This window comes from Colossoma macropomum, unplaced genomic scaffold (genome assembly GCF_904425465.1).
Source record: "Colossoma macropomum unplaced genomic scaffold, Colossoma_macropomum, whole genome shotgun sequence".
Lineage (NCBI taxonomy): Eukaryota > Metazoa > Chordata > Actinopteri > Characiformes > Serrasalmidae > Colossoma > Colossoma macropomum.
Window position 1 is genome coordinate 38186867 of NW_023494789.1, and position 127768 is coordinate 38314634.

The following is a 127768-nucleotide window of genomic DNA, read 5'->3' on the forward strand; positions in this document are numbered from 1 at the left end:
AACTAGCCAAATTTAGTGGGAAAACCATGAACCTTGCAATGCTGCACACGCTGTACAAAGCACTCCACAGCAAAAGTGTGTGATTCTACATAATCACCTCTTCTGTGGGTGAATGCATGTTATTCTGTTATTCGCTTGCATGTTTTACATGAAAAACTCCTGTACTGTGTAAATCTCATGTATGGATGGAATGAAAATATTCAAAATAGACATCTTAAGTGACACGTTAATTCAAAGGTGATGGAAAGGAAGGATGGTTGGTATATGTGAGGGGATGATATCCCTTCACATATGGCATTACTTTTTTTGTCCATATACCTAGATTTAGACTGCATTATTTGTTTCAAATTATCTTTATTTTTACTCTGTTAGCTCAAAGCAGGTGTGGTCTTTTTGCTGTGTGGCCTAACTAAGCTAACTTTAGCATGACATTTGCTATCCTTTCCAATCTGCCTAGTTTTGTTTCACAACAACAACAACAACAACAACAAGTTCATCTATGTAGAGCTTTGTTAGATTCACTTCATAACAATTTGCATTTAAAATACTATGCTACTGAGCTGGAAAATGCTGTTGAAGACAAAACTAGGCAGATTTTGATGATTTTGCCACCATGTTAATGTTAGCTCAACTGTACAGCAAAAATGCACCTGCTTTAAGCTAAGAGTGTAAAAATACACATCACTTAAAACTAATAACGCAGTCTGAATGTACATGTTTTGGTAAAAGTTACACACAGTCTGGTTGAATGGGATTTTTAACAATGTTCTGTAAAGTTTGTCCAACATTGCAAGTTGATACACTGCACACTGTTGCACAGTTTACTTTCAAAACAGTTTTGAAACCAGTTGCTAATTTCAGTAAATTAACCAATTAATTTCAAGTCTACAAATTTCACTTTTGAAAGGTAAAATCTTTTTGTTCTAAACTACGTAAAATTGCTTACAGCTTTTTAGTAAAATATACTGTTACCATTAACACGGTATAAAAAGGATGCATTGGTGGGTGGAGCATGAATAGGTCAATTACACCATTCTATGTACTATCTCTATGTTATTAACCATGTCAGATAACATAAATGATATGGCCATAAGTATGTGGACATGTGACCATGTTACCTGTATGAGTTTACTGACATCCCATAACAGCCTTCAGTGTCTGTGGGAATTTGTGCCCATTCAGTCAAAAGAGCATTTGTGAGGTCAGTTACTGATGTTGGACAAAAAGGTCTAACTCGTAATTGACATTCCAATTCATCTCAAAGGTGTTCAGTGGGGATGAGGTCCGGGTTCTGTGCAGGCCACTGGAGTTCGTTCACTCAAACTCGTCAAACCATTTCTCGTCAAACATCCCTGTGTGCTTTGGGGCACAGTCATGCTGGAACACGAAAGGCCCTTCCCAAAACAGTTCCCACAAAGTTAGACACATATCATTATCTAAAATGTCTACTATATACTGTAGCATTAATATTACCTTTCACTGGAACTGAAGAACCTAGCCCAAACCCTGAAAAGCAGCCTCAGACCATTATTCCTCCTCCACCAAACTTTACTGTGGACTCTTTGCATTCTGGTAAGTAGCATTATCCTGGCAAACCCAGGTATGTCCTTCTGACTGCCAGATACTGAAGCGTGGTTAATCACTCCAGAGAACATGATGCTTGGCATTGTGCATAGTAATCTTAGACTTGTGAGCCACCGCTGGATGGAAACCTATTTCAGCTTCTGACGTAAAGTTCTTGTGGTGATGTTACTTCCACAGCAGGTAAAAACTCTGTAGTGAGTGTTTCAATAGAGGATAATGATTTTGAGGTGCTACATGCTTCAGCTCTTGGCAGCCCCTCTCTGTGAGCTTGCATGGTCTACCAAGCCATGGCTGAGCTGCTGTTACTCCCAAATGCTTCTGTTTTACAATGATAGCATTTAAAGTCACAGCGCTCTACAATATGACCCATTCTACTGCCAGTGTTTGTCAATGGAGATTTGATGGCTATGTGATCGGTGTCTTGCACCTGTTAGCAATAGGTGTGGCTGAAACACTTTAAATAGGTAACTGGGGGGAGTGTCCACATACTTTAAGCCATATAGTGTACATACCACATAGCAAACACTAATGTTAACAGAAGAGTGACCTGCAGAAACTGTGTTTATTTCTTAAATATTAGAGTCAGGAACCTAACAGCTGAAAACATTTTAAATTACAAAAATTAAAAAAGAATTTTCAACTGCAACTAGCATCATCATAGTGGTGCTGATCTGCATTCCCACGCATGCTAATTATGTTGATATCAACAGATATCATTTGCATTTCCTCTCCACATGAATCCCCACATTTGTTTAAGCAGATTCATAACCTTAACTGTCATGAAAAAGCTTATGTGGTGTACCTTATTAATACAGTGTATTTATGCACCAGGCTACATTACGACTTGTTAGGACACGTCTCCTTTTTTTCTGGTAACTGTCTCCCAGGCCACATATTTTTCCTGCTTGTTGGAATTGGAATGTCATTGGAGCTTTTGAACATACGGCTAACTGCACAGTAGCACTGATCCAGTTGAGCTACTAAATAGTTGCCATAATAAATGTAATTGTTGTTCCTTTGACGTCCTCTCATTTGCAGCGACTATTGAAGGGTATAATAAGTTGGCTCAGCTTTGCCAAAAGACAGCAGGAGTGTCAAACTCGAACCCTGGAGGGCAACAGTACAGCACAGTTTATTTGCATCCCTGCTCATTTACCTTATGAAGAGCTTGATAATTAGCTGATGAGGTGAATCAGGTGGGTTAAATCAGGGAATGCTCTAATGAGGCAGTGCTGCCTCCAGGACATGAGCTTGACAGGTCTTATGAATAAACGGGTAGATTTTTAGAAAACATTACGCGCCTTTGCTTGGCCCTCAGGTCTTACCCCACCCCCTCTATCTCACTGTAATTATACTGAAAAACATAAACTATACTTTCTCTTCAAATCTGTCCCATACCATCTCTGTCACCACAGCCCAGAAACGCTGTTTCCCAACACCTCCACTGCTTTTGATGAAGACACACCTCATTCTTCAACACCTGTCTGTGTGTTTGTGTATGCGCTTGAGGGTCTAAGAGAATGTGAATAAGAGAAAGAGAAAGAGAGGAGAGGATCATAGGGTTGTTTCTAAAAGCCTCATGAGTCTTGTTTGTTAAAATATCAGATTTTGCATTTAGGCGTGGCGCAGTGGGTAGCGCTGTCGCCTCACAGCAAGAAGGGCTTGGGTTTGATTCCCGACCGGGTGACCAGGGTCATTTCTGTGTGGAGTTTGCATTTTCTCCCGTGTCGGTGTGGGTTTCCTCCGGTTTTCTCCCACAGTCCAAAAACATGCAGTCAGGCTGATTGGACATGCTAAACTGCCCCTAGGTGTGAGAGTGTGTGTGAATGTGTATGTCTGTCTGTCTGCCCTGCGATGGACTGGCGACCTGTCCGGGGTGTATCCTGCCATCTGCCCGGTGACGGCTGGGATGGGCTCAGGCGCCCGGCCGCGACCCAGAAGGATAAGCGGTTTAGATGATGGATGGATGGATTTTGCATTTAGTGTGCACTGTAGCCAGATTGTTTCAGGGTGCTCCCGTGTCTGTGTGCCCTTTTGGTTCTCTCCTTTTAGTTAAGCTGTTATAGTCAGATCTGCCGGAGTCGTTAGCCACACTCTGGAAATGTTTTACATACTACTATACATACACCCATACAGAAATAAACTAACTCCATTTCCCTACCTTTCTTCCGAGAAAACGACTGCTCACCTGTCCGGCCGGACACTGCTGGATGATTGTTTGTAGAGCTCTCCGGCTACCCGCTTCAGACCAGTTACCCACAACCCAGTCACCGCCACCTGCCTTGGACTGGCTGCCCACTGTACACTGAAGTCTCCTAACTATTACTACTATTACTATTAATATTAGTAGAATAATAATTTTGTACGTAGTTTGACCAGAGGAGGATGGGTCCCCCCATGTGAGCCTTGGTTCCTCCCAAGGTTTCTTCCTCAACTGAGGGAGTTTTTCCTTGCCACTGTCGCCCCTGGCTTGCTCACCTGGAGGATTTACATTTCATGTTGAAACTTTGTTCTAAACGGATTTCTGTGAAGCTGCTTTGTGACAACATCAGTTGTAAAAAGCGCTATACAAATAAATTTGATTTGATTTGATTTGATAGTTCATGTAGTTACTGAATAATAAGCCTGAGGATATAATAAGTCTGAGTTTTTAAGAGATTGAATACATGAAATGGCACATTTATAACATTATATTTAATGTATTATACACTTCTTTTATGCAGGTATTAATCTTAGAGCTCCTTATTTAGTCATGACAATGAAGTTAAATGTGTATGACTGTAAGGATGTGTAGGCCCACATAGGGACTCTTAGAGCTTATTAATGCAACTTTGTCATTAAAAAAATAGATACATTGACAATTTCAATGAATTTCTTCTTCCTATAAAATATAGTCAAATAGCAAGTGTTTTCCTGCAGATATTAACAGCATCTGTAGTGTGGAAACATACTGCATCCCCACAGTATACACAGTGGCGTAAATGTGTGCCCCCCACCACTGTAAAAATTACTTTCAATGAATAAAAAATGACAATGCAATCTGCTTGTTTAATCTCTATTGTTATTAGATGTTGGGGCTGTCTGTGTAGTGTTGATGGAAGCCAACTAGTGAGGCATGTTGTTAAAAAACTGGATCTTTCTGTGAGTCATGGGTGTGTCAGTAAAGGGGCCCAATGAAGAGTTTCACTCAAAAAAATCATTCTTTGTTTGAATGCAATTGAATCATGGAAAGGATTTACACAACATGTATTGACTTTCTTCTAAGTAAGACAATTTTGTTGAGCCAATGATTAAAATTGGTTGAATTTAATCTGCTATCATATTTCCAACTTCTTATTTAGGCTCAATGTTGATGCAGTCAGTTTAGTGTTACTCTCAGCATTAGAACATACAGTAACTTGCTCTTACAGCCAATGTTAGCCAAAGACTAAGAAATTCCCCAAAACATAAAATGTAAGAATCCACCCATGGTAAATAGCCCAGGAGAAAAGACAACACAAAGATGGTAAGTAAAACAAGAGGAAAGACACAACTAACATGCAAATAGATGGAACCAATACATTCTTATCTCTTCTGACAATCTCTCCAGCTGCTAATGTCAACAGACTAAATGAAATTTTAATATGATTATTTAAAGATTCCATTTGAATACATGAAATCATCAAAAACGTTCGATTCAAAGTAGTTGAGTAACATGGGATGCATCCTCTTTTAAATACAACTTATTTTTTTTTGGGTACGCCAGGTCGAAATCACATGAGACTTCTTCTTTTATCTGACTTCATTTGGATTTAATGCTTAGAATATTTACCTTCAGCACTAATACTTTAAATACAGTTCAATTAATGTTGAATTGTTTTCTAAACACATAAGACAGAAGTCATTTCTACACACTACGAGTGTGGTCATAACTGCTCCCTCTGCACCTTGGGCCCCGGTGTGATTGCCCCCTTCTCCCCAGTAGTTTGAGTTGAGTATACAGGTTGGTCAGTATGAAGTACATGCTGTTAGTAAACAACAATATTTATTACAAAATGCTGACAGCCACTGTCTTCTTGTTACAACAGATTTTTATGGTTATTTCCCATTCCAGTCTCATGTGACAAGAGAAGGACCAATCACATGCTCTTGTAAAGAGCCACATAACAATGATTTTACGACACTCAAGCCACGTTAGATATCTGCCATTTACCTTCAAGCCTGAACATGTGGCCAAGTTATAAACCAGGCAACAAAGAAGGAACACAACATGCGGTGAAGAGAGACACATCGGGAGGAACTCGAGACTTAAAAACCTGAAATTCAGGTCTTTGTGTGTGAGCACATGAGTAAGCTGAAGGACGCTACTGCCAGCTGACTGAAAAGTTTGAAACTAAATTGTTCTCAAAACTGTAGCCAAAATCAGCTTTAGAAGAACATCCATGTCACAAAATTGGAGAGAGAATGTCTTCCAAGGATAGATGTCATACAAAACCATCTAAAGAGGAACTGCTAAAATACTTGTGGCTTTGTCGTTCTTTTTGATGAGTAAATAGCACTTTGATGACTTGGACAGCTTGTCACGCAGTGGCTTTAGGAAATGGTTAGACTTTTGGAGTAGAATGCCATGCCTTGTTTTGTTTCTTCTTAGTTTTTTTCCCAGAATACTGGCACTAATCAAGCATTCACCAATGCCCTGTTGATATTTTTTGTTCTAATCTAAGACATATTTGATCTACTCCATTCAAGTATGTATTGTATGTGAACGTTCACTGAGCACTTTATTAGGTACACCTACATTGTATCTACATTCATTGACTATTTTATCAGCTCCACTTACCCTTTCAGTGCACTTTGCAGTTCTTCAATTACAGACTGTAGTCCATCTGTTTTTTTTGGCATAGTTTGTTATTCCACCTTTACCCTGCCATCAGTGGCCATGACCCCCACAAGAACATCACAGAGCAGGTACTATTTGGGTGGTGGTCATTCTCAGCACTGCAGTGACACTGACATGGTGGTGGTGTGTTAGTATGTGTTGCACTGGTACGAGTGATGCTGGAGTTTTAAACATCTCAGTGTCACTGCTGGACTGAGAATAGTCCACCAACCAAAAATATCCAGCTAACAGCATCCTGTGACCACTGATGAAGGACTAGAGGATGACCAACACAAACTGTGCACCAATAGATGAGCTACTGTTTCTGACTTTACATCTACGAGGTGGACCAACATAGTTAGAGTGTCTAATAGAGTGGACAGTGAGTGGAGACACTGTTTAAAAACTCCAGCAGCACTGCTGTGTATAATCCACTCGTATCAGCACAACACACTAATATGCCACCACCGTGTCAGTGTCACAGCAGTGCTGAGAACGATCCACCTCCAAAATAATACCTGCTCTACCCCCATTGATGATGGGGTAAAGATAGAATAACAAAATATGCTGAGAAACAGATGGACTACAGTCTCTAACTGTAGAACTATAAAGTTGACCTATATGGTAAGTGGAGCTGATAAAAAGGACAATGAGTGTGGATACAAGGTAGGTGGACCTAATAAAGTGCTCCCCCCCAGCACTGGATTCTGGAGCAGTAGAACTCCATTCATCTTGTGTCATGTCTTAGAGCTTATTTGATCTATTGTCAAAAGAATAAGCCTCTATTTGTGAGCTTGTCTTACTGTTATCATGAGTTAACTACTGTATGAACCGCTCCTCCTTTTGCTTTTGTAGATTTGCTGAGGTAAGTTTATTTGAGCTATTTCCATCTCTCTGCCATCTGCTCATCTCTCTCTCTCTCTCTCTCTCTAAAAGGTCTGTCTGTTTTTCTGTTTTTGTCTCTGATGTGCTTGTTTCTCTCTCTCTCTCCACAGAAGTGGTTGTGTCAGCAGCGCCGTTGTCTGTGGCAGTCACGCATGTTTAACCTTATGAAGCCCAGAGGAGACAGGTGTGCACTGGCGCTCTCTCTCTCTCTCTCTCTCTCTCTCACTCAGTGTGCACAGACCCTAAACCCGCTTGCTAATCTACCATCATGTATGGGGGAAACTGTTAGACAAATGTCCTCAAAATCTGACATCACATCTGAAACTACTGATTCAAAACTGCTGATAACATGACACCAAAACACACAGTTACATCCACCGTCCTGACGCTGAGTGCAAATTCACACAGTCTCACCTGGAATGCTTCATACCGTCACTGTCAAATTAAAACCTCATAAATGTTTAAATGATGATGAATAAACTACTAGAAATGTTTTTAAAGAATCATTGTAGCATTAACGTTGAGAATGTTCTTGTCTGTTACTATCAAGTTTTTACTTTCAGAGATGCAAGGTTTTGTTATCACAGCAATGTGAGACTGTAATGAATATACTGACACTAAGGATGGATGATATGGCAAATATAACATCACAACACTTGAAAACATTTTTATGTTATATGATATGTATCATGATATTACATTTTTCTGAGGTTTATGAAAAGTTGCAATGGACAAAATACACAAGCAGTCACAATACATTTTAAAAGGACGTGAAAAACTATGAAGATGATTTTTTTCAATTAAACCTTTACAAAATAGGCTATTTAAAGCCAATGTAGATATGAAATTATTATTTTTCTTTCTGTACTTTGGTGTATTTTAAGTGAAACTTAGTACAGTGAGGGTCTCTGAGCTTGCTGAGCGTTTTCTCTCTAGATGGGAGTGGTGGCAGAGGCAGGTGAAACATGATATTGGTTAACCCCTTAAATGAACAGGGCCCATTGGTGGGCCCAAAGTCTTATTACACACATCTACAATAAGAATAACTCATCCAGTTTGCACTTAAGTCCCTGTAGCTGCTAAGTAATAAGCCTTAACATGTAATAAGCCTGGGATTTTGAAGGGTTAAAATGATTTTTCCCTGCCTGCTGATGGATAGAATTAAATCAAAACTGACAAGATGTTTTAAAGTAGGGCAAAATTCTTTAAATTTTGATGGAAGTTTATGGGGAAAAACAGAATTTATTTCTGTAACTCTGTTGTCAGATTATCTAGGACTCTCAACTGTGTTGAGATGCTAGTGAGCAATGAGGAGTGAAAGATGGAGGTGAAACCTCCTGCTGAGATAAAACAGACAGCGCAGCTGCAACTGTCAGTCATCACACAACTGACCTCTAGTTTTGCAAATCATACACATTTCCATCTAATTATATTCCATCAATGTTATTCACAAAGAAGAATGCACAGTGCAAAAGCTGAGGGGACTTTTAAACATCCAGAAATTGTATTTTATGGTTAATTTGAGAATGAGATGGACATGAAATAACAGGGTTGACCTCAGGTTGTGGTAAAAAATTTAACAATTGGGATTTGGGACAATGGAGTTTCAAACAGTTGTTAATGTGCGGTATATGCGTGTACTATTCACTGGCCTAAATATTTTTATAATACATACAGTTGTGTTCTACACACTTAAAAAAGATAGCTCTTTAAGGTTCTTTAGTAAAGAAAGTGGTTCTATATAGAACCATGAACACTCAAAGAACTCATGATTAAAGGTTTTTTTGCATCGTGAAATGGTTCTTTAGATTGATGGAGATTGTGCTGTAGATTGTTCTGTGTAGGATTTCTATCTTTTTGGTGCTATATAGAATCCTTTTCAAAAAAGGTTCTATATAGAACCATCTACAACACAATTTCCATCAGTCTGACAAGCAATTTCATGATGCAAAGATCCCTTTAATCATGCAAAGGGTTCTTTGAGTGTTCATGGTTCTATATAGAACCATTTTCTTTACAAAAGAACCCTTGAAGAACCATTTTTCTAAGTATGCAGAACCACTGATGACACTTAGAACACGCCGTCATGTTCCCCACCCCAACTGACATACTACATCACTGGTAAGGAATGATGTTGCTACATTGGTGAGAGACAGTCAAAAAAACAGACATTACCACTGTGTCTCCTAACTGGAACTTGATCTGATAAAGCTCTACTAATTATTACGAGAAAGGGCACTTTCTTTTCTTCCAACGAATAAGGTAGTACAGAAAAGGTATGACAGCTATTCCTCTGTTAGACCTTCCCTTACCCATTCAGAACCTTCAGGTGAGTCAATTCAAATTAATGCTGTCATTACACAATACTCAACATGCTTTGACAGACAGAGCAAATCGCTGTTGTCGCTACAAATCCTCATATCTCCAAAAGGGTAACTTTACAGGAGAAGGAAAAACCTACTTTACTTTTAAAGTCAATGAAACCAGACTTTTTTTCCAAGTCGTTTTGGGCTGTTTCTTTTAGTTCATTCAATATAAAATTTACACACAATATAAAGGGCAACAGACATTTTCAAATTATGTTAAAAACTGAAAACCAACAAAAATGGAGATACAAGTGTTTTTCAGACAGCAGCGAAATATTCATTTGCAGTCTTACACTTGGTGCATCTCCACAGTGGCTTATTTATCAGTTTTAGTACATTTTTTGTGTAATGTTTCACTTTGCTTTCTCTGTGCATCTATCTGTTTGTCTGGGTCTTCCTCATTCACTCTCTTAAAAACAAATTTCCTAAACAGTTCTTGGCTTGGACGTACAGTTCAAGGAAAACACATTAATTGTCATAGAAACTTTCTATAATGCAGAGATCCTTTCAATTCCAGAAATGGTTCATTAAGATAAATACATGGAAAGGTTCTTTAGGGAATCAAAAGTGGTTCTTATGTGGCGTCACTCTAAAAAAACCCTTTTATAGCACCTTTATTTTGGTTAACTTTATTTTTAAGAGTGCACTGGTGCAACTGATGCAGCCAATACAGGACTTCTAAAGAAGTTAATTAGCTGGAAAAGGTGTGGCAGATAGTGGTTGAAACTAGACTCCACAGGAAAGTAGATCTCCAGAACCAGATCACAGCCCTAAAAAAACATGCACCTCTATATCTGAGTTGTTCCTATGTGATCGTTATGATGTAGCCTGAGATAGAAATCTCAACTCCATCCATGATTGAGTCAGGAAAAGCACTAAGGAGGTGCTTTTGTGTTCAATGGAAGCTCTCAAAGGGGCCAATGAAGGATCTTAAAGGGGCCATATCTTATGTTTTTGTTTTGTTTTATTTTTATTTTTCCTGAAATTAGGATTTGCGCTCATTTTTATGTGATCATATTCCAACCCCTCATTTTCTCTTAAAATTAAACAGTCTGTTTTTGTTGTTTTGTGGCTTTAAGGCTGAAAAATGATCTTTGTTCTGATTGACTGTCTTGAAGTGCTCATCCAAAAGCAGTTTTGGCTGAAACGCTTCTTATTACTTCAAAATGAGTGGGAGGAGCTAAACTGCTATAGGCTGGGTAGGTGGATATATATAACTGTGTTCGTTTTTCAGGAAAACAATGATTTCAAACAGGCTGTTTTTGCAGCTTATTTTCCAACTACAGACCAGAATGGGGAATAAATGCTACACCAAACTCTTTTATTTAAAAACAGTGAAGAAAATTATGTTTTCAATGACATATACCCTTTAAAGTGCGTTTACTTTGTTCTGTGTAAACAAATCACTCACTATAAGATGACTGAGATCTGAAAAGGCCCTTTTTCTGCTCTGTCAAGGAAGTATAGCTACAGATTACAACCACTCCCTAAACCCTCCCTCCAAACCCCAGTCGTTTGACACCAATATCCCCCTAAAACCTATATATATATATATATATATATATATATATATATATATATATATATTTGACCACTGGCTATCAGTCTCTGCTTTTGCACTGAGCACTGCTGCTGGCAGGAATTCACAGGCTAGTGAACTAATGTTGGGTTCAGCTTCTGATTATTGTAAATAGGATCAGTTAACTTGCTAACCCATGCGCTGTGATTGGTATTTTACCCCAAGCTCTTTCTACATTTCTCCTTCCTGCTGAAGAGTCAATCTGAAGAATCAAGTTCTCAATGACCTTTCTGTCTGAATAAATAAGGGTCAAAAATGATCAAAGCAATGATGCAATTCTCACATTTCAGGACTGAAAGAAAGCAAACCAGTATTGGAGATTTAGTTTCATTTGTTTGGAGTCAGATTTCAAAATATTTTGATTAGTGGAATTCATGTAGAGCAACAGAGCCCAGTCTCGCCTGAGGTTAAGTCTGTGGAAGAAAGAATTAAACATTTTCGCCCTGAGTCAGACATGTCAGACAGTGTGCATGAGTGCAAAGAAAAAGCAGAAAGATGTGTCAGTGCGGAGAAACTAACCTATCACTGACCCCTTAACCCACTGTAGTGTTCTACGTATTCGACAGCTCAATCTGACATGATTTTTTAGCATATTAACATTAGCATCTTATTTTTTTATGCAAAACTTTGTTTTGCTGATGTTTAAATTGAAAATAATGCATCCACATCATCCACAGAGAACATACTTAAATATGGCATTTTTGCATATTTTAGCGCACAATTTCTGTTTATCTGCTGAGTTTAACCACATTTTATGTGCAATTGTTTGCTATCCAGTGTTTATCAGAGGAGGATGGGTTCCCCTTTTGAGTTTTTCCTTGCCCCAGTCTGTATTGTGTCTTAAAATGTTGCAAAGCTACTTCTAACTTCAGTTTGTATCTTTAAATATCACACTGGTAACACTTTTACCATTTTTAATGTGATGTGAAGCAACAAAATGCCTTAAAGCTGTAGACTTAGCTGGTAGTTCATAGAGGAGAACATCTGAAAACATGGTTTATTATTCAAAAATATTCAAGACAATTTGAAGTACATAATGCTGCTTTCTGATGAGCTAATACTGAAGCTAGCAGTTGCAACATGGTAAGGGGGGCTCATTGTCTTTTCTCCTCAGTTAATTATGCGCCAGCTTACTGAGGTTAAAAATAATTTTAATAGCAAAAGCAAGAGAAAACAGATTCTCCTCATACACTGCAAAAAACAGTATCTTATCAAGTAAAATTGTTATTATTATATTATTCGATACATCTAATATTTCTTATTTTAAGATGGTTGTGCTCTTATTGTAAGATTATTTAGCATAATTCTTTACATTGTTTACCTGTTTTAAGTAATTTTATTGAGTAAAGTTATCTCACTATACTGGCAGATAATTTTGCTGGTTTTGAGCACATTTCTTAAAACAAGGAAACTTATCTGCCAACATAGTGAAGTAATTTTACCTAATAAAATTACTTAAAACAAGTAAAAATGTTTGGACATAAGTTAAATAATCTAAACTTAAGCTCACAACAATCTCAACAGGAGAAATATTGGATATACTGACTATATTAAAGATAATTTTACTTAACAAGATATTATTTTTTGCAGTGTACTGCTGAGTGGTACTGTAGAATGTGTTAACTTATTTTCAGTCTGAAAATCAGCTAAATATGTAATTTAATTTAGGTGCACCCAAACTTTTCCATAGAGACTGTAAACATTTGATTCTATCACTCCTGCACTGATCTGCATTCATTTTGGTATATTTGGTTACATTACACACGGCATCATAATGCTATAATGATTTCAATGTTTTATTCTCCTCCATCCATTCTCATTTGTTGTCTTTGTTTCCAAAGACCAAACTTTGTGCAACACATGAGACACATTATGACAAAACACGAACGTGCACCCCAAACTACATCCTGCCAAACGCTGATCACGCTCGAGATTGGGAGCAGGTACAGAATATTAAATTCCAATAGACCCGATGGAGCAATTCTCTGTCTCTGGCTAACTCCCTCTCCATTGTTTAAGGAGGATTGCTATTTGACAAGGTGACACTGACACGTTTCGTCAGCGTGCAGCTTCTTTATGTTCGGATCTTTACTCTGGAAGGTGGCCAGCGTCTACTGTAAACACTGCGGTGCTTCCTGCACAATAAGCCAACACACAGAGTACATAACAGGCTGGGACCCTCCTCCAGATCACGCGAAAAGAATGTTCACCATTAAGATTCTGCTTCTAAAGGAACAGCTTACAGCATGTGTTCGTGGATGACAACCAGAAAAAACATGCCTACAAGCAATGGCAGAGAGTGAAACATGAAGGGAAGACTCTTAAAAATGAAGGTTCCTACATGGTTCTTGGCTTGGATGTAGGGCTTTAGGGAAAGCTTTATTTGGCATAGAACCAGGGGATCATTATGTGGAGGTTCTTTAAAAAGGTTCTTCAGAGTTATGTTGGCAAAAATGGTTCTCCAAAGGTTATTTAGCTTTGTTTATTTATTGTTTTTATTTTAGTGTAGTTGGTGTACACTGTTAGAAATAAAAGTACTCTGCAGGTACATTTTTTATTCATCAAGGTACAAACACTGTTAACGTTCCCTCAAAGGTACAACAGTGGTTTTAAGGTCCAACTGGGTACCTTAAACAAATTTTTCCAGGTGAAAAGTACATATATGTACCTTTTCATAACCGAATGTTTTAAACAGAACAATAAAATAAAAAGCCTGGAGACGAGAGGGGATGTGTGGAGTCAATACAACTTAGAAAATATAATGGATTATGGATTTAATGGATTACGGAACAATTATGTTCCCTGACTAAAGGTACCGAGATGTTCACTTGAGTGTTCCACTCCAGTTACAAGAGGGGTACTGCCCCAGTGATAGTTTCATACCAGTTTTCGTACCACTTTTCCAAGTTTAAAGGGTTCTTTCAGAGTCACAGAGTCGCAAACCTGAAAACCTTTTTTAAAGTTTAAAGAACCTCTTAGAGCTCCTTAAAGAACCATTTCTGAAGAACAAAAAAAATGGAGACTCTGGTTTTTCACAGAGCTGGAGGGAACAACGTTCTTTAGTGCTACTTAAGCTTCAAAACGTTTTTGTAAGTGCAACTGTGGAGAATGTTTTTACTGTTTTATTACTCTCAATGTAATCTGGAAGGTTCTTCAGTGAACCTGCTGTGGTTCCCTATGGTATCCCTCTAAAGAACTCTTTTAGGGCACCTTTACTTTTTACACTGCACATGAAATGAGACTTTAAGTCAAATATCTGGGTGAAAGCCTGTTTTCCCACAGCTTAATGAGACAATATACACCCTTTTTAATGGTCATGCAGCTGTACTGCATTTTCATGCAGTCAGCCCTGATGTGTTTCACTATTATTCGGAAAACTCAACTGAAAGCTGATTCAGAGTCAGATAACGGGTGCCACAATCCTTTCTGGTTTGAATCTTTCATTTTTGTTTCTGCCTGTGCTCCAAGAAGGGTGCTCTGGATAGGCAGGGTTCTCCACTCATCCCTTCTTCTTCGTCTTCTTCGTCTTCTTCCTTCCATTTTGCGTGTTACAAACAAGTCTGGACAGCTTGCATCTCCCCCTCTTTTTTTCTAGATAAACACATGCAGGAAATGAGTGTGGTTGGGCTGTGATTCACCCTAGACTGGAAACACTTATTGTCTGAGAAACTCATTCAAGCTTTCAGACATTACATGATTACTATACTAGACAGCATCTTATGCTGCTGTTTACCCTATTTGTTTCCTTTAACGACTGAGCAGAGATGGACTTCCTCTCATGTAACTGCTAATTTTAGCGAGTCTTTATGAATGTGGTAAGCTTTGCAATACACTAGAGGATTCTGTGAGTTTCATCCTAACTTTGTTTATGGCAAGCGCTCATGACTGGAGATTTATCTCGGAACTGACTTTGGTTGAACATTGTGGTCGTTCACGGCTTGGCTGGCTAGAGGTAAAATCCAGCGTGCGCTGGGTTTCTCAAATCCTGGTGTGCTGCTCGCTTTCTCTCTTAGCGAGCGCTATCAGTGGAGAGTCTAACAGCCCTGAGGCCTTTTCTTTAGCCATGCAGGACAGCTGGTTAGTGACGGCAGGCCGAGTAATGAGCTTTACCTTTAGCTGAACCATAAATGCTGGCTGCCTCCAGGCACTTCTGCACTCTCTCTCTCTCCAGCTCTCTCTGTATCTTCATATCTCTCTATCTCTCTCTCTCTTTCTGACAGCTCTTATGTTCATCTGACTATCAGAACTAAACAAAGACTCCACCAAGCAAAGGTGAAAGTCTTACATAAGCTAACTCAATAAAGACAGGCTGGTCCAGGCCCTAGCTGTCACAACGTAGCATAACAAGGGATTTGCTGATGGTTATCAGTGTGGGGTTATCTTTGCATATTAACAACATCACACGACAGCTGAACAATAGCTGCAATTCTGAGAATTTTACAGCAGCACTAATGTTTGTTTGAGCAGCCCAGACTAGCAGGCTTTACTCTACGTTGACTTTATGTCTAGTTTTGTATTAAGTCATGAATCATACTAACTAATAGGCAGAGCTTGTTTGATGCATTTAGATTTGGGATTTCAGTGCTGTCACCCATATTAACTTTTATTTTGGATAAATATTAATACATTTACATACAATACTGTGCAAAAGTCAGAGACCACCATTCATTTAATTTTTTTTCAGTCAAAATAGTAAAAAGTTATTCCTTTCTTAACATCAGGAAAAATCAGGGAACACATTTAACAGAAAATGATACAGTTACAAATGATAAAGTTTTAACAACTTAATATAATATCATTTTTTCAGTATCTACTGTGTCCATCATTGCTTGTAATACAGGTTCCGCTCTTTTCAGGAGAACTGCTGTCAGTTTTTAAAAGAAATCTGCAGGGATATTTTTTCCACACATCCAAATTTGTTTTTGGAAGTTGGTTATATTTTCTGCTTCTCATGATCCAAGCAGTTCAATGATGTTGAGGTCTGGACTCTATGGTGGCCAGTCTATTGTTCTGAAAACACCAGCAGCTTCTTTGTTTAATTTAGAAACGTTATTTGTGCATATTTCTTCTGAAACATCAACAACCAAATAAAATAAATGGGTGATTTCTGACTTTTGCACAGTGTTACACATATATTCTGTTGTTTTTCAGTTTTTGGCATAATTTGAAAATGCTTGTTGCCCTTTACACTGTGTGTAAATTTCCTGAGGAATATACCAAAAGAAACAACCCAAAATTACTTGGAAAAAAGTCTGACTTCCATTAAAAGTGAAGTATGTTTTTTCCTTCTCTTGTAAAGTTAGCTTGTTAGAGATGCAATGTTTTGATCAGACATTTTATGTTATATACATAAAATCATGCAAACAAGATCACCATTTGATTCCTGATCACAGCTAGACTGCTGCCTTCATTAGCATTACAAAGCCAGCTTTGGCCCTGCACCACTCCTGGGACTGCAATAGAGAGTTTACAGGCATGGCAAAACGATGCCATTCCGCCTGCGCTGCTGTGAATGCGTGCAGAGACATGCAGCTCTAAGAGACACACTTCACTTTGAAACTGCATTTTGAACATGGAGCAGCCAGCTCATAGAGCTGTGCTGTAGAACAGTCGAAGGTCCAGTATAGTTCTGAAAACAGCATTCAGCACTAAACACAGAGGAATAAGATGAATTCTGTGGCAGGCTGGTACCCCTCTTATATTCCTAATGTTAATGAAAAGCACAATTTCCTTTGCATTAGGGGAAATGCCCCACACTCACAGAAAACATGCCACATAATTAGCGATGGTGTCACTTGCATGATGATTAGCTGGTCTAGTGACAAGTGAAATGTCAACACAAGACATATGAATTATACAGTGTGGAGTTTTGTCAAGGTCTGATCAATAAATGTCATCACTGCTCATTATTAGTCAAAAAAACCCACATTTATTCACTTCAAGTGTGAATAAAAAACTGTCATCCAAAATTATGAACCACACTTGATGTAATGTGTGATGTATAATGAACAGGATGAAGTGATTACCTCATTAATGTCAATATCTGCAATTGCACATTTCTTTGCTTGAACATAAATTAAATTAAATTAAAATGAGCTTTTTTTACTTGACAATCTTGATCAAATTCAGTTTTTTGGTCACATTAGAAAAATAAAATTTAGGCCTCTGAGAACAAGTTTTGAGGCATTTTCAAAAATTTCTGCTAAACTATCATTAATGAACTGCTGTGTGAACTATTCTCAGATCATTGTGACGATACTACAGTGTTTTACTGAGGTTTCAGTTAACCCCATACATGGCCAGGGCCCACCAGCAGGCCCAACTTTTATTACACACTTCTATAAGATAAGAATTACTCCCTATAGATACTGAATAATAAGCCTTACTATGAAAGTAAGTCTAAGCCTGGGATTTTAAGGGGTTAAGTGCTGCGACTTGAATTATCGTTTGTTTATGTGGACATGGATACCGCGCACAAACTCCATTTCCCTCCTGTTTTGTTTAATTCTTGCTGCATTTTGTTTGTTTATTTTGTCTGCTGCTTTAATTTTAGACATATCAATAGCCACAGACAGCGGGAGACAGTTTAATGATACAAAGTAAGTCGTCAACAAAATGCTTTGATTCATTTACTTGATGGCATCATGCAGCTCTCCTATAATCCAAGGAATCTGATGGGAAAGGAACTCTGACAGGTGGTTCATAGACTGTCCTGCTCACAGACCCCCCACCTCACTCACTTAAATCGAGTCTGCTCAGGAAATTACACAGTATTAGCAATGGTTATCACCCACTAGCATAACACGCCTGGGAAATGACCATGTGGCCTCTGACAGTGCAGGATTAGTAGGCTGATCTAGTCAATAATACAATTGTATCAAAAGTCTGATAGGCCTAGTTTAGTTTGATAATGAGTATTGAATATAATTATTCAAAATATTTATGACCATGCTATTTAGACACATAAAGTGGAATTCCACTAATTTTGATTTATTTGTAATCCAAAATAACCGGGAAACATGTTAATAGTGGTAAAATAATGGTAAATATGAAAAATTAAGCACATTTGAGACTTTTTTGCCTTATAACACCCTACATGTACCTCTCCACCATGAACGCATTTAGAAAAAAATATTCAGAACTTCTGTAAAACAACATCTTCATAGTCATTTTTTAGCATTTCACACCAAACCACTCCAAATAACTTTGTTAACATCTTAACAATGTAATTATGCAGAAATGTTGCCAAATCCCTTTTAGCATTAAATGTGAGGTAAAATTGAATGCAGTTAAGTGGACACAGTGGCTGCTTGCCCACTGATTATGAAGGACAGATGCTTTTAATTAACTCGAATGCATGCACCATTTTGAAACTTTCCTCGTGCAGCGACGTAGCTACAGGCCCTTCCAACAAAACAAATTCTTATTTCTTTATCTCTCAGAGGAAAAAAGTAAAGGGCTGGTGTTTATGCTGAGCTTTGGGCTGGAGGAGATATGCAGTTCCCTCAGAAACACAGACATCTGCTGTCTACCAGAAGAGAAGCCTCAGCAGCGCCGCGCTAGCCTAATTAGCAGTATTTTGCTAGTGAGGGAGAGAAAAAGGGAGGGGTGTTTGGGTGGCTGGCCGAAGAGAGAGGGAGCCAGGCCACCACATTCCCACAGAATAAGTCAAGAAGGAACAAAAAGAGGAGTCACTCCATGCTCCCATGTCTCCTCTTTCCCAGCCCTGCTCCTCCTCTTCTCCTTCTCCCCCAGTTTACACCCCGACCGATGCGGGCACAGGCGCACTCCATGTCTGTAATTTAGATTAATTCCTTCCACATTTTCTCCAGGGCTTACATGTTCACCCCACCCTCCCCCCCTTACTTTTTATGCTCTTGTTATTTGGATTCCTTGTGCCCACAAAGCACCCCCCACCAGGCCCCCCTCTAAGCTTTTTTTGCTGGCTAGAAAACAGCTACAACACTCCCTGCCCCCCATGCCTACAGCCAGGTAACTTATAAGCTAACGGCTCGCATGCATGTCACAGCATAGCACCAGTTCTGCCATTAGAACATTTGACTGTACATGTCATGGGCTGGTGTGTGCTGATGGACACATGACAAAGCCCATATAATCTGAAGGCATTACCGAGTGGTTACAGTGGTTTGGAGTTTCTGTTCCCATTAGTGTTCCTGCAAATGACTCCTAATGTAAAACAGGCTGAGGGGTACACAACTCGCTCCATGCCTCAAGTTAGAGGTGTGGCACGAACAAGAAAACTCTTAAGATCAAACATAAAAGGAAAGGATTAAGCTATATGTTCGTATCTTCAGGTTGGCAAAGCTTTGTGAGATTGATTGCTCAGCGATCACTGGCCATGCCATGACGCCATGGCGCTCGACATTTTTGCGCAAATTGTGAAGCCAAATGATTACGCAACATGTTCGTGGCAGCGTGTTTCCAAGCACTGGTTGTGAATTAACTTCAGCTGAAAGACAATGCTACACAGTATAATACCTTTCCCATTGAACAAATTAAACGAATTAAAAACTACGCACTCACATTTTTCTCCATGTTGACTCACCCAGCTCCCTACGACCTACATTAGTATAGGTCAACTAATCAAGGGTCATATTAAATGCAATTAAGGCCGAAACAAATGAGGCATGACAACTGGCTTTGCTCATCTTAATAAGGCTGGAGATTCGCCGTGTATTAAGGGCATAATTCATGCACAACAAAACAGAAGAAATGCTAACAATGTGCTTGTAGTATTGGGAAAGGCCTGGCTGCAGTGTTAAATTGCTGTGAGATGCAGCTTTCTGTCTTTTTTCTCTCTTTCTTTTTAATAGGCATTATAAAAGTACTAGAAGGTAGAAATATGTTACTGTCTTAACTCTATACTGGTTCACAATTCCATAATACATACTTCATCAATCAGAAGTAAGTGCCCTAAGGCTTTTCTTATATTTATTTTTTTTTTGTCATTTAAAATTTTTCAATATATTTTGAAAATGCCAGTTGGTGTCAAGATAGTGTTATGAATGGACCAACAGAAATGGATTAAAAACACTTAAAACTTAAAATAAAACCTTGTCATACTAACTTACATGGGCCCTCTTCACAAGAAATGGAAGTATGCAAACTTTGGGCAAAACAAATTCTACTTTTCCTTTATGGACAATTATTAAGCTCAGAAACACCTTCAGCTCACTATGGAAAGGAGTGTCACGTTGTCTTTGTCATAGTTGCCAGCATTGAAATTGGTCAGCTAACATCTACAGACTGATAAAATGATGACTAGGTGAAAATAAGCCACGTTAACTTAAAATGTTGAAACAGTTTGCTAACAATAGGTGGGCAAAAAAGTAAACACACGCACATTAGTGGGGGGGTAAACACATACTCTCCTTGCTGAACACTCACTTTCTCAAATGCTGACAGTTTTAGAGACAAAATCTGAAAACTGTTCCACTGAAAGCATCTGTGAACAGCACCAATTCTAAAGTGCAGAGTGCCTGCGGTGTAATGTTGAAATGCTGACACAGAGGTACTTTCCCTCCACATGACAAAGTTTATTCCTTCCTCTCTCCTAAATACATAAACTCATTTTTGTCTCTGCTCATCGTAGGTTGAGAAGCCATCGATACTAAGGCAAGAATGTTTTTGTTTTGAGCTCCAACACTGGGTAAGCTGTACAAGCTCTACTCGACCATCATTGTGGAATGTGGAAACACGAAAAGGGCCTATTGAAAGTTGTGTTTTTATTTCTACTGTAAAATTACTTTTCTGGAGATACATATTATGATCTGACAGTGACGAAATACTAAACTGTGCCCCAACTCTTTGTATCTATTTTAATTCAGTAATAATTGGTCTTCTTTATTTGTCCACGTATGTTTTTAATCTTGCCAGTTAAAGCCTCTGTGACATTTCTATTTTGACTGTTGAGTTACAGCCAATGCAAATAAACATTTTGAGGGAGCAGTTTCTTCAGCTTCTTCAGAAAAGCTCAGTCTTGTTCTTTATTTCAGTCAAATGCATCCATGAAAATCACTGCTTTTAGGTAACCTTTTAGAGTCAAGCTGTTTACTTAAGCAATAGAACAAGGACTGTGTTATCGCAAATAACATCACAAGCTGGAATTAGCCAGAAACTAATGCAGCGCATGAGCTGTGAAATGCTTTACAGACTGGCTGGGACAAAATGATATGCAGGTTAGTCTGGGAGGTATAAAAAAGTTAAGCTAAAGCTGATGTTATGACGGTTTTATGGCTCTATCCCTGTAGTAAAAGAATACTTTTTCTGGTACTACAACATTTAGGGCTTCTTTGCTCAAGGTTTCTGTGTTATCACGAATAACATCACAGCTGAGATTCCGTCACAGGCTGAAAGCAAATATTTTAAATCATCACAGTGACGATCTTATTCATGATAACACTGTTGCTTTTATCCAACAGTTCTGCAGAATAAAGAAAAACATAAAGCACAGAAACCCCATTGTATTAAATGTGCTGTAATAGTGGCAATTCCTTCCGCCACAAAAGTATTACTCTTTGCTTTATAGATAGAGCCATAAAACTGTCACAATATCAGGTTCAGCTCAGCTTTTTCAATACGTTGTTCCAAGTATTTCACAGCCCATCTTGTTTGCTGATCTGTAATTTGCTGATTCCAGTTTGTTTAGTTGTTCCATCACAGCTACCGACCGGAAAGCTCACAACCACAGGTTAAAATTTAGTCCGGCGGTCACTCTCTTCTTCAGAATCTAACCAAACAGACAAATATTATCTAATGTGTCCATTTTCTGTTTTTGTATATGCTAAAGTTGAAACTCAGTAATTAGCTGCAGCGTAAAGCAAGTCAATTCATAGCAAACAGTGCTCAGCAGAATGATACAGTTATGGTAAAAAAACGGTGTTGTGACCATAAAAAACAGCAAAAGCTAAATGCCTCTCAATAAAATTGTGCCACTGGAGCTGTCAGCATGACTCCTCTCCTTAGTGTGGGAGAAAGTAAGAAGTCAAGCTTAGCTGCAGACTTAACAAAGTAAAAAAAAACTTTGGGGGCAAATATTGATGTCCCAAAACTACCAATTCTATGTGTGATCATACAATAAAACAACATAGTGACTAATTGCTTGTGAAAGTATATAGGGATATGGAGGGATTACAAAGTGTAAAAACAAATTTAAGCAGACAGAACTGTATATCTCCATTTTTTTTTTTCATTTTTTGGACAGTATTTGAAAACACCAACTGTCCTTTTACATTGTGTGAAAATTTCACAATGAATGGAACAACAGAAAGAGTCCAAAACTGCTTGGAATAAAATCTCTTAACCTCAATTTACATTGAAAATGATTGTTTTTTCCTTCTCCTTTAAAGTTACCATTTTGAAGATATGAGGTTTTGTTCAATCATTGACGAAATGCTTTATGTTTTGTATGTAACATGTATGTAATTTTGCTGTCATTAGTGATGGTATCAATCCGCTACCAAATCATATAAGTATCAGGCCGATATCAGGGAAAAAATCTGGATTAGATATTAGAGGGGAAAAAAACTGAATGTGATCCAATCTTGTAACAAATCTGTTCTGAAATAGCACTCACTCACACTGTGTGATGAGACATTATTTTTAGATTCTCATCTTAAGTGAAATGCTATAATAAAGGCCCATATCAGGAACAATGTTTTCTCTCCTTTTTTAATAAAAGAGTATGGTAGTAGCTAGTATGTAAACGTTGTTAAAATTTCAAAACATAGCACTCATTCAGTTTGCAAATGGAAACTTTGCTGCCTGTTTTGAATTAAACATTTTTGCAGTGTTATAAAAACAACGCATTTATAAATATCTGCCTATTCAGCCCGCAGCAGTTAAGCCCCACCCATTTGTGTTGAAGTAATAAGGAGTGCCAACAGCGTGGTCTATTTTTTGATTAAACCACAATACAGGTCAACCAATCAGAACAGAGATCATTACCATACATCATTTTAAAGGGACCAGTAACAGAAACAGCCTGTTTTTGTTTTCAAAGGATAAGAAGTTGTAAAATGGTCTGTTTTTGATACATAAAACCAAAGAAATGTCATCAGTTGACAAAAAAAGAGAGAATAATGGAGGATATTGGCCCTATACAAATTATTTAAAACTAAGTAGTCTTAAAGGAAAAAATATCAGGTATCAGCAGATACTCAAGGTTTCAATATTGGTATCAGAAAATAAAAATTGGTATCGTGCTGTCTCTAGCTGTGATACATGTCCCGTGAAAGTCAAACGGAGCAACAAAATGCTATCTCAGCCTCCAGTGAGGCTTATAGGCTAAAGCAAATTTCGAAATCCATATATATTTTGACACCAGTCCTTGTCACGGACCAGCTCCGAACAGAGGAGGAAACAGACTTAACATCCATTGCCTTACAAGCAAGTAGTTTGAAAAACAGCTTGCGTTCATTTCACACTGGTCATCAACACCTTTCAGGAATAAGAGGAAGCGAATGCCACAGCCATATGCAATCAGTCGTCAAAGCAAGCCTCCAAAAGCAAAGTTAGCATGTCTCATCTTTCATCCCTGCGCAAGGAAAAGAATCAACTGAAGGCGGTTACAGGCAGGCACAGCTAGGCAAAAGCCACATGGCCGGTCCATCAGGTTCTGAGGGAGAAGCTCATACTTGTTCCACCGTCAGCTCAGGTGCATGAGTCACTCACTTCACACACAAACATACATGCATAGAAAGAGTGTGCAATGAAGAAACGGTGCAAAATATAGCATGCTGGTGAAGATGTATAACAAAACATGTGGCTGAAGTTGGCTTCTTATTTGAATTCTCCATTCCAAATGGAGAAGCTCTGGCTCCACAGGCCACAGGCACCAGCGTGTAACTGCTGAACCATTTAAAGTGGAATGGAAAATTTGAATAAGGAGCTGACTTCAGCTTAGTAAACAAATGGTTCATCTGCACCTTTTAGTGATATATGAGCTTTGAAGCAGTGTCAGTGCGTCAAGGCCAGCGACTCAGGCATAACTTGTATGTAATTGCTAGTGCTGCATTTTACCCTACCAATGGTTAAACCTGTCACAGAGCAACTTTATCATTTTCACTCGAGTCACATCCCCTTCAAGAGAGCTGAGCTGTAATGTCAGACTAGAATGCCAGTTTACTCAATGAATTCAGCGATTTCGCAACCAGCCACACATCTCTGTCCCGTAAATTATGATGAGCTCGGAAAAAAAAGCGTCTAGGTGATTCCATGTGTAGTAATGAGCAAATATTATCTTATTCCTTACTGGCAACTGTTGCTCAAGAGCTTATTCTTCTCATACGTTCATATGTTGAGGGATTGACCACATACTGGATTTTATCTTGCATCCATCTGTTGTGCCGTCACGCCCATTTGCAGGATGGCGAGGTGAGAGCTGAAAAAAGGGAACTGTGTTTAGAGGCCATGAATAAACAAACACACTGGAGAGGAGAGATCCAGGTAAGGCAGGTGTGCCAGACGTTAAAAGCTGAGAACAAACAAGCAGCCCTGCTTGTGTGGCTCATTTCTTTTCAGGAGCTTCCTGGGAAATCCGGTCATCATCTACTGACCTGCATTTTTCAGGCTTGATAAAATAAGATATGTAACAGTCACTGCTACTGCGTTTGTGCCCTTACATATAAAAAAGACTGTGCACTTGAATAAGCCATTATCCGCATGCTTCACTGGCAGAAGTGCATGAACCGATGACCCAACGACATAAATGAGAAGACTTAACAGGCACTATGAACAGTGTTGTTATTTTTCTTTTTATTCTTCTTTATCCTATAGCTTTAAAAGACTTTTACACATATATGAAAAGAAAATCATCCCCACGGCCTAACCACTATATGATAAAAAACGAACCCGTTTATAAAAAGCTGAACACATCTGTTTGAAAGTTAAACCATACACCAGAATTGTACCGATATTTACAAATCCCATTAAATTACAACATAAATTAGAAAATATTTACATTTAGGGTGAGATGGAAACGACAGTTCTAGTCCGAGTCTAAAGGCATTAAAAAGACGTACTGTATTTACAGAAAACATATATAATTTCACACAAAACATACATGCATATGCCTGTCTGATCTTCTCTGACCGACGGATTCCAAAAAATGTTGAGCGGAAGTCCCTAATTGTTCATAGCTGGGGACAATTTTGTTCATAAAAACCCCATAAATGGCCAAAAGCCAGTAGTGGGTCCAGGCTTTCATTCCACTCTCCTATAACTAGGCCAGTTTGCATTGTTTTTCATGTAGTTGCTAAATAATAAGCCTTAAAAAGTAACACGTCTGGGAATTAAAGGGGTTAATGTGTTCTGAATAGGTGGCATTAAAGGAGACTAAAATATAATGCTCCTGAAAGCGGCATGTAGTCTCCACAATGATTTAGTGCCTTCAGGGTCATTTGAATCTGGACCTATTTATCTTGAGATCCACAACATACATAGCACTCAGTCATGCTAACAATACTCCCACAGACAAAAAGTACAATAACACTGCGTCCAAATGAAGTCAAGCAAAGAGCAACTCATTCTCACAAGCAGATCGCATGTCCTCTGCATGTTCTATAGGGGTTCAGCACCAAGAAGACAAAAATGTAGGACTTCCTCTTCATGAAAAAATAAACAAAAACACAAGAGAAAATATTTAAAATCCACATAAACTCTTGAAATGGTGTCTGCATTGTTTTTTTTTTAAAAAAAAAGCTTCTCAGCGTAGAGCCATGGACAACATGCATGTGTCTACAGATGCTGTTGAGGAAAGTGGTAATCATCTACGTGAGCCACTCAAAAGGGGCAAAGCATTTAAACGTCTGTGTCGAGGAGAGGTTCTGGTAGACCAGGACATGAAGGAAGGGGCACTAACGATGCCCAGCGTCCGTCGAAATCAATGTGAAACTGAACCAATGACAACAACTACGATGACAAGAATGCAACAGTCAAACGTAGTCCATGAGACACCACTGTCCTTAAAAAGCTCCAGTCCAGCTTCACCCGTTCACTTCCTGTGCTTGTCCATCTTGTCTGTAGCTTTGCTACCTCCATCTGAGGAGCCTTGTGAGGTGTCTCCGCCTGCACTCAGGTACATTTTGTCCACCTGCTTGATAGCCTCGTTGAGGTAGTTCTGCAACGAGGTCATGGCGGCACAGATGGCTGGAGAGCCGAAGCCGTGGGTGATGAGGCTGAAGTGGGTCAGGCACCCCTGGATCCCTGGTTCCAGGATGGGTGCAGGCCGCGAGTTGCCCAGCGGAGAACGATCTTGGGTCAGGAGGTCGGTGAACTCCTTGCAGATTTGCCTGGGTGGGAAGAATAATAAATTATACATGTTGTAAATCTGTTAAAAAATAATATAACCCCCATCTTTTTTTAGTAGTTAAGACGCACATAAATGGAATGAGTCACCCCATGGAACCCCCACCTGTGTCAGACTGATTCAGTCTACGAATTTATTATTCTTATTAATCTGCACTGTCTAGATCAGAGGTCTTCAAATCCAGACCCGGAATCTGGATTCAAGGTCCGGATTTAAATACCTCTGGTCTAGACATTAGAGAGGGATGCCAAATTTTTGTTAAATTGCTGAACTCTGACTCCTAATTTTGAACCTTATTTTCTCCAGATGTGAGACTTTTCTCATTTTTAATTAAGCCACACTTTAGCAGATGAGTCATTTGCCCCCTTCCAGGATACTAGTACTTTCTTTGATGTGAAAAAAACAAGATAGCAAATGCTGTTGGAGTCTCTGAAGCCTGGACAGCTCATTAGAGTCACCAATCATTACCAGAAGTGGGTCAGGCGACAGCAGATATGCGCAGACATGTTTCAAATGTGAGAATAAGAAAGATACCCTTTATTTTAAGCATAATTCTAGAGGTTATTAAGGCAAAATATCAAACCAGCATAGACTACTCCCTTCAAAATGTAAAGAATTTTGTATGAAGTGTCAGGAATCTGGAAAAAGTAGGATGGTTCTGTCAGTAATGTGGTAAATGGAAAAACTGACAGGACTGAGAGTTACTCACTTGGCTGCCAAGAGCATGTTCTTGCGAGAGTTGATCTCGTTGCGTTCTACATGTGGCCGTCCGAGGTACTCGGCAACTGCCTTGGCAGGAAACTCAGTCTCACAGACATAACCAAAGTCTCGGGCCAGGTGTACAGCCTCACCTGCAGATGTTAATCAGAGGTGAGTCAGGTTCATAAAACTGTGCAAACGAATATGAGTCATCGTTCAACCCAGCAGTTCACCCAGTGAGTCAAGTAGTGCCACAAAAAGGAATCAGTTCCCAGCCAGAGGGATTTGAGGGCTACAGAGAAGAACATAGATGGACGCATCTTCTCTAGGAAGGGAGGGGTGGGTGGTCATACTGCATGCTTTTAATGGGCTTATGTAGCTGAAGGCAGCAAACAGTTCCACAGATCCGACAGAGGCTCTTATTGATAGACCACCCATTACACTGCAGAGTCTCCATCTTTAAGGTCAGTCTCTCCTCTTGGCTAGCAAACACATGATAACAAGCTCCAATTCAGCTTTGAAGGTCTCTAAATAACATAGCCTTCCAGTCATGTTCCTCGTCCTACTAACAGTGAGAATGGCAACATCACGGAAAAGAAAAAGAGTATTCCGTGTAGCTGTGGGCACTAGCTCACTCATGATGCTTGCATTAACATCTCTGTGACTCATTGCTTGAATATACTCTCGCAAAAGGTACAGCTTCAGATGAAATGTCATGAAATTAAAGTATTTGTTAGCACACACCCTTAAGGTTAATTTGTACTCTGTGAGTACAAAAAAAAAAAAAACATGGTTAGCATTTTAAGATCTCAAGAACGCTTGAGGTGGCTAAGCCAGTACATGTCATAGTCTAGCATGATAAACAGCTCCACTGCAGATGATCCGCTGGAATTTATAGGTCTGGTTTTTATGAGCCATTTCTTGCTCTTCAAGTTTTGGGCAGCTGCTTGCTAACCTCAAAATGTCAACTGAAACATCTTCACACATGCAAACTCTTTCTTCATGTCTGATGAAAGCTAGGCTGCATTCACATAGTGGACATTCTTCTTTTGTACTGGGTATAGAATAAAAAACATGAGCTTAAGACAAGCAAGCAGTAATAGCAAACCAGTGAAATCTGACTTGGAGTTTAGAATCATGTCTACTACAAAACTATTTGGGGTAAATATTATCAGTCACATCACATACTGATTAAAATGTGGCTGTACTGCTAACTCGTGACCATGACTGCTTCTATGGTGCCTCAACAGGGGACATTCAGAAAATAAACTCATACCTTCTACTAGCGCTGTTAGCAAGGTGACATTAGCTGCCTTCCTGCGACCTGCTGGCAAGTTCAGCCCGATCTTGTCCAGCTTCTCTCTGAGGGATCGTCCACCATTCTTTGACTTAGCCCTGTGTGATACAACAAACAATTTGTAAGTTTTTCAGTCCGAATAAACCACGTGTTAACTGCAGGCAAAACACATGAGTTTTGACAATGAGAGATATTTTTCTTCTAGTCTACTGTATGTGTCTTGAAAGCACACATTCACGTAAATAAATACAAAACTGCAAGTGTGCGGACAAATGAAACCACAGCCTCAGAGCCTTTGGAGTGAAAATACACACACACACACACACACAGATGCACACACGCACAAACAAATTCCCCACTTAATTGAGCCGCTTCATTTTTCCGCATGACTAGGCCTGGAGGCCTAGCGCTGCCCTCCGCATGGCGGGTGAGTGAGAAGCGACATCTTTAGGGAGGAGTGAGTACCCCCTGACTGCCCCCTCCACCCCAAACGATCTCTACATGACCTACTTAATAATGTCTGTCACACATCTCTATGTGTTTTTGTTTCAGGAAAAAAAGTCCTGACTTTGTAGGAAAACCACAGAAAAACAGGACTAATCTTCACTGTCAGGACCAACAACAGTATGTATTATTACATATAGATACTGATATACACATTCAGATACACTTATATATGCATATATGCATGTAATATACGGTCGTATGCAAAGGTTTGAACACCCCAGGTAAAATGAACACATCCTCTTCAGGGAAACTTAAAATGGCACTTTAATGCAAATTTTATTGAACAATTTCTACTCGCTTGCTGAATTTAACATATCGGGGAAAAAAATAAAACATAAAAGACAACTTTTGCGCAGGCCACATTTTATGTTTTGTTTTTTCCCCAGTATGTTAAATTCAGCAGATAAACACAACAGTAATTGTGCATTAAAATGTGCCAAATTATTTTTTTACTAAGAAAATAAATAAAACCTGTTATTTGCCCAAACTTTTGCAAACAAATCAATTTAAAAATATTATTATTATATTGAAGTACTTAAATACATTGGGGTCCACAAGTCTGAGATCACCAGTGAAAAATGCTTATATTTTGCATTCTTTTCTGAACAGTACAATAATTTGAGTGAACTGTTTTAGAAATTTTAAAATGGATTTCAGAATTTCTCAGTATTTGACTTCCTCCTTTTCTTTTAATGGCAGCATGCATTGTCTTTTTTTACCTTTTTGTACAAAGGCCTTAACAGGGTCAATGTTACAATTTTGCCTAAATTTGAATAGCGATCTAGAACTAGTGCAGAAACCTGGATATTTCTTCTTGTTATAAAAATGAATTCATTTCCAGGTTTAATTGAAAAAAAAATTCCAAGATTTTCAATGTGGTCTTTTGACCCCAATCTATATATAATACATATGACACATTTGTAAAACCACACATCCTGGCAGTACAAAAACAAACCTGCGTATGTGTGTGTGTGTGCGTGTGTGTGTGAGACACACAAGGGAAGTGAAAAACGTGCATTCCCAGCAAAAACAGCTCACACACATCAGAGCTACGGAGACACCCCCTTCTCTCTCCATTTCCCTCAACACTGTTCCTGCCCGCATATGGGGCAACAAGGGGCACGAGGTCAACTGTTCAGCTACAGTTAAAATCAGCCAAGCAGCCCGTCTCTTCACACATACACCCCTCCTCACTCCTTTATCTTTCACACATACAGATATATACAGTAATGCTCCTCACCATCTACAGAATGACTGAAGGCATTACTCTCTACAGCACATTGCATACATGTAATAGTTTTAACTAAGAGATTAGTCATTGCTCTGTACCACAAATGGCAATAAGATATAATAAAAGAGCTACCCAGTGTGTAAAAAGGCTTATAAAGCACAACATCCAAACATACAAATATAGGAAAAAATAGCATAACTAGCGTAATTTGTAGAGACTGTGTGTAATAGTCTTATGGCAGCAAATGAAGTAATTTCTTTTTGTATTTTATCTAAATCCATATGACAAATGCCTAAAATTAAACTCCCAATCATATAGAATTACACTTATATTTTAAATATTTCTCTAAAAACAAAAAAGTAATCACTGATAAAAACACCACGCCGTTCTCTACACCAAAATATACCAACAACACTAACCAGGCATTTGTTAAACCAGCACTTTGTTTCTGAATGTTGTGAATATGTGTTTATTTATAGGCATATTAGTTTCCATTTCTCACCTGCGTAGTACTCCCCCAAGCAGAGAGGCATTGAGACACTCGGGTGGGGACAGACGTCTCTGGACCTCGGCTACGGTCACTTTGTATTTAGAGGTGGAGCTGAGCAAAGAGAGGCGGCCCGGAACCGAGCAGAACACTTCTGTGGGATTGGATACCATGCCCAGCAGGGACTCCTTCTGGAAGGGAAGACCCATCGGGTTCCCCTTGGGAAGGGTCACTGGACCTGAGGAGGAGAGACGTGCAATTATGCTCAACCATAATGTTCCAGTAACACAGAGGAGGTGGACAAAAGGCAGACAGTGATCTTGATTTATAATTAGAGTTTAGGGAGGGAATCTTTGGGGTTGTTTGGAAAACAGACACTATCTGTTTTTCTCAAGAATGAATTTAATGGTATTTAAACTGAACAGACTAGAATAGATGTTAACAAGTCTAAGACACTTGAGTGTGGGTCCACACTTCTATTCCTCTCTCTTGCGTCTTTGCAATTTTTGGATCCTTTCTAATAGTTACTGTCTAATAAGTCTTAAGATCAACAACTTATTAAGAAGCCTACAATTTAAGAAGTTAATACAGTTGCTGTCCTTATGAAATCGCTTTCAGTCATATGCAAAGGTTTGGGTGATTTGGTCAAATTACACATTTTGTTGATTTTCTAAGTAAAAATAAGTTACGCCCTCTACAGAGAACACACATCTGCATTATTCGTATTGTGATGAATTTAATGCACAGAGGAAAAAATAATAAAAAAATGGGCCTGTGCAAAAGTTACGGCACATTTTGAACTTTATATTTTTTTTCCAACATGTTAAACTTGGCAAATACAAAGAATTGTGCACTAAAATGTAATAATATTATTTAAATGTGTTCCCTGTAGAGGATGAGTTAACTTACTAAAACATGTAATTTGACATGTAATTGGATGTGAAGTTCTCTAATTAGAAACAGATATAGACCCTGATAACTCACTGCTGTTTACAGACGAGCTCTTCTGCCTCATTCTGTACAGCAATCGCTACAAACTAAGCAAACTGTTCCGCGAGCCATGCTCCGAGTAACAAACAGCACATTCGACAGTCAGCACAATTAGCACAGCTAAGCAAAAGCCATCAGTTCCACAGTCTGCTTATTACTGTATTTAACACTGAGAACCTGTTTTAATGCTAAACTTTAGTCCCGGGTTGAGCTTAAGCCAAGACTAAAAGGGCTTTTCAGCAGTGACTCACCACTGACATTTCAATGTAGTGTTGAAACTGGCCCTGAGAGACTAAGACCAGGCTCGGTCTCCGAGAGTCTGCCCTGTATATCACCTCCAATCAGGCACCACTACTAAGAGAGCCCCCCTAAACACAGCATCTCTGAAAGTGATCAAGATGCCACAGTTCTAATTCTGAAGCACACCAAAGAGTAGAACCTCAAAAGCAGGATGGGTGGTCGTTCAGGACAAAAACGGATGTTTGTGTCCTGTGGTGTTTCAGTATGGGCAGAAGCCATATGGCATTAATAAAATATGCACAACTCCGAGACCATTTGGGAAAACAAAATAGATGATGTAAATGTTTGACTAGTAATCCGTCCCCGTTTGATGTTCAGAGTTTATCGAACGGTCTATTCTGTGTCCGACCTGAGACTCAGATGGTCGAAGAAGTCAATGAGATAATAAATGTGAGCCAAAATTGAGACTTATGTAAACCATAATAGGGGCCTGTGCTGTGCCAGAGTCATTCATACTATAATCAAGTCTTCAAATGTATTGGCGTAAATGTGCATTTGTCAAGATGCTCCACAGAGTTAAAAGAGACTCTAAATTACTGACTGACAAAAACGAATGCCAAACTTGTCAAATCTGCTTGTGGTGGAAACATCCCACGGTGGACGCACAGAGACACAATAAATTATACTGTATAAAATGGCAAAGATAAGTAAAGAGCTATGCCCATCGATCCCTTTGGTCACTTAAAATGCAGCCCTGTGAAAAAAATACTCACATGACATTTTTTAAAAGCTATGCAGCCTCTATTGTGGGAAATGTGCTCACAGACTTTAATCAAATATAACTTTTTGATCATAATATTTCTAGCCAGCAATTGCACTGTTTTCAGTAAACTTTCCTCAGCTTATCACTTTTTATTATCACAGTGTTGTACGCTGCTGTATGGGGAGTTTGATACATTTGTTTTTTTATTATTTCTTCTTTATTTACAGTAGATATAGCACGTTTTGTCTTTGTGTAGATGTAACACTCGACCAGGGTGGGTGAAAAATATAACAAGACATTTGAAGACATTTTCACTTACTCAATACATATCATTATATTTCTGTACTCCACATTACAGAAATATAAGAATGTTGTTGAAGTTGGGACACAATACCAGCAAAACAGCAGTGCCGCAATTTAAACATGCTACATAATCCACGCAATCAAGCAGGACAAATTAAGCTGTCTTTGTAATGAAACATGCAGCTGTTTAGGTAGTGACGATAGCCGAGATCTGAGATTTTTTAACATGACGTATTGTGACATAATTTATCCCAAAAACAAATATAGTGATATTTCCCAGCGCTGCACTTAGCTACATTTCTTATACTACTTTACTGTATTAACGCATCTCAGTGAGGCGTAAACCCATTACAAAGTTTCAGAGAGATTTGCTCACAGTATGAGTGGGTACACTGAAACTGTAATCAAGTAAAAGTGGTACTTCAGTGAAATAACCTCAGTACTGGCCAAAGAACAACTTAAACAGGAGTGAAAAGTTATTTTTAAACTCCTGAGTTCCAGTTCCCTGCAGAACTGCAGTGGAACCTCTTACTACATCCAGCAGCTATCAGCATAGGAAGCTTGTTCGGCTCTATTCTTTTGGGATACATTTGGTCTAAATTAAAATGCTGCAAAAGCTACAAAGTGAGAGGTCTGACCAACGCCAGGCAGTCCAGATGCTGAACCAACAGAACAGAATGAAATTAAACCCAAACTTAATGTGAATGAACACAGTGGAGCTGTGGAAATGATTACCTTCCTCGCGAGTATGCAAAAGTTTGACTTTCTAAGCGGAAAAAGTCAGCATATCCTCTAGGAAAACCTTACAAATGTTTTCCATTTGTTTGCTCAGTTTAGTATAATAGAAAAATAAACACAAGGTGCCATAACTTTTGCACAGGCTACATCTTCTCCATTATGTGAAATTCAGCAAGTAAACAGCAGATATGCATTAAAATGAGCAGTAGTGTGTTCTCTGTAGAGGATGCTTCACTCATTCTTGCTTACAGGAATCAATAAAAACGTCATTTACCCAGGGGTGCACAAACTTTTGTGTAGACAGTCTCAAAAGCTTTAAAATGGTATTTAAATGCTCAGATCTGACCAAATTCACCTATTTACTACCTCATACCAGTGCACATGTGCTCTTGCTGACTAAGAGCTTCCCGTATGGCTCCGTCTATCTGAGTCAAAAGCACTTCGTGTCCCAACACCTGACCGAGCTCTGTAGGCTCTCTGTGCTCTGCCCGTCTCAGAGCTGCCACACCCCGCGCGCTGTTCCTTCACGTCTCTCTCCGCGTTTCGCGTGACTCCGCTGAGGCGGTCAGCTCTGACAGCACTCAACGCTCATTCACCGCAGCGAGCAGCATTAAGCTCGGCGAACAAAGATGGCCCGGGCCTCTTCTCTCTGAGCCAACAGAGCGTTTTAAAGATTGCCCAACTTCCACAACTTGTCAGCTCGTCTGCCATTTCGCGAGGATTCCTCCTCCTGACTTTCCATTCATGCCGAGTGAGGACTACAATGCGAGGAGGATCAAGCCCAGATTAGTTAAATGGAGCACACGGCCAAAACGGATTAGAGGGAGAGTTTGAAGCAGAGCTTCCTCAGCCTCTCCCTCTCAGGCTCTGGCCGGGTAAAAGCAGCCACACTGCGGAGCTGGGAGCCGTAACTGGGGCCAGATGTGCATCATGGTGTTATTTTATGCCCATCTTTATGTTAGTGCACTTCCCCCCTGTTCGTCCTGTCAGGCCTCATATTATCAGTATTAATAACGAGAAGAGCACTTTGCTTTGTCCTTCCTCGACAACAAACGCAGCGATGCAGCAAGAGCGAGCAGCCTGATTTTCAACTTATATATATTACGCATTTTTAAAATGGTCTATTGCGTGTTTTGATACATATATGTGTGTGTGTGTGTGTGTGTGTGTATATATATATATATATATATATATATATATATATATATATATGTGTGTGTGTGTGTGTGTGTGTGTGTGTGTGTGTTCATATATATATATATATATATATATATATATATATATATATATATATATATATATATATATACACATGTATGTGTATGTGTATTTGAAAATTCTGAAGCTTTTTAACACAGTTTACCCAAAACTCAAAAGTTTGTGCACCCCTGGTTAAGTGAAGTTTTTATTGATTTCTGTGAGACTAAGTGAACGCATCCTCTACAGAGAACACACTTCTGCACATTTTAATGCACAGCTGCTGTTCACTTGCTGAATTTCCCATAATGGAGAAAACATAAGATGTAGCCTGTGCAAAATTTATGGCACCTTGTGTTTATTTTTTCCATTATACTAGACTCAGCAAACAAATGGAAGATGTGCACCGGAATCTGCAGAAAAACATGGCACCATATATATATATATATATATATATATATATATATATATATATATATATATATATATATATAAGAAAAACTTAAATAAGAGGAAGAATAAAAACCTACCTTTTTTGATGACTGTCTGGTCGGCGATTACAATACTGTGATCTTCTACATGCTGTGTGAAATAAATCAATATTAAATATTAGGGTTAAAATGACTCACTCAGTCAACTTAATTACAAATAAGCCAAACTAAATCACACAGGTCAGATTCCTCAGTCCATCACAGCGAGCGCGCCTCGTCAAAAAGCCTCAAAAAAAAAACACAAAAAAAACAACACAAAGGAAAATTCAGTTTCTCTAAAAAGTTCTGAGCGCTTACCTGCACGTCGTCCAGTCCTTGGCCCATGTCGTGCAGCCCCATGTTCTCACCTATGGCCGCCTCGATGCCATGGACGTGCGGGGGCAGCAGCTCGGGCCTCCTGAAGCCGTCTCTGCGCAACCCGGACGACCCCCCCTCCAAACCGAGGATCTGGCTGGCCAGCCCGCTGCGGCCGTGCGGCCCGAGCCCGTCCTGGTTTTGGCGGCCGGGCCACGGCTGCTGCTGATTGGACGTTGGAGACTGGTGTATGGAGTTGATGTTGAAGGGGTCGCTGAGGTGGGAGTAGGGGTCGCTGGACTGTGCGTAGGGCAGGGGCTGGTACGGAGGGGGGAAGTACGGGGGCTGGAAGTCAGAGCCGGTGGAGTGAGTGAGGGAAGGAGCCGGACTGTAGAGGTGCTGACTGACCGCGGGCAGGTGGGGTAACCGGGGGTTCCCATTGCTGCTGCCGTCATGTCTCTCCTGCTGGAATAGAGACACAGATGGGACGTCAGGTCAGCACAGAAGTGGCACTGCTTCATTTAAAGTCCACGCTGTTGTAATTGAAGCTGCCTGTTTATGGCGATTCCTTTCGCTCATTTAAATACCAGCTACAACTGGAACAAACCAGTTTCTTTAATTGCTTGATGGCCTATTTGAACACACTTCAGCTTCTCCTGAAGGTCAGTCAGAAAGACATGCATAAAGCACAAAGCTGCTATGGACAGACACCACAAAGTGTAATTTAATGTTTGAGAAGTTTCACCTGAAAAGGTTTTAGGATGTTGCATCAGAAATTGGCAGTGCATGATAAGCGTAGACAAAGAAGAGTCTCACGCGAGAAACGTTAAGGAGAAAAAGGTTATTTGATTAAAGGGAGTCGTCTGTTTACTTGAAAAAATAAAAATAAAAACAAAACAGACAAACAAAAGTAAATGATAACTTACACAATTTACCCTCACTGGATAGAAAAGCAGATTTTATTTTATGTTTTTATTCAAAATAGAGATGATTATTTTAATTATTTCTATTGTAGATTACATACATTATAGCATACAATGTTATTCTGATTAGCCATAAATAAATAAATAAAAAACAAACAAACAAAAAATCAAAAATAATAAAAGTCAACTGAATTTTTTTCTCAAATAAGTTTTACATATTAGTACATATGTATCAGCACGTGGCACATATATGACATATATGAGTACAGGTCACTTTGGTCAGAAACTGTCCCGGAATGTCTAAATGTCCACACCTTGAACGAGACTGTATTTGTTAAGGTGTTATTAATGCGATATAACTGAGATTGCGGACAAAGACTGAAGATCCAGTCGAGACTGAATAGGAGCGAAATCAAAGCACCGGACGGACCAGGACAGCGCGAGAACAGGCTTGAATTCTGCTCATGAATATTTATTTTAAAAAGTGAGATGCTGTTTAATCGGCTCGTGCATTAAACCCACGTGCCCTGCAGGATTTGAAGGCCATTTCAGCTGCTGAACTGCTGTAAACAAATCCTGCGACTGAAACTCAAAACTTTTTAACTGTTTCTTGTTAAAACTCGCGGTCAGTCTGCTCCCTTTAACGAAACACACTCATCGCTGAAGCTTTCGCACATGTGACGCGAGGGCCAGCGTAGAAAGGACGCCCGGCGCGCGCGCACTTACCTCGCAGTCCTCCTCGTACTTCACGTTATCTGCTAACTTCCACAACATCTTCTCTCTTTTGGATCAAGGCGAATCTCACGCGCACAGGCTTGTCACAGTGTCGGCTCGTGCAGTTTTTACTCCAGAAAGCGCAGAGCAGGCGGCGAGCAAATGCATCAACTGGCGAAGCGGGCGGCCGAGTGTGCGGAGAGGAAGACCAGCGAGCCACATGAAGCTCTGGGCTCAGACTGTCGGGAGATGAACGGCTGCCAAACGTCCCCTTCCAGGAAGAAGCGACTCATGCGCGCGCGCGGGGCTCTGCAGAGTAACCCGGACTCCCTCTGACGGCCGAACTGCTCTGCTGTCCTTCACTCGCTCATCCCTCTTTAAATCTTGCCACTATATTCGCCCAGCCGCCGAAAGGGGGCGGGGCGCCGTCGAGACGTCATAATGAGCGACGACGGGGCGCGCTTTGACGATTGGCTGGCGAGGAAACGACGGACCAATCACTGCGCTGTCCGCCTGCTCACGAGCCAGCGCTGCTGGATATTCAGAAGTCGGTGTTATTTTTATGTTCGATAAAATAACAACGAAAGGGAAAGTTGGCGTCATGCTGGAGATACATCGCCTCAAACTATGATATTGTCAATGACTTACGATTCATGATTTTAATTAATGAACTGTTTGTAGTATTTCCTACATTCCCTACCACAACATATATATATATATATATATATATATATATATATATATATATATATATACGTGTGTGTGTGCAAGCTTTATATATATATATATATATATATTCATTTTCTTATTGTATGTATATATTTCTGTGTGTGCACGCTTATATATACAGTTAAGGCCATGGTTACTGTTACAGCTGGTATTACAGTGTTATAACAGTATGAGGTACTTCACAGTTGTATATCTCTAGTGAATATATACATATATATATATATATATATATATATATATATATATATATATATATATATACGTATGCTCTAACTGTCTTTTTTATCTGTCTATTTCTGCCTGATTTATGTCTGTTTTTATTTCTATTTTTATTTCTGCCTAATATATGTAAGTTTATGAACAATTACATGTATTGATACTGTAACACTGCAATTTCCCTTCGAGATTAATAAAGTTCTATCTATCTATCTATCTATCTATCTATCTATCTATCTATTCTAAATAATCAAGCGTTAGAGATCCACAGCTCAGTACCATTTATTTTTGTTGTTGTTATAAGACAAATAAGAACCAACTAAATAAATGACGTGCTCTCTTAACACGTCACCAGCGCACTCACTTCTACCTCTAAATTCATTTGTGTGCTATACATTTATTTACACGAGATTTAATCCCTCAAATTATGAGCCGTCAGCTGAAACAGTGAAGCCATGCCCACGCCGAGAGGTCAGCTCTGTCTGTAGACGGTATCTTCCCATCATCATTTGAAGTCATTCTAACACCAGTGAATCCCATTTAAGCCCTGAGTCTATAAGCCTTTGGCTGTTTACATGCTGAGGTAGAGCGGAGTCTGTCTGCTGGATCTTCGCCTCCTCGCTCACAGCGGGCTGCGTTCTCTTAACCACTAAGCGCCACAGATTGCCCCTCTAATCTTAATCACCGTTTTCGGTGGAGCTTCTAGCGGTCAGAACAAGGCAGAACAAAGCTGCCGCTTTTGTCTACAGAAAAACCAAACAACAGCCGAGCTCAAAGGGGACGTTCACCAAATAAATAAAAAGCGCAATAATCAGTGACACGTGCTGCTAAATTGTTGGCGAATCTGTTCTTAAGCTTCAATTCATAAAAAGTTGTTAAAGCTCCTCTAAGCACACGAACCCAAAGCGGACAGGCTGACCGACTCTGACTGGCTTTTCTGTATGTTCTGCAGGCGCTTCATTCACTGTGAACAGACATTTCCAGCTCTAGAAGTGAGTTCCACGCTTTTGACCTGTTGTGATTAAACGCGCTGCTTGTCTGAAGTAACTGTCCAAATTAAGGCCTCAGCTAAAACTGTTCTAAATTGAAAAAAGTTTTCCTGCCAAGCACTGTTTACTGGTGTGACCTGTAAACAGATTTCTAAATCTTTAAAATAGACAGTCTGGCTGCGGAGGTCGACAGCCGGGTGTGCTCGTGCGATGGGTTCAGTTTTCGAAAAAACATGCAATTTAGATAGAATTTCACATTTCAGGTTTTTCGACACATCGTAGTGCCTTGATTGTAAAGGCCTTTATGGCACGTGAATGAGAAAATTTCTTATTAGCTACACAATAACGCTGCCCGCTCAGACGCTCTGTAGGCCTATTAAACCCGAAATATATAAATTCTATCTATCTATCTATCTATCTATCTATCTATCTAAGTATTTTGTAACTATATATGTAACGTAACTGTATTTTAGATATAATCTACGTCGATTGCATTCTTTGATCTAAACTGAATCGAGACATTTAACTTTGTTTGTGAGTGAATTAAATGATCCGAGTTAAAATATATTTTACATATTATATGCTAATTGTCCACAGTTGAAAATATCAACCCATTATGTACCCATTAAATACGAGTTAGAGAGTCCTCAAAACTACAAATGTACGAAATGTAGGCACAATTATTATTATCATTATGATTATTATTATTACTGCTACTACTACTATTACTAGTAGAAATTGCAGTGATAATAGTGGTGGTAATATAGTTGTTATTGTTGTCTTACATGCGATCATTTTCACTAGTAGTATTATTTAACATTTGCTGATCTTTTCCTCGTGGATGTGAGAAAAACCATAAAGCTCCCTCATCGGGATATTTAAAACAGGCTGTTTAAATGAGCCCATTAAGAGACTTTTGACTAAATGAATTCAGTTGGAAAAGTCCACGTCGACCTCATCCTCTAATCCCCATCAGCAGAAGATGCTCAGCGCAGTCCGTAAAATACAAAGAAAACAAAGAATAGTCGTTCCTCGCTCTCAGAGCGGAATGGCCGTCCGGACCGTCACAGACCGAGCAGATCAATAAATAAACACAGAAACAGGACTCACCCTCCAGTCGAGCCTCTCTAATAAGGACATCTGCATGGGTGGCTGCACGGTCCTTTCCGACAAACAGCAAATGCTGAGCTCGCGCAGAGGAAGAGCGCTCACTTACACCTGGCTCGCGGCGCATGCGCGGATCAGCGCAACACCTGAGTGGAGGCCGCGACATTCCGCTCGTTTCCCCACCGGTATTCAGACAGGCCCCGCCCTTCTGCGCCGGGATTGGCTAAGCGGCGCGCGCTTGCGCGGCCCAGAGGCTTCGAGTCTGAGCTACCAACCAATCCTGTCGCGGGAGGGCGGGGCCTGTCTGAAAACGGGCGGGAAAAGAAATAACAATAAACGCTCTAGTGAAGCAGATCTGCCTCAGAGACGTGCTCGGGATAAAAGAGTGATCAGCCATTAAAACAATCAATATAAAGAGAGAGGAGGAGCGCGTGGACTAACCACGGTTTGATGCGCTCTGAGGCAGAGTGAAGGTTAATACATCAGCAAAGCCTCAAACACGCTTGCTCTGTTGTTGTCTTGCCAAAATAATTAAAAATTCATTGTTAATTAAGGCGGTGTGGAGCTCTTAGAGACTCTCGTCACTTGGTTGCTGTACAGGAAGCTTTAAAGGGCACATATCGTGCATTTTTCTTGGATTTTTATTACTTTTCCCCTCCTTAATTCCACTTACGACATTCGTGTAGCTGCGTGCTCCAAAAACAGCCCTAAGTAATTTTCACATGACCGTTTTCTAACCTCTCTTTATCCCTTACGATTAAAAGTGTTGCGCTCCTTACTGAGCCTCGAGACTGATATGTGTAAGTAAGCTCTGTTCTGATTGGCTGCTCTGTGTTGTAACTCATTCAGACAGCAGTCCAGGCAAAAAAAACAAAACAAAAAAACACTCCTTTAAACTCAGATGTGACTGAGCGGAGCTAAACTGCTGTAAGCTGAATAGGTGAATTACGTAGATGCATTGTTTTTTTTGTGACATCACAACAACTATAAATTTAAAATGAGCTCTCTTTGCGGCGTTATGTTCTATACATGGACAGTATGGGTTTAGGAGTGAATGGTGCTTTTTAAACGTATACATAATACATTAAACTCTTATTTTTCACAATATTCACTTTTCCATTAATTTGGCCCTTTAATACGGAGAAACCCTTTAAGAAACGTTCAGATTAAAGTGGAATTGAGTATCTCGGAATCTAAAGAAAGTAAGAAGTGGTGAGAAATGGTAAACGACAAGAAGGAACTTGTGTCTGGTGTCATGTGTTGTTTTGGAGGTTTGTAAAACATTTTACCATAATCTATTTACGTCTATTTAACATTTAACATTTTATCTAAAAATGATCGCAGTGTTAGAAATAAAAATGCTGTTCAGGTACATCTTTCGTTCATCAAGGTACAAACAACGTAAATGTGGTTTTAAGGTCCAACCGTGAACCTTAAATAAGTTTTTCAAGGTGAAAAGTTCGTATTTGTATCTTTTCATAACCGAATGTTTTAAAACAGAACAGTAAAATAAAGGCCTGGAGACGAGACGGGGTGTGTGGAGTCAGTACAGCTTAGAAAATATAGTCTCAATAGATTATGGTACAATTATGTTCCCTTGAGGGTCCCACCTCAGTTACAAGATGGGGAACCGCCCAGTGACAATTTCATACCTTTATATCTGAGAGTGTAGGTGAAAATCCACGCTAAGTAAGCGGTTTATACTGAGCGAATTTGAAACGAAAATGTGCGCAGATAAACGCGTTTGCAACTTGACGCAGGAGCTGCAGTCTGACTGCGATAGACGCATTAAAGAAGGCAAGTACACAAATACTGAGAACTCACCATACGAACAGAACGAAATTCAGGTACTTTATAAATGAGGATCATTAGAATAAAGGTGGACTCAGTACTCCGCTAGTTCTTTGTTGTTCTTCAGAGTTCCTCCCACCTGAATCCCCTTATTCATTTCTCAGGTAACAGCATCACAGTGCCTCCAGCACAACAACAACAACAACAACAACAATAATAATAATAATAATAACATTTCAATGTGTCACCTCCTTTAACTAAATCCAAGTGAAATGTATGTTAAACGACTTTTAATATGTGATTCAGTCTGTTTATTTCTTCTTTTCTAAAGGTGCAAAACACAACTGCTTCAGTGGCCCATATCCTACCTTTTTCTTTGCTTCTCCTTTCCCCCCTGAGGTCAAGTTATACCATAAACCTATGATTTATGTACCAAAAACAGTCATAATTCATTTTTACATGGTCATTTTCCAACCTCTCCAAAATGATCTCTTTTGTCTCATTGGCTGTCTTGTACTGTGCTTCATTCAAAAGGTAGTCCGGGCTGAAACACTCTTTATAACTTCAACATAAATGGGCAGGGCCAAACTACTGTAATCTGCATAGATGTATACATTCAAATATAACGGTTTTCATTACAACAATCAAATTCTTTTATCCACAAAAAAGAGGAAAATTTGGTTTTATTTGATGTGAGCCCTTTAAATTCAGACTGTTCCCCAATTTAGGCTGCTAGACTTCAAGGTTTAACGCATCAGTTTGCAAACATAAAGCAAACAAATCTGTCGATATCCGAAACCCTCTGGACGGCTCCGCCAGCTGCACTGAGAGTTTAACCAACAGTCAGTGCTTTGCTGCCATCTAATGGCCAATCAAAGTAACTGCAGGTAAAAAAAACTAGGTATGAGGTTTTATTTACAAATCGCATTTCGCATGTAAGGGTGTACATTGTTTACTGAATAAGAAGCACACTGACATCTTCAAACAAGTAATGGAATATACCGTCACACAGTCATCAATACATAGGACACATTTATCCACTCGCATCCTAAAGAAGTATGTTAGTACAAACCAAGTTGCCAGTTTACCATGTAGCTACAGTCACCAGCCATTTCGTCAGGTACACCTATCACACAGGCACACTTTGTAGGTTTATAATTACTGACTGCAGTCCCTCTTGTTAGTTCACGAAGATATTTTGGTATCAAGCAAGTGAGTAAATCTCCCAGGGGCAGTGATTTTGAGAATACTTTGAATACTATGTATGGGCTTAATGAAGAATCAGATATCAGGCCTTTTCTTTGACGAACCTCTCATTCAGAAGGATCATCCTGTGGGCCAAATTAAAGCAGCAAATTAATTTATACTTGTGATAAAAATCATTTTTTATTTGAGATTACTATTATGGTATGTCTTTTTCTTTTAAACTATGACTTTTTAAGAACTATTGTGTGGATGATATATGTTCTTGTGCATGTTTGTAATCATGTTGGCGGGCAGGTAATTTTATGCAATCAATACTGGCCCCTACTGTGTTTTTCACAAGGGTGTTTGCCTTATGAAGACCATCGAGGTTGAAATGTTGCAATATTATATAAATAAATAAATGAGCTCTGAGATATGTGAAAAATCGACACAAATTTTTGTTGAAGTGTCACAAATCCGATTTTTTGCCCAAATGCGACTCAGATCTGACACGCAAATCTGATCTTTTCAAATTCGACCTGAGCCATATTCATATGTGGTCCTAGATCGGATCGTTTCGTGGCCATGCGACCTTAATGTGACGCTCAGACTGGAATTTATGTCCTTTTTTCCCCACTGCGCGTGCGCCATCATTCAGCGTTGCCACGGCAGCAGCGCCGAACAGAAGATAAAGCCTGTAAATGGTGGAAAAGTAACACATCTCACCTTTCTCGCCTTCTTCTCTCTAATAATGTAGCTGAGAGCTGTTCAGAGTTAATTATCTTCTCAGTGAAGCTCGCTCTGCTCGTTAGTTTGTTTGCTGACGATGCACATGATTCATTCACGTGACGTTACTGAGTAGGATGTGTGCATGCGGGTCATTTCAGGACCCCGGTTTGCTCACATTAATGGCAGATTTGAATCACTTACCTAAACGAGTCTGAACCATCGTGCTAGAGAGATTGGATTTGAGCAAAAAATCAGATTTGAGCAATAAGGCTTGTAATGTGAATGTAGCCTGGGTGTAAGGTGTAGCAGCATAATTGTACACCTACAAACCTGCACTTATATACTAGGTGTACCTAAATGTTTGGTCATAAACTGGTAACTGGTGTATAGCATTAGAGTGATGCATAATAAAGACTGAAATCAATTAATCATAATAAAGAAAACAGAAATTTCACACATTTTGAAATTTGCTGTCAGCTCAAACAAGCCCTATATTTTGTCTAAAAAGAAAAAAAAAAACATGCAGGAAAAACGATCATCCCCTTTTTCTGAGGGGAAGATCTTATATTTCTACCTCAAAACAAAAAGAAATTGTAAAAATGTTTCTTAAAGGTAAAAATTTAAAATACATTGCAAGCAACAGTGGACACAAACTATGTCACAATGAGAAGGGGAAGGATTCAACAACCCTCCATCACCACTAGAGGGTGCTACCGACACAGAAACAAGAAAACTGCTCTCAAAAGTGGTAAGGAGTGTGGGTGACCCAGTTGGAAATTTGGTCTTTGGTGCGCTTGGCGGAGCTGTGAGTAGTGAAGATTGATTTGTAGGCCTCTGATTTCCCCTCCATATCCTGGATGGATCTTTTACTCCCCACTGGAGCAGCAGGTTTTACTGTTTTAGAGGAGCCAGAAGGTCCTGGAGCTGTAGATGGATCAAATAAAAGAAAAAGATCAATTAAGTTTGCAAAACTGTAGTTACTGAGTGCAAATGTTTTCCAGCAAAATGGATGTTAAATTCTGATGTGTCTTGTGTTGAAATTTATGAGTTGTGATCAACCACTGTACATACTACTTAGCTCATCCTAGTGCATCTATGGCTTTAGAACAAACTCAACACGTACTAGAAATACCTGAAGAATGAAAAAAAACATCAGAGGTAAAATTAAAATGAAAACTTCAACATGTATTATGTTTGCATTTAGATTTCTGAAATATATTGAATTTTGGGCTCAAAATGAAAATTCAAATTTAATACCGTGATTTATAAGCAATGAATATTATTAAAATAAAAAAAAAACCTGGTATGTGTGTGAAATCGAGCTGGTTCATGTTAGCCAACCTGTTAACAGTAGTTAAGGGCCTTTTTGGAAATGTAGCTAGCTATAACAATGGCTTATAGCTAGCTTGATTCTGTAGCTCTCCACTATTCAAGTAGCGTATTAGCAGGTGTGGCGATGGCACAGCAATAAATCCATATAATCTGATGCTTGTTTTCTAAAGGATATTCCTACATGGCATCAACTGGAATCTGTATGGCAGGCTTTCCAGCTTCCCTGGTTATATTCACAGTCTTTCAACCATTGATCTCAGTTTATCATCAACTCCCACACTCATAAACCAGAAAACGTGGCCACACATTTGATCTAACACTCTCACTCAGTCATGTATAAAGACAAAATAGATATTATAAGTGGATATATTGCTCTGCTTCACCTCATTTGCTAACGTAAGAATTTAAACTCTTCGGCCACAAGGTTTGTATAAGGCCATTTCCGACAACAGTATTATTGGTTCCACCGTGAGTGAAGAGTGACAGGTTGGAATGGAATGGGCCGAATGTGTTTTCAAAATCAATTTCCACAGAATGTGTGCAAGAATATGTACCTGAAAAAAGAAAATGTGTGGTTTAAATTTTAAATTAAATTTTCATTTTGAGCCCAACATTGCATATATGAGCAGAAAATTTAAATGCAAACATACATTGCCATGCTGCATTTTCATTTTATTTTGCTTCCATACTGAAGTATTAGGGCGCTGAAGTTGAAGGCAATAAAGATCAGTCTGAGGAAGAAAATGTGGAACGTCACATTTCATATTCGGGTATTTAGTAGTATTTGCCTTTTACCGCTTCACATTTTAGGCACCTGCGTTTTGCACCTGTTTTGCTTCTTTATTGTGCACACTGAAGGTTTCATGTCTACCCCTTGAGGATGGCTAAGTGTGTAACTGAAGGATCAATTCTGCTTTTTACTGCACATATCAAACGTTTTTGTCAATGCGCCACAAGCAAATTTTCATTTCCATACTCACAACCCTGTTTAACTGTTCAGCACCTACTCAAAGCTGTGTGTAATTTACAAGATTCTTTTACTATTGTACATCAGATTTTAAAGTCTTAAACTTAATTAAATGTTGATAAAACCTAAACAACATACCTTTCATCTGTCACTACTCTACATGAAAATGTGTCTGAAAATGTGTCTACACAGAAATATTTTGGCATAGTATTACATAATTCTTAGACATGTGATGCTAACGTAAGCATGTTGTACTCCCACTAAATGCTGTCACTATGACCATTCCAGTCACCTCTTAAGCAGGATAGAAATGAAGCAGAACCTCAGATTCTGTTCCTGTTTGGCGCAGTTCCTGTTTTTGAACGTGCGGTGGAAAAACCCAAGAAAACATCTACAGTGCGAAAGTATTCTAAAGAAGAAAATGAAAACCTGAAATATCTGAACTGCTAGTGTCTGGACTGCATTTGGACAACTGATTTTGTCAAAATATGGGTATGTAAAATGTGAGGGTGCGGCTATTTTACTTCGGGTCTTTTTTCCTGCTGCTTACTGTGAGTGGCCGGTCACCAGAAGCATGGACAAAACGCCACCAAATTCTAAGGCTGAACGTTGCAAGTGCAGAATAATATCTCTACTGATGTCTATGAGAAACTGAAAGCAAGTCTCCTGAAAAGACAGGAAGTAATAAGGGCGACCGCTGGACAAAATGCTGAAAATATTTGCCATTATATTTAGTTTTTGGAGCTTGTTTTTAGTTCTGTGTTTCCTGTTATGTTTTATGTTTTTTCCTGATGCTAAAACATGCATAACCTGTACCGAAGGGCTGTTTTAAAGTGGTAATAAATAAATGAGTTGTATTTTGACTTCTGACTTTCAGCAGTCAGACAAATTGGTTGAGTCAGTATCACAAACACTATAGCCATCAAAAAACAAAACAAACAAAATAACCAAAAAACAAACAAAAAAAACAAAACATACCAGTCCAGAATGTCACATTATGCATATAAAAAAAATCTTAATCATAGAAAAAGCTTAACATACCATACCTAAATTGTGTGGCTGTAGTATTTTTGTAAATAAAAAGATCTGATTGGACCCGCTATCGGCCAATCCTCAACATTATAAAGTATGCAGATCGAATTGGGGGGCAAAAAAATGAACATCTCTGTTGCTGCCGAATACACTGCAAAAGAAGAGCCAGGAAGAAACTGAAGTGTTTTTGAGGTATGACATGATGCATCGTACATCTAAACTAAAAATTTGCTCTGTATTGTTTTATTCAAAATACTTACTTGAACGAAACCAGAAAAAACAACTGCTTGTTACCAGATCAATTTTCTAGGTGGAACAAACCACTTTTGCAGCGCATAGTGGCACTAAATGAAGACAGAGAGATTTGCATAGTAAATGGTTGAACTTTGTTTTTTAACCTACATTTCTAAAGACAGTGTACTGCAGCCATCTTTACTACTATATTTGAAAGTGTACAAAAACCACGCTGCTATTTGCTGCTAAACCATGACACTAAACCACCATGTTTCAAAGGTGAGAAAATGTGCTTTCAATGATTTGTTTCTCCTTATCGCTCACACTTTAACCTTTCTATCACAATGATAACATTTTTTTTTTATCTTATCTGTTCTTTAACCTTCTGCAGTCTTCAGCATGATCACAGCTGTGTTATTTAAACTACTTAAATCTAACGTTTCATTTTTTGATGGGTAGACAGTCTGAGCTTCTGTGTAACACTTAAATGCTCTAAAAAATCTGCATGTCCGTGCTGGAACGTGTTCTTTCAGTGTGTAAAATCAAGCATGCGTGGACGTGTCACGGCCATGGCGTCATTTTGGTCTTGACTCTGGCTCTTTGCAAAGAAAAAAAACCCCAAAACCTCAGAAAGCTGCACCACCCAAGCTCATGAATATGATCACACATTCTCTCTGAACCTCTAAACTCTCCACTTTAAATGTTTAAAACTAAGGACTGCATATTTATTTGTGTCTCTGACAAAATGACAAAACGAAATGTAGTTCTACTTATATTACATATTTCTCAGTCATGAAAACTGAGCAAACCGTTTGAATGTGTTTTAAGATGCAGAATCAAACACCACCAAAACAGGCACTAGCTCTCATAAATCTGGAATCAATGTTTAACATTAAGCCAATTTAGCTGTAGACATACCCAAAAGATTAAACGATTTACATATGGAAGTTACAAGCAATTTCACACTTTAGTTCTGTTTAAGCTCTGATTTGCCAGGTATTTCATAATGACTGCAAATAATTCTGGGCTGCCACGAGGAGAGGGTTGGAAATGTTTAAAAACTAAAATAATTAGTAAACGTACGTAAAATAATGAACGTTCATCTATTCTACTATTCGTGATTTTGTTGAGCAAAAAAAAAAAAAACCTACTCCACAGATAAATAACCCTTTAACTATCATTCTCAAGCACCCAAACATTTGCATGGTAATAATAAATGTCTGACTGAGATGATCATTCAGAAGATAATGAACAAGCACACTGCTGAGATGACCAAGATATACTTATTAAAACATAAACTTCCCTTAAAGAAGTTATATAAGTTTCTCCGGTTCTCAAAAAAATGGACCAGACACCTCAGAGTCCAGACATCACTGAATATGTTTAGGATTATTGGAACAAAATAAGCATAAAATGCAATCAACTTCTAAGACTGAACTTTAGAGGTGTGGAAAAATGTACCTGCAGATATCTTTGAAAAGCTAAGTGTCCTGAAAAAAACCTGAAGCTGTAATAAAGACAGAGTGGATTTTTAAAAATCATATTCAGTTGCTAAGGCTTCTGTATTTTTGTAATGATGTTTTGCACTTTTTCTCTGACGCTGAAAAATGAATATCTTGTACTGAACGGCCATTTTGATGGGCAACTGAATAAATAAAAGCGTGGTCTCTCACTTCTGCACAACACTGTAAAATAAAAAAATCTATGAACGGTAATGTGCAATCAGACCTGATTACATTAGGTTATTCCAAAATTTTGACCTTTTATATAGAGGCCCAATATAACTGTGGCAAATTAGGGCTGCGCTGGCAACACAGTTTGCATTCTGGGTTAACCACAGTTAACAGTTAAACTGGAGGGGTGGCTGGCTTTTCTACAGTGTTAAACAGCAACCTTACTGAGTGTCCAACTGTTCTCCTTGTGCTCTCTTTATTGCATCAGCTGGATTTGTAGGATTCTCCAAATCAGTTGTGTATTGTGTTTCTCCTGTTATCAAGTAGATTCTGTTTAAAATGTCACCGATTAAACAAATATCCATATTTTACAGTCACATGTTTAAAACTGTCTGCAGACCCCAGCTCCATCAACATTCTACAATTTTTCTGAGAACAAGTAAGCTAACCTTTGTTTGTTTGTCTCCGTTGTCTTGTTGGAAGGGTCACTAGTAGGTGTAGCTTAATGTGCGATATCTGTCACAATTTAGAGCTGAATGTTATGCAATTCATATATAGACATTTACATTAGCTGTCATATTTTTTTGGAATCAACAATGCCCCTTGCCATGCATGCTCTCTGCAGAACAACACAATAACTGCATTTTTACATCACTGAACTACACTATATATATATATATATATATATTGTTAATGTAGGATAACACCCATGTTTTAAAGCTCATTTATGTTGCATAAGAACAATGTACTAACATTTTGCGCAAAACAAATGAAGAAAAATGGACAGCACGCTTTTCTAACCAAACGTTTTTACCATCACTAAACCTTGTAACCACAGTTGTTTGGTTACACAAACATAAGCAAAAGTTAAAATTTTGATCATTTTAAGAGGAATGCAATCATTAACAATTAGCACAACATTTTTCAACTGCCTTCAGCACGTTCTGTGTCAGTTATATTTATAATAAAGATGATGTCAGCAGTAATCTCCAAGTGCTCCCTTAAAAACAAACTCACACAACACAGAACATTCACACAACCGTCAAAACGATCCCAAACGTCCCCACTCCCAACCTATATGATCCCAAAAGAGAAGCCCTCAAGCGCAAAGCCAACACATCAGCCTGCAACCCTAGCCACCTTCTGCGTCAGTGCTTTACTTCACTCCCACGAGGCCATATATACAGGGGCTGCACAACGCTGAAAGGCCAACAGCAAAGGAAGCTTTCTGTAATTAGCTATAAATGAACTTAACAGTCAGTGCCATTATAATGGCTTCCAACAGACAAATTTATGCTGTGCTTGTTCAGTGTATCATCAGCGGTGAAAATGGACAGGTTTTACAGTGGGAAGGTTTTCCAAAAATGCATCCTAAAATGCTTGTTTATGCCACACTTTCACATTGCAATACACCTTTACATTTTAATCCGAACTAAACATTTAATTAGATTTTTAAATTTACTGATTTTCTCGTTTAAATCTACTGTTTTAATCACGTTTTAATCATGTTTCATTTGTTTTTTTAATCATTTCTGTTCTTTACGTCTTTAAACGACTGTATTTCTTATTTGTAAAGCACTTTGAATGACAGCAGTGTATGAAAGGTGCTCTAAAAATAAGCTTGCCTTGCCTAAGTGAAACGTTTCCATTCACAGATTTTTTAGAATTAACCAATAAATGCTTTGAGAGCTTCCTGAATCAAAATAATAACTGAAATCTTGACTGTTTTTTCTTAGAAGCTTAACTTTACATCATTGATCTCTGACCTTTTTAAAAGAACAAAACACTCCAAACACACAAAACACTTAATTAATGCTCTATTAATTAGGGTTCTAGGAAGCTTAGGCATTTTCATTACAGAACTTAATAATCATTGATGCTTTTTAATTTTTATTTGAGTTTTTAGTAAAAACATAGATAAAATGACAATTAACAGCCATACACCCCCTTAATAACCATTAATGCTTTGATGACACACCAGGAATTTACCCACACAAAACAGTTTAACTGCAAGTTAAACCTCAGCCCTTAAACCTATTCATTTTTCTCAAATACTGATATGATTTCTTTAAAAAACCAGGACAATTTATTAAGAACACTTAATCTAGCTCACTGAATGTTTATGAACATCAGCGAATTAAGCCCTAAACTAGAGGTACAGACATTTTGAAGACATTATACTAACAGCACCACATAAGAACAAAGTTAATGGCAGCTGTATAGTAACTACCATTAACTAGAGACATAAAACACAGAAATCCAAACAGGCTTTTTGGACAGCAAAACATCGAAAGCCTTTCAAAACGACCACTACTGCGACCAAAATACGAAATATTTGAATTTAAAGTTAAACTCTGTCTCTGAATACTATGAGAGGAGCCTGTCAGCATGTGACCTGGTAGGCCTACTCTAATGAGGGCAGAATACAGTCCAGAGAATAGAAGAATATAAGACCAGTTAAAAGACAGTCTGTTAACAGCTGCTTTTGTTTATTTCATGATGAAAGCTAGACCATCAAAAACACCCAGGGTCCAATTACTTACATTTACTTACAACATTTCCTTACAATTACATCAGATATGTATAATCTTAAATACCTAGCTAGCTCACAATGAATGGCTGACATCAGTAGAGTATCAATCATGAGCTGAGTATCAGTCATTACACTACATTATATTCAAATCGCATTAATCAACATGCTAAGCGAAACACCACTCATTAATTTCATTACTAACTGTGGAGTTGCTTGGCTAGCTTCACATTCCAAACACACAATGTATTGACGACCGTTACCACAGAGATTAACCACCTATTGTGGTTAACCAGCTAATTCTGTATCGGCAGATGGTAACTGCAAATACTGGATTTCCTCTACGAGTGCTTTGGAAAAAACAAACTTACACATAAAATTGTAATTAATGCATTAATGTTAATTTGTAGTTGTTCTATTTTATTTATGAGGGAGGGCAAAACATGCTACAGGAAGAGGATGGAGGATCAGCTGCAGCACAACAATGTAAATGGAGTCTAGAGGGGTCCCTAAACCATCTTGGGACATAAAGAATCCAAAAGACAGCCTGTGGGAGACCTAAACTAGGCAAATGACCTATATGCCTTTTTTCCCAATATATTTGATCTGTCTGTCCCTCCCCAGTCCAGCTCACATAGCTGCTTCCCCTCTTCAACTGCATCTCCAGTGCTTATGCCTTGGTCTACAACACCTAGCCCTTACTGTATTCCTCACCCAGTACATTTCCTGTGCAGTGCTTCACCCCCCTGCTCTCAACACCCAGCATTCAGCCCCCCTCCTCCTCTCTGTCCTTCACTAGGTGAAGAAAGAAGTGAATAAGATGTAGATGAGGAAGACTGCGTGTCTGTACGGCTTCAACTCTGGGCTCCTCAGGTCTACTGCAGACCAGCTGTGTGGAAAAGTCTAGGACATCTTCAATCTAACCCTGAAGCAGGAGAAGATGCTGCTCCTCTGGAAGACATCCTGTGTAATACTGATACCAAAGACTGCACACCTATTCGGTCCACATTCCTGAGGAGTAAGATGGAGCATGCAGGGATGCACCATAACCTCACCAAATGGACTCTGGACTACCTTACCAATAGACCACAGTATGTACGGTTACAGAACTGTGTGTCTAATACAACTGTCTGCAGCTCAGGGGCCCCACAGGAAACAGTACTGGCTCCATTCCTCTTTAGCCTCGACAATACAGACTTCAGACAACACAAGAAACTGTCACTGTTCTCTGATGACTCTGCTATTGTCAGCTACATCTCAGATGGAGACGATAGCAAATACAGAAAACTTCCTCAGGACTTTGTGAACTGGTGTCAACGGAACTGCCTTCAGATAAATATGATTAAAACCAAGGTGGTGGTGGACTTCAAAAGGACTAAACTCTCTCTAACAACATTAAGATCATAAAACCATATAAGTAACTGGGTGTTTACTTAAACAATAAACTGGACAGACAACTAATGCACTGTACAAAAAAAAAATAAAAATAAAAAATCAGAGCAGACTATCTGCTGAGGTGCCTCAGGTCTTTTTAAATAACAGGGTGCACTTCTGAAGTCAACCTATGACTCTACAGTGGCATCAGTTATGTTTTATGGAGTGGTCTGCTGGGGAAGCAGCATCACAACAGCAGACAAAGGGAGGCTGGACAAACTCAACAGAAAGCCAAGCCCTGCGTAGTGGGATGCACCTGGAGTCAGTGGAGGGAATTGGGGAGATCAGAGTGATGGTCAAGCTGTCATTCTTAATGGAGACCTTATTCCCTCCGCTACAGAAGAACGTGGTGGTCTTAGTCATCTCCTTTAGCGATAAGCTTCTCTACTTGTGGTGTGAAAAGGAGAGGCATGTACATGTCCTTCCTCCCTGCTGTGGTCAGACTCTAGTCATCACTGCCCTAAAAAGATCACCATATATTTATACACACACACACACACACACACACACACACACACACACACACACACACACACACACTCAAACATATACGTTATCTTCTTTCTGCTGTGGTAAATATGCAAATGTTCCCTTGCGAGATAATAGAAGTTTCTCTTTTCTAATCTCCTAAGGAGTCTTATGTTCTTCTGAGTGGCCTAAGACGCTTGAGAATGCGTCTCTCTACACCAAAAACCGCTGAGGTTTTCCTGTCTACAAACTTTATGTTGAGTATAGTAGGTCATTTAAGAGCTTGGTAGTTTTTGTGCACTTGGGTTAGTGGGTTAGTTTCAGGTCATCCAGTAAACAGGCACATTTTCCCCCTTTTACTGCGATAATAGCATGTTAAAAAGTTACGTTAACAGCACTTAAAAGGTTTTTCTGTCAGGTAGGGGCACAGAGTTGTGGCTGTTAAAATGTAAGTAATATTCCTTAAAATATTTTAAAGTTTTATTATGTACTATTAAGGTAAGATTACTGTTAAGAGAAGACGAAACTTTTTTTGTGAAGCAAAAAAACCATGTTAGGTCATTCTTCAAACAGATCTTAATGCTAGCTGTAGTAAATGTATTGTGGCTAACAAATGAGCTACACAGCTAACCTAGCTTCTTTCACCAACTTCTCTTTTTGTTCTTCTCTTAAAGCTTCCATACCATGGAAAACTAAAGTCTCTGTTTAATAAAGTAACCTTTATTTATTCGGTGGCACAATGCTATGTTAATTCTTGATAGCATACCAAAGAGATTCCATATTATGTTAGCACCGAGCTAGCATTAGTATTTAAGCTTGGGCTTAAACACAGATGTTTGAAGCTTCTAACAGACACACTGGTGATGTTTGTACGTTGGGGTTCTACAGTCCTAAAGTAAATATTTGGAGTTGAAGTTAAACCTTGTCTCTGAATATTATCAGAAGAGCCTGTGAGTCAAGAGAATACCAGACATAGACCAGATAAAGACAGCCCATTAACAGCTGCTTTTTCTTTTTGTAGGATAAATTCTGTGAACATATGTTCACAGAATTTATCCTACAAAATATTATTCAATCATTTGTACATCTTTATTACTGATAATTATGAGTTCTAAGTATAATGTGTGGTTAAATATATTTTATTGATACTAAAATAATTTGTTAAAAATATAAATCAAGGGCATATATTTGAAAAAAAAAGAAAGAAAAAAAATAATTTGTCTGCCTCAATTGTAAGTCGCTTTAGGCAAAAGTGTCTGCGAAATTAATAAATGTAATTGTAAATGTCAAAGATTAACTTGTCATGTCTTCTGTTATATAGTGACCCAATGCTGGGTTATAGAAATGGTGCAAATTGGGTCATTTCTTACCTACCATTTTTTCAGTGCACATGAAATAAGAAATCTGTACCTGAGTCACTGCTGCTGCCGCTGCTACTCTCCCCGTTCACTGGTGCGGATGCAGACTCAGAAGACGCTTTACGGAAATCACATCATGGAAAAAGAAACAAATTGAAACAAATAAGATAAAATGTGGACTAAATTATTTTTATAATAATGTAAAAGCAGTGATTTTTACAGGTTACACTGATAACAGATGTGTAAAACCCCAGAGTTAATGCTTAAGCATTCATAAAATCCCATGACAGAGGAGGAAAAATAAACCTCTCCCCCAGACACACTACCCTCAGTCACAAGATTAATTTCATGCTAACTAGAAACTAACACAGTTTCAACCAGACTCTTTCAACCAAACCATGCAACAAGTCCCAAAAAGAGATTTGTATGGTAGTGGAGCAGTGAAAAGTGAGCATGTTGTGCAATATCTGATAATAGCTAACCAAACAATGGAAAAATAAATATTTTAGATGAAACACCACTGTTCACTGTACCTTTTGACTCCACAGGTTTGGAAACAGTCTCAACACCCTTGTTTTTCTTGGACTTCTGAGAAAAGAAAAGAGCACAATTATGGGTGTTTTATATAATGTATAATCTGGGGCTAACACATTAGCTTACAGCTAGTGTGGTATGTTCACACTGACTGTTTCTTTCATTTAATGGAACTAGAAGAAAACAGATGCTGTTCAGCTGAGATAAGGTTTCCTGTTTTTTTTTTTTCTTTTCAAATAACATTTGATTTTGTGTGATTTGAATTATAAAGTTATACTACATTATAAAGAACATATATATTACATTATAAAGCATAAAACAGCAAATGGGTAAACAGGAAGCATCACATAGGCAAAATACTACAGTGGCATAAACAAGCTGAATGGCACGTGTAGCGTAACAGCTCATCAAGAAAACTCTGGCAGAAGCTGCACCTGACTCCAACTGCAGCAGTGCACATTGCAACAGTGGTGAAACGCAGTAAAAATGAAACCTGCCTTCCTGTGTTCTTAGAAATATGGCTAAGAGAAACCACAACTTCAGATAAAATGGTAGGATGTTAGGCAGCATGTGAACAACTGGGGCAGCCTCACCTTTCCTGCTTTAGCTTTGGCCCTCCTCTCTTCCATTGTCTTCTGTAACTGCCCCTGTTCCTCTTTGCTTCCGTTCAGCACCACAATGTCTTCAGCACGGAATGGATCTCCACACTACAGAGATCAGAACCAGAGAAGAGAAATCTTAACGGAAAAACCACTTTAGTTCAAACTTTAGACTAAGGAGACTAAACACCTTAAAAATTGGAACAGAAGTTTATTTAAAAGTGTTTTTTTAAGGTTTTAACCAATAAATAAAAAATATATACATATCTTTTAAAATTAAAACTAAAAAAAGAAAACAAAAAAACTATGCATTTTACATACATAAATGCATATATAAACTCCACTGGTGAGAAATCTGTTTCTGCTCCAGGACACAACAAAAACTTCTGATTAGTTGCATATGCAAGCAGCTGATGGTGCTTTACTATGCTTACAAATCAACATCTCTTGCCTATAATCCTACATTTAAAAAAGACAATAATACCTCTATCAACAAAACAGGTAATTGCAAGATGTGTTTTTTAAGGTTACATTTGACAAACAAAAAAAAATCTGAACTTTATACTTCGTGAAATCACCCAAAAAATCAATTTCACTGTTTGCCATGTGTTATCAAACACATTTGCTTACAATGTTGACTAGTCTTTTATCCAGCCAGCCTACTGACTTTATGCTGTAGTCAAAAGTCTAAGTAATGTTAAATAACGTTAGATACAATGGCATGCTATTATTCATTTCACATGTTAAAGGAAGGAGACGTTATTAAAGGGGAACATAATTGAGTGGTAAAGATGTCCACACACAATGTCATTGCTCCATTCTAGAAAAACCTATCAAGTCAGAACAGTAGAGGTGATGAGAACCGGACGCCCAAAGCATTTAACGCCTCTAAAAGCTACATTACCGGCATGGTTAGCTAACTGCACTCAGGGCCACAGAACTGTTTGGTAGGATGATGTAACCATGTAGCTATTCGCTGATTAATTTGATGCCATTGTGCCATCCTGCTGCGTTATTTCAAACTTGAAAACAAACAAACAAACAAACAAACAAACAAGTTCAGTTCACTCACACAGATGGCAAATAAATGAAAGCAGTGCACAATTTGAAACCCACTATTCAACAAACGTCAAAGCTTTAATCCAACACCAATTTCTAAATATTAAACAGCACTGAAAACCAGTGTAACTGGTTAGTGTTAGTTTAGCTAGTATGCAGTCAGCTCTGCTCACTACAGAACATGTTCGATTCTGACTAACAAAAGCTTTACTGACACAAATTTAGATAATGACTCACCTATGAGGAAGCGAAGTTGAGCAGGTGATGTCAGAAGGACAGAAAAGCAGAAAATAAACCTGTTCACTGGTGTCAGGAGCTGGAGCCTCCTAGCTAAGCTAATGCTAGCTGGCTTCTTTCTCCTAGTTAACTTAGCATAGCTAAAGACATCCAAACACCCCAGTGTTAGCAGATAGCCACTCGTTTGTGTAGTTTTCTTGTGTATTTCCTGTTCTGATATAGTGGCACAACAGATGGAAAAAGAAATTGTAACTGGCACCATTTGGTGACAGTTTTGCGATAAGTTTTTGGCCTAACACATTTTTAAAATTTATTTATTCATGGCAGAGTGGTGCTTGCTGAATATTGTAAGGCAAAGTATCCAAAGAAAAACATTTAAGATTTACCACTATTTACCATTTCACATCAAGTCAATAAATTTTGAAAAATTGGTGGAATTCCCCTTTAAACTTCAAACTGGGAACCTTGATTCTGCATCTAACTAACTGGTGAGAGAAACAGACTTAACAGCTGAAAGAAAGAAACTGAAACAGTGAACACTAGCAACGGTTGATTCCTACACAATGCACCCCCCCCCTCCCCCAACATGAAAGTGGAAAAGGAAAGGGAGGGCTTCTTCCGTAAAGAGGATTTTGCACAATATGAGCCAATCATTTTCTCAAGCTAAATTAAGTAAACAGGAAGTGATTACTTAATTTATGATGAAAATCAACTGATGAATCCGCTGATGAAAGCTAGCGAAATGAAAGCGTACTGTGCGCTCACACAAAGACAAAGGCATTCACTACCAGGGGAACTATTGTCTCCCACAGTGAGCTCAATGTGACTTCTATCCACAGTGGTGGTTGACACAAGGGGGCTAATCTCCAGAGCTGACCAGGCACAGCACATAAACATGCTGCCGCCAAGGCTCAGAGTAGCAGCAAACTATGTTGAACCTCCTGTATTTAGACACCACTCCAACGGATTGGAGGCTTTTGTTTTGGAAAAAAAGGAAAACCAGATAGAGCAAAGAAGAAAAAGAAGGAAGTAAGAGTACGAAGAGCAAGACTGAACAAGAGAGACTGATAGAATCGAACCAAGAATCAAGGTTAAGAAAGAGAGAAAGCCATGGAAAAAAAGGACCTTTATGATCAATGGAGAAACAAAAAGAAAGCAAGAGAGGCGGAGTGGTACAGAATGAGCGTGGTGGGAAATAATGAGGAAAGGGAGGAGACTTAGAGGACGTGAAGCATGAGTGGTTGCTATGAGTCTCTCTCGCGCTCTCACGCTTTCCCTCATCCTATCTCAGGGGGAATGTATCTGAGCAGCCAAACCCGCGACGAACAGAGAACAGCACACTGATTCCACCGCGGCAGCAACAAGCGACACAAACAGAAAGCGGGTCTTAAGGCACAGATCTTCGAACTGAATGGCAGTCATGACTCTGCTCTCCCTCAGGCAGTGTGTGTTTGGCTGAGGTCATGCTGGAACAGACTCTCCAGAGCGGCGGCATTCTTTAATGTTTAACTTCTTCTGATGATAACAGAACCGGACTCTGCAGGAGCTGAAAGGTACGAGCACTCTCTGGTCACTGTGTGAGGTAATTAGCATGATTTAAAAGAACTAGTTCATATGAGCGGAGGTTTGGTAGACAACTATGGCTTAAAACATTAAGATCTTTGCTGTAAAGATTTAGGAAATCTGCTATCAAAATGAAAAATATGTTCAGCTGTAAGATTAGATATTAAAATATGTTAGTGTCTAATTGCAGTTAAATTAGCAGATAAGAAATACATGATTCTGTAAATCGCAACCCCAGAGCAAGGGAGAAGTCTTAGTGACACAATTTCACATCACATTTAACGCCACCATGTGTTCAAAAAGGAGAATTCCGTAGATTTTTCACCATTTCTGTCAAATTAAATGGTTAACAAAGTTATTCCAAGTGGTTTGAAGAGAAATGGGCAGTTCTAGATGAACTTCCCAAGCCAGAATTGTTCACGGTGGTGGTGACAGAAACCAGATCAAAATGCTTAATCTCTCTTAAAGCTCTTTCATAAAATGTTATTACATAAAATCATAAATACATTGCCTGAGACACTGTTCTGTCTTAGCTCTGACATCAGGTTTTGGCAGGCCCATCGCAGTTATTACATAATCGCCGAAACGCAATTATTTGAGATGATCACAACTATTTAAGATGCCTTCAATTTAAGAGGGCAGTACTGAGGAATTTTTGTTTATCTGTTAGCTATGTAGCCAATTTAATGTTTTTAGCATGTATACAGGCAAAAGTGTTTTTTTGCCTTTATATTTTACTCTCCTGAAGGACATGTAGGTTTGCTCGACTCTACACGATTTTGTCTAACTGAGTGTGCGCACAGCTGTATTACTCATTGACAGTACAACCGGTACTAAATACTAAGTACACAACTAGCAAATAAGGTGGCTAATCAGCCAATTTGGCCAATTTTTAGTTCCAACAATGAAGAAAAGACATTGTTAATTGCAATTATTTAAAGTAAACGTCAGCTAAATTTAATGATCATGACAGCCCTAGGGTTTGGCTTAAAACGTATTTTTATCATACATTAATGGTGGAAAGATACATGCAGGGTGTTATAAGGCAAAATTGTGCCCAAAGAAAACTCTGATTTAGCACTATTTTACGATTAACAACATTGTTTATAAAAACTGGATGTTTTGGATAGTAAATAAAATGGCTATATGTGCGTACCAGACATCGCAACCTTTGGTTTCCATCTTAACCTCTGTAAAGAGCTGGTAAGTTTCTCTACAATGAACGATTTCACAGTGAACCATTACAAACCACTCTGAGTGACCGTGTACATCGCAACCACTGAATTATGCAGACATTTTGAAAAACATTGGCAGTTCCTGTTAAGGTCTATTAAACAGTTCTGGTTTGGAGGAAAGTCAAAAATAAACAAATGAACATCCCTATTAAGGAGTATCATCTGCACTAAAGATAAGATTTTTCTAAAATGAATCCTCATGAAGTCTGAGATTTGACTCATGAACACCCACATACACTTTAACTTTGTCACGCAATTGATAACCCAAGTATGGGGGTCATTACCAGACATTTCTGTTGAAAATGTGGTGACCAAACCTCTTTCACATCCTTCAGCAATCAGGATATGATTCAGTAAAATTCTCTGAGAAAATTCCATAAGACCTCTCTCATCTTTCTGAGGAACCTGTCAATGTGCTGGACACTATTAAGCAAACAAGTGCCCTCATTCTGCAAAAAGCAAGAGCATGAGCATTCATATTTAAATGTGAATGGAATTATTACACAAAAAATTTCCATAGGCAGAGCTGACAGGCAGACAAAAACAAATATGAAACTAAACAAACAAAAAGAGCATAGCAGATGTGAGATAAGATGAAGCCAAACAAACAAAAGACAATGCTGAATGACAGCGGTAGAATTTTTAGATTTTTCATAGATTACATTTAGCCTCAAGAATTCATGCCCATCAGTAAGCTCATTGATTTTTCCACCCCCGACTTGTGTATTTCAGGTGGTACATCATCATCTGGTCAGTTTGATGCTGGACTATTATGCTCCAGCTCGAGAATGCCAAGTACAGTTTTCTCTTTTGCCTCGGAATCTGCATCTTTATTTGCTCTGTCATCTATATCAAGGCCAAGAGCTCAGATATTCCCAGGGCGCAGAACCACAGCCTCAGCTGCCACCCGTTCCCTGATGACTGCCAAGTTCTGCTACCCAGTTCATCTTCCACAACAAGATGGCAAAGAACGGCTTGTCGGGAGGTCAGCAACTTCAAGAGTGCTCCCAACTGCGCCTGGATAAAAACTGAACTTCACTTCATTATGGAGCCCCTAAGCAGAGAAGAAGAAGACTACCCTCTGGCCTTCATCATCACCATCCACAAAGAATTTGAAGTGTTTGTGCGTCTGCTGAGAGCCATCTACGCACCTCAGAATGTGTACTGCATTCACATAGACCTCAATGCTCCACTAGTTTACAAAGCAAGCGTCAAAAGTTTGGCTGGGTGTTTCCCCAACATCTTTCTGGCCTCAGCTAGTGAGAGGGTGACCTACGCTGGCTTTTCTCGGCTACAGGCTGACATCAACTGTATGGAGGATCTGGTAAGGTCCCCAGTCAAATGGAGAAAGGTCATAAACCTCTGCGGCCAAGATTTCCCCACCATGAGCAACTTGGAACTCGTTCGATACATGCAAGGAGCAGAATGGAGAGACAGAAATATGACTCCAGGGATCAAACAGCCAACCTCTATGCGATACAGGACTCAAAGGCAGCATGTGGAGATCAGAGGTGTCTATGTGGTGCCTAAGGGTATCGCAAAGAAGCCTCCACCACATAACCTGCAAATCTACTTTGGCACAGCCTACTACGCACTGACGAGAGCATTCGTGGAGTATGCTCTCAACAGTTCAGTGGCCAAGGACCTATTAGAATGGTCTAAGGACACATACAGCCCTGATGAGCATTACTGGGTAACCCTTAACCATGTGAAAGGTAAGTACAGACTTCTATGAAAAATTATACATGGGCATACACAAATAATCAAACAAATAATCAATGTACTAGTGCCCAAAATAAGCAAATACCACCACAGCTGGTAAAATACACTGGGATATGTTGGGAAATTTACATGTAAAATGACTGTCTCATCATTAAGTAATAACTGGAAAAAAAATGCAAAAACAAATGTTTACACTTTTAAAATGAAATATTGAAATAATAAAATAATATAATAATAACAAACCCTTGGCCACACGAGAGGTAAGTGCAGACTCATTTGAAAAATGATACGCGGGTATATTCAAATAAACAGGGGAGCTCTAAATGGCCAATATTTGCACAAACAACCACAGCTCACGAAATGGACAGTGTAACACTGGGAGACACAAAAAGGCAGGACGCATGTGTGCATCCATTCATTTACTGAAAACGCTGAAGGAAATGAAACTGCTAAAAGTGACTAAACAAATAAGGAACACTAATAGCAAAATGCTTTGACAGAAAGAAAACAAAAGACAAAGGCACATAAAGTAACAAATGAAAAATAACCAAAACAGCGCCTGTGAGAACAAAACACCAAGCAAACACAAAGCACTCAACCAGGGATATAAATAAACATGGAACAAACAACAACCACCTGGGAAAATGAGAGGGCGAGGCTACAGACTACAAACAGGTGAGACAGATGAGATGAAAGGATTGGGGAGGAGACACAGACCAGAACAACAAAAGCGCAAGAAACAAGAAAAAGGCCGAAACTGAGAAAGACAAGGACAGGGCAAGACAGGATGTTACAGACAGACACGTAAAGGCAATCGTGTTTTAGGAAAAACATAAAAATTATACATATTGAACTGCTATTGTAATAAAAATGTTTAAACCTCCACAGATGCTCCAGGCAGTAACATACATGGTGGTTGGGAAGGGAATATTCGAGCCATTAAATGGAGGGACCAAGAAGGAACAGCACACCAGGGCTGTAACGGTATGACACCTACAATAATTTTATCAACACTGGGTAAAATCTGGTCTGAAGCTGTTAAATCTTGTGTTAACCTTGTATCTGTGAGAGGTATCTCTAAAGAGTTTACACAACACAAGATGAGAAACGCATCTGTGGTACTAATCTAATCAAGAACATCATGTTTGCCCCGACAGGACGCTACGTTAGGAACATCTGCATCTACGCTATTGAGGACTTACCCTGGATAATCAAGAAGAACAGCATTTTTGCTAATAAGTTTGAGAGCAATAGCTTTCCTGAGGCTCTGGACTGCCTGGAACAGTGGCATAGGCACAAAGTCCTTCAACAAGCAATGGTTCCCATTAAGTCATCATGGCAGCTTGCAACAGAAGTCAACATCAGTGGTGCTTCCACAGTGGGTTGAATGTGAAACCAAAGACATTATAAAGTTTAAGAAAAGGGCATCAACAAAATACATGCCACATTGAAATGTAAAATGTTGGCACTGGATATAACATACAGAAATATGACATTACTGTATTCATTTAAAAAAAGTGTATAAGAACCACTGTTTTAAAGAACTATGGGCCTCATTCACCAACATCTTCAAGTTTTTTCTTAATTTGTTCTTGAGAAAATCCTACGAAAAGTTTGTCAGGTTCATGACGTGTTCTTAAAGCGCAGAATTGTTCACACCTTTGTGCTCTTGAGTGTGTGTATATTTTGTTCTTACCCAAGAACAAATCCCAGATAAAAAAGCACTGACGAATGTTAGAATGTAAAAACTTTGTGTGTAGGTTTTAAGAAGAAATTTCTTCTTAAGAACGACTGGTGAATGAGGCCCGATATTTATTGCACTGTTGAACTCATGCTCTGTTTAACTGTGTTTGTCATATATTGTAGAAATGCTGCCACTGAAAACGTTTTACTTCTTACAGGCTCGGTTTGGAGCCAGCGTGGAGAAAACCCAGCAGAAACAGATATTTAAAACAACAGCTTTTAAACTTATATTGACTTATTTATTTTTACTACTCAGGGTTATGTGCCTGTGGCTTACAGAATGTGGATGACAACTACCAGTGAAATAGTTCACAAGCAAAACAAACTATTCTTTACAACTGCTTACAAATGCAGAAGGAGGAGTTAATGTGTAACACTTTCATTAGATGGGCTTTACTGTAATGGGGGGGGTCAATATAACAGAAAAGCTCAGTATGAACGCCACACTGGCCACATCCGCTTATAATAAACACATTTCACAAAATTTCACAAGAACTGCGTTTACATTATTATTTGCCTACGTTCTGACTGCTTTCCATATTTGTGACGTCCATAAATTCATTTCAGTGATCCAATGCATGCATTTTAGAAATTATATTCCCATGTAAAATCGTGTGAGATTTATTTCTAGTGTTACAGACTGAAGCACTAGACTAAACATACTTGCTTTATCAATACTCAATACTCAGGTAGAAAGAATCCTAAGATAAGATAAAAGCATGTATTACATAAGAGCACAATTATAATTTACACTCAGAAAATCCACAAAACATGTCATTTGACCAGGAGTGTACAAACTCATATAAATGTATTTCAGACCTATTGGATACACTGTAATGACTAAAGAAATGTCAGCAGCAAGCAACTTGCGTCTGTTCACCGTTGCTGTTACTGTTTGCACCACTGTTTTGCATTTTCTTTGTTAATATAGTTACTTTCCAGCTTTTTTAATTAGTCAGCCAGTACCTGCATACTGCCTTCTATCATATTTCATTACTACAGTGGAAACACTGTATATTGTTGCAAACTTTGGCAAATGTGTTTCCATTGTACTTTATTATATTTCTTTTATATCAGCAAAAATATAGCTATGTCAGGCAAGCATACAAACTTTTATGCATATAAAAATACGTGGATGGACACCTACACTCTTAAAGATGGTTCTCCACGGATTTTTTTAGTAAAGACAATGGTTCTATATAGAACCATGAACACTCAGAGAACCATACGCAAACTTAAAGGGTTCTCTGCAGGGCGAAACGGTTTTCAGATTGATGGAGAATGTGTTGTATATGGTTCTATATAGAACCTTTTTGAAAAGGGTTCTACCTGGCACCAGAAATGATTCTTCTGTTTTTATAAGTTTGATATTGTAACAACAGCAGAACCCTTTTTGGTGCTATGTAAAACCTATTCACAACGCCTTGCTGTGTCAAATGACAATCAGCAATTATTGCTGCAGATTTATTATTAATTACGTGTCAAACTTTGTCTTTTTGCTTATCGTTAGCTTGCTAGTATTAATTAGGCCTGTAGCAGTAATGAAATAATATGCTACGTTATTGGGTCATCATCTGAGTTTCGTTACTGATTCGTTTATTTATTATTTACAACACCGTTTCCAAATCCTGGACTTGGAGTACCTGAGCACGACAAAGTTTAGTGTTTTCCGTTCACCAAACACAACTGACTCCACTCATTAGGTAGTAAACATGTCTAAACGTGTTTAAAATGGGTGTGTTAAGAGCAGGACCGATATTAACATTTGCATGGGTTTTTGGATTTTTTTTACTAGAATAATCAATAAAAAAAGCATTGCATATGGGATCCATATGTAGACATTTGTTTTGTTACATGCAACATATATGCTTAACAGCTGCTGTATATTGTGCTGCTAAAGTTACAAAGGCCCAGTGTACTTCCCCTGCAGTACAATGAGGTTAAAGCTGCTTTTACATTTACATTTTTAAGTGTTCTTTTAAAAATCCAAACTAGTTGAAAAATCTCTCAATGAGAGGTCTTCCGTCTTTCGTTTTATAAATAATTAAGTAATGTTTAAAACAGTCTCAACAATATCTACAGCAATGTGTATGAAAGGCTTCTTTGTGGGCAAGACTATTACATGCATTTGTGTACATAACTGACAACACTGTCATGCCACATGACTGATAACACTGTTGTACTTTGAGATAAGCTTAGGAGATGATCAAGCATTTGTAAATTAACACCTGTGTGTTTTCAAGAAGTAAAAATAACAGGGCTTAACAACTTTACGGGATGCCCACTTTACAGGACAAGTGAAAGTTTGCATCAGACAAGAAGATAATAAATTTACTTATCAAACCGGGGTCAAGCTTATTGATTTACACACAGTAAACAAAGCAGGCTAACACAAGGTTTTACACAACAAATGTGTGTTCTGACTTTAAGAACAATAATTAAGAACAGCATTCAGTTGTGTGTGTGTGATATATATATATATATATATATATATATATATTATATATATATATATATATATATATATACACACACACACACACACATACACAATATATAAACACACACATAATATATATATTATGTGGGTCGAAGAAATTGCGCACTAAAATTTGCCAAAAAAATGTTCATGTTTGTTCCCTGTAAAGCACGTGCGAATTTATTTTCACTTAGAACAACAAAATGTTTCATTTGACCAGACGACAAACCACAAAGGATGTTTAATTTTACCTTCCACATCCAAATTTGACTGAAAAAGTAGGTTAGCTGAAAAAGAAATCATCAACCACATGGCACACAATGTGCGCTTTTTTATAACATTAATTTTATGCAGAGTTAAGAATCAGGGCTTGGCAAGACAACAAGGCTGAGGCTGGCTTGCTCTCCGCCAGTTTCTCAATTTTTTTCTGTTTCACCTTAAATGGTGCAACAGTTACATTATGGTGCTTCAGGCAATACAATAACTGCCGCACCATTTAAGGTGGAATGAGAAAGTTTGAACAAGAAGCTGGCAAATAAGAAGCTGATTTCAGCTTTGTCAGAGAACACAAGTAAACGTTTCTTTGAGCATCTCCATACTTAACTCCTTTTCCACAGGATATGACAGTGTTTTTACCGACATGTCTATTTGCACAACTTCGGGGAGGTTTTGTGGCTTGTTTTAAAGGAGATAAAAGGCAGCGGAATCTTTACTGACGTGGGAGAGCGCAGTCAGAAAAATTACTGACATGGTGTATTTGTGTAGGACTATAATCAGTGTAATAATGCTGGTAATAATTGCATTACCCCACCTGCTCATGTAAAACTAATTCTGTCCGAAAAGGGCTTAAATCATTACACACTTGCCACAAATCACATCCAGTTTTTAAGTCATCTAAATTAATCTATTTATGTACCTGCAAAGACATGTTTGGTGGCTGGAGCTTATTTCTAGTCAAGTCAAGACAAAGTGCAAATGGGAAGACGTAAGTGTGCAAACATTACACTAGAAACAATACAATAAATATGCCAAATAAAACAGACAGTAAACAGACAGGACAGTGCAGCACCTACACAGCACTCATTTCTGAGCATGAGGTAGTGAGGATAAGGTGCAGAGATATTTAGCAAGCCACGATATGTGGGTATACGCAGTCAGATTATAACATACACGAGCACAGCAGTTACTGAGGTAGAAATATACAGTCCTTTAGTAGAATACAGTATTAGCAGCAATGTTCCAGATAGTGCAAGTAGGTCATCAAAAAGAGGTGTGTGTGTGTAAATGTAAAGTCTGTGTGTAAGGGGGTTTTCAGTTCAGTACTTCTGAGTTTAGAAACCTGATTGCTTGCGGAACAAAGCTGTTGCAGAGTCTGGCAGTGATGGCACGGATGCTCCAGTACCTTCTGCCAGACGGCAGCAGTGAAAAAAGTCAGTGCAAGGGATGGATGGGGTCGTCCACAATGCTGGTGGCTTTGCAGATGAACCATGGTGGTGTAAATGTCCATGATGGAGGGGAGAGAGACCCCAATGATCTTCTCAGCTGTCCTCATTATTCGCTATAGGGTCTTGCAGTCGGAGGCATTACAATTCTCAAACCAGGCAGTGATGCAGCTGCTCAAGATGCTCTTCACAGTCCCCATGTAGAACATGGTAAGGATGGGAGGGGGGAGATGAGCTTTCTTCAGTCTCCACAGGAAGCAGAAGCGCTGCTGGGCTCTCCTGGCTATGGAGTTGGTGTTGAGGGACCAGGTGAGGTTCTCTGTGATGTGAACACTGAGGAACTTGGGGCTCCTGACGATTTCCACAGCAGAGCCAGTGATGGTCAGTGGGGCGTGGTCACCTCGCACTCTTCAGAAGTCAACAACCATCTTCTTAGTTTTGTCCACACTCAGAGACAGGTTGTTGGTTCTGCACCAGACTGTAAGCCGCTGCACCTCCTCTCTGTATGTTGACTCATTGTTCTTGCTGATCAGACCCACCACAGTCATTTCATCAGCAACTTGATGTTGTCTGAGCTGTACTTTGCAGTACAGTCATGAGTCAGTAGAGTGAACAGGAGTGGACTAAGCACATGAACCTGGGGGGCACCGGTGCTCAGTATGGTGGTGCTGGAGATGTTGTTATCGATCCTGATTAACTGAGGTCTCTCAGTCAGGAAATCCAGGACCCAGTTACAGAGGGAGGTGTTCAGGCCCAGCAGGCTCAGTTTTCCAGTCAGGTGTTGAGGGACAATGGTGTTGAATGCTGAACCGAAGTCTATGAACAGCATTCTGACGTAGGTGTCTTTATTGTCCAGGTGGGTGAGAGCCAGGTAGAGTGTGGTGGAGATGGCATCGTCTTTTCAGCGGCTGGGGCGATTTGCAAATTGCAGTGTGTCCAGTAAAGAGAGACATGAATACGTCTGTAAGAACATCGGCCAGCTGTTCAGGACATTCTCTGAGCACTATGCCAGGTATGCTGTCAGATCCAGGAGCTTTTCATGGGTTGACTCTGTGTAGATTTCTCCGCACATCAGCAGCGGACAGACACAGTACCTGTTCATTCGGAGGAGGTGTTGTCTTCCTCGCCTTTGTGCAGTTCTGTGCTTCAAACTGAGCATAGAAGTTATTTAGCGCATCCAGAAGTCAAGTCAAGGCAAGTCAAATTTATTTATATAGCGCCTTTCACAACAGATCAATCACAAAGCAGCTTTACAGAGAATCCGGGTCCACGTCCCCAGTGAGCAAGGCTTGGCAACAGGCGTCACTGTCACAAGCGGGTTGAGGTGTCTTGTAGTTGGTGATGGCCTGGTTGCTCTGTCACATGCGCCGTGTGTCAGCAGCGTCTTGAAAATGTTCATGGATTTTATTTGCGTAGGCACGCTTTGCCTCTTTGATGGCCCGGGAAAGCTCTTGCTGTTCTGAGGCCTGACTTGTCCCCTGACATGAAGGCCTTATAGCAGGTTCTCAGCAGCGTGTGCACCTCTGCAGTCAACCATGACTTCTGGTTGGGGTGTGTTGTGATGAGTCTGGGGACAGCAACATCATCAATGCACCTGCTGATGTAGTCAGTGTGCTCAAAACAGGCTTGAAGGGCAGAGATAGCTCCTGGCGGCCAGGTTCTCACTTGCTTCTGGTCCGGTTTGGCACATCTGATGAGCGGTCTGTATGCTGAAATGAGCATCACATAGATGTGGCCTGAGTAGCCGTAGTGGGGGCAGGGCTCGGCCGTGTACATCCCGGGGATGTTTGTGTTAACAAGATCCAGCACGTTAGCCCCCCGGGTTGCAAAGTCCACATACTGGTGGAATTTAGGGAGCACTGACTTCAGAATAGCATGGTTGAAATCTTCATCAACAATAAACAGTCTGCCTGGGTGTGTGTTTTGGAGATCACTGATAGTGCTGTACAGCTCGTTCAGTGCGGCGTTAGCACTTGGAGCTATGTACACTGCTGCTATGTACACTGTAGTCAGCCCCCTTGGCAAATAAAAAGGCCTGGCTCGGACCATCGCAAACTCCACCAGCGGTGAGCAGTGACTAGAGACTAGCGCCGCGTTTTTACACCATTCAGTGTTGATGTAAACGCACAGGCCCCCTCCTCAAGTCTTACCGCACAGTTCAGCGTCTCTGTCCGCCCGGAAGCCCAGCAGGCCGTCAAGCTGAATGGCTGAGTCTGGAGTGGAGCTCGTCATTCATGTCTCCGTAAAAAACGAAAACACAGCAGTCTCTGAACTCACGCTGGGTGGCTCGCTGGATCCAGAGATAGTCCAGTTTATTTTCCAAAGAACAAAATGTTAGAAAGCAGGATCGATGGCACCGCTGGTCGCCTGGAGTTAGCAATTAGCCTAGTGCATAACCCAGCTCACTTGCCTCATTTCTGCCTTCTCGCACACCACTTTTGGCCAGCAGGCACACAAAGCCTAGCTTGCACAGCTCTTCCCACAGTCTGTCTAAAAGCAGAGACTGTGGCTGATTTCTCAGCTGTAGCAGGCTCTGGCGATGGAAGACATTGGTGCAGGTTGTTGCAGTTGAGATTTGGTCGGGTTACAGCGACAGACAGTAAAACAAAAAAAGAACAAAAAGCACTGCTTTGTTATTCCCAAAGTGGCCACTGCAGCTACATGCCGCGCCGCTGGAAGGAGTTTTGGGCATACAAGGTAACGTAGCAAACACGTAATGGGAGCGAGTTGTTATCTCATACAGAGTTGCTTTTGTGGATTCTACCATAGTAAAACATATTAACTAAAATTCTCAAAAGTACAGACAAAACTCAAGCTTCCAGATGGCTGCTACTGCTTTTTTGTCAATTTTTATACAAAATGTCATACAGTGTCAGAAACTACATGAGCAAGTTTATTTGAGATTACTTAAGTACCCATGGTTTGAGGCAAATGCTATTTAGACATGTTTGTGTGTTTGTTTTGTCTGCTGCTATAGTGTTGGAACTGTAAACATCCTTGGGTTTGAGAAAGGTGCTAAATAAATTTAACTTAATATCATATGGTTTGAGATGGTGTTTAATGGATTAACTGCAAAAGTTTAAATCACAGCAATGGGTATTAAAGAGTATCCAATCAAATCAACGGGTCTTGCCTAATATCTGCACATCATTTTGGTGTTTCCACCCAGTTACTTCCCGGGAAGGTAAAAGATCATTTGTGATGCAAATTTAAAAAGGTAAGTACTTTTAATAATGCCCCCTTAAGGCTGAAAGGACAGAAGAAAGATGAAGCATGTTGTGAGAAGTCGTCCAGCGCAGGCAAAAGGTCACACTACAGAAGTAGAGCAGCAAACGAGCAGAATAATAAATGTATTCCTCCAGCTATTGTTAAAATAGAAGGGACCCCTTTTCGGAACGATTGCTTAAGTAGGAAACAGAAGGGCACGACAGGCTCAAAACTCAAACACTGGTGCAGCTTATTGATTTTCACTTCCAGACAGACTGTTTTCATTAGAGTTTATGTAATGTCATATCCTTCCTGAGGGCAGTGTGAGGTTAAAATAAGTAGGACAATTTAGGGAACACTACACCTAAAGTAGAAGAACCAATATAACTGTTTTTAGAGACAATGTGAGATTCTTGACATTTTTCTTAAATATATTATTTCTTTTTCTTGTAGCAGGAGTAGAGAAAGGCGGGGGGGGCTTTCTCTTCTTCACACATACAGATTCCACTTCCTTATTTTAAAATGCAGAGACCTTGCATTACTCATGTTAAAATATTTATCCTAATTGTCACACATTTATTAACTATTTTTAAATTCAAGTTTATTATTTTTCTGTAATTGTTTAGTATTTCAACAACATGCTTGCAGCATGGAAGGGCCCGACATGGCAATCTGGGCCTTTTAATTATCGCTTTTAAGAGTGGCAGTGTGTAAGCAGCAGAATTGGTGCGCTATAAGAGAGGTTTCTGTTTTTGCGCTCTTACTCAGAGCATGCCCTAACATCATTCCTACAGGGCCTTCAATTTTTGGGGAAAAGTAAGGAATTTAAAATCACTGACAGTTTACAAGTAAGTAATGGTGATGTAGTATGTGAAATTATTGGTCTGTCCTAAAGCTCTCTCTCTCTCTGTCTGTAGGCTGACAGTTTAACAACTGTTCACAGAACTCTACCGTTAAAGGGGAACTCCCCTTGTTGCGGTGGTAGTAGAATAAAACTTCCCATTTTCACTCTGTTCATTCAGAACATGCAACAAATGAACAATTCAGGAGCGTTCTACCAAAACACCTAAAAAAAAATTAAGTTAGTGAAATTCCTAAAATTTGGTCAGATTTAGGTTTTAGGTTTAGTGTGGGAGAGTTAAATGGTTTAATGGGTTAAAAACCGAAACGATAAGGTTATAATTTCAACACAGTATAGGATAGAGCTTACTAGCTTATGCAAACACACCCAGATATTATGACAAATATGGTTTAATTAGTTCAGATTGTGTTTAGAGAACATATTTTTAAAAATTTTTTACACTGACTGATTTTTTCTATTTAAAAGGGTCCGTGTGTCTAATGTTTTTGTGCCTATTTCTCCAGGTTTAACAGCTTAAAGCAGCAACTGTTTGCCAACTGTGTTGAAATGTCATTGTTTATGTATTTTGGAGCTACATGCAGTGTACTGAGGATCCAGTTTTAGTTGTCCTCTAAGCTGAGATATCTGTATCTGCAATCTCAAATCCAACTTCCAGCTAACAGTCATCATGCCACGCACTATGACTGACGACGACAGATCTGACGGTGGAGCATTCTACATTCTAGCAAAATACAACAGTGTCTAAATTGTGTGACAGAACATGTAACTCCATATACTACTGTTAAATATTCACAATGTTCATTCTAATGAGTATTACATTTTAGTGCAGTGTTAATAGTTTACAAAGAGTATAACAGATATCGCCATAATGGATAATTGGTTATTTTGGTGGCTTATGATGGTTCTTATGGTTTTTGATGATGACTTAGGAGTGGCATATATTCCTTTTATCTTGAGTTTAGTACACATATTCCTGTTGTGTGTGTGTTTGCATATTGGTAATATCTTTGTGACTCCTTGATTTTGTAGTATTGCTAGAGATTTCTGGTTGATTTTCCCCAGACACTTCCATTGTTGCAGTACTACCCTTCCTTAGGACAGTTCAATGTTTTAATCTTTAATCATGGGTCATGATTAAAAGGACAAAAGACAGGGTTGAGTTTCTTAGCACAGAGTTAGCAAATTCCCAAAACATGGTTAATTAGCATTTATGCTACTCACATGAGACCATTAAATATAATCTAATTAATTACTTTAAAGGCATTTCTTTAATTCAATATTTTAATTTCAGTACATACCTCTGTAACAGAGTTGAATTAATGTTGTGGGGCAACTTAAAAATGATCATAATTCATAACTTATGATGGCCAACTTGGAAACAAAAAGAAAATGTTTAGAGCCCAAGATGTTAAATGGATTTACATATTTATGCATGAACGCAATATGATTTAAGTAGGTAATGATTATATTTAAAAGGTAAAGGGTAGGTACACTGATCTGAGACAGGCAAGAATATTGTGGAATATTTAAGTTTTATTAATGCTTCAAGTTTCCAAAAATGTGCTTAAGCTATTGTGAAGGATGTTTTACTTATGTTTAAAACATATTTTTGACCTTTATTTTAAATATATATTTGTAAATGTAATTTTGAAATGGCTTCCCAATTGTGAAATCACCATCTTAGACATTTTCAGGTATGTTCTCAACCATTTCAGTAAATAATCTTTGATCATTTCTTGTGTTATATCATGTTAGCTTCTGTTCTTTTGTTACTAGTCGAGTGCTATGCGATAAAGAAGGTAACACTGGCCTAGTTCCACAAAAAAAGAACTTATGTCTGGCCTTTTCAGGCTTTCCAAAGATTTTTCTTTAGTAATCATACCTTAGTTTCTTATCAGTATATCTCCATAGCACAAGCAATTCCACTTGGGAATGTTAGTTACTGGTTACTAGAATTTATATAACACTTTCTAAGAACCCAAAGATGCTTACTTCAGAAGACAATCGAGAAAGCACAGTAATAAATAATACAGGGGGTGGACAATAATAAATAGGACAAGGAAAGAGCATAGTGGAAAGTCAGAGATAGATTAGGCTTGAGAAATGTCACAGACTAGGAAAAATTAAGGATTTGAATATCAAGACAGCAGATCTGGAAAATACTCTATCGCAGAAGCTATGATGGTTGGATGTAGGAACAGTGAGGAGCCCAGTTAAAGACAGCCTAAGAGCACAAATGGGCTTGTAGAGAAAAAGATGATGGGACAGATAAGCTGTTGCAAGATTATCGGGAGCTTTGTATTTGAGTGGAAGCCTTTTAAAAGTTATGCCGGTAATTTACAGGAAGCCAGTGTAGATTTTGGAGAATGGTATGAATATGTGAGTATGTGAGTATGATATATAAGTGAGAAGGCGAGCAGCAAAGTTCGGATCATCAGAAGCTTGTGAAGGGAAGGGGAACTAATGCTGGCAAGGAGACAGCAGCAATAGCCCAAATGGTTAGAGATGGAAGTGCGACTGGTATGGTGTAACACCACCGCCTCCCATGCTGGAGACTGGAACTCAATCCCCCACCTGGTCAAGCACCCTACACTATACCAATAAGAGTCATTGGGCAAGACTCCTAACACTACCTTCGCCTACCTGTGCAAAAGGAAATTGTAAGTCACTCTGGACAAGCTGAGTGTCTGCCAAATGCAATAAATGTAAATGGCTGTACTGAGATTGTGCTGTTGACCTTATGCTCACAGAGCAGGCTGTAAAAGCTCTTGTCTGATAAACTGACAATAGTCTTGTTCAAGAAGTGATTTGGTGTCTAATTGATTAACTGCTAAAGTCAAATCAATATATAGTTTTTGTAAATAAACTACAAAAAATAATGAGATAAAATGATTTTAAGGGATATGACTCATGGGCCATATTACAGAAACTTTCAATCTTTTGGTCTTGAGTTAAAATCTGACAGGTCAAGATAAGCTTTTTTTTCACAAATTCATACTACAGAAGCTGCCGTAACTGATGTACAAAAGGTCAAAACAAAAGTGCGATAAACTTGAAGTTATGAATACTGTGACATTGCCACACGCTGTTTATCAGAGCATTGACGCTCCCAGTTTCAGTTTCTATTTCCCAAATGCTTTTGCTGACCGCAGTAGTGGTACTCCTCCTAATAATACAGACACGCATTCAGCTCCATCTTCTCATTATTAACCACCATTACTATAATATTTTATCTGACAAGTTTTCATCAACATTAACATATGAAGGTAACAAGACGGGACGGTAGAGATTGTGTCTGCAGCGTCTGGGATTTTTTAAATGCTGTTTTTAAAAAAATGTAAGAATTTAATAATTTAAAAATTTAAAAAAGATTAAATGCTAAACTCTTTAGATTCACTGGTAAACATAAACAGTTTAACATTAAATCTTTGTAATGGAGGGGGCAGGCTTGCATTCATTGGAATATTCCCTTCATCTTTGCCAGGGAGGTGGTGGGACTTACAAACATTTACAGGTTTAACTTCAAATAATGCCAATGAAAAACAATCAGACCTCCACCCCTTCAAAACCAATCCTCCAAAGTCAAAGGGAAATAACTGCCATGACGACACTAACTGGAAATGAAACTATGGGTTAAATCAAGTTTCGTTAAATACAGAGTCATTTGCTGAGTAGTGTACCTACTAATTAACTGAGTGGTAGCTTACAGGATGGTAAATCATTTATTCATTTAACTATTCTCTTGAAGGTGGTAGTCAAATGCAGTGTCGAGCAAATGATGAAGCAGAACCCCACAGACTTATTTGTAACTCTTAGTATAAACATCAGAATACATAACCAGCTGGAATATATAACCAGCTGAATTCAAACATGTATCCTTCATACCCTTTGTCTAGTCACATGTGAAGACAAAGCACAGAACAGTTTAATACTCTTTAATGTGAAGGAAAGCTTTCTCAGCATTTCTCTCTACTATGTCTGGACCCAGTTCAACTCAGAAGCAAATTACTGCATCCACTGACATTGGCAGATTTCACCTATTACAGTAGTGACTTCTTTCATTTTCTATTCATTTAGAAAACTCAAGCCATTAAATATAGCTTTTGTTCCAAAGCGGCATTTTGGCAAAAAGTAAATTTACACCTTCTAAACAAATTTAGCTTTGGACACACAAGGTAATGCAGCAAACAAATAAATGGAGCAAATTGTTAAGTGATCACATACAAACTTGCTTTTGTGGTTTATTGGCATTGTACGACATTATTAAAGGGGATCTATTATGCTTTTACACCTTTTCCCTTTCCTTTAGTCTGTTATTTAGCTTCTTGTGCATGTAAACAGTCTACAGTTATAAACTCAAAGTACACGCCAGTGGGAGGAACTCTCTCTCACAGAAACCACTTTTCTCAGCTGCCTGAAATTCCTTGCTGGAATTCTAGTCCTTTTCTCTGTTACAAAATGACATGCCAGGAAGAGTTTGTCCAGTTTTGTAGCCATGTCAAGAAGACGCTGACCTGACTTGCAGTATCAGACTCTGGCTCAAATTAGTATGACAGAACCAACGTCATTGGAAAAACAGCCACAGCTTTGTTTACAGCTGCTCAGGAAAAAAGGGTCTGTCTGCTAGTGAGGGCCAAGACATATTTGAGAGCTGTTCTTTTTATTGTTGTGCCCAAATTTCATTGTCTGCCCTAAATCCACTCTATTTCCCGCCATGAACAGTGAAAACCAGCCAGTCACAAGAGATAGACGGTATCGAGTTAAGCTCCTTAAAGGCAGAAAGAGCAGGTTTTGTCAGTTGCTGTTTAAACACACCATTCAAAGCTGGCTGAGGGAGAGAGAGCAGTGGTGGTCGAGCGAGCTAGAGTGTGAACAAAAAGAGGGAGTGGCATAAGTGAGAACAAGGTAGTGAATCAGAGAAATGAAACTTTATGTTCTGACTGTTTCACGGCAGTTCCGTTCTGACACCTCTGCTAACCCCACAGGAAGGACTGTGTGTGAATGCTGTCTGCTGCTTCAGCCTCTCTTTGCTGTGTGTGTCCTAGTCTGCAGACTGCAAGACGGAGGGGTGGAGCCACTCTAGCAGTTGACCAATCAGAATAGTGTGTGTGGGCTGACCAATCAGAGCACATTGGGTTCATCAGGAGGCGGGGCTTAAAGACACAGGCACTCTAACAGAGCGTTTCAGACAGAGGGTGAATAGAGATGTAGAGCACAATAAAAGAAAAATAATGTGTTTTTGGATGATTGAAGCATGTAAATCTATTCCGGCAGACCCCAAAAATAAAATTATGAACAATGAACATAAGCATTACTAGGTCCCCTTTAATAACAATCACCAAAAGTACAGACAAAATTTAGGTTTCCAGGTGGCTGCGACTGCTGTCTTTGTCTATTTTGTCTGTTTTTATAAAAAGTGTCATACACTGTCAGAAACCACACAAGCAAGTCTATTTGAGATTACTTAACACACAGTTTGAGGCAAATGCTATTTGACATTTCTGTATGTATGTTTTGTCAGCTGATTTGTAGTGTAGGAACCATAAAGCTTGGTTTTGAGAAAAGTGCTAAGTAAATATAAATTCATATCATCGTCATATATTAGCGTCAAATCGACAAAGCCTACAATTAAGCATATATACCACTATTAATTGTATATTCATGGGATATAATTATTAATAGTGGAACATTTCTATCACACATATTGGACATACTGGAAAGCTCTGACCTCACAATTAAATGCTACTTCACATTTTATCTATAAGATAAAACTTTATATCTATAAGGTTTATATATCCAACTGGGCAATGAAGAGAAAGCAATTAACATGTGTACTTTTATCTGTTCAACTTATAGCCCTGCTACAATTAACGTCATAAATGAAAAACAAATATATATGACGTTTCTAACCTTCCACCAAACCCCTCAGATTATTCATCAAACCACACTATAAGCATAAACCTAATGGTAACTTTTTAAGTGGCATCTGCCAACATTTACATTTTCCAAATACACTGTACAAGATTCACAGTATTATTAATCAAATATTTTACTGAGGTTGCGTGATATAAACATAAACTTTGAGGCGCACATCTAGAGGTTGTTACTGAAGCACTGAGAGAGGACTGCAGTGCGCTGCCCTTTAAAAGCAGAAAAACAACAGATCAGTAAACAAATAACACAGGTTGAGTGCATGTTCAAGCACCTGGCCTTCAATAACCGTTGTCCAAACGCTACACCTGTGAGTAACAAGTTGCTAAAGATAGAAAGGGTAACGGATCAAATATGAAAGCAGACTTTGTCATGACATATTTATGGTGATATGATCTACATAACAGTTTTGGCCACAATGCTCCCACTGTTAAAATCTGCACCCTCCACTCGTGTGGCACATCACAAATCAGGGCTGATCACCTGTGAAGCTACAGGAATTTTATGTTGGCCTTTTCTGCCTTTTAGAAAATCATCATTATTTATTACATGTAAGCTGGAAAAGTATTTTATATCAAACACACTTGATGTCTTGAGCACGCCACAGACCTTATTGCATACGTCAAATTCAACCACAAAATGTTCACAATCAAACACTTTTGTTAATCATCAGTTTCATCTTTGGTGTACCTGTATGATCTCACGTCTGGTAGAAGTGCATCTAAATGTCAGTGTAATAGTTTAACAACCTGAAAAAAATGCTTGATAATTACAATAGTACTAATAATGTCTGCACATGGCAACCTAATACAAATGTGGATGTACTTATTTAACATTGGTGTTAAGAGAAGATTTATCACACCGTGCCTGAATTTTCTATCACATAACCAAGTAAGATGTTCTCGTTTATTCTTTGCAGTCACTCCTTTTTTTTTCTTTATGGCTGCCAACCAAAACATCTGAATTCCATGCATACTTCACGGAAATGATGTGTGAAGTACTGGTAGGCAGGGGCATGATTTAACTTGCTGAAACTGATTCACCATTTACGCTTAGACCTTTGCTTGTTTCCACATCATACAAAAGCTTTATGAATCAGATGCAGAGTAGTCTGTATGTTATTAAAAGCGATGAAATCTCCACTTTGTTAATGCAACTTTGATGAATTTGGGCTACTGTAAATTGAGGTCAGAAATACCACTTTAATTCAAATTATTGGGCCACAAATTAAAGTATTAACAAATAGTTGATACTTTAGACTGGTGGTTTTCAACCAGTGGGTCACAGTGTGGGGATGAAAGCGGGTCACTCCTATAAGTGCGGCCTTTTATACCCACAACAAGCATGCTGACATGCATGCGAAGTGTCCTGGGTGTTACTAAGGGTCACATAAACAGTGACAGATAAGACACGTGGTCACTGCATTTACAGCTTTTAGGCTATTTTTACTGCCGTGGGGGACTTGAAACAAAAAAAATTGCACACTGTTTTTTTCCACTTGCAACTGGTTATTTTCCGGTTAAGCCTCATTAATAGTAATGCCGAAAGCCAAAGTGATCATAGTTCAGTGCAAAACCAACTAGACAGTTAACAACATGGATCAGAACTAATTAAAATAAACCATAAAATGTCCAATAAAATATTTAATTCAAGTGCATTCAAATGTTACAATATTACATCTAATAATGCTTCCAAACATTTAGAGCTTTCAAATAATGCCAATGAAAAGTCACAGAAAATTCACCCCTTCAAAACTGATCCTCCAAAGTCAAATCAATAAGGGAAATAACTGCCATAATGATACTAATTGGAAAGCTATGGATAAATGCAAGTTTCATTAAATACAGAGTAATTTATTGAGTAGTGGCTTTTTACTACTAATTAACAGAGTGGTGGTTTGCAGGATGGTAAATCATTTATTCGTTTAACTATTTTCTTGAAGGTGGTAATTCAAAGCAGAACCCACAGAGACTCATTTGTAACTCTTAGTGTAAAGATCAGACCGTTGGAATGCACAACCAGCAGAGGACTATTTACAAACTTCTACACTTTCGTATCCTTACAAATATGTATTGTTTGTATCGTTTGTTTTGTCTCATGTAAAAAGACAATGCACAGAACACATCTTTAATACTCTTCAATGTGAAGGAAAACATTCCCAGCAATTCTCTCTGCAATGCTTTGGGCCAATTAAACTCAGAAGCAAATTACTGCACTGTTAGTACACTGAAAACATTTAATGGGCTGCCACTTCCGTTGGCTTCCGAAAAAGTAATTATGTTTTTGGAACATCACAAATTCCAGTCAGTGGGCCAACTTAAAGGCATTTTGTTAGTTCTGCTCTCAGTGCCACAAGTCAGAATAAAATTAACCAAATCTGGCATTTCATAAATTCCAAACCAAACACTTCATTCAAAATAATGCAGGCTATTAGAAGAACAGATAATCCTAACTTTAAAGTAAACTGGGATGTTCTTCTACAGCTGTGACTTGTTAAATCTAATGTAACACGATTATCATTCACATCTGACTATAACTATGCATGTCGTCCCCATCCTTGTAAGTTAAATGAGTACACACAGTCTCTATGTTTGTGAGATCAGCCACTGATATTGGATAAGAAGGCCTGACTTGATGTTCAAAAACATCCCAAAGCTTTTCAGAGGGCTTCCTCCATATGAAACCATGTCTTTAAGGACCTCACTTTGTGCACATAGGCACAGTCATGCTGGAACACGAAAAGGCCTTCCCCAAACTGTTGCCACATAGTTGGAAACACATAATTGACAAAAATGTGCTTAGTGCCAGTGAAGCATTAACACTATCCTTCACTGGCACTAAGGGGCCTAGCACAAACCCCACCCAACACCCCACCAAAACAGTCCCAGACCATTATCCCTCCTCTACCAAACTCGCCAGTTTCTTGGGGTAATGATAGCCTTTAGTCTTGGCAGCAGGGAGGTTTCGCAGCCTGTTGCTTCAACCAAACTGGAACAAACGCTGTTAACTCCAGCGACTGATGCTCAAAGATCTAAGAGCAAGTGAACTAAACGCATGTAGGAGACAAATGATTTGGGAAATTCGGATGTGAAACAATATTTAACACTGTTTTGCAGAACCAGAGAAGCAGCTGCGTGCTTATGTGTACACACTATAGGTTTATCTATGTTTTGTTCAGTTCTGTTTTTAGATACTTTACACAATACAATTACTTCATATTTAGTAGATAGGTGTAACTCTTAACAATAACTACATAATAGCAAATACTAATTACATGATAGTACATAAATAAAACTAGCTATTAACACATTAGAGATAGGTAGAGTTAGCATCTGTATCAGTAGTCAGTATACTTAAGGGGTGGGCATCGGAAGAGTGATATCAATGCATTCTTAGTGCTGTTCCTTTATTGTTTCTGCACCTTTCACACAATAAAATGGCAGACCTGGTGCTTTGCCCTTGAGTGTGCAAATATGATATTGAAGATGATTTAGGGAAGGTGTTCAATGTTTGACAGAACATGCTGTAAAATAATTCTTATATTTTAATTTGCTAAAGAAACATTGTTAATAACATGAAATATTTAATTACTGACAGACTAACTACTAACTTCTATTTATCTAAAAATCAAAGTCATAACAGGCTGACCGTGAGTCATGACCTTTTTACTTTTGGGAATTTTAATCAGATATCAAAATACTATAAAATAAATAAAAAAAAATAATTCCAATATGCTCACATCATAGAGTCTATTTACACTTAGCTACATCATGTGGCCTATAACTGAATAATATTTTCCAGGTGAGTTTAATCCAGATTCCATTTACACTCAGCCACTTACACAGACAGAAATACAATTTCCATCTGTGGTGCATTGTTAATGTTTCGTTAACATTTTCAAAGTGACGTCCAACCTAAGGTGAGTTATTGACTTAACCTGCAGAGGGCAGCAATTCACTAATAGCATTGTACCCATGTGATCAGATAGCGAAATAAAAATAATTATGAACGATTACAGAAGTCTGGAAGTATTTCCTCGAAATGAAGGATACAATATATGCAAGTCTGACTTGGCTTTCATAGCACTACATTACCTTCGAACACTGGAAACCTAAAAACTTATTTAGTGAACTAGCATGTGAAACTGTTAGAACAGTTAAATGATCATGACTCATTTCTGGCTACTGCTTATTACTTGCTATAGCTCAAAAATAGGAACAGGCTTAAACAAAGTGCCACATGTTTCTGTGGTGATAATCTTTCTCTTGGTGAACAGAACACTGCCAAACATTTTACTGTTACAACTCTTCACATTTACAAACCACATTTAAGTTGATTAATCGATTATGAGTCAATTAAAAACTTGTTTTTTACAGTGTTACAGCATCAGACAAAACATGCATGACTGAGCAAACTACTTCAACACATCCTCCAAGAAAACATCATAAGAGAACTCTCCATACTTGATTCCAGATCATAAGCATTCACCATTTGTACTGTTCTGTACATACACACGACTCTATATAAGAAGCCCGAAGTGAAAGTGCATATTAGAGCTCAGAGAAACCAGCCTGCTGCCACAACACTGCTTTAGGCTGCCTGAGAAATGTTTTGCAGCATGATCAGATTAGGTTAAGCAATGCATTTGTGGGTAATATTTATCTGTTCTACAGTAAAGTATTTTTTTGCATTTGAGAAGTCACTGCAGAGTCTAACCAGCTCAAATTAGATTGGTTTTTGCTGTGTATTAGCGGATGATGCTTTTCTGTCCTCCATTACAGCACTTTATGCATGGCACCAAGATTCTTAAAGCCTACCACAAGCGAACTGTAAACATATTAGTACAACAGATATAATCTTCCAGAAACAGATTATTTCATCTCTGAAAATAAGTTCTGGACTCAAATTTCTATCATCAATTTCAAAAAATAAATAAATAAGGGCACCTATCATGCAAAGCTATATTTTCTTCCTTTAAAGAAAAGTAGTTTGATATAGTATGCAAACATTGTTTAAGTCCTAAAATGTGTCATTCAGTACCCAGTCCATGTAGTCTGTGTATGAAAACAATAGCCAGGGTTTCACTAAACAATTCTGAGATGTGATGAGTCTGCGCTTCAGTGGTTGGCTCTAGTCTGCATATCTTATGGCAGTTGGTTTGGAGAGAAACTAGGGGTGCAGGTTCCAATTCCTGAGATTTAGACCAGATAGAGCATAAACGTATGATTTATTTATTTATTTATTTTTGGGGGGTGGGGGTGGGGGGGACAAGACTTTGCATGTAATCTTGCTAGAGCTGCACAGTATGGACATAAAATGTATTTCTGAATAAAGTTGGATATTGCAATGACTGTATGTGAAACATGACAAGTACAGGCTTTGAATTTTTTTGAGGGGTGTGTAATTAAACTTGCCTCTTTTTAGTTGTGCTGTAAATCATACCGACTCAGATTTGTTTACAGTGGTGGTGATAGGAATCAGAGTTCCACACAAAAATATAGCCATTTTATTTATATCCAAAACTACAATTCAAACTACATGAGTCTTCTGAGATTTATACATAAATGTTGATCAAGGTAATATAATGGTAAATGTGGGGGGAAAAAAAAAAGTTATTTGTTTACTACTTTGCCTTACAATGCCCTGCATGGACCTCTCCGCTATGAACGTTGTTGAGAAAGACATTTTAGGTCAAAATGAAATACTAAGAGCTAGTATTATACAACTTCATTTTTGTGCATTATAAGACTGTAAGAAAAAACAGTCAGAACTCCCTAAACAGTCTTTTCTACATAGGCCAACAAAAAGTGATGTTTAAAGTGCCAAATTAAACAATGCTAAACTTAACATTTTGCAACAAGTTGAAACAAAATAAAAAAGCTTGTCCTAATTTTAAGCTTAAAAACCTACATTTCTCATAAAACATGCCAAATATGCTCAATAGGAAGACTGTAGCCTATTACAACTAAAAGAAATCACATCAGCCTATGGCTAACAAGCCTATTGTTTACTAAGGGCATTTTGAGCCCACACCCAAGATTGATTTTGTGCTCACTTAGGGGAGGGGGGCTCATCACAGGGTTTTTTTTTGTTTGTTTGTTTTTGTTTGTTTTTAGACACAGAATCCTTCCATAACTTCAATCATGTACAACCATGATGAACAGCGGTTATTGCTGGGTGTGTGTCATGTCTAAGAAAGGTGCACTTTTCTCACTTAAGAATATTTTCAGCTATGCAGGCTGTCACAAGACATGCTTTGCGCGCAATGCTTTCAGCACTGAAATGTGGAAAAATATACAGGAAAGAATTGCAATTCATTGGGTTATTATGCATTTACTGAAGGAAAAAATTGATGCTAATTTATTCATGTTGCATCATGCATCTATGGAAAAAAAAATATTTGGACCACACCGCGGAAAAAAAAAATAAAGAAGAAAAAAATAACCTGACAGCTTTCAGACACACCTAAATTCTCTAGAAGCAAACCCCGTCTCAAGGTTTTCACACGATTCAGAGATGGGTTTTCTAGACAACATGCAGGCCCTAACACAGCTTTTACACTAATTACATTAAACTCTCGATGCAAATGGCCCCAGATCCTTTCACATTTAAGACTGAGATACCCATTAAAGGCTTACAGCGTCCCCTGGTCTCATAAAATAATTCTACACCTTGTACAGAAATTGTTAGATTCTACTTGTGCATGAAAAGGCATAGTGTATAGTGTACACATCACTGTTTAAACAAACAAATTGTAAGCATCCAGTTTCTCTTTGGGAGAATGAATATAACGTTAAACCTAACTGGGTCACAGTGTGGAACAACTGCTTTATTACATATGCTACACCCAATACACAAGACCCTTATGTTATTCATGTAACTTACCAGTAGCTGTCCTGTATCTGCATATGTTTTTAGTGTGCCCTATTGTGGATGTATTCTGGGCCTATTTTCAAGATACTCAGTTCAACATTTTGTGAAAATCAAAGCACAAAGATCAGTGGACTTTCTACTTTATGACACCGCAGAATCATTTTCTACTTATCAAAAAAGGATTTAGGATCAAACGTAAAGCATAAATAAATATCAAAATTCATATTTTTTGTACACATACACACAAAATTGTATAACACTAAGACTTTTATATATTAAAGACTTAATTCATGCCTTTTATGTCCATAGGCTCAGGTCTATGAGGAGGAAAGAGGCACTAACAAGAGGATGGAAAAGCACAATAAAGGGGTACAGAAACCAGTACAATGTAGATAAACTTTTAGTGGTTTTACTATACAGACAAACAAAACAGGTTAAGCGATGAACAACAGTTTACTGTAGTAAAGCTGTTAAAGTTGTACTGGCAGACTCTGCAATGTACCCAGGAGGGGACTACAGACAGTACCAAAAGAAAAGAAATAAACAAAACGAGCTAAACAGCTCTAGCAAGACCTTTATGTCTTATTTGAGTGCAAGTCATGCATTTTTTCCCATGTGAAACAATATACTGTCATGTTAACATACATAAAAATAGATATAAAAAAAAATTATTATATATATATATATATATATATATATATATATATATACACGTATATATGTATTATATATATATATATATATATATATATATATATATATATATATACACACATATACACATATATATACATATACATATATACATATATATATATATATATACACATATACACATATATATACATATACATATATATACATATATATATATATATATATATATATATATATATATATATATATATATATACACACACACACACACACACACACACACATACATATACATATATATATATATATTTATTGTCTGACCTGCTGTCTGATTTAACCTGACACCTCTGTTAGTTCTGTAAAAGATGAGGATTTAGATCTGTTCCTGAGCCTTTTCGCTCAGGTAGGTCGTACGTTAAATGCTCTGGCAGGAAAATATCTGTGAACTTCTGTTAATTGACTGGCAGAATGAACCACAACCACTGACAAAAGGGCAGGGGCTGTGCTAGAGAGTGCTGAAACATTTGAAAGGTGTTTTATGGCTGCTGTGGTGGCAATGATGTGGCAACAAGTTGGTTGTCCTTGTACCACTGCAGTGTTGTGGTAGTCCTTGCAAATGTAAAGATAACTACAGGCTATGGCGATGTAAAGCAGTACTGTAACTGATGAAGAAACCTACTGACTCAAATTAGCAGCATTTGGTCTCGCTCTCCTTACCTTCACTGGTTTTGAACTTTTACGTCATCTTTTAAAAGGAATGGGAAAGTAGCTGTGTTTGAAATAGCCCACTACATAACGCAAGTGTGCCGATTGTGTCCAAAAGTACTGAGTAGCATGCAGAAACATGAGTTTCCAAAAGCCAAAGATGTTTGGATGGCCAAATATTCCTTCATGCAGGCAGCATCTTCATTATATCCTGCATCCTAAAATGCAATATGGTCATTTCAGGAGGACGTAAACACAAAATTACTGCTTAGTTAGCTCCAAACAATTTAACAGACTGGGATTAATAAAAAAAATAAAAATAAAATAAAAATAAAAAAAAAACATAATTTGTCCTGCTACTGCATTCAGTGTAACACTGAAGCCCCATCAGTTTTCTCTGCTGGTCTTGAGGTGGGTTTGCTGGCTTTGTTCATTTACTAAAGTTAATGTGTTGCATCAGTAACATGGTTAAAACAGTAACTTACTAAGGTTTGTCTCAACCAAACAACCTGCACAGCATCAGCTTTTCAGGGGCCCTATTACAGAAACATGCTAAATCTGAAATCTCATTGTATTTAGTTACCACGACAACTTCAGTTATGAATTAATTTAGGACAGTAGCTATTAGAGAATAACTGTTCATAACTTCACAATCTTATCCTAACTCTAGATAAGAAAACAGACTTACAGAAGCATCATAACTAGACAAAATTTAATAAGTATTGTCCTAACTTTAGGACAACCCCAATGGTGTCCTAATCTCTGTTTTAACAGTCTGTTTTTAGGCAACTGTGACAGGCAGCATAGTTCACTACTGGCATAATGAGGTTACATTTATTTATGTTGGTTCAATTCACACCGTCTCCTCTTATTACCACTGTGTGCTAATTTTGATAATTAAATATCAAATAATAAAATCATTAAATACAATATTATAGAGATGGTGGTGAATAATAGGAAACTTAGTTGAATGTGTGGCTGTTTATTAGGAGGAATAAAGTTAGCACGGCTCGCAGGCCATCTAAAGCTTTGGGAGATGGAGTCTGAAAACTGGGGTGCGGTGACACTCTGAGAAACAGCCCATTTCACTGTCACAATATTCCTAACGTCCAGTTTATTTCACTTTAGTTTTGTTTTAACTTGCTTTAACTTAATAAGTAACAGCAGCTGCAACTTAGATTTTTAACATTATTCTGATTATGTGTTGATGTTTCGGCTGTGCACGTATCGTTGGTGGCTTGGTCACAGACATGACAGTTGACTGCTGACTTCGACTGAGTATAAGTTATTTCCCAACTTGAGATAAAATGCTGGGAGGTGAATTTGCTAAATGAAGATAAAGGTTTGCTTCTGTAATACGAATTTGTGAAATATCTTATCTTGACCCTGACAGATCTTAACTTAGGACGAAAGATAGGAAGTTACTGTAATACAACCTCATGCTCACAATGTGGAGTCACACTGCTTATTATCTAGACAAACTAGCTCCTATGACCAACTACAAATGTAATGAAACTGAAATTACTGACCTTTTAGCAAATATAGGTGTCTCTGGAAACCACACACATTTACCACACAGACGTATTTAAAGTTGACATTTCCGACTTAGGAGATCAGTAGAAAACAACACTCTTCACTCGGTCATGGCATCTTTCAAAACTCAGTCATCTCTTGACCAAAACTTATCCACATGTTTTTCAAGACCTAAAAAGTGGTAGTCTAGTCACACCTCTGCCCTGTAGCATGGCACACTATTTCACAAACTGCATATCATACTGCAGAGGTGCCCAATCCTGATCCTGAAGAGTTTAGATCCAACACACCTGGCTCTAACTTTCAGATGCCCCTGAAGGATTTCATTGGATGTATCAGGTGTGCTAGATTTAGGTTGGAGCTAAATACTGCAGGGTTGTAGATCTCCAGGACCAACACTGAGCACCCCTGCTATACTGTATACTACTGATGAAGAGTAGCATGCAGCATACAGAACAAAATGGGCTTTTTCGAACATAGCCCATTTTTAGAATGGCTAACTAAAAACAACCATCTCGCAAGAGTAGTGTACCTGTAGTGAGGATCGGCATTTTAGGGTGTCAGTTAATGTTTTGATTAAGAGTAGGCTAAAATAGGACTGATCCTGCATCAGCAGCACTCTGTGAGCTCCTAGTGAATATATGCATGTACTTCGTACACAAAGTACTTGTGTACATGCATATTTTGAGGAAAGAGGAAAAGATTTATGAACTGGTAGCCTAATTACATCTATATAACTTCCATAAAAATGAACATTTTTCAGGGAGTCTAACGAAGTTGCTGAATGAGGTGCACCGCACCCAGCAAACCGAGTTAAACATATGACCAAAACGGAGACAAAAGCTAGACTCAAATAATGTCTTTTACACAAAAATACGAATATCAACCGCTGAAATGAGCAAAATGGAAATGGAAGATGTCTAAGAGTTATTTTATTCTATATTTCAATAAGGTTCACGCTAGCAGAGTACATGAGCTAGGAGTCTCTCCTCCTCCTCACACAACTTCTTGTTAAAATATTACTTTGGTGGGGGTGTCCATATACTTTGACACACCACCCAAGTACAGTTCCTACACAAGTTCCTATGTGTAGGAAACACTGAAATGTGTTAAACATTACTGTAAATTATGGTTGAGCAAAAGTCAGCTTCCTAGCCACTGCATTTCTTCATACTCTCCATATACTTGTCAGATGATCCCACACAAGTGACACCTTCTGTGTCACCTTCAGAAATTTGACTCACACGTTGCATCATGCTAAGGATGTTAAAGAGGTTAGTCATTAACCTTCAAATACATAAACGTTCAACCAATGCTTGTTCACAATAGGCAAGTTTTTCATTTAATTTGAGGAACGTTTTTGAATTGTGTGCAAGAGTGTAAATCGTTCAGCAGTCCTACTTAGTGATGCAAAACTCTAGGTTTTCTGGAGTCGACTCTATCAACTTAATTTTATCCGAGAGAGACAGAGCTGCAGAGTAAGAAATATAGCAGAGATCAAACCATCCTGATTGTAGTTTACACAAATTATAGTTACAGATCATACTAATACGATGAAAATCCATGCTTTTTGACTCTTAGAGACATTGAGCAAGAGTTAACTCCAACACCTAGAGAACCAACTCTTTTGAAATCAACTCCCCATCAATTACCCTACAACAAAACGAAGTGTGTGGCTAAACAGAACATTGTGGGGAACACTTTTTTGCTAGAAGGAGATGTGGTCAGATGTAAACTGTGTAACGATGTACTGAAATTTAGCAGTAGCATGAGCACAATGATGGATCACATCAGCAGCAAACATCCACAAGCACTGACCAAGAAAGTACAACAATTTTATTACTTCGTTCACGTTCTCAAGGAGAAAAAGTGATGCATGGCATCTTTGCCCAGACTTGTGCATACCAACCAACAGACTGTGGACTCATGGACTTGTTGGCCATTTCTCAACAGAAATAAATACGATATTTAGCCACATGATACAGCGCTAAGGTAGGCTTTAATTAACTTATCTTAAATGTCATGTTTTTTAGCCTACAAATTTGTGCCATGGCAAAAAAAAAGCTTAAAAGCTTCAAGATACTGACAGAATAGAAAAATGCAAACAGTGACAATGTTTTGAGGCTGGTTCTCACCTTATGACAGATCTCCGTCTTGACTTCCCTGAGAGCTCGTTCTGAGAACACACAGCCGCAGGTCTGGAGATAGCAAAACCTGACAAGAAGATAAACACTTAACTCACTACCTTTTACAGGCTCGAAACCTTGAAAATTTAGAAACAAATAATTGAGTGTGACTGTTTAACTTGCTTAATTGGTTTACTATTAATCACCATTTGTTTAAAGGGGAATTTTACTTTCACAAATGAATCATTCCAGAGTGTTCTTCATTCTCTTTGCGCTAATGTGTATAAGAGAGGTCATGAACCCTCCTCCAGCAGATCTTCTTTCCTCCAAAGTGTAGTTCCAACATGCATCTAATATGAAACACCTCCTAACCTAGCACTAATGCTTCTGATACAGCCATTTAAGAACTTCTGAAGAAGTTAATAGGCTGGAGCAGAGGTGACAGACTGTGGTTGGAAACAGACTCAATATGAAAGTAGACCTCCAGGGTCATGGCTGGTGACAACTGGTATACAACATGCGTATTCTATGCAATTTTATGCAATGCTGATAGATTACTCACTAGGTGGCACCAGACATCTGATTTCCAGAAGTCAAAGGGAACTCCAAAAATGTGTGCTCACTAGTAAAACAAAATATGGCACACCAGCTAAGTGGTGATGACTACCTATTATGTTGATTTTGCACATTTTTAGACTTACTATAAATGCAATTTCTGCTAAAATTTCAGCAGTGAGATTAACAGACTTGCATATTTTATGTGAGAAGCAACTAACGTATATGAGAGTTTCTAGCTTGTAGATTTATGAGCAGAGACTTTTCTTTAAAAGCTTATTTAGTGAAATACATTCATTTTCAAACTATTCAGATTCTTACTATTAAAAATGTAACATTTTGTGGTGTGGTTATAATAGTATTAACACACAGTAAATAATGCTGTTGTACATAATTCTTTGAATATTTTGGGAACGGTGGAAGATACTTTGCTGACCAATAACCAAATTATTTTATTCCAGTAAACAAAGAACAACAGTTCCTATTTGAACAAGCTGGTTTATCCTTCAAGCTGAGGAACCTTTCGAATGGATGGCAGTGTGAGGAAATGACACATGCTTGTGCAAAACTATAAATAAAAACATAGTCAAGGGCAACGACTTTCGAGAGCTACTGAGTGGTAAATATATCTTCAGATCACAGAACTTTCAGAAGCCCATCGTTTTATGTTACAATCATTTTGTCAACATTTTTGTTCACATATAAATATAAAAAATTACAGCTGTCAGTCTCTTGGGTTCTAATGCAGGGTGTGTTTACAGTACAGTTTTGGGTATACCTTATGTAATACACATATATTACACATCATATAGTGTGTATATATAGTATTATACAATAGCTTCAAAGGTGGCTCAGCCAAACAGATTTCATAACCAGAACTATCTATTTTATTACTGATATTTTGATGGGTTATATCTTTAATTTTAGATTTGCCTGTTAACAGTTAATCACTGAATAATGATGGTCAATTATCATAAAATTTGCATCCCTAGTTGGAACAGTGATCAGAGTTTTTCAGGCAGGCAAAAATGGTTCCACATTTGCTCAAAATGCATAAATTTTTTAACATCTTACTGCCAGTCTCTACACTAGGCTCACAGCTTTATTCTTCTTAAAACAGCAGAGAGTTTGATGTTTTCACTGTTTATTTTAAGCAGTCTTGTGACATTTTAGTCCTATTTGACCAACACATTCTAAGCATATATCAGTAAAACAGAGAGCTCTTACTTGTGTTTGCCATTCATCTCCAGCCCCACTACAGGGCAGATGAACATGGCGCAGTGCATGTCCTCATAGCAGTCACCCTTAGCGTTCCTCCTCTCTCCTTCCCACGCTGGGTTCTCTGTCAGGTTCAACTCTTTCACATCCTTCAAAAACACACAATAGTCCACAATAGTCCAGAGATTGAGATTTGTCTGGTATAAAGACAAGGAAAACCCACTTTGAAGGGTTTTATCTTGTAGATAAAAGAAACTTTTGAAAAACTACAAGTGTTTTAGGTTTGAAATGTTTATTCCCAAAGGTGTTCTTGTGTAATACCTTATAAATATTGTAATGACAAAACATTGATGGATGAAAAGGACACAAAATTGTGAATACTGTCAGACCTATGAGGCTAAAAGATGTAATGTACTACATTACACTACACAACACAACAAATAATAATAATAATAATAATAACAATAACAACAACAACAACAACAATAACAATAATAATTAGGGTTAGCCTGGAAAGTTTAGACCAGAATACCCTTTTAAGAAAGCCTTAAAGCCTTGCAAAGTTTCAGGTTGTTATTAAAACAATAATACATTCTGGGGAGAAACATTAAACACAAACTTAACAAAAAAAAAAAAAGAAAACGAGACAAAACTGGCAGGTGCAAATGGATAAACAGGATTTTTATGTGTACTTGTTTCTGACAAATTAAGATTATGTAGAAGCATTCACGGGTTTAACTACGACTTCACGGAAGACTTTCACATACTCACACATTTTCAAATCGGTTTGTTCTATAAAACCTTATTCTCACCTTGATGCCACGGATGTGAGCCGCGATCTCTACATTTGGTCTTTCTGCTGATTTGTCCAACAGATACTCGATGACAGCATCTTTATTGTACAGCCTGTTGAAACAACCGATTCATTCAGCTTTGAACATGCATTTGACTGATTGTCTGGAAACAGATATTAAACGTGATAAGAAGTATCTCTGTTTAGACCTCAAGCTAAACAAACTTGACTCAAAGATATAAATTCATGTACCTCCCAAGTTCACAAGCCACAATAGGACGCCTCAACTTCTCCTGGCTCAGGGCGCAGTATTTCCACTTGGCGGCGAGCTCAGCATTTTTGTCCACCTGAAATACACCAGTTTGTTTTCGGATTACAGCTTGTCAACCCTCTGCATACTGTAGTGACAAATACTAAGAGATGTTGATATCAGTAACGTTTAAAACCAGCTGACTAGACCTTCTTTGGCAGCCAACTAGCTAGGTTAGCTAGCTCAGTGGCTAGCCAGCCAAGTAACCAAACAACACGGTTTTTGACCATTAAGTCAAATAAAATACCAGCTTTGCGCAATAAGTTAACGGACAAAAACAATATAAAGCTAGCCAACTCACATATCTAGAGCATAACAAAGGGTAACAAAGACCAGAGCCGTTATATCAAAGACCTAACTAGGTTAGCTAGCAGACTCTAGCTAACGCCAGCTAACGTTACAGAGCGAGTGTCGTTCGTTTTTAGCTACCTTCTCCACCTTCTTTGGTCCTTTAACCAATTCATGCCTTTTGGGTATGGTGCCGCCGTCACATCCCATGTTGAAAACAAGATTAGAAGGATTTTTATCGACTTTTCAAATCCGGGCAGCACACAGGTAGCTAACGTTAACGTATAAACAATCGACGAAAGCTCACAAAGAGGGTCCCTCTTGCTAGTCAGCTCTCGTTACTGATTTGAGATGTCGCCACCGAGTGTCCGTGGAAATGAACAATTGTACATGTTTTTATGTAAGTTAGCTAGTTTGAGCACTAGATGGAGCCCAAGACTCCTCATTACATGACATAAAGCTCTTCTAGGTCCATCACAGCTGAAGCTAGGCAAAAATGACTTAAAGGGGAAGTCCACCAATTTTTCAAAACTTCTGAATAAATCAGTCCTTGAACAGAGTCATTCAGAGTGGTTTGGTGTGAAATGGTTAATTGTAGAGAAACGTACAGATTTCTTTCCAGTGTTGGTGATAGGAACCAGGGATGTCTACGACACAAATATAGCCTTTTTGTTCACTATCTAAAACCACCAGTGAACCTACATGTGTCTGTGTATATGTAATGTTGATGATAGTAAAATTGTCATAAATCTGAAAAATTAAAGTTTTCTTTGGGGACTATTTTGCCTGACAATGCCCTGCGTGTAGCCCTCAGCCATGAATGAAGACAAACCTTTATCACAAAACTATAATAAATCAATGTCTTAGGCGTCAGGCAGTGTATTCATAATTATTTCATGTAAAAACTTTCTGTGAGGGATCTTTTAGAGGTGGACGTCTGGTTTCTATCACCCTCACTGTGAATAGATCTGACTCTGCAATTTTCTCTAGAAAAGAGCATTTCACACCAAACCACTCCGAAGGACTTTGTTTACAGCTTAACCATATAATTACGTAGAATTTTTGAAAAATTGATGGAGCTCTCCTTCATCACTGACCTAGCAGCCAGGTAGCCAGGACAATGTAGTTAAAAAATAAGTCCCTATGGGTGGACCTTACCAGAATCATTGCAAGTCGATTTTCTCTCACCGTCAAGAATTAATATGAAAAGAAATGGCCAGTGACAGGTCACTACTCCACTTCTGATGGTGAGAGATAAAAGTTTTCTTGAGTGCTAATAAAAATCTATTTCCTGAGCCTCACAGAGATGGTGATTGGTTTAACATTGATGTGCGCCTCACAGTGCCATTAGTTTGTAAGGAAGATGATTGATGTGCATGAATATGCTTCAGGCTATTAGGTTAATATTTAATGATACAGTTACCTAAATATCTATAGTGGTTATAGGAGTTTATGTGACTTGAGTTATTAGATTATGTAGAGGTCTGACAGCTAAATGATCTGAAGTGTGGATCCTCATTAGATCATGTGCCATGATGTTAGTTAGATCTTTAAAATACTTGTGTCTTTGTACCAAGTTGTATAGATCTACAGCTAGAAAGTGGATGCTTTCACCCCGAAATTACAGCCTCAAAGATTGGCTTGAGTAAACCCATATCTTGGGATGCTTATTTCATCTTACAGCCTTTCTCTGAAAAGAATAGGAGAACCCAATATCTGTCCTTTTCACGCAACCAGAACTCATGCCTCGCAGCATAATGGAATCGGCTTGAACTGGCCTTTGAACCTGGGGCAGGCATTAGCCGCACTCATCAGGCCTGGTGGGGCAGCGAGTCAAATGCATTTAGCATCTCTAATTGGGCAGGCATCTCGCTGTTTGTACTGGCTGAGACTTCTCCCAACCAAAAGAGTCTCCAGCTACTCGAAGGAGGCCAGAATTCTGGAAACCTGAGGAATGCTTCTTTTCTTCTCTCTGCTTTTTCTCCTCCAAAGCAGGAAGCAAAGCATACCGGGGACATTTTGGCAGACCAATATGGTATAGAGATCATACAGCGCATTCGGGGTTAAAATAATAATGGTTCAACTGGGGAATGGAAAGGCATATCTTGATTCAATTTCAAAAGGTAGTCCATCAAAATACGTGCAATGGGAAAAGAATGTAAGACCGCTTAAAGAATGGGAGGCTTTTTGCGCCCTATTTAATATGAATTTACCTGGAGCAGTATTAGACCAATCTGTCAGTTATAACGGCTATAATGGTAAATCTCTCCACTTGAAACGTTTCTAGACTTGTCAGTACAAATTGAATAAGGGTTATCATAGTGCAGTGACTAAAGCTCACTGAAATGACTTTAGGAACAGGGTCAGGGTATTAGTGAGGTCTATTATTGTAAGTGCTATTAAATATCATTACAGTGATCTTAATCATAATCATATTAACCAGGACTATTGAAAGGTTCTTAAAGAGTTCTTGGTTTTGAACATTCCTAAATGGTTTTTGGCTTGGACATACAATTCCAGGAAAAATCCTGAATTAGCATAGAACCATTACTTTCTGTGGACGTTCTCTAAACTTTAAAAAAGGTTCTTCACACTCACACGCCTCATTTACAGAAAATTCTTTGAATAACCATGCACTGTAGTTCCACTGACCCCCACCCTGCACATTTTAGTGTTTTTCCTGCTTCAGCTCAGGAAGGGCTGGTTAATTAGCTGATTAGCTGGATCAGGGTTAACACCACCGTGCAGGCCTGGGGTACTCCATGATCAAGGTTGAGACCCACTGCTTTAGGGAACCAACACTGATTCTTTCCATATCCTCACTCTCCTTTAGTCACTGTTATTTTTAAAGAGGAATTCCGCAGATTTATTTATTACTGCATAATTCAGTCACTGAGATGTAAACAAAGTCATTCAGAGTGGTTTGATGTGAAATGGTAAATTGTCAAGAAACTTACTGACTAATAGTTACTTTACAGTGGTGGTGATAGTAACTGGGATTTATGATGTTAACACCAATATATCCATTTTATTTACTATCCAAAACCACCAGTGAACCTATACATGCTTTCTGAGTTTTTATGTGTAATGCTATTGATAGTTTAAAAAAGTGGTCAATCTGAAAAAACAGGTTTTCTTGGGGACTTGGTGAAAGTGAAGGTTTAGGTCATGGAAAAAAAGAGTGATGATTTGCATCAGTGAGAACTGGAGACCACCCTTTATTTATTTAATTTCCAGTCAAAGTGGCCAGTTAGTGCAAGTTACTCATTTTTCAGGAATTTGTTTTTTCAGGATAAAACATATATTTAACAGAAAATTACACAGAAGAGTCCACAACTAAATATAATGTCTTTTTCTCAGTATTGATTGTGTTCTCCCTTTGTCTTTATTATAGCTTATGTTCTTTTCCTGAGGCTTGCTTTTAGCTTTATAAAGGAATCTGCAGGGACATTTTTCCCCACCTTCAAAGGGCAGTCTTAGAAGTTGGTTACATTAATCCTAGATACAATTTTCGACTCATCAGTCTATAAAACCTCCTTGTCTCAGATATCCAGTTTTGGTGTACTTGTGCTATTTTTTTATTTATTTATTTATTTTTTTGCTTTCTGTCTATTTCCTTTTTTTTTCTTTCTCAGTGAGGTTCTTCTTGACAGCTAAACATCCCTTCAGACCCATAACGCTGAGTTGTCTTCTCACAGTGGAAGGATGGACAGAAACATGTGGATGTTTTCAGATCTGAAGCAGCTTGATTTTCCCCTCTCTCTCAAAGATGAGAGCTTTAAGTGCCGTTTAACTGATGGGGACAATTTTGGTGGTCTACCGGTTCTTGCATGGTTGTTAGCAGTCCCATTTTCTCTGAAGATTTCAATTTTTTTTTTTATTATTTTTTAAAATAATATTAGTATTTTTAAATCTAATATCTCAAGAGCAATGAATAACTTGCTCTTCATGACCATTTTGACTGACAATTAAATAAATGAAGGGTGGTCTCTGATTTTTGCACAGTACTGTACATTTAAAAATAATCACTGCTGCTGGTGATAACCCACCCTATTGAAAATCATTCTGTTTTCTCTCTCATCCTATTGTCCACTGTTTACTGTTTAATCTCTATTGTCCTGCATTTGTGGTCATGTCTTTGTATAGCATCTGTATAGTTTGTCATCTGTATTTATTGTGGTTATTATCTGTCTGCGCTGTTGTCTGCTGCTGTGCTGTGTAAAATGTAGCACCGTGTTCCAGAGAAAATATATTTCATCCTTCACTCATCACTCACAACTCACAATAAAGTTGACTTTGACTTTGATGATGTAAAGCAAAGATAGCTGAGTAGATCAGAAACTGCAGTGGTTCTTCTCTGCTGCAGCTCAAGTTCACACTGCTGTCATTCTTTGATATGCGAAACTCGAGCCATGACCAATTTTTATTTTCTCTGGACTCTTGGCAGAAGTCAAGTAGTCCACCAATTTAATTTGGCCATCTGCTTCTAAAAGCATCGCCCCTGTAATAACATTGCCCCTGAAAACTTCATGCCCCAGTGCAATCTGGGTAGTGTAGTTTTTCTCCTTTTTTGCTTTTTTTTCTAATGGAAAATGCAATATTGCTGATGCAATATGATGGAAAGGGGCACCCACCCACCGTGTTTTATCAAATATGATCGCTCACGGTGATAATACACTTCTTGTTCTATTTTCCTTGATTACGCCTGATTCCCGGGCTCCACCTGACCTTACTCTGAGTAACAGAACTCCAGAAGATGTTTTCCACCGCTCGAGAGGAGCAGTAATTGGCAGCGTCTATGGAGCTAACGAGGGAAGCCTGAAGGCTGAGAGTTGGGGGGAAAACCCAAACCTCCACATGTGCAGGAGTGGAACAACTCCCCCCCAACCCAAAAACCCCGGTTGCTGGCTGCTCGGCCCTGGTCGGCTCTCGTTATGCTGAAGGGGGAGCAGAGGGCTCCTGACAGCTACTTGGCTGGGGCAGAGGTTACCCATGGAGACAGGGACATACCTGTGGCTATCCATGTGAGTGTGCGTGCGCTGCTGGTGCACAGGGGCATTGCCACGCGGTAGCTCTTGCCAGACCCCATCTCTACACAAACTCTAATAATAACAGGCCTCTCTTGCCTTCAGGCTGCATGCTGTTGCATATCAATGAGCTCCAGCACTTTGCTTTTCCACATTTAGGTGTGCATGTGTATGGCAGGAAGGGCCTGATGTTGGGGAACTGAACACAGCCGCGTGTGTGTGAGCCTAAACCTGAGAGCCACCTTTGCCACTGCCAGGACCCTGTCCGACCGGGAAGTTTTAGAAACCCCATGTGACTGAGGGCTCCTGTGTCATGCATAGCAATGCTCCCTTTTGTTTATTTACTGTGGTGCCCCGTACAGATGTAACCGCATCCCTGTTTCTCTAATTTTCGTACTGTTTCCAGAAATCTTTGAAAAGAGCTGCTGCTGCCGCTTAACCAACTCTCTCTCTCTCTCTCATTCTCCCTTCTCTCCTCATTCTCCCCCATGTGTTTCTCATAAAAGCCTGAGCGTCTGGCCTTGCATAAATGTTTTCGGTGCGTTCCTTTTGGGACTGGCTCTGTCTTTACTGCGCAGGCTAATCAGCTGTAAATTCTGTTTTAAGAAGGAAAGGAGAGGGAGGGAAGGAGTTAACCCGCCGAGGCCCATTGCACAATAACTCTCTCAAAGGAGAGGACAAGGGAAGGGGGGAAGAGAGAGGAAAAGAAAAAGAGAGAGAGAGGAAAAAAACAGCTCTGGGGTTTGACAAATGATCTAATAAAGGGGCAGAAGGATTACAGGCTGGGCGCCTGTTGGGAAGAGGAAGTGGCACAGTAAATATTTTTAAAGGCTGTCAATAAATTTGCAATGTTGATTCAGGAGTGCTGCCTATACAGGACACCATCAGGAGATGAGCTGCATTACCAGTATGTACTCATCCTAGAATATGATAGCTAGGAAACGGAATAAGATATAGTTTAAATTGTTTTTCAAAAAATGCTGTTAACTTCTCCGCGCATACAGTGCATATATATAAACTGAGCTGCAAAAACAGCCTGTTTTGAAATCTGTCTTTGTGATGTCACAGAAAACTACACATTTGCATACATCTGCATGAACAGTTTGGTCCCGCCCTTCCATGACAAGGTTATAAGGATTGTTTTAGCCCAATAAAGCACAATACAGATCAGGCAATCAGAACAGAGATGTTTACATACATCAGTCTTAAAAGCGCAGAAACAAAAACAGCCTGATTAATTCTAAGGGATAAAGAAACATTGGAAAATGGTAATGTATAGAGGAATTACAACTATTTTTGTCACATAGTACCACACGTTACAGGTGGACCTCAAGGAAAAAAATAAAATATGAGAAAAATGTAGCATATGGGCTCTTTAAGATGCAGATACATGAAGATTGCAGTTCATGAGTTGCCATCAAACACAATATTATATATTTATATATTAAATGTTATACATTAAATGTAAAAAAACTGTCAGGTTTTCACCTGGCGAGGCAATTGTTTTGAATGTGTTAACCAAAACCATCCAGGAAAGAAATTAGAAAGTAGAAAGTCTGGTGTTTCAACCAGAGAAACTTTTAATCCATTCACACGGATCTTGTTTTGGTGCAAATGTGTCTTCCTCAAGTGCCTCAGTGCACTGGCCTCTAGTAAACCTGATGGCCAGCATGGCAGCATTATCTTTAGATGAAGCAACTGCTCACTGACTTCAATTATAAGTGTATATCAGAGACGTTGACTGACTCATGACTCGACTTGGACTCGACTTTAGCTGACTTGTGATCCAACACAGAATAGCCCAGCGATAAAAAGACTAACAAAACAGATTAAACTTTGACTGCCAACCTTATATAATTATTATAAATTACGTTTCCAACCTTACATGTGTGACTTTGCCTGTCAGTTTTGTACAGTCATTTCTGTACGGCAGATCTCTCACAGCTCACAGTAGCATCAAGTTTGTTACAGGTTTGTTACGCCTTTCATTATTGGAAAAACTTCAATATAATGGATACAATAAAGTGCTACATGCTGTAAATGTGGAGTTCAAAGGAAAGAGGCTATTATGCAAACTAGCCTGTATAGTTGATGTTCAGCCTGGCTAACCAAGTTGTTTGGCCTTTTTCCTTTGCCTTTAGCAGATTTAGTTTGTATAATGCCTGCGGCTTATAATAAGACAAAACTAAAAGTCTCTACTGAAGACCTGAGATTCGACTTAAGAACATCTCTTTGAGACGAAAGCTAAAAGATGTTTCTGTTCTTTTACTATGTACAGAGAAACATATCAAACTTGTTTGTCCGTTGTAATTAGCCATACATTATAGACTCAGCAGATTGGGGTTAAAAAATGAAGGTAATGAAAGTAATAAAGAAGCTTTGGAAGAAGGTTTGTCCCGTATGCAAGTGCTGTACAAATTGCCAGAAGAAAAAAAAAAGTAGTCAACTAGTTCAGTACTACCACTTAAAAAGGGCTGGTAAATGGTGAGTCAGCCACAATCATAAAATACATACTGTGCTTCAGTGGGCTTTTGTGAATGCATTATTTTATGATGTTGCATGTACTTACTAATGTTTGGCATATAGTTCTGCCTTTTATGATATGTTCTGTTTCAGTTATTAAATAGGTTGAATGATGTCATTGTGGGCTGAATGATTCTCATTTATTCCGTTTTATGTGCCATCCTCTTATGCCTGAAACACTCAGTGCATTGTAAAATCTTTTGATTTTAGTAGGTTTATGTTGTTAAAGCAATGGTTCAGCCAAATTCACATTTACACAGTTTTTATGTTTTTCATATGTTGCGGATCAGTGGGTCAAAGATATGTATGGTGTCTAAAATGCGCTTCTTTAGTTTGGTACAGGAGCTACAAGGCTAACATAGCTAACACGTAATGGAAGTTTATAGCTCAGCATCATGCAGATTGCTCTCCTAAAGCATTTGCCTCAAACCATGTTGAGTTGTTAAAGGGGAAATCCACTGGTTTTTCAGAATTCAAAAATGTCAAAGATAATTTAATCATGCATAGTTAAATCATTAAGATGTAAACAGAGTCAGAGTGGTTTGATTTGAAATCCATCTTACAGTCAGAATTTTCCACAATGGTAAATGGATGGCTCCCTCACAGAAAGTTGTTATATGAATATAATATAAACACAAATATAAACCTGATGCCTAAGCTATTGTTTTACAAAAGTTTTGAGATAAGGCATAGAAGGCATAAAACATATTTTTTTCACGCAAGGTGTTGTAAGTCAAAGTAGTTCCCAAAGAAACCATATTTTTTTCAGATTTACCACTATTTCATCATTATCAACATTACATTTAAAACTTAAAAGATGACTATGGATAGTAAATATATTTGCATTGTAAGTAAGTTTCTCTCCAAACACTCTTAATGACTTATTTGCTGTTATGCTCAAATTTTAAAGAATTTTAGAAATTCCCTTTTAAGCAATCTCAAACTTGCTTATGTGGTTTTTGACGCTGCTTGCCGTACTCTTATCTATAAAAAATGACAGAAGACCAGACAAAATTCAGGCTTTGAGATCGTATTTAAGTAAGATTATTTAACTTGACAACACTTTAAGTGGCACAAGATAAACTAATCCAAATCACTGCATAATTAAAAAAAAAACCACACCGTAGTATTTGCTCCATTTGCACTTAAATTGTTCTCAGCAGGATTCTGCACACCCTCTCCGCTGGCTGCTTTCTTGCACATGGAGCTTTGTGTCTATAAAAGTCACTCGTGCTCTTTTTCCCACACCATTCATCCTGGCTTGTTAGTCATCAGTCTATTAAATCTAATTTAAGCAGTTCACCTGCGCTAGCCGAGGGGCAGTTGTTTCCTGGGGACGAAGCAGGTTGAGTGATGTGTTGATGAACTAAGAAAGATGGCCAGGGGTCAGGCCTGTAGACACTTGCTCTGACGCCCAGAGAACGGAGTGTTTCATTAGTGAAGATAAGGATGGCGAGCTAGAAAGGGCAGAGTTGATGGAGAGGTTTAATTTTCTGTGCTGCTCAGCATCTGTTGTTCAGCCTTACCTTTGTGTCTTATGTCCTTGTTTTAGTGAGTGTTTAGGCTCAAGGATGGTTTCATGCTTCCTATATAGAGATTCAATGAAGTCTGTATGAGTTCATCAGTTATATAATTTTTTAAAAAGAATAGATATGATAATGGGTCTGATGATTGCTGATATTATTACAGGTATTTTTTACTATGTTTTCTTTCTTGAGATGTTTTCTATTTTAAAAAAAGCACGTTTGCATATTTTTAGAAATAAAAATCTAGCCTATGATGACTGGCTTGATTTTTATTTCTGGCTAGTTTTCACTGGACAGATTATCAAAATCTCATTGTTTTGTTGTTTAAATAAGAAAATACTATATACTGTTCTTCTAAAACGTTTTTCAGGTCATTTTGTTGTAAAGAATTTAGCATAAATCCAGTTTAGGGCAATATATTAGCAAATCCTTTTGTGATATCTTCACAAGATGCTTAAGATTCAACACATAAAGTGTCGTCAGTGCAGGTATCCTGAAAGCTCAGAGTTCTAAATGCAGAGAAATGCTAAATTTGAGAAAAATGTTTTTGAAAATGAGTCACAGAATTCATTGCCGAGTGAGCGGTCAGAAAACATCCATGAATGTTATCAAGGAAATAGACATATTTGGATGTTCTAATTAGATTATACAAGCTTTTCAGAGATATGTGACATGGTGTCATTAAAGTTCTTAACAAATTGATTAAACATGCTGAAATAACTATATCTCTGTTAAACTGTGTTTTTATGATTACAGTTTAAGAGAACACTGAATCTGAAGAGAAATATGAAAAATGATTGAGGGGTTTGAAATCATCCTTTCTGTCTGCAGTGTCTTGCCTTAAAACTCGTAAAACAGTGTCTAAGGTATCAGCCAGCGCAGTCAGAGCCATTTAACTTTAAACTGTTTTCTATGAAGGAGCTTTTAGAAGCATTCTGCTGAAAACGGAGCATTTTGGAAATACAAGGTTTTGTCACAACAGCAAGGCTAATGTCAGTTACCACAGACAGTAGTTTCCCTGTGCTTAGGAAAGAAGACAAAAGCACACACATAACAGCTAGGAGCAAATTAAACGATTCTTGGGCCCCAGGTTAAAGACAGGAAAGGGGCCCCCCTGGATACACATTTTTAAATTAGAAGTGCAGCTGTCTATACTGCAAAAATGATATCCTGGCAAGTGAAATCATCTTAAATCTGAAAAATATTAGATGTTATATCTATATATTTATCATGAAATTTACACACAATGTAAAGGCCAACAGGCGTTTTCAAATTATGTCAAAAATTGAAAAATTACAAAAATGGAGATATAAGTATAAGGTGTTGTTTATATGTATATATAATATACAATGTTGTGTGCAACTTCATCTTATATATACTGAGCATCTTATATATACATAGCATACATACATACATATATATAAAACATATGAAATAATCTCACTACATTGGCAGATCATTTCACCTGTTTTGAGAAATATGCTTGAAACAAGCAAAAGTATCTGACAATGTAATGAGATAATTTGGTACATAAAAGTAAAGTAATGAGTAATGAGGTTACTTTTTACATGAAGTGATAAGTAATTTTATTCCATTACAGTTTGAGAGAAGTAATTAGTAACTTTTCTGAGTAACTATCCCATCACTGGAGCTATCCGTCATGAAGTTTTCCCCCCGGGGACACTCCTTGGACTGGGCTGGGCTAGAATGGCTCATTCCAGATCTTGCTCCTCCCTGACTCCAGTCCTCCTCTACCATGCACACTTGCAGCTAGCCTACAGACTCATTTACTCCCTTTTCTATACCCCTTTGTTTGGTTTAGAGCAGGCGTGTGAAACTGGGGACCTTCCGGGCCAAAGTCCTGTGGAGATTAGTGTTTACCCTCACCTAACGCTCTGAATTAAGTTCATGAATGCCTTGCTAATTAGCAGATGAGCTGAATCAGGTGTGTTTAATGAGGCACTGTGCTGAAGGCTGCAGTGTTTTGGCTTGCAAGGACTGAAGCCTGACATATGTGGTTTAGAGGTTTGCGAGGTCTCTGTGGTCTCTGAGCTCTGAGCTGTCGTTTCTTTGTATTGTTTTCCTGTTTTGGTCCTCGCTTTGTCTTTCTGGTTTTTGACTGTGGATGAACCTCTGTTGTTGCCTGCCTGCCTATGGTTTGATCCCTGCCGGTTCTATGGACTCTGAGTGTTGGACTGACCCAAATTAAGCCATCTTACACTTGCAATCTGCTTCAAGCCAAACGTTACACTATGTATACTAACATTAGTGTCACATTAATGTTACATACATACTAACACTGTATATACAGTCTGCTGAGCCTGTGCAGCGCTCTGTTCTGATTGAAAGTTAGCTTTGGGAGTGTACAAGTGTTTTGCTTTCTTTTCTCCTTTTTCATTTCTTTGCTACACTTCTCTAACTTTATTAGATTTTTCCTCTCAACTTCCAGAAAATCACATGATGGCTCTCCTCACCATAATTACCATTATCACTTGGCAATTGGCTTATTCATACCAGTCTGTCTTTGTGTAGTTGTGTCATCACTTAACAACATGGAACAGTCCACTATACTAGGCTGTATTGACATTAATGAAAATAATCACTACAATTAACAGCTATTTTTAAAATGTATGTATATTTTGCAATAGGTTATTTAACATTAACATGTTCAGTATATCTAATTTGAATTTTTTCAGTGGGGTCTTGGCTCATGGGGGCCCTAGGAGGCTGTCTACCTTTGCTTAGTGCAAAAACCACCCCTAAACCCATTGGCTTCTATTATAAATGTGTTTTGAGTCAATGGTTTCTTTCCTTCATAAGCACAGGAGAATCATCTGTGCTATTTGATTGTTCCACAGATGTGGCAGATAGAGATCAGACTGAAAAATGTGTTACTGCGGAGTTACTACTTTAGTTCACCCTCAGCTGCCCTGCCCAAGGTACTCCTCCAAAGAGATGTACATAATGATAAGTCTATTTTGAGGCTTTATAAGCCACAAATACAGTGAATGAAACACTATCATTATAAAACAGCCATGGTATTGTAGATAAACCACGGACGTATTCCAGACAATTCAAACGGAGTTTTGACTGAAAATAAACCCCGCATTACTGCATTGGGTGTTCACCCAGACAGACATTTCTGACCAGAGAACAAAAACAAAACAGGCCAGTAAATTCAATTTCAAGACCTCCCTGTCTTCACACTTCAGCGGGAAAACAGTCAAGCGTTAATTCACTACTATTCCCGCCCGAGCGTCTGCGCACGTACTTCAGTGTGCAGGAAGCTCTCCCAAATAAAATACTGCCCAAAAAGTGAGGTCAAGGGCTGAATATCTGGTCTGCTAGAAACCCGTTGGTAAAGCTGTAGCATAATTGTGGTCTGAAGAAATCTTGACAATGGCTGATGCTGGCATTTACAGACATACCTTGGCTAGCATAATTTGCTAAAGCATTTCCTAAGCTTAATGATCCATGTATGTGAACTGATCTGTGAATTATAAACGTCTTGCTACCACACCACGTCATCACCACACACACATACACGCACACCTTCCCCGGGCAGATCAGCACTGCAAGGATGTGGGCTGTTTCCTCGCATTAAGCAGGAGGTTGAGGACATTCTTGCTCAGTGAGCCGTTGCTCCAGTCCCTTTCTTTCTTTCTTTCTCTCCTCTGTATTTGTTAAGCACTGGGAATAACGTCACACCTAATCCACTGAATTGCGCCTGTGCCTCCCAGCTGCCTCTCAGCTCCCAGATACTGTTTCATTAACTCTGACCTGTGCTGTGGCCATGCTAGCAGAAGCTGTGGAACTGCATGGTGGAGGTGGGCTTTCTTTACTGACTTCTTGAGAACTCCTGCTGACAAGCTGAGCGTTCAGTTCCTTTCAGCCCCTTCATCTTTAGCTTCTTCTGCTTCTTTTACGCAAACGTCTCTGTCTTCATCCTCATTCCCCTCTCCAGCTCCTGGTTTGGCATCAATTTCTTGGCTCTTCATTCAGAATCTCTTTGCTCCTCTGCAGTCTTAAGTAGGCTTTTAAATGGTTCTTGGCTGAAAGTTTGGTTCTGTGAAAAACCTTGAACTGTTGTAAACCCTCCATGTTAGGTGTAGATTCTTTTAACTGTTTAGGGTTTTTAACCCTCGTACATCTTATTTCTAACTTAGTTTTTTAAAGCACTGTCTGCTGGAAGGTTCTTCAGGGAAGAAAAGTGATTCTTCGGTGGCACCATGCCAAAGAACTCTTTGGAGAACCTTTATTTTAAAAAGTGGGCTGTGTTTTTATTGACTTTTATTGCTGTTTTCTCTTCTTCTTCTTCTTCTTCTTCTTCTTCTTCTTCTTCTTCTCTTTCTTCTTCTTCCTCTTCCTTCTTCTCCTTCACCGTCTCCTCCTTCTCTCCTTCTTCTTCTCCTTCTCCTCTTCCTCCTTACTCTTCTTTTTTATCCCTCCTCCTTCTTCTTCTTCCACTTCTTTTTCTTCTCCTCCTCCTCCTCGTCCTTCCTCTTCTTCTTCATCTCTCCTCCTTTTTCTTCTTCTTCTTCTTCTTCTTCACCGCCTCCTCTTCCTTCTTCTCCTTCATCGTCGTCTTCTTCTCCTCTTCCTCCTCCTCCTCCTTCTTCTTCCTTTTCTTTTCTTCTCCTCCTCCTTCTCCTCCCCCTTTCTCTCACCTCTTTCTCCTTCTTCTCTTCCTTCGTCTTCTTCTTCTTCTTCTAGCATCGATCTAGTATCCATTTACTTCAGCACTGGTTACCATAAGCAACAGCAAAAACACTTGCAATGCATCCTAACCAAATACATTACTTAAGCAAGCACACACCATACCCCAACACCTCACTAAATCAAGCCAGTGCCAGTTCCAATTACCGTCAACTTGCACCGTGCCCCAATGGGGAAAAGCCAGAGTCTGAGGTTTCATATCCACAGTCTCAAGCTATAGAACCTGCAATTTTTTTTTGCATTTTTGCCTTTCACTTAAACATCCTAAACCCTCCAATTGTAGAAATACTCTTGAAAATATTTAAAAGAGTTCAGAACAACACAGACTTCAAATGTTTTCTCCTGCAGTGGTTTTTCATAGCCTGTTTCTTATAGTTGTTGCACGCTTTTCATCTCCTCTCTCTCTCTCTCTCTCTCTCTCTCTCTCTCTCTCTCTCTCTCTCTCTCTCTCTCAGCTAAGTGCAAACTGCCTTTGCGGTTCGTTTTCTTTGGCAGCTCCCTCAGGTTTGTGGTTTTATGCATAAGCAGATGCTCAGGGCATCAAGGCTGTGCATTTCTTTCAGTCTCACTTAATCCAGCTAAATGAGTGTGAGTCAGTGTGTTTCTGAATGTGATGAGCTTTTCCCAATCAGTGTAGTTAGTCAGACACGGGCTTCCCTCATAGCAGACGCCCAACTTTGCTTTTCCACTTACCCTACCTGCCACGTATGTGTGTTGTGCCCTTCTTCTCTGGAACAACAGCACTGTGCTAAGGTAAAGCTGCTAATTGTGCATTTTTCATACTAAACTTCATGGAAATTAGTGTTAAAGGAAATCAGTAAAATCGATTTACACTTTTAACTTTAAATAGTTAGTAGCCGGGATGCCTTAAGAAGTTAACAAGAAAGTAAGATGCAGATTTTTGTCCTGTTCACTTATTATTAGAAGTTAGATGAAATCAAAACATCGAAAAACATTTTTTATAGTGTAGAAACTAGAGACCAAAATCAGCTTCTAGATGAACAACAGCAATTGTAAAATCTAAACTAACAATGTTGTATCGCAAATTATATCATATATGCTTTGAGTAGCCCAGAAGATAAATTATAGTCCAAAGTTAAATAATAAAGTCTTACTTTCATGCTTTTGACTTATATAAGTGCAATCCCACCAATTTTTAAAAGTTTTGGCATAATTAAATGGTTAAAATGTAAACCAACTTATTTAGCATGGTTTGATGTTTGCTGCATCAGAACTGTTCACAGTGGTGGTGATAGGAACCAGACGTCCCAAAGCATTTAATGCCTCTGAAAGCTCAGTCACAGTAAAGTTATTATATGAAATGCTTAAGAATGTGTTCTCTGATCACTGAGACATTGTATTCATTTATGATAGTTTTGGACTAAAACTAAAAATGTTTTTAATAAATAATTCTGGAGAGGTACATGCAGGCCTTTGTGAGGCAAAATAGTGCAGAAAGAAAATGTAATTTTTATTCAGATTTACCACTATTTTATCATCAACATTACATATAAAAGCTTAGAAGACACAGGTAGGTTCACTGGTGGATTTGGAAAGTAAATAAAATGGTGTTGTGGGCATCACAACTCCTGGTTCCTTCAACAACCACTGTAGAGAAAATGAGAGTCTGTAAGTCTCTGTAAAATTTCATATCAAACTGATCTGAATGACATTTTAAAAAATGTAGAATGTAGAATTGTAGAATTTTTAAATTGGTGGAGTTGCCCTTTAACTGCCTATTATCCCATTTAATTTGGCATTTGACTTGACTGATTTTTTCTCCTTTTTTTGTGATGCCTCCATCATCCTCATCATCCCCAAACCCCTACGGCTGTTGTCTGACATCTCCAGTCTTGAGCCGTTAAACTCTGCGGCGATCCATGCCCCTGTGTTCATCAATTAATGGCCCCACTTGCTATTCAAAAACAAATAACGGCAACTTCCCCTGGAATCCGAGTCAAAACAAGCATAGGCCGAGCATGTCCACAGCACCCTGGCCAAATCAGCACCAGATGTCTCCTGAACGTTTCTTCTGCTCTCCTCTCACCTCCCCTTTTCCTCCGTCCCTCCTTCCTGTCTGGAATTCCACATTCCGTGTGGATGGGGATATGTGGTGGCGGTGGTGCTATGGGCACCCTTGAGGCCTCTATTACTGACGATTTATTTAGTGGGATTTTAAGACAAGCCCTTATATGTTTCTTCTTATCAAGTTTGAGAAATGAGCCTAGCCTACATCACATTTTAAACTCTCACATGCGCACATGTGCGCACGGCTGTGCCGGGAATTCGGCCAAACCGAGGGAAAAGTTCGCCTTCTTGAATCCCCCAACATTCTCCACCTGCATGCCTCAGCGCAAGTCTATTCTTTGAGCCCCAGCCAGCCTCTGCATATCTCCACGAGGGGCGAGTGAGAGTGAGCGTGAGCCTCGGCCAAAGAGGCAGCAAATCGGCCCCTTCGGCCCACCCAGAGCCGTCCAGCACCCCGCCTGTCGACACACACCATTCACACTGTTCCCTCAGCCAGGGAGAGAAGACTAATTTACTTTTCCACTTGAGTGCAGTAGGAAAACAACTGCCCTGCAGTGACTAAACAAAGCGCCCACTCGAGAGATGATAGCAGCTCTTCAGAAAGCTCTTTCTACCCTCAGCTGGCCTATAAGTCGGAGGACATTTAGTGAGCGAGTACACGCACATACACACTGTCAGACTGTGTGATAGAGAGAAAAAAGGGTCCCAATATTGTCTTTAAGGCTCAGGAGTGACTCAAGGCTCCACTATGGGGCCGCTGAGAATTTCAACAAAGCGAATGAGTCAGAGTGTTTGAAGTCTGAGAGGGGCTGATGGCTTTGGATTTATGACTTTTTCCCCCCTTTACACCCCTTCTGCTCACATGTAAAAGTGGCCGCTGGTAGGCAGGCCATTGTAGAGGAGCTATGTTATTGTCTGTTGATGACAAGGCATGTGAGGATGGGAGGTTTGCGGCCTAAGTAAGTGTAATCAAATACAAGAACAAGCAGACTTCCAGCCTCTTTATGGAATATTTGTGCTAAGACTTATAGTTGCCAATTCTTATACCAAATGAAGTGATGCTGAGACTTTCCATTAATTATCAAGCACTTTTTGTGTACTGAATGCATTTCTAATGAAGCTGCCACAGAGCTGTAGTCATTTGCCTCAGTTGGACTTTCTTACATTCTTCCAATCAGAGCATACAGATTGTGGACATCCATTCCACTGGGGGCTGATGATGGGGGACACTTGTGGGAAGGAAAAGCTCTCATTGCCGGGGATCAGCTTGTGTAAACATTCAGGTTAATGAAGCTCACTGCTCCTAATCCCCTCTTCCCCACACAACCCCCCTCTTCGAGCTTAATCCAACTGCACAACCCCAACCTGTCAATCAACTCGCCCTGGAGGCCTGTGTGTGTATGTGTGTGTAGCTGTTTGTCCACATGTGGGCTTGGTTGGGGTGGGGGGCTGCATCAAGGGTGAATTCTGGGCCCAAGTCCTGCTCAGCTCCAGATGAGGGCTAAGAGGTGCATGCTCGTGAGTAAGTACACGACTGTAATCAACTCCACATGATGGTGGTTTCAACTGAGACTTTTCAGCAGCACCAGAAACACTTACATCATGACCTGCTGCTCCGGGCTTCAGACGCAGGTCATTTATGGGTATAGTAACATACCTTTCATGCCACACATGAGGACAAAAGTGAAAGATATCTATGAAACAGCACGACGGTGTAATTTGTCAAGGATTGGCTTTACAATTGTGTTGTAGGTCTATAGTGGTTGTTGTGGTAGTTGTTGTTTTTATCATGCCATTATTGAATAGTGACACATGGTATCACAACAGTTCAGTTTCATATGTTAAATGTTAAAGTGTTCCCCATAGTGTAGATAATTACAAACATAATACACACACACACACATATATATATATATATATATATTGCCGCTCTCCGAACAAATTTTTGCTGTTTTTCAGTTTTTTGTATAATTTGAAGGTACCTGTGGCCCTTTACATTGTTTGTAAATTTCACGATAAATGGACCAAAAGAAATGACCCAAAATTACTTGGAAAAAACTCTGGTTCCATTGACTTACATTAAAAGTTAAGTAAGTTTTTTCCTTCTACTGTAAAGTTACTATTTTGGAGATACAAGGTTTTATTCCAGCAACAGCGATATATATATATATATACAGCGATATGTATATATATATATATATATATACAGTATTCAAAAGTTTGCAAATGATATATTTTGTCATTTCTCTAAGTGAATCTAAGTTAACACACTATCTACAGAGAGCACACTGAAATCTGGAAAACATGGGAAAGGATACTAGGATACTAAGTCCTTCACTTCCTTGCTAAGAGGAACAACATTTGCCTCAGGCAGGTTAAATTAGGCCATAGCCTCTCTGTTTTCACCATATCACTTCCAAATCACTGCTGTTGTACTTTGCCCTACACCTATCCTCCACTTTAAGCCCAATTTTATAGCCATCAATGTTACATAGAATCTAACCGTCTTGATATCTGAGGCTAGTTTTTTTACTTCTCTGAATAGTTGCCATTAAGCTGACAGGTTGCTTAACGCAGTTATGATAGCTCCTTTGTGTTATGGGACGTATCCTAAGTATTTGTAAAGTAAAATTGACATTATTGAGACGTTATTATTTTGAAAGGACGCCCTTGCTCTTCTTTTTTCAGTATTGCTGTGACACATGTTCCGAAAAGAAAGGGGAACTCCTGTGCCACTGTTGGCATGACTAATATCTTGAGTATTACAATACCGTCCTTGCATGTCTTCTCTCAATGTTCTCACACTTCTCCTTTTCCTTTTTATCTTCATTCTCTTTCTCTTTCTCTCTCTCTCTCTCTCTCTCTCTCTCTCTCTCTCTCTTTCTCTCCATGTTGGGCAGAGAAAGAAGAAGGTAGTGTTTTATAAGGGCACAGTTATTGTGATGAAGTTGATTGATGAGCAGGCCTTCTCTCTCTTTTCACTCGTTCCCTTTGTTCTCATAAATCAGGCAAGTGTAGCACTTTTGGCGCTTTGCCACTCATGCCAGAGACACCTTGGGGGCGCGGAGGAAGCCAAAATGCCTCAAGAGCCTTCCATTGGCTTTCATATCACAATGGTTTATCCTCCATTTAATCACCAAGCACAAAAGTTGTTACACAGAGCTACAGCTTTTTCCCTTTTCTGTGTACTCCTAGCCTCTTTGTTTTTACTCAAAGGAAATGTAAAAGTTTATCATCTTCCTGTATCTTGGAAGACAAGGAAGCCATGCTACAAGCTCTGAGGCCAATAAGAGCTTTTTGCTGTCTGATTTTGAAACTTTTAGGTAAAGTAGGTTCATTTATACAGCACATTTTCATCCAAGTGACATCGACGTGCTTTACAGAGAATTAAAATAAAACACGCTTATTAAGTGCCCGGATCATGGAAAACTGAACTTTCTTCACTCTATTGAAATAAAAGTATGTAAACATTGTTGAAGGCTCAAAATGAATCGTCCACTGCCAAGTCCATCCAATCCATAGATGGAGCTAAACTGTAAAAACAGCTAATTTTGAATTCACTGTTTTTGAGGTGTCACAAAAACGAGTCTATATACATTTCTGCCTGATCAGCCAACAGCAGTTTAGCTTTAATACTTTGGCTCAATTTCTGAGCTGCTGAGCTGATGTTAAGTGTTTATATGAGCTGAAATGCAGTGTGTTTGGTGATATGACTGGTGTGGAAATGTGTAGAATTGTGTAGAACTATAATTGCTGTAGAAGGTATATTGCTGTCCCATAGACTGTTGTTGGAGTAGGATAGTCAGAGCGCACATTACGTTGCAGTGCATGCTGGGGACTGTAGTGCAGGACATTCTGAAACAGGCTAAAAATTAATTGCAAAAAAAATTTAAATACTTTTGCAGGCCTTGTGTTTGACCCATGGGGCATAAAGAGAGGTTGGAAAATGGTCGTGTGAAAATAAATTATGACTCATTTAGTTACACAAATTCATATAAATGTTCTCAGGGGATCTCAGGGGTAAAAAATTGAAATACGTAAAAATGTAGGATGTGGAACCTTTTGAAGTTTTTAAGAACTTCCACATAATGTAAAGGTTCTAGGAAGAATCCTTCAATAGGTATAGAACCTTTATATCATGCAATGATTCACTAAAAACTTTAATAGGTGTGGCTAGAGCAGGAGACACCTATCTAATATGACAAGATCAAAAGTGTTTACATATAATGTCAGTCTGAATCTGAAGAATCTTTCACAATGCAAAGAATCATTTAATCATGCAAAGGGCTCTTTGAGTGTTCATAACTACATTCTTTACTGAAGAACCCTGAAGAACCATAATTTTTTAAGTGTGTGTGTAATAAAACTGGCCATTTAGGGGGTTAAACATTTGGCACACCTTATTAAATTTTCACGGCTGTGTTTCTATTTGAGTAAGAAAAATGCCTGCTTACATGAACAGAAACTATTTTGCATCTTAAAGTTCATCAGAGTGTCTTTCTGGGTATGATGAGCAGGATTTGTCTAAATAATGACTTCACAGATTCCTGTTAAAAGAACACATTGAAACTCTTTTGGCCCTAAAGGTGGTCTGAACACTTGAAAGGCTTGAGTGCTGACATCACAGCAAGTGGATAAAATGGTGAATTTTTGGTGTTATTAAAGATCTGAATTTTTCAGGCTGTGAAAGTTGGACACTTTAACAGTGAGATAGGAAAAATATTGATGCATTTGCCTTTTGGTGTTGGTGAAGCTTTTGAAAGTACCTTGGACCGCATAGAAAACCAAAAAATGGATGGTTGACCAAATCAAGCCTCATCTCTCATTTAAAGCCCAGAAAACCAAACTGAAGCTCTCTTATTCTGGACATATTTTGAGAAGAACCAGCTTAATGGAAAAGACAATTATACTTGGAACAGTTCAAGGTAAAAGAAGAGAACTGCCAGCAACAAGATGGTTGCAACCAGAAGAATCATGAATAAGCCATTAAGAAGCCTGAAGACCCAAATAGAAGACATGATATTCTGGACAAACTCCATCCATATGGTTGGAATTGACTTGACGGTCTTTAATAATAGCTTCATAATAGTACTGTCACTGATGTATTATACAATATGTTATATAAATGTAGTTACATAGGTACATAGTTAATTGCATAGTTATGTAAGAATTACAATGACATTTGGTTTACATTCTTTATCAACACATATGAGTCTGCATGTCCACATTTTTGTGCTTATTTCAATGTCAAGCAATGCCAAAACATGGTATCAGCTGAAACACTTTTGACAAAATTCAAATTACAACACGTTTTGTAATCACTACCAATAACTGCAACTAAAAAAGGCTATTATTTTATTCTAAACTGGCCAAAAAAATCTTGCTTGCCTTATTAAAAATCATTCTGAAAACCTTTTGACAGGCAGTGTATCTGTGTATTTGCCTGCATGTATGAAGGAGAATCATTAATAACTAGGAAAAAGAAGCAGTAGAGAAAGAGAGAGAGAGAGTAAAATATAGTCCTCAAACAGTGAGAAAAAAAAACAGAGGTGGTTTGGCCAGCAGACATAACCAGGGGCTTTCTGTGCCATGGCAGAGAAGCCGGTGCCCAGATCGTGAAGTGTTGCACCTCTGCTTCTGACGGCACAGTGCCTGTATCAACATGGCAGAGATACGCACCCAAATCCAGAGCCATGGACGCTTACAGCAGAACCATACACCATCAAGCCGTCAGAGTGGAGATGACATGGGCTTTTGGGTCCTGCCATGACTGGGCCTCCTCACCAGAGTCTTTATGGAGGGCCCCAGCAGTTATTATTTCTATTAACAGCCATTTTATTCTCTATCCCCGATGCCAGCGTTCGTTTTCACACAGCTGGTTCTGCTCAGACGGTGCATGTTTGCTTAACTTAAGAGGTGCTTTGCAAAATGCCGACTGATATTTTCCCTTCAGCACCCCCTCTACTCTTCACGTCTCTTTTCTTCTTTCCTCTCCTCTCTCACTCCTTGTCAGTTCTCTTTTTTAAAGTACTAACTAAAATTACCACTGAATTACCCTTTAATAACGGCATTTTTTGTAGACCTACAACAGGCTGTGTTGATTCACTGCCCGTTTTAAACACTGGGTGAGGACAGCAGTGCATGGAAGTAAATAGCATTTGACAAATCAAAGACTAAAGGACAGTATTTAGGAACGTGTTCTACAAGTGGGATTTGAGTAGTGGAGTAGTAGAGCTGAATTTTACACTACTGTTCAGAAGTTTGGAATCTGTATTTATATAATACAAACATACAGTGCTGTGCAAAGTACTTAGGAACCTGAGCAAAGTGTTTAAAACCTTTTATTCCAGCGGTTATTGTGTGTTTTTGACTGTAAAAACATGATATAACATTGGAGTAAATACAAAAAAACATAAATATAGAATGTTTCCAAAAAAGTTGAGATGTTGTGAGCTAGTTTGAAAAATAGAGGTTTGGTTCCTAATTTCTCCTCAAACTTCAGCCATTTGATACAGTATAATGAAGGATTTATTAGCCAAACTACTACAAGATGTCTATAATTAATACAGGGTATCTACAAAGTAGAATTTCGGAAATGATTAATCAAACACATTAACATAAAATCACTACTTATTGTGTTAATATTATTTGTATTAATTCTAATGTTAGCATTTAAATGAGCAAATAAACTGCCCAGATAAATAACTGTTTATACCTATATTTATCTAATTAATGTATGATATAAAATAAATATAAAATGTAAAATACAAAAACAATATAAAATAATATGAAATTATTCTAATAAGGTAGTTTAATGCAACTTTGTATTCCTCTTCTTCTAATAATAATAATAATAATAATAATTATAATAATAATAATAATAATAATAATAATAGGAAGCTGAAAAAAGAAAAATGGGTTTTAGATCTATCTATAATCATGAACAGAGCTGTAGATGATTCCCTGATAAGTGAGAAAAAAGCAAGATGTTAGAGTGAAATTTACATAATATATTAATACTGATATTGTTTTATTGTGCATTAAATAAAAATAATAAAATAAAATAACATATTTACCCAATAAATAATTCCAAATTTTTTAATGTCTTTTTTTATACATACAGTTGTATGCAAATGTTTTGATACCCTGGGCAAAATAAAGTGAAAATAAAGTAATCATCCTCTAAACATCTTCTACATAGGCTGCATTTAAATATATTTTATGTTAAAAGTTTTTTTCCAATATGTTAAACTCAGCAGACAAATATAAATTGTGCACTAAAGTTCACAATTTATATTTGTCTGCTGAGTTTAACATACGGGAAAAAATATAAAACATGCCATAACCTTTGCACAGACCACATTTATGTTTTCTTTTGTATTCCAATGTGTTGAATTCAGGAACTAATCAGTAATTGTACATTAAAATGTGCAGAAGTGTGTTCTCTGTAGAGGATGTTCACTTAGGAAATCAACAAAACATGTAATTTGACCAGGGGCGCCCAAACTTCTGCATACGACTGTAACTAACTCTAAATGTAGAACGTTGTGTCGACACATTTTACACGCTAACTTTATGTACTCCAACACAGCTCACACTTATATGTGCTTACATTAATATGTGAGTGGAAATGCAGTTGTGATGATCGGAGATTTGCAGTGGTTTACTTTTTCTCTTCTACCTTCTCTGCAGCACCAGGCAGAAAGAGAGAGAGAGAGGGAGAGTGAGAGAGAGAGAGAGAGAGAGAATCGATGATGGAGCTCATGTTTCTGGGTCTCAGATGAGATTAGTGATGTCTTTAAGGAGCACACAGGGTGAGAGTGAAGAGCAGGATCAGAGGAGGTGAAGACAGATCAAACCTCTCTCTCTCTCTCTCTCTCTCTCTCTCTCTCTCTCTCTCTCACACACACACACACACATTCACAGCACTCACACAGACTCATTTCCAGCTCACTTCAGCACTACTTCCTTTTCAGCCTTGCTGTTATTATCACATTTATTTCAGAGAAATCAGAATTCCATTTCTGCCTCAGTAAAGAAGTACAGCATGAATCTTTCAGTGAGGCGTGCAGGCGGACTGAGCCGGAGCTTCACAGCTTTATTTCTCCCTGCAGCCCTATCAGTTCACTCTGAGTCACTCTCCTCCCCCTCCTCCTCTCCTCTCTACTGTTCTCCCCTCTTCTGTTCTCCTCTCCTGTCCGCTGTTCTCCTTTCCTCTGTCCTCCCCTCATCTCCTCCCCTGTCTGCCGTTCTGCTCTCCTCTATTCTATTCTGTTTTCCTCTCCTCTCCGCTGTTCCCCTCCTCTCTTCTAATCTTCTCTTCTGTTCACTGTTTCGCTTTCCTCTCCTCCTATTTACTCTCCTCACCTCTGTTCTCTTCTTTTCTCAACTGTTCTCTTGTCCTCTGTTCTCCCCTCCTCTGCTCTCCTCTCCTCTATTCTCCTCTCCTGTGTTCTCCTTTGTTTTCCTCTCCTCTTCTGTTTTCCTCTCCTCTCCTATGTTCTCTTCTTCTCTCAACCATTCCCCTCCTCCTCTCCTCTCCTCTCCTCCCCTTCCTGTCCTCTCCTCTCCTGACCACTGTTCTCCTCTCCTCTGTTCTTCTCTCCTGTGTTCTCCTTTGTTTTTCTCTCCTCTTCTATGTTCTCCATCCCTCTGTTCTCCTCTCCTGTCTTCTGCCTCCCCTTTCTTCTCTCCTCTCCTCTTCTGTTCTCCTCTTTTCTAGTCTATTATCCTCTCCCTTGTTCTCCTCTCCTCTACTATCTTCTATCCTCTCTTCTATTCTCCTGTTCTTTGGTTTCTTCTGCTCTCTTCTCACCTGTTCTCCTCTCCTCTCCTCTTCTCCTCTCCTCCTGCACTCTGTCCTCTTTTCCTGTGTTCTTCTTTGTTCTTTGTTCTTTTCACCTGTTCTGCTCTCCTCTTCTATGTTCTCCTATCCTCTCTTCTGTCCCCCCTTTCCTCTCTTCTGTTCTGGTCTTCTTTCCTCTGTTCTTCCCCCATCTCACCTTCTCTCATATGTTCTTCTCTCCTCTGCTCTGTTGTGTTTTCCTCTCCTCTTCTCCTCTGTTTTTCTCTGTTCTCCTCTTTCCTGTTCTCCACACTAAAAAAGGTGATGCATTGAATTTGATTTTAATGTGTGCATCATTTCTACATGAATAAAATATATTACATCAACATGTTCTGCCTTTCAGTTTACTTGCTTTTGTCAGTAATTTTATTAATGTGTAGTATGTGAAGTTAATTAAATGCGTTAATGTTTTCAGTGCATAACCTACAAACATACAACAAATGTGTGAGAGATCCTGCAGCTGTATTTATGAGCTGATGAGTTTTTCTTTTTCTTTTTTTCTCAAGTCCAGTGAAGGAGCTTTAGGAGAGACTGCTGAATGTTAACCTTCAAATGTATGGGTGTTTTTCTGACTGCTTATAGCAACCCAGCACAAACTGATCTTACAAACTGCCACGATAGTGCAAAACAGCCAAAAACTGACAATAAAACAATAAAATATGTTATAAATTTTTATATTTTGTTTGTCACGTATCTGAAAGTGAGTAGAGGGGTAATGAGGTCACAGGTTAATATCAAAAGCTGACTGATCATACACATCAAAAGTGCTCCTAAAAAATATAACGACATAACACAGAGCAAAGCCTGAATGATTTTCTGCCACGTTTCTGCAAAATCAGGCCAATTTTGAGAAATGAGATCATTTCACACCCAGTAAAATGCAAAGTAGGTACTGAATGTTCTTTATCTTCTCTGCTAATAAACCTGTGGTCGTTTCTCAGTAACTGCCTCTGGCTTCAAAGAAATACTCCAACGTTTTCTACCTAATCAGTGTGTGATTGGGAAGTTGCTGACTTTTCTAAACGTTTATGCAAAACATGTTGAACACTTTCATGAACTGTTTGTAAATAAAGCTGTAAATCTGTGACTCATTCTCATTTATATTACTGTCTGTGCTTGTCTGATGGGTATAATACTGTAGATAAAGATTATATGCAGGAATATTTCTTTAAAGGTACACTCAACATTTTTGCTCACTAAGGCACAAACAATTAAAGGTACCTTAAATGACTTTTACAGGTATTAAATTCACTTCCTCAAGAGAAAGCAGTGTATTTGTACCTCTTCAAAATAGAACCACAGTCTATTGGGACAGTTTTGTTCCATAACTAAAGATACTAAAGAAGGAACCTGATGACAGTTTAATACCTTTTTTTCCTGAGAGTGTAGAAATGGTAAGAAATCTCTCTGAGAAAATTGTATTTTAAAAAAGTATTTTTAGGGTCTATACTTTATTTTTTAGTCTTCTACACATTATACACAGATGCTCAAACAAACTCTCTAGTTTCTCTCTATTTTATTTTCTCTATTGCATCCATCTGTTACTTTTAAGTTAGTATCTAATTGACTGCTGATTTTTAAAATAATGTGTTAGAGATTCAGATTGTTATTTATTTGCTCACACATTTATGGAGAACCATTTGGATGCTACACACACACACACACACACACACACACACACACACACACACCTCCTCCCCCACAACAGTTAAATTCTAAATAGGCTTATCAATAACTGGATTCTGTTAATTTAAAGATCTGGACCTTAAGACCATTTTACTTGTCCCATAATTAACTTAGCCACTACAGAAATATGGCCCTGATCACAGAAGAGTGAATTATTGATAAGGTATTGGATTCCTGCTGACTTTGGGGAATTATTAATAATGGATAGAGTCCATCTGGTGGTAAGGAATGGATGTTAGATTCCCACTCCAACCCCCAACACACACACACAACACAGTCTTGTAATACTTTATACTACTGATACTTGCACATTTTTTCTTCCTGGTGGTGGGTCCATTGTGCTGTGTATCAGTGTGGGGTACGTTTGAGCACAAGAAAAAGAGGACAACAGCAAATGGATTGACATACATGCACAAATACCTTTGACACTTCCAGGAAATTAATGTAGCTCTATAAAATCATAGGTGGCATACTTAGAATTATATTTTTAAATCAATACTCAATGTACAATACATGTAAATATCCCTATAGTGTAAAGATTTTTTTGCTTTTCTATGTATAATGTGTATATTGTTAATTCATCACAATTCCATGTGCAATATAACCAATACTTCATGTGCAGTATATCGTGCAATTCGGTTAAAATATCCCTGAAGATTTTTTTTTGCTTTTCTATATATGTTTATATTGTGTGCATTCATTTTTGTGAATAGAGTTTATGTGAAGGATAGAGTTTATATTTTTATATTTTTTATCTGTAGTATTATATATTGTATTGTTGTTGTATAGATGTATTGTTGATATGGTAATAAGTAACATCTTAATAAGCAAAGCCTTATCTTGTCTTATCTTTTTCTTTATGCATCAAAATGAAGGAACTCAGTTGGTAACCTAATCTAGGTTAATCTTGCTCTTCTGGGCATAGAATACACATGTAGACAATAGGCCTTGCAGATAACTTTCCATTGCTTAAAAATGGGAAATATGTTTCGCCAAAATTCTCCACTTTCAATTTAAACTAAGCAGTCCTTATCTTAGGTAGCGCTATCATAAGACACATGTATTTTTTCCCACCTATACAGTTTTAACAAGATTCCATAAGTCCCCCTATGGTTTCTCTCTCTTTGTTTGAGTCTGAAAGAAGCTAACAACCAAGTGAAAGCTAACTTAGCAAGCATAACTGAGCTTTCAAGATAGTTCATCTGTCTGCCTCCTGCCTGTCTGCCGGTCATTCTTTTGCTTGTCTGTCCATCCAGTTGTGCATTGGACCGTTGATTTGTCTGTCCATTAATTTATTTATTCATTTGACTGATTAAATGTTTTTAGTGAGCCTTGGGCACAGTAGTGTCTACAACCACCTGCATATATATACACACTAGCGCTGTTGTGTTTAGTTCTGCTTGCAGTGGTGTAGCAGGCAGGGAGTGTTGGAGTGAGGGATGTCAAGCGAGCTCATTAGAATATTAGGACCATACCCAATTAGATCTCAGATAAGTCAGATTTACGTTCTTAAGCTGTGTATTGTCATATTCCTATATATATAACTTTTTTAACCCCTTAAATGGCCAGTGCCCACTGGTGGACCCAAAGCTTTATTGCACACTTAAAATTAGCTCAGCCAGTTTGCACTGAAGTCCATGTAGTTACTGAATAATAAGCCTTAGTATGTCATAAGCCTGGGATTTTAAGGGGTTTAATTAAAATTTTACTGGATGTTCAAAGCTATACTATTAAAATTAAGAGAAGTAAACCCGCATACCATCATGTAATGCCTGTGAAAATAATTAAAAATTCAAAGGCAGGTCAGATTTCGAGAGTTTTTTGGAACTCGTCATATCTTTACATCACACGCACAGGCTCAAAAAGAAGGTCCAGCTTGATGTTTAGGTCTCAAACGTAAAAATCAACGTTATACTCATGAAGCTGCGATGACCATATGATAGATAATTCACTCAAATCCTGCGAAGACATGTCCTTCATCAAGTTTTGACTGAGTTCTCCTTGAATACTCTTTCAACACACTCCAATCTTCAGATTCATCTGCTCAGGGAAGGGGTCCGATGCACAAAGTTACAAAATCTTCCGACATTCGTTACATATTTTCACCAGAGAGGTCTCCACAACCCCAAGCATGCATAGTGTGGCTTTCATATAAACTTCAATATCAATACACAAACATGTTTAACATTTCACAGTATGTTCCCTGGGACTGTAAGTCTAACTGTGAAATATTTACATCCAACAAAGGCAAAGTGGTCAAACACAGCGCTCCACAGTTTGAACCCTACATTGAAAAACAAGCTGTTCTGGATATTAAGTTTCTTTGAAGACCACTCATTAGAATTTTACTAAAAACCAACATGGGGAGAGAGATGCCAGCATTTATGAAACTTACAGTGAACAAAATAATTTACAGTTTTAAAAACCCTCAAAATGACATATGCTAGCATAAAGGAACAAAAAAAGCACAATAAGTCAAACAGCCTTGCTTTGGGGTTACACAGGGTAAGGCAGTAGGCCTCACAGCCTTGTTCTGATTATGTGTGGTTTTAGTCGTGTTCCAGTGTCTGCTCCTCTCCCCCACAGACACGACTATAAACACACACACACACACACACACACACACACACACACACACAGCCAGTAAACTCTCACTCCCTCAGCACTCAGCTTCAGAGACAAACGCACTGTAAAAGCTCAAAGGAGAGATAATAAAAAGACAGAGGACAGAATGGAAGCATAATGAGACTTGCATTCGCTATGCTTGCTATACATTTGTCATATATGATATGGTAGATCCTCTTATGGTACATTACTATTGTAGCTTTATTTGAGCTGGATTAGTTTTATCTGGTGTGGTAAGTGATTACCAGCAAGATCCGCAATTTAATAATTTGTAATTTTTAATAGGTAAGAATTTACACTGTTGTTACATGCCTTCATTAATAATTACAGACTAAATTATGTTCAGTAATTTGTTCAGTAATAGTAGTAGTCCTGTTTGAATTGACCTCATGGTAGACTCAGTAACAGAAAACAACACATCTTTTTGGTGACTAGAAGACAATTTGTTTCAACTTTGTTTCAAATTCAATTTGTTTGAATTCTAAACGATAATCTTTCACTTGCTCCATTACCCATGTTAAGCATGATGTAGTGAATAGTAAATGAATCAAAAAGTGAACCAAAAACAGCAAAGGTATATACCTACTAAATGGAACATGAGCTGACACAGTTCCTTTCCCCTTTAATAAGGGTCTCCTGAACATTTGTGTTTTCTATTCCTTTTTCTCTGTCATGCTTTTTCTGCTCCATGTTGTTATTGTCATTGAGTGCTATTCCTGTCACGTAACACTGATATGTATGTCCAGCCTATAAAGTTTCAATCTTGACTATCTGTGGTTATCTGGGGAAATTTTACAGATGCTTTATCTAATGCATACAATCTACCTATTCAAATTACATTACATCACTACATAATTACAAATTACTAAACTAGCTTGAACAGTGCTCATGACACAAACTAAGACGTTAGCCTGATTTTCCATTTTCATGGACACTGGACTTTTTAAGATTATGCCTAATATTTACCACACTAGCAATTAATCTCACTGCTAATCTTAGTCACGGTGCTGTTTTCAGCTGCTCCTATTGTGGCCTTAATGGATTTTGATGTTATCACTAACCATATATAAACTCCCCCATTCACAGATATGTGCACAACATATGGCACTAAAGGCAGAAGCATTCACATACAGTAGTCAGTAACCGCTGATCCTACAACAATAAGCAATATTTACAAGCAACTGCTGCAAATAATTTGTTCTGTAGGGAAGCCACGCATATGACGTCCAGCTGCTGCACATCAACGAGCCCATAAATTGCCACAAATCACAGGACACAATGACGACAAACTCAACGAGAGAAGAAGTGGAGGACAGGGAGGAATTTTTGGTGAGCAGTAAACTGCAGGTGAGCCAGAAAGAGAGAGAGAGAGAAAGAGAGAAAGAGGGTGGGGGGAAAGTACTGGAGAGTGTACAGGTTCTCATGAGTTTAAAACGTCTCTGTGCGATGGGAGGAGTTTTCACATAGCTTTGAGTGACAGCACAATACCTAAGAAAGAGAGAGAGACGGAGAGAGAGAGAAAGAGAGGGAGAGAGAGGTCGGAGAAATGTAAAGCCTGAAGCCAGTTGGCGAGTAGGAAGAGAAAAGGAACACACTGAGAGTCTCTTTATTTTTTTCTCACACCTTCTCCTCCCTCTCTCGTCACCCGAGGCTACAAAAAGCTCAAGCCCCAATTACCTGCCCTGCCCTCCTCTCTGTTTCCAATAAGAAAAGAAAATTGTATTAGGAATCGGAATCTCTCTCTCCCTCTCTCTCTCTCTCTCTCTCTCTCTCTCTCACTCTCTCTCTCTTTCTTTCATTCGTTCCAAAATCACCTGAGGCAGACTTCCTGCTTCTCAGTAAACAGGTGTCCTACCTGCTTTGCCTCACTATCCTGTCTAAGGCCAGCCCCACCCCCAACCAGCAGATCAATATCAACACATTAAGCAAATGACCCCAGTATGTTCTCTCTGCTCTCCCTCTGAACCCCACAGCCTAAATCTATAGCAGCATATGTACTTCAGCCCGGATATTGATGAGAACTCACTTAAGGACACGCCATTGTCTCAATAGACATCAATAAGGATAATGTAGCCAGTAGGCCTGCATGTACCTGCATTGTGTTTAAAGCTGCACTATGTATGATTTTTTTGTTTAAACTGAAAGACATTGCATTAATTAAAAATAAGAAACAAGCTAAAGCACAGTGTCTGTGCTCTACTGCTAGTCACTCTGTAAAACCTCAAATAATAATCTAAAAGTCAGAAGTGTTGGGTCAGATTTTGCGAGAGTTTTTCAGATGACGTTGTCTAACATTTGAAAATGTCAGCTGCTCTTAGCATCATGTGAACACCTCCATAAAGAACAAACAGAAAAATACGTGGAACACATAACATGGAAAACTATGGAGCCCCGCTGGTGACATCCTGTATAAATAAAAATAATGCTTGGCCATGACTTAGTAGGGCGTGGGAACAAGATAATTAAGTCATGGCCATGACATAGAAAGGCATGGGAACGAGATCCTAATGCGCAGCCATGACTTAGTAAGGCGTGATCTTGTTCCCACGCCTTAGTAAGTGGTGGGCACGACTTAATTATCTCATTCCCATGCCTTACTAAGTGGTGGCCACACATTATTTTTATTAATATGGGATGTCACCTGCAGGGCTCAGCAGAAAACCTATTTTTCCTCACTTTTTTTATCTAAGTTTGATGTAATGCTGTGTACACAGTCTATATATATATATATACAAAGCAAATCTGCAAAAATAGCCCACCTTAAACTTGTGATGTCACAAAAGCCAACACATTAACATATATGCACCTATTTAGCCTATAGTAGTTTAGCTCCTCCCATTTACTTAGAAGTTATAAGGAATGTTTTAGCCTGGAGTGCTTTTTAAATGACGCACAATACAGTGCAGCCAATCAGAACAGAGCATGGGAACAAAAAAAGCCTGTTTAATTCCAAGGAAGAAAGAGAGGTTGGAAATGGTAATGCAATAATGAATTATTATTACAGAACTATCATGAGTGAAAATAGAAAATACAAGGAAAATGTAAGACATGGGTCCTTTAATGTATTGTTATATAGACAGTGAGTAAGGAACATCTGGACCCACCAACAGATCCTTATAGTTCAAAAGGTCAGTGTTGTTATATATAATTGCCAAAAGTACAGTCTAGACATTCATGTATATGTGTCTATAAATGTCCCTGTCCCTGTCTTTGTGTCTTTGTCTCTTGACCCCACAAAGGGAGTGCCCTCCACCTCTGGCCTCATATAACAGCGTGGACTTCATTTCCTCAATAAAAGCTGCTTATTTTCATTTTTCTACTCCAGACATAACAGCACACTGTAATATTACAGTAAGGATTTAATCAAAAACCCAACCCAGAAAAACAAGCCTTTTAATTGTTTGTAGCACAAAGCGGTCAGGGGACTTCGGCCCGAGTGACCTCCTGACCGCAGCCTAGAGCTAATGAAACCAAGAGGAGGCCATTGTGTTTTCCAGTGTGTGTTTTGAGGACTTGGTGGACAGCACAAAGAAAACAGCAGCGTTCTCCACGCCGAGCTCACAGCAGCGAGCAAAAAAAAGCAGTCGATGTTGTTCTAAGAAAAAGAGAGAGAGCGCAGAGAGAGACTTCGTAAAGGGTCGAGAATCTGAACGGGCTTATTGTTACTGTTCTGGTGTGACCAAGATATTTTTGTCACCTCTGACCCTTGTACTGTGTGACCCCTCGGAAAGAACGAGAGGGAATCTCTCCCTATCTGTGTCCCAGTCTCTCTCTCTCTCTCTCTCTCATTTTCTTCTCTCGCTCACTCTCCCTCGGTGTGTCAAATCTGGTTCATATTGTGACACAGCAGGGCGTCTGAGTTCTGGACATGGGTCATCTTCTTAAAAACAAGACACAGTCTTTTAACATCCCATCTGAAGAAGCAGTGGTAACTGTCATAACCAGAACTGTGCAGAAAAAAATTAGGGACAGAAAAAGAGAGTTGTATGCAAAAGTTTGGGTGCCTATGGTCAAATCAAGTGTTTGTTTTGATTTTCTAAGTGAAAATAAGTCCACATGTACTTTGGAAAAGTTATAGCATATTGCATAGTTTATATTTTATAACATATACAATATGTTAAACTCTCACCAAATAAATAGAAAATGTGTGTAGAGGATCTGTTAACTGTCATTTTGACTGGGGTGTTCAAACTTTTATGAATGTGTCAAGAGTGATTTGTTACCTGACTTGCCCAACAGCTATAAGGCAAGTTCCTTCCATAAGATCAGTGCCAAATGGACATTTGAATTTGAATTCATGTCAGGAAGTCACATTTCTATCCTCTGTAGTTGTATATACAGTACTGCTGTAGTCAAAAATCATATTTTTTCACCTCAGTGATTATATTTTAAAATTTATTTTATCAATTAACACTGAGATGTACGATCCCAACACACGGAGACTGTGATGGGGTGGAATATTTCAGGCTGAACTGTGAACAGTTTTTCAAAAATAAATGACATGATGTTTCTGAGAATATTGCAAAAGCATTGTATAATGAAACTGTTTTCTCTGTCTATTTACTGATGGGGTGAACATGTTAAGCTGGATGAACCCTGTTGCAGGAGCAGACTTACTGAAAGACATGCACTAATTACTGATGGTCTAGTCACACTTTGTGTTTAATTTAGCAGATTAGACCTTCTATGCAAATGAACACAGGCCCAAGTTCGTGATCAACATATTACCAGCACAATACAACCACGCCTTAAACTGTGGTGACTTGATTTTCTCAAGACCTTTTTTTCAGAGTCATTGTTCACAGTGTAGTGAGTACATAGTGCCAGAATGAAGACATGAAAACCACTGAGAGAAATATGGCCTTAAAAGTGTCCTTAACAGTAAGTCGAGTGATAATTGTTATTTTGCTATGCTGTTAAAATGCAATTACATACGTACACAATGAATTACGTATTTGGTTACATAATGAATACATTTACATTTAATTTACATTCTGTATTGATAGGTTCATTTCTGCTTTGACAAAGGAAAAAAGAGCTATTACTCATTGAGAAAGTATGTGATGATTTCAAAATAATAAAGAATTATTTGGAGAAACTAAAACATTATTTTGACATAATTGTGACACAATAGTTTGTCAGAAATACAAGACAGCAAGTGATTATTTTGACTTTTTGTTTTGAAAAATGTTCTTTTTCAGCCAATGGGTGAGCTGAACTTGTGTTCTGTGCTGAGTACATTTGCAGACCATGTGAAATAATATATTCCTGTTTCATTTCTTCGAGTGCACCAGGATATTTAGGAACTGTATGATTTGAGTGTGTCCTCTTAGTTACGTACAGTACACCAAAGAATGACTGTGACATTTCTGCCTCAGTTCTCATATAAAGCAGAGTAAGGACTGGCTTTAGTAAAGCTGGGATACGGCAAAGATGTTTACACAGTGTTATTTAGCACTATTTGAGATGGAACTCAAAATGCCTGCATTCTGAATGAAAATATGAGTAAAACATGTCCTTTTCACTTGCAACAACATTTTACATACACCACAGTAATCATCAACTTGATGAGCAGTCAAACTACAAGGTCAAAAATCTTATTGATCATTTTATTGATCAGTATATTTCCTATGAGATATATTCAAGATCATATTTTTAGTAACCATGATTTTTTTAAACAAGTAACACTGTAAAATCACACTTCAAGTCAGAGATCATAGGTTCTAACTACTAGTTCATAGGTTCTAACTACTATAAGCAAACCTCCGAGAGGGTCCACGGCAGTAGAATGTGTATGTTTACTTTATAAAGACTTTTTACACCACCAATATGCCGTAAACCACCTCAAATCACAGTGTTTCATACAGACCATC

At 38.6% G+C, this 127768-nt stretch overlaps 3 protein-coding genes across 7 annotated transcripts; 1 reads left to right on the forward strand and 2 right to left on the reverse strand.

The window, feature by feature from the left end:
• Positions 1–25583: 25583 nt before the first annotated feature.
• On the reverse strand, positions 25584–40628 carry tfap2c (transcription factor AP-2 gamma (activating enhancer binding protein 2 gamma)). Of its 4 annotated transcripts, none has more exons than XM_036571225.1 (7): positions 40519–40628; positions 35841–36302; positions 35583–35634; positions 30837–31059; positions 28576–28694; positions 27310–27451; positions 25584–26583 (listed from the first exon to the last, which is right to left on the reverse strand). In XM_036571225.1, the coding sequence occupies exons 1-7, from the start codon at positions 40552–40554 to the stop codon at positions 26286–26288; spliced, it is 1332 nt and encodes a 443-aa protein (XP_036427118.1). In that variant the 5' UTR covers positions 40555–40628; the 3' UTR covers positions 25584–26285. The 4 variants fall into 4 exon arrangements, with proteins under 4 accessions (XP_036427118.1, XP_036427119.1, XP_036427117.1 ...); XM_036571226.1 differs by having other exon boundaries at positions 35841–36299; positions 40519–40618; XM_036571224.1 differs by lacking the exon at positions 40519–40628 and adding an exon at positions 37487–37841 and having other exon boundaries at positions 35841–36299.
• A 2576-nt stretch (positions 40629–43204) lies between these two features.
• rtf2 (replication termination factor 2) lies at positions 43205–93278 on the reverse strand. Its single transcript, XM_036571229.1, has 9 exons — positions 93061–93278; positions 92574–92668; positions 92341–92434; positions 91538–91677; positions 89765–89843; positions 56376–56489; positions 55782–55836; positions 55301–55366; positions 43205–45144 (listed from the first exon to the last, which is right to left on the reverse strand). The coding sequence occupies exons 1-9, from the start codon at positions 93127–93129 to the stop codon at positions 44960–44962; spliced, it is 897 nt and encodes a 298-aa protein (XP_036427122.1). The 5' UTR covers positions 93130–93278; the 3' UTR covers positions 43205–44959.
• On the forward strand, positions 58972–64126 carry gcnt7 (glucosaminyl (N-acetyl) transferase family member 7). 2 transcript variants are annotated; one of them, XM_036571228.1, is made up of 4 exons: positions 58972–59259; positions 61208–62190; positions 63086–63181; positions 63355–64126. In XM_036571228.1, exons 2-4 carry the CDS (start codon positions 61248–61250, stop codon positions 63582–63584), a joined length of 1269 nt encoding a protein of 422 aa, XP_036427121.1. In that variant the 5' UTR covers positions 58972–59259; positions 61208–61247; the 3' UTR covers positions 63585–64126. The 2 variants fall into 2 exon arrangements, with proteins under 2 accessions (XP_036427121.1, XP_036427120.1); XM_036571227.1 differs by having other exon boundaries at positions 58972–59230.
• Positions 93279–127768: the final 34490 nt, after the last annotated feature.

Bases quoted from the DNA above. Each gene is read 5' to 3' on its own strand.
- gcnt7 (XM_036571228.1), top strand. From the start codon at position 61,248: ATGCTCCAGCTCGAGAATGCCAAGTACAGTTTTCTCTTTTGCCTCGGA. The intron at 62,191-63,085 runs GTAAGTACAGAC...AAACCTCCACAG, and splicing joins AACCCTTAACCATGTGAAAG to ATGCTCCAGGCAGTAACATA. The intron at 63,182-63,354 runs GTATGACACCTA...TTGCCCCGACAG, and splicing joins AGCACACCAGGGCTGTAACG to GACGCTACGTTAGGAACATC.
- rtf2 (XM_036571229.1), bottom strand. From the start codon at position 93,129: ATGGGATGTGACGGCGGCACCATACCCAAAAGGCATGAATTGGTTAAA. The intron at 56,490-89,764 runs GTGAGAACCAGC...TGATCTCTGTAG, and splicing joins AGACGGAGATCTGTCATAAG to TGTGGAGATCCATTCCGTGC. The intron at 55,837-56,375 runs GTGAGGCTGCCC...TTCTTTTCTCAG, and splicing joins CCAAAGCTAAAGCAGGAAAG to AAGTCCAAGAAAAACAAGGG.
- tfap2c (XM_036571223.1), bottom strand. From the start codon at position 37,534: ATGTTGTGGAAGTTAGCAGATAACGTGAAGTACGAGGAGGACTGCGAG. The intron at 36,303-37,486 runs GTAAGTGCGCGC...TCTCTATTCCAG, and splicing joins AGTACGAGGAGGACTGCGAG to CAGGAGAGACATGACGGCAG. The intron at 28,695-30,836 runs GTGAGAAATGGA...TGTATCACACAG, and splicing joins CTTGGGGGAGTACTACGCAG to GGCTAAGTCAAAGAATGGTG.